The sequence below is a fragment of the Rutidosis leptorrhynchoides genome, chromosome 6, assembly GCF_046630445.1.
Source record: "Rutidosis leptorrhynchoides isolate AG116_Rl617_1_P2 chromosome 6, CSIRO_AGI_Rlap_v1, whole genome shotgun sequence".
Classification (NCBI taxonomy): domain Eukaryota; kingdom Viridiplantae; phylum Streptophyta; class Magnoliopsida; order Asterales; family Asteraceae; genus Rutidosis; species Rutidosis leptorrhynchoides.
Genome location: NC_092338.1, coordinates 8,086,300 through 8,230,478, shown reverse-complemented (window position 1 = coordinate 8,230,478; position 144,179 = coordinate 8,086,300). Strand labels below are relative to the sequence as shown.

The 144,179-nt window shown below is 34.4% G+C and overlaps 3 protein-coding genes across 3 annotated transcripts in view; all 3 read left to right on the top strand.

The window, feature by feature from the left end:
* LOC139853410 (uncharacterized) overlaps positions 1-362 on the top strand; it is a 977-nt gene extending 615 nt beyond the window's left edge. Inside the window, exon 3 of the mRNA XM_071842804.1 lies at positions 1-362. This exon is cut by the window's left edge and continues 87 nt beyond it. Within this exon, the coding sequence (XP_071698905.1) occupies positions 1-362 (362 nt within the window).
* Positions 363-58,868: 58,506 nt separating this feature from the next.
* LOC139853409 (uncharacterized) lies at positions 58,869-60,367 on the top strand. The gene is made up of 4 exons (XM_071842802.1): positions 58,869-59,075; positions 59,169-59,261; positions 59,359-59,550; positions 59,735-60,367. Exons 1-4 carry the CDS (start codon positions 58,869-58,871, stop codon positions 60,365-60,367), a joined length of 1,125 nt encoding a protein of 374 aa, XP_071698903.1.
* Positions 60,368-70,763: 10,396 nt separating this feature from the next.
* Positions 70,764-75,124, top strand: LOC139851295 (cyprosin-like). Its single transcript, XM_071840319.1, has 13 exons — positions 70,764-71,099; positions 71,184-71,244; positions 71,362-71,456; positions 71,544-71,656; positions 71,740-71,908; positions 73,144-73,183; positions 73,269-73,333; positions 73,558-73,671; positions 73,775-73,839; positions 73,937-74,090; positions 74,415-74,534; positions 74,665-74,753; positions 75,040-75,124. Exons 1-13 carry the CDS (start codon positions 70,764-70,766, stop codon positions 75,122-75,124), a joined length of 1,506 nt encoding a protein of 501 aa, XP_071696420.1.
* Positions 75,125-144,179: the final 69,055 nt, after the last annotated feature.

Genomic DNA, 144,179 nt, shown 5'->3' with positions numbered 1-144,179 from the left:
ATCTAAATGTGAAAGAAGATTATATAACAAAGTTGGTTGCAAAGAAAATTGACGAAAAATTTCTATCCGAGAATCCTAGTGATGTTGAAACCATTAGAAACAAACTTATACCGCAAGAAATAGCTATTTTTGTGTGGAGAGTTTTGAGATCTCGTGTCCCAGTTAGATTTGAACTCGAGAAACGTGGCATTGAAATCGATTCTAATCTTTGTCCCATGTGTGATAAGGATGTAGAATCGGTGGAACATGTTATTATTTCATGTAAATATGCAAAGGAGGTTTGGGATGGTGTATACAAATGGTGGGGTAAGAGTGCATCAAGTAATATCTCTATTTCGAATTCATTCCTAGGTGTTCCGTAATGATAGTTGTGTTAGACGGATTATCATTATTAGCTGTAGTGGATTATTTATGTATTGGCCTGTACTTATAAGGGCCCATTTAGCCTAGCCTTAGTCCATTAGGTTTTGATGTATTTCCCTATTTATGTACTGTAAATGAGCTGACCATTAATCAAGGAATATACCATCGATTAACATGGTATCAGAAAAGCCATAAACCCTAACCTGCCTCTTTCTTTTTCGTTTTTTTTTCACTGCTTCTGCTCATCAAAATCCATGGCCCCCACTGGGCAATATGATAAAATATACACTGTGACCTCTGTTGTAACACCCCGTTTTTCCGTACGCGTTTAAAGGTACAACCTTATTTATTAGCACGCTTATAACTTGTTCGTTTGTGTGATTAAGTGAGCCAAGTGTTAGTTTTTGTGTAAGTGAAATGTCCCGTTCATATTGATTATAAACGTTCCATATTAATTGATTTCGTCGCGAGGTTTTGACCTCTATATGAGACGTTTTTCAAAGACTGCATTCATTTTTAAAACAACCATAACCTTTATTTTATCGATAAAGGTTTAAAAAGAATTACGTAGATTATCAAATAATGATAATCTAAAATATACCGTTTACACACGAGCATTACATAATGGTTTACAATACAAATATATTACATCAAAAATAAGTTTCTTGAATGCAGTTTTTACATAATATCATACAAGCATGGACTCCAAATCTTGTCCTTATTTTAGTATGCAACAGCGGAAGCTCTTAATAATCACCTGAGAATAAACATGCTTAAAACGTCAACAAAAATGTTGGTGAGTTATAGGTTTAACCTATATATTATCAAATCATAATAATAGACCACAAGATTTCATATTTCAATATACATCCCATACATAGAGATAAAATTCATTCATATGGTGAACACCTGGTAACCGACATTAACAAGATGCATATATAAGAATATCCCCATCATTCCGGGACACCCTTCGGATATGATATAAATTTCGAAGTACTAAAGCATCCGGTACTTTGGATGGGGTTTGTTAAGCCCAATAGATCTATCTTTAGGATTCACGTCAATTAGGGTGTCTGTTCCCTAATTCTTAGATTACCAGACTAAATAAAAATGAGCATATTCGATTTCGATAATTCAACCATAGAATGTAGTTTCACATACTTGTGTCTATTTTGTAAATCATTTATAAAACCTGCATGTATTCTCATCCCAAAAATATTAGATTTTAAAAGTGGGACTATAACTCACTTTCACAGATTTTTACTTCGTCGGGAAGTAAGACTTGGCCACTGGTCGATTCACGAACCTATAACAAATATGTACATATATATCAAAGTATATTCAAAATATATTTACAACACTTTTAATACATTTTGATGTTTTAAGTTTATTAAGTCAGCTGTCCTCATTAGTAACCTACAACTAGTTGTCTAACGTTAGATGTACAGAAAAAAAATTGATATATATTATCTTGAATCAATCCACGACCCAGTGTATACACGTCTCAGGCTAGATCACAACTCAAAGTATATATATTTTTTGGAATCAACCTCAACCCTGTATAGCTACCTCCCACATTACTGCATATAGAGTGTCTATGGTTGTTCCAAATAATATATACACATGGGTCGATATGATATGTCAAAATATTTGCATACGTGTCTATGGTATCCCAAGATTACATAATATATTAGAATACATGTATAATACAATATAAGTTAGCTAGGATATGATTAATATAGATTTGTTACCAATTTTCACGTTGCTACAACAAGAAAAATTATCCAATCTTGTTTTACCCATAACTTCTTCATTTTAAATCCGTTTTGAGTGAATCAAATTGTTATGGTTTCATATTGAACTATATTTTATGAATCTAAACAGAAAAAGTATAGGTTTATAGTCAGAAATATAAGTTACAAGTCATTTTTGTAAAGGTAGTCATTTCAGTCGAAAGAACGACGTCTAGATGACCATTTTAGAAAACATACTTCCACTTTGAGTTTAATCATGATTTTTGGATATAGTTTCATGTTCATAAGAAAAATCATTTTCCCAGAAGAATAACTTTTAAATCAAAGTTTATCATAGTTTTTAATTAACTAACCCAAAACAGCCCGCGGTGTTACTACGACGGCGTATGTCCGGTTTTACCGTGTACTTCGTGTTTCCAGGTTTTAAATCATTAAGTTAGCATAGCATATAGATATAGAACATGTGTTTAGTTGATTTTAAAAGTCAAGTTAGCAGGATTAACTTTTGTTTGCGAACAAGTTTAGAATTAACTAAACTATGTTCTAGTGATTACAAGTTTAAACCTTCGAATAAGATAGCTTTATATCTATGAATCGAATGATGTTATGAACATCATTACTACCTCAAGTTTTCTAGATAAAGCTACTGGAAATGAGAAAAATGGATCTAGCTTCAAAGGATCTTTGGATGGCTTGAAAGTTCTTGAAGCAGAATCATGACACGAAAACAAGTTCAAGTAAGATTTCCACTCGAAATAAGATTATTATAGTTATAGAAATTGAATCAAAGTTTGAATATGAGTATTACCTTGTATTAGAAAGATATATTACTGTAAATAAGAAAGATTTCTTGAGGTTGGATGATCACTCTACAAGATTGGAAGTAAGCTAGCAAACTTGGAAGTATTCTTGATTTTATGAAACTAGTACTTGTAGAATTTATGAAGAACACTTAGAACTTGAAGATAGAACTTGAGAGAGATCAATTATATGAATAAAATTGAAGAATGAAAGTGTTTGTAGGTGTTTTTGGTCGTTGGTGTATGGATTAGATATAAAGGATATGTAATTTTGTTTTCATGTAAATAAGTCATGAATGATTACTCATATTTTTGTAATTTTATGAGATATTTCATGCTAGTTGCCAAATGATGGTTCCCACATGTGTTAGGCGACTCACATGGGCTGCTAAGATCTGATCATTGGAGTGTATATACCAATAGTACATACATCTAAAAGCTGTGTATTGTACGAGTACGAATACGGGTGCATACGAGTAGAATTGTTGATGAAACTGAACGAGGATGTAATTGTAAGCATTTTTATTAAGTGGAAGTATTTTAATAAGTGTCTTGAAGTCTTTCAAAAGTGTATGAATACATATTAAAACACTACATGTATATACATTTTAACTGAGTCGTTAAGTCATCGTTAGTCGTTACATGTAAGTGTTGTTTTGAAACCTTTAGGTTAACGATCTTGTTAAATGTTGTTAACCCAATGTTTATAATATCAAATGAGATTTTAAATTATTATATTATCATGATATTATGATGTATGAATATCTCTTAATATGATATATATACATTAAATGTCGTTACAACGATAATCGTTACATATATGTCTCGTTTCAAAATCATTAAGTCAGTAGTCTTGTTTTTACATATGTAGTTCATTGTTAATATACTTAATGATATGTTTACTTATCATAATATCATGTTAACTATATATATATATATATATATATATATATATATATATATATATATATATATATATATATATATATATATATATATATATATATATATATATATATATATATCCATATATATATATCCATATATATGTCATCATATAGTTTTTACAAGTTTTAACGTTCGTGAATCACCGGTCAACTTGGGTGGTCAATTGTCTATATGAAACCTATTTCAATTAATCAAGTCTTAACAAGTTTGATTGCTTAACATGTTGGAAACACTTAATCATGTAAATAATAATTTCATTTAATATATATATAAACATGGAAAAGTTCGGGTCACTACAGTACCTACCCGTTAAATAAATTTCGTCCCGAAATTTTAAGCAGTTGGAGGTGTTGACGTATCTTCTGGAAATAAATGCGGGTATTTCTTCTTCATCTGATCTTCTCGTTCCCAGGTAAACTCGGGTCCTCTACGAGCATTCCATCGAACCTTAATAATTGGTATCTTGTTTTGCTTAAGTCTTTTAACCTCACGATTCATTATTTCAACAGGTTCTTCGATGAATTGAAGTTTTTCGTTGATTTGGATTTCATCTAACGGAATAGTGAGATCTTCTTTAGTAAAACATTTCTTTAAATTCGAGACGTGGAAAGTGTTATGTACAGCCGCGAGTTGTTGAGGTAACTCAAGTCGGTAAGCTACTGGTCCGACACGATCAATAATCTTGAATGGTCCAATATACCTTGGATTTAATTTCCCTCGTTTACCAAATCGAACAACACCTTTCCAAGGTGCAACCTTAAGCATGACCATCTCTCCAATTTCAAATTCTATATCTTTTCTTTTAATGTCGGCGTAGCTCTTTTGTCGACTTTGGGCGGTTTTCAACCGTTGTTGAATTTGGATAATCTTCTCGGTAGTTTTTTGTATTATCTCCGGACCCGTAATCTGTCTATCCCCCACTTCACTCCAACAAATCAGAGACCTGCACTTTCTACCATAAAGTGCTTCAAACGGCGCCATCTCAATGCTTGAATGATAGCTGTTGTTGTAGGAAAATTCTGCTAACGGTAGATGTCGATTCCAACTGTTTCCGAAATCAATAACACATGCTTGTAACATGTCTTCAAGCATTTGTATCGTCCTTTCGCTCTGTCCATCAGTTTGTGGATGATAGGCAGTACTCATGTCTAGACGAGTTCCTAATGCTTGCTGTAATGTCTGCCAGAATCTTGAAATAAATCAGCCATCCCTATCAGAGATAATAGAGATTGGTATTCCATGTCTGGAGACGACTTCCTTCAAATACAGTCGTGATAACTTCTCCATCTTGTCATCTTCTCTTATTGGCAGGAAGTGTGCTGATTTGGTGAGACGATCAACTATTACCCAAATAGTATCAAAATCACTTGCAGTCCTTGGCAATTTAGTGATGAAATCCATGGTAATGTTTTCCCATTTCCATTCCGAGATTTCGGGTTGTTGAAGTAGACCTGATGGTTTCTGATGCTCAGCTTTGACCTTAGAACACGTCAAACATTCTCCTACGTATTTAGCAATATCGGCTTTCATACCTGGCCACCAAAAATGTTTCTTGAGATCCTTGTACATCTTTCCCGTTACAGGATGTATTGAGTATCTGGTTTTATGAGCTTCTCTAAGTACCATTTCTCTCATATCTCCAAATTTTGGTACCCAAATTCTTTCAGCCCTATACCGGGTTTCGTCTTCTCAAATATTAAGATGCTTCTCCGATCCTTTGGGTATTTCATCCTTTAAATTTCCCTCTTTTAAAACTCCTTGTTGCGCCTCCTTTATTTGAGTAATAAGGTTAGTGTGAATCATTATATTCATAGATTTTACTCGAATGGGTTCTCTGTCCTTTCTGCTCAAGGCGTCGGCTACCACATTTGCCTTCCCCGGGTGGTAACGAATCTCAAAGTCATAATCATTCAACAATTCAATCCACCTACGCTGCCTCATATTCAGTTGTTTCTGATTAAATATGTGTTGAAGACTTTTGTGGTCGGTATATATAATACTTTTGACCCCATATAAGTAGTGCCTCCAAGTCTTTAATGCAAAAACAACCGCGCCTAATTCCAAATCATGCGTCGTATAATTTTGTTCGTGAATCTTCAATTGTCTAGACGCATAAGCAATCACCTTCGTTCGTTGCATTAATACACAACCGAGACCTTGCTTTGATGCGTCACAATAAATCACAAAATCATCATTCCCTTCAGGAAATGACAATATAGGTGCCGTAGTTAGCTTTTTCTTCAATAATTGAAACGCCTTCTCTTGTTCATCCTTCCATTCAAATTTCTTCCCTTTATGCATTAATGCAGTCAAGGGTTTTGCTATTTTGGAGAAATCTTGGATGAATCTTCTGTAGTAACCAGCCAATCCTAAAAATTGACGTATATGCTTCAGAGTTTTTGGGGTTTTCCACTTTTCAACGGTTTCGATCTTTGCCGGGTCCACCTGGATACCTTCTTTGTGTGACAACCCGAAAATTTTCGACCAAATTTAAACTTTAAACTTTATATATTCCCGACACGATAAGCAAAGTTTGTAAGTTGAATCTCAAGAATTTTAAACTGTGTTCATACACTTATTTAACCTCGACTAAATTCCAATGATTCACGAACCATTATTTGTGTATAAATGTGTGTACATATAAAAATAAATATAAATATATGTATAGAGTATATTAAATATAATTATTTAATAGTTGTAATACTCGTTGGACGTTTTGATTATTATTTAGAGAAGTTTAATTCGAACTTATGTAATTTTAAAATAAACGGTGATTCGAAAATGAGTTCTATAAATTTTAGGCTTACTAAAAATGTATTTAAGATCTAGTTATTAAATTTTAACACTTTTTATATTTTACCCAGAAATGAGAGGGACAGTTGATGTAATTTTCATTTAACAAATTAAGGATCGAATTTTATACCATAATGACCAAAATAAATAAATATTATTACTGTGAAAGTTTAGGATTTTTCGGAATACTTTTATCCGCCATTAAATATTAACGTAGCGCAATATAGCACCTGTAAAAACCATCGGTACAAAGTGCCAATTCGATGGCTGCTAATTTATTTTTGCACGATTAGAAATTATTATTATATTAATGATTGTATTAGTATATTATATATATTCTATTCTAAATTTTGTCTATCACATATCCGTGAACTAGATAAAGACACCTACTATGCCTAATTGAAATTTAATTGAGATTCATTATTGCTTTTTCACATATTATATATGGATATAATATATACATGCATCGAATCTATCTGTTTTTTTTTTATTTCAATAAACATCACCATTTGACTCTTATGAAACCCATATTATTATTCAAACCCACTTGACACTGCATACACATATATACATGCATTTGCACAATTTTTATTTCTTTTAATAATATATATAAAACCCACCATCAACCATATTTAAATTCATATTCCTCCAACAACCATTCACCATTTTAAATTTTTGCTTCTCGTGGTACCAGTAGAGACGAAGCAGTGTTAATTCTTACGGTGTAATTTTTTTTAACCTCTAATAGCCTGTATCTCTTAACTGCTGGTTTTACAAGTCCAACTATTGATACTCTTTGTATGCTTCGGTAATGATCATCTGTTTGATGATCTTCCCTTTTTACGATATTCTCTTTTCGCCAAAAATATATATATATATAAATTAACCATCTTAAATTTTCACTTTACAACCATCTACCTTTAATCATCACTTAGAATCACAACAACCAATTTCACTTCATCACCTCTAACCCACTCAAACTCTAATGATTATTTTTTTTTTATTTGATGGACAATACATGCATAGCATCACACGTACACAAACACTAACACCTATTAACTTATATATATATATATATATATATATATATATATATATATATATATATATATATATATATATATATATATATATATATATATATATATATATTATGAGACAACTTTATCACCATCATCTCAATTTACACTCATCTTTCCACTAACCCCACAAACAAAATCCCCAATCACTTCTACTGTACTTGTTTCCTTTTTAATATTCCATATCCTAAATTTATTATATCAATTATATATGTATATCGATCAACATTACCATGGAACTTGCCTTGTTATATTTTTTTGGTCAAGGACCACTCTTATCATCTTCAATCACCAACCATCTATCCTTTTTATTTTCTGTTTCTATTTCCATTGAACACCAAGAACACTCCTTTACCTCGAGCCACCACTAGAAACCACCACTAAACAACCACTATCACCACGTTCACCACCTCCATCACAACCCAACACCACCGTGAGCTTATACCACAAAATGACCACCACAAAGCGGCTAAACTGCAGCTTGTAGACTGCTGCTACCGCTACTGTTTTGCGGGTTCAGTGCAGCAAAGAACCTCCATCATCCACCACCACAACCATCGTGACTTGAAGACCACCCGACAACTATCACCATCCCTGACTGCTGCAAACAGCCGGTCATCATCCTCACCACCTCTCTATCATAAACCACCACCACCATCGATTATCATCATCTGGTTGATACTATTACCAGCTTCCTGTTTCAACTTCCGTTCATATGATCAAATCCCACAACAACCTACACCATCAATTATCTCTGTTACTGTTTATATTTCTGTTTTACGAGCAGCTGAAAACAAACATCACCATTCGAATATCACATTCAAGAACCGCCACCATGATTGAACCGTCACTGTTGAGCACCATTTCTGTTTCGTTCTTGTTGTTAACAAACGGAACCACCAACATGACCCACCACCGAAAACCACTTGAATCTAAGATTCTATTTACTTTTGTTGCTTCATTTCGGGTTACTACTCAACGAAGGAGACGATGAATAGTGGGGATGAGTGATGGTGATACGTGATGACTCCGTGTAGGTGATGATGATCGTGATGCTAGATGATTATTGTAGTGACCCGAACTTTTCCATGTTTATATATATATTAAATGAAATTGTTATTTACATGATTAAGTGTTTCCAACATGTTAAGTAATCAAACTTGTTAAGACTTGATTAATTGAAATAGGTTTCATATAGACAATTGACCACCCAAGTTGACCGGTGATTCACGAACGTTAAAACTTGTAAAAACTATACGATGACATATATATGGTTATATATATAGTTAACATGATTTTATTATAAGTATGTATCTCATTAGTTATTTTAACAATGAGTTATATACATAAAAATGAGACTATTAATTTAAGAAACTCGAAAACGATATATATAACGCTTATCGTTATAACAACGTCTTACTAGGTACATATGAATCATATTAAGATATTGATACACTTGGTTAATTATATTAAATGATAAGTAAATATATTATTAAGTGTATTAACAATGAAATACATATGTAAAAATAAGACTACTAACTTAATGATTTCGAAACGAGACATATATGTAACGATTATCGTTGTAACGACATTTAACTGTATATACATCATACTAAGATATATTATATATCATAATATCATGATAATATAACAATTTAACATCTCATTTGTTATAATAAACAATGGGTTAACAACATTCAACAAGATCGTTAACCTAAAGGTTTCAAAACAACATTTACATGTAACGACTAACGATGACTTAACGACTCAGTTAAAATGTATATACATGTAGTGTTTTAATATGTATTCATACACTTTTGAAAGACTTCAAGACACTTATCAAAATACTTCTACTTAACAAAAATGCTTACAATTACATCCTCGTTCAGTTTCATCAACAATTCTACTCGTATGCACCCGTATTCGTACTCGTACAATACACAGCTTTTAGATGTATGTACTATTGGTATATACACTCCAATTATTAGCTCTTAGCAGCCCATGTGAGTCACCTAACACATGTGGGAACCATCATTTGGCAACTAGCATGAAATATCTCATAAAATTACAAAAATATGAGTAATCATTCATGACTTATTTACATGAAAACAAAATTACATATCCTTTATATCTAATCCATACACCAACGACCAAAAACACCTACAAACACTTTCATTCTTCAATTTTCTTCATCTAATTGATCTCTCTCAAGTTCTATCTTCAAGTTCTAAGTGTTCTTCATAAATTCCAAAAGTTCTAGTTTCATAAAATTAAGAATACTTCCAAGATTTCAAGTTTACTTCCAAGTTTTCTAAATCCATTCCAAGTAATCATCCAAGATCAAGAAACCTTTGTTACTTATAGTAGGTTATCTTTCTAATACAAGGTAATAATCATATTTAAACTTTAATTCAATTTCTATAACTATAACAATCTTATTTCGAGTGGAAATCTTACTTGAAATTGTTTTCGTGTCATGATTCTGCTTCAAGAACTTTCAAGCCATCCAAGGATCCTTTGAAGCTAGATCTATTTTTCTCATTTCTAGTAGTTTTATCCAAGGAACTTGAGGTAGTAATGATTTTCATAACATCATTCGATTCATACATATAAAGCTATCTTATTCGAAGGTTTAAACTTGTAATCACTAGAACATAGTTTAGTTAATTCTAAACTTGTTCGCAAATAAAAGTTAATCCTTCTAACTTGACTTTTAAAATCAACTAAACACATGTTCTATATCTATATGATATGCTAACTTAATGATTTAAAACCCGGAAACACGAAAAACACCGTAAAACCGGATTTACGCCGTCGTAGTAACACCGCGGGCTGTTTTGGGTTAGTTAATTAAAAACTATGATAAACTTTGATTTAAAAGTTGTTATTCTGAGAAAATGATTTTTATTATGAACATGAAACTATATCCAAAAATTATGGATAAACTCAAAGTGGAAGTATGTTTTCTAAAATGGTCATCTAGACGTCGTTCTTTCGACTGAAATGACTACCTTTACAAAAACAACTTGTAACTTATTTTTCCGACTATAAACCTATACTTTTTATGTTTAGATTCATAAAATAGAGTTCAATATGAAACCATAGCAATTTGATTCACTCAAAAGGGATTTAAAATGAAGAAGTTATGGGTAAAACAAGATTGGATAATTTTTCTCATTTTAGCTACGTGAAAATTGGTAACAAATCTATTCCAACCATAACTTAATCAACTTGTATTGTATATTATGTAATCTTGAGATACCATAGACACGTATACAATGTTTCGACCTATCATGTCGACACATCTATATATATTTCGGAACAACCATAGACACTCTATATGTGAATGTTGGAGTTAGCTATACAGGGTTGAGGTTGATTCCAAAATATATATAGTTTGAGTTGTGATCAATATTGAGATACTTATACACTGGGTCGTGGATTGATTCAAGATAATATTTATCGATTTATTTCTGTACATTTAACTGTGGACAACTAGTTGTAGGTTACTAATGTGGACATCTGACTTAATAAACTTAAAACATCAAAATATATTAAAAGTGTTGTAAATATATTTTGAACATACTTTGATATATATGTATATATTGTTATAGGTTCGTGAATCAACCAGTGGCCAAGTCTTACTTCCTGACGAAGTAAAAAATCTGTGAAAGTGAGTTATAGTCCCACTTTTAAAATCTAATATTTTTGGGATGAGAATACATGCAGGTTTTATAAATGATTTACAAAATAGACACAAGTACGTGAAACTACATTCTATGGTTGAATTATCGAAATCGAATATGCCCCTTTTTAATTAAGTCTGGTAATCTAAGAATTAGGGAACATACACCCTAATTGACGCGAATCCTAAAGATAGATCTATTGGGCCTAACAAACCCCATCCAAAGTACCGGATGCTTTAGTACTTCGAAATTTATATCATATTCGAAGGGTGTCCCGGAATGATGGGGATATTCTTATATATGCATCTTGTTAATGTCGGTTATCAGGTGTTCACCATATGAATGATTTTTATCTCTATGTATGGGATGTGTATTGAAATATGAAATCTTGTGGTCTATTGTTACGATTTGATATATATAGGTTAAACCTATAACTCACCAACATTTTTGTTGACGTTTAAAGCATGTTTATTCTCAAGTGAATACTAAGAGCTTCCGCTGTTGCATACTAAAATAAGGACAAGATTTGGAGTCCATGTTTGTATGATATTGTTTAAAAACTACATTAAAGAAACTGATTTCGATGTAACATATTTGTATTGTAAACCATTATGTAATGGTCGTGTGTAAACAGGATATTTTAGATTATCATTATTTGATAATCTACATAAAGCTTTTTAAACCTTTATTTATGAAATAAAGGTTATGGTTTGTTTTAAAAATGAATGCAGTCTGTGAAAAACGTCTCATATAGAGGTCAAAACCTCGCAACGAAATCAATTAATATGGAACGTTTTTAATCAATAAGAACGGGACATTTCAGTTGGTATCCGAGCGTTGGTCTTAGAGAACCAGAATTTTGCATTAGTGTGTCTTATCGAGTTTGTTAGGATGCATTAGTGAGTCTGGACTTCGACCGTGTTTACTTGAAAAATGATTGCTTAACAAATTTTGTTGGAAACTATATATTTTTAACATGTGAATATTATGTGATATATTAATCTCTTAACGTGTTTGTTATTATGTGATAGATGTCTACCTCTAGAACAAGTCCCATTGACTCACCTAATAATAATGAAGAGTCAAATGTAAATTGGAATGATTCGTGGACTGATTCACAAGTTCCCGAAGAGGAACCGGAAGAAGAGTCGGAACCGGAAGAAGAATCGGAACCGGAAGAAGAAATAGAACCAGTGGGGGAAATAATAAAATGGTTAAGTAGAAGAAAATCCTCAACCAACCGACCAAAGTTAATTATGGTCAATGGTGTTTCCGCCAAGGAAGCAAAGTATTGGGAGGATTACCAATTCTCCGATGAATCGGATCCCGACAAGGATTCCGATGATGTTATAGAAATTACCCCTACACAATTTAATAAGGCAAAAGAGAACAATAAAGGAAAGGGCATAAAAATAGAGAAATCTAATTCCAACCCCGATGAACTTTATATGTATCATTAACCCCCGAAGTCCTTAAGTTGTAACAATGACCCGGGAACCTCTAAACCACCAGGTTTTTCTAAACCGTTGTGGAAAACGACAGCTAGTATTAGGGGAACATCATATATCCCTAGAAACTTGGCAAAACGAACCAAAACCGAAGAAGAAGAAACGAGCGAGTCGGAATAAAATAGTTGTATTCGTGTGGTGTAATATATGTAATATAGTGTGCTTATGCTTTATGATATATGTAAAAATTGCTTGTATTAATAAGTATTTTTTTATGAATCTAACTCTTGTCTATTTTACAGTTTAAAAACACAAAATGGATAGACAACCCAATATTTTAAGAGACCTACCCGGAGACATGATTGATGAAATCTTGTCTAGAGTCGGTCAGAATTCCACGGCACAACTATTTAAGGCGAGATCAGTTTGTAAGACATTCGAAGAACGTTCCAAGAATGTCTTGGTTTATAAGAGACTTTCGTTTGAAAGATGGGGGATATCACATTGGGAAACCCATAAGTTACGATGTGTTTACTTTGACGCATATATTGCGGGGAACCCAAATGCTATTTTACGCAACGGGTTAAGAAATTATTTTGACTCAATGTATCCGAATATAGGACTTCATGATTTAGAAAAAGCGGCTAACATGCAATATAAAGAAGCATGCTATGCTTACGGGTTAGTAATGTTCGAGACTCACCAAAGTGAGAAAAAGAACATCGGGCTACAGCTATTAAACAAAACGTTCCCACAAGTGACGGAGTAGGTAATTGGGGTAAGAAATGAGGTTTTTAGGTTATTACGAGACTGTTGGTCATTACGTAACCCTTGTCCCTTTGACGACGTTACAACACGCTGTCTTATCAATGGCCTTAACGGTTATGTTCCACAAGACCAAGGATGGGAAGTAGTCCTAGTAAAACCAGAATGCATGACTTGTTTCTGGACGTATGAATTACGTGTCTTTATTGCCTTTGCTGAACGACTTGTGTACTAGCTAGAATTATCTTCACAACTATCTTGTATCAAAGTTATTGTGTGCTATATTTCATACATTATGTAAAATAAGCGGTATTGTAAGTTTGTAAAATATTGTATAAAAGTTTGAACGCGAAATATTATTATAATCAGTTTTTCATATAGAATTGTAGTAGTTGAATTGTATATTAGCTACTAAGTATGAACTTAACGGGTAGGTACTACACGAATTTAAACTTATAAAACGCTAATATGAAGAAAAAGCTTTTATAAATGAGTTCATATTATGCTACGAAATACTATTAACTACTCTTAATATTCTGTATGATTAACTTGTTTCATTTGACTATTTTGAAGGAAATGGCATCGACTACTCGACACACCGTGAATATGAATGATGAGGAATTCCGTACTTTTCTAGCTTCAAACATAGCCGCAGTACAGGCTGCGCTACATACCAACAATAACCTTGGATCTAGCAGTACAGGAAATCGTGTAGGATACACCTACAAAGAATTCACTGCCTGCAAACCTTTGGAATTTGATGGAACCGAAGGACCGATCGGATTGAAACGGTGGACCGAGAAGGTCGAATCGGTGTTTGCCATAAGTAAGTGTACTGAAGAGGACAAAGTGAAGTACGCTACGCATACCTTCACAGGTTCTGCGTTAACATGGTGGAATACCTATCTAGAGCAAGTGGGACAAGATGATGCTTACGCACTACCGTGGTCAGCATTTAAGCACTTGATGAACGAGATGTACTGTCCCAGAACCGGGGTCAATAAGCTCAAGACAGAACTTAGTGGGTTACGAACCCAAGGATTTGATATTACCACGTACGAAAGACGATTCACAGAATTGTGCCTTTTGTGTCCGGGAGCGTTCGAAGATGAGGAAGAGAAGATCGACGCGTTTGTGAAAGGATTACCGAAAAGAATCCAAGAAGATATAAGTTCACACGAGCCCGCCTCCATACAACAGGCATGTAGAATGGCTCACAAACTAGTAAACCAGATTGAGGAAAGAATTAAAGAACAGACGGCTGAAGAGGCCAATGTGAAGCAAGTCAAAAGAAAGTGGGAGGAAAACGGTGATAAGAATCACCAATACAACAACAACAACAGCAATTACAATAATAATCGCAACAATTATCCCAACAATCGCAACATCAATCGCAACTACAACAAACGGCCCAACAACAACAACAACAACAACAACAGCAACTACAACAATCGTCCCAACAACAATAACAATCGCAACAACAACAACAATCAGAAGCAGCTATGCCAAAGGTGTGAAAAGTATCACTCGGGGTTCTGCACCAAATTTTGTAACAAGTGTAAAAGAAATGGTCATAGCACGGCGAAGTGTGAGGTCTACGGACCAGGGATTAACAGAACGAAAGGAACAAATGGTGTCGGAACGAGTAATGTCGGAGCAAGTAGTGTCGGAGCAAGTTATGCCAATGTAGTTTGTTATAAATGTGGAAAACCGGGCCACATTATTAGAAATTTCCCGAACCAGGAGAACATGAATGGACAAGGCCGTGGAAGAGTTTTCAATATTAATGCGGCAGAGGCACAGGAAGACCCGGAGCTTGTTACGGGTACGTTTCTTATTGACAATAAATCTGCTTACGTTTTATTTGATTCGGGTGCGGATAGAAGCTATATGAGCAGAGATTTTTGTGCTAAATTAAGTTGTCCATTGACGCCGTTGGATAGTAAATTTTTACTCGAATTAGCAAATGGTAAATTAATTTCAGCAGATAATATATGTCGGAATCGAGAAATTAAACTGGTTAGCGAAACATTTAAGATTGACTTGATACCAGTAGAGTTAGGGAGTTTTGATGTGATAATCGGTATGGACTGGTTGAAAGAAGTGAAAGCAGAGATCGTTTGTTACAAAAATGCAATTCGCATTATACGAGAAAAAGGAAAACCCTTAATGGTGTACGGAGAAAAGGGCAACATGAAGCTACATCTTATTAGTAATTTGAAGGCACAAAAACTAATAAGAAAAGGTTGCTATGCTGTTCTAGCACACGTCGAGAAAGTACAAACTGAAGAAAACAGCATCAATGATGTTCCCGTCGCAAAAGAATTTCCCGATGTATTTCCGAAAGAATTACCGGGATTACCCCCACATCGATCCGTTGAATTTCAAATAGATCTTGTACCAGGAGCTGCACCAATAGCTCGTGCTCCTTACAGACTCGCACCCAGCGAGATGAAAGAACTGCAAAGCGAATTACAAGAACTTTTAGAGCATGGTTTCATTCGACCAAGCACATCACCGTGGGGAGCTCCTGTTTTGTTTGTCAAGAAGAAAGATGGTACATTCAGGTTGTGTATCGACTACCGAGAGTTGAACAAACTTACCATCAAGAACCGCTACCCACTACCGAGAATCGACGACTTATTTGATCAACTACAAGGCTCGTCTGTTTATTCAAAGATTGACTTACGTTCCGGGTATCATCAAATGCGGGTGAAAGAAGATGATATTCCAAAGACTGCTTTCAGAACACGTTACAGTCATTACGAGTTTATGGTCATGCCGTTTGGTTTAACTAATGCACCAGCTGTGTTCATGGACCTTATGAACCGAGTGTGTGAACCATACCTTGACAAGTTTGTCATTGTTTTCATTGATGACATACTTATTTACTCAAAGAATGACCAAGAACACGGTGAACATTTGAGAAAGGTGTTAGAAGTATTGAGGAAGGAAGAATTGTACGCTAAATTTTCAAAGTGTGCATTTTGGTTGGAAGAAGTTCAATTCCTCGGTCACATAGTGAACAAAAAAGGTATTAAGGTGGATCCGGCAAAGATAGAAACTGTTGAAAAGTGGGAAACCCCGAAAACTCCGAAACACATACGCCAGTTTTTAGGACTAGCTGGTTACTACAGAAGGTTTATCCAAGACTTTTCCAGAATAGCAAAACCCTTGACTGCATTAACGCATAAAGGGAAAAAATTTGAATGGAAGGATGAACAAGAGAAAGCGTTTCAGATATTGAAGAAAAAGCTAACTACGGCACCTATATTGTCATTGCCTAAAGGGAATGATGATTTTGTGATTTATTGTGACGCATCAAAGCAAGGTCTCGGTTGTGTATTAATGCAACGAATGAAGGTGATTGCTTATGCGTCTAGACTATTGAAGATTCACGAGCAAAATTATACGACGCATGATTTGGAATTAGGCGCGGTTGTTTTTGCATTAAAGACTTGGAGGCACTACTTATATGGGGTCAAAAGTATTATATATACCGACCACAAAAGTCTTCAACACATATTTAATCAGAAACAACTGAATATGAGGCAGCGTAGGTAGATTTAATTGTTGAATGATTACGACTTTGAGATTCGTTACCACCCGGGGAAGGCAAATGTGGTAGCCGACGCCTTGAGCAGGAAGGACAGAGAACCCATTCGAGTAAAATCTATGAATATAATGATTCACAATAACCTTACTACTCAAATAAAGGAGGCGCAACAAGGAGTTTTAAAAGAGGGAAATTTAAAGGATGAAATACCCAAAGGATCGGAGAAGCATCTTAATATTCGGGAAGACGGAACCCGGTATAGGGCTGAAAGGATTTGGGTACCAAAATTTGGAGATATGAGAGAAATGGTACTTAGAGAAACTCATAAAACCAGATACTCAATACATCCTGGAACGGGGAAGATGTACAAGGATCTCAAGAAACATTTTTGTTGGCCGGGTATGAAAGCCGATGTTGCTAAATACGTAGGAGAATGTTTGACGTGTTCTAAGGTCAAAGCTGAGCATCAGAAACCATCAGGTCTACTTCAACAACCAGAAATCTCGGAATGGAAATGGGAAAACATTACCATGGATTTCATCACTAAATTGCCAAGGACTGCAAGTGGTTTTGATACTATTTGAGTAATAGTTGATCGTCTATCAAATCAGTACACTTCCTGCCAATAAGAGAAGATGACAAGATGGAGAAGTTAGCACGACTGTATTTGAAGGAAGTCGTCTCCAGACATGGAATACCAATCTCTGTTATCTCTGATAGGGATGGCAGATTTATTTCAAGATTCTGGCAGACATTACAGCAAGCATTAGGAACTTGTCTAGACATGAGTACTGCCTATCATCCACCAACTGATGGGCAGAGCGAAAGGATGATACAAACGCTTGAAGACATGCTACGAGCATGTGTTATTGATTTCGGATACAGTTGGGATTGACATCTACCGTTAGCAGAATTTTCCTACAACAACAGCTACCATTCAAGCATTGAGATGGCACCGTTTGAAGCACTTTATGGTATAAAGTGCAGGTCTTCGATTTGTTGGAGTGAAGTGGGGGATAGACAGATTACGGGTCCGGAGATAATACAAGAAACTACCTAGAAGATCATCCAAATTCAACAACGGTTGAAAACCGCCCAAAGTCGACAAAAGAGCTACGCTGACATTAAAAGAAAAGATATAGAATTTGAAATTGGAGAGATGGTCATGCTTAAAGTTGCACCTTGGAAAGGCGTTGTTCGATTTGGTAAACGAGGGAAATTAAATCCAAGGTATATTGGACCATTCAAGATTATTGATCGTGTCGGACCAGTAGCTTACCGACTTGAGTTACCTCAACAACTCGCGGCTGTACATAACACTTTCCACGTCTCGAATTTGAAGAAATGTTTTGCTAAAGAAGATCTCACTATTCCGTTAGATGAAATCTAAATCAACGAAAAACTTCAATTTATTGAAGAACCCGTCGAAATAATGGATCGTGAGGTTAAAAGACTTAAGCAAAACAAGATACCAATTGTTAAGGTTCGATGGAATGCTCATAGAGGACCCGAGTTCACCTGGGAATGAGAAGATCAGATGAAGAAGAAATACCCGCATTTATTTCCAGAAGATACGTCAACACCTCCAACTGCTTAAAATTTCGGGACGAAATTTATTTAACGGGTAGGTACTGTAGTGACCCGAACTTTTCCATGTTTATATATATATTAAATGAAATTTTTATTTACATGATTAAGTGTTTCCAACATGTTAAGTAATCAAACTTGTTAAGACTTGATTAATTGAAATAGGTTTCATATAGACAATTGACCACCCAAGTTGACCGGTGATTCACGAACGTTAAAACTTGTAAAAACTATACGATGACATATATATGGTTATATATATAGTTAACATGATTTTATTATAAGTATGTATCTCATTAGGTATTTTAACAATGAGTTATATACATAAAAATGAGACTATTAATTTAAGAAACTCGAAAACGATATATATAACGATTATCGTTATAACAACGTCTTACTAGGTACATATGAATCATATTAAGATATTGATACACTTGGTTAATTATGTTAAATGATAAGTAAATATATTATTAAGTGTATTAACAATGAAATACATATGTAAAAATAAGACTACTAACTTAATGATTTCGAAACGAGACATATATGTAACGATTATCGTTATAACGACATTTAACTGTATATACATCATACTAAGATATATTATATATCATAATATCATGATAATATAAAAATTTAACATCTTATTTGTTATAATAAACAATGGGTTAACAACATTCAACAAGATCGTTAACCTAAAGGTTTCAAAACAACATTTACATGTAACGACTAACGATGACTTAACGACTCAGCTAAAATGTATATACATGTAGTGTTTTAATATGTATTCATACACTTTTGAAAGACTTCAATACACTTATCAAAATACTTCTACTTAACAAAAATGCTTACAATTACATCCTCGTTCAGTTTCATCAACAATTCTACTCGTATGCACCCGTATTCGTACTCGTACAATACACAGCTTTTAGATGTATGTACTATTGGTATATACACTCCAATTATTAGCTCTTAGCAGCCCATGTGAGTCACCTAACACTTGTGGGAACCATCATTTGGAAACTAGCATGAAATATCTTATAAAATTACAAAAATATGAGTAATCATTCATGACTTATTTACATGAAAACAAAATTACATATCCGTTATATCTAATCCATACACCAACGACCAAAAACACCTACAAACACTTTCATTCTTCAATTTTCTTCATCTAATTGATCTCTCTCAAGTTCTATCTTCAAGTTCTAAGTGTTCTTCATAAATTCCAAAAGTTCTAGTTTTATAAAATCAAGAATACTTTCAAGATTTCAAGTTTACTTCCAAGTTTTCTAAATCCATTCCAAGTAATCATCCAAGATCAAGAAACCTTTGTAACTTACAGTGGGTTATCTTTCTAATACAAGGTAATAATCATATTCAAACTTTAATTCAATTTCTATAACTATAACACTCTTATTTAGAGTGGAAATCTTACTTGAAATTGTTTTCGTGTCATGATTCTGCTTCAAGAACTTTCAAGCCATCCAAGGATCCTTTGAAGCTAGATCCATTTTTCTCATTTCCAGTAGGTTTATCCAAGGAACTTGAGGTAGTAATGATGTTCGTAATCATTAGAACATAGTTTAGTTAATTCTAAACTTGTTCGCAAATAAAGTTAATCCTTCTAACTAGACATTTAAAATCAACTAAACACATGTTCTATATCTATATGATATGCTAACTTAATGATTTAAAACCTGGAAACACGAAAAACACCGTAAAACCGGATTTACGCCGTCGTAGTAACACCGCGGGCTGTTTTGGGTTAGTTAATTAAAAACTATGATAAACTTTGATTTAAAAGTTGTTATTCTGAGAAAATGATTTTTATTATGAACATGAAACTATATCCAAAAATTATGGTTAAACTCAAAGTGGAAGTATGTTTTCTAAAATGGTCATCTAGACGTCGTTCTTTCGACTGAAATGACTACCTTTACAAAAATGACTTGTAACTTATTTTTCTGACTATAAACCTATACTTTTTCTGTTTAGATTCATAAAATAGAGTTCAATATGAAACCAAAGAAATTTGATTCACTCAAAAGGGATTTAAAATGAAGAAGTTATGGGTAAAACAAGATTGGATAATTTTTCTCATTTTAGCTACGTGAAAATTGGTAACAAATCTATTCCAACCATAACTTAATCAACTTGTATTGTATATTATGTAATATTGAGATACCATAGACACGTATACAATGTTTCGACCTATCATGTCGACATATCTATATATATTTCGGAACAACCATAGACACTCTATATGTGAATGTTGGAGTTAGTTATACAGGATTGAGGTTGATTCCAAAATATATATAGTTTGAGTTGTGATCAATACTGAGATACGTATACACTGGGTCGTGGATTGATTCAAGATAATATTTATCGATTTATTTCTGTACATCTAACTGTGGACAACTAGTTGTAGGTTACTAACGAGGACAGCTGACTTAATAAACTTAAAACATCAAAATATATTAAAAGTGTTGTAAATATATTTTGAACATATTTTGATATATATGTATATATTGTTATAGGTTCGTGAATCAACCAGTGGCCAAGTCTTACTTCCCGACGAAGTAAAAAATCTGTGAAAGTGAGTTATAGTCCCACTTTTAAAATCTAATATTTTTGGGATGAGAATACATGCAGGTTTTATAAATGATTTACAAAATAGACACAAGTACGTGAAACTACATTCTATGATTGAATTATCAAAATCGAATATGCCCCTTTTTAATTAAGTCTGGTAATCTAAGAATTAGGGAACAGACACCCTAATTGACGCGAATCCTAAAGATAGATCTATTGGACCTAACAAACCCCGTCCAAAGTACCGGATGCTTTAGTACTTCGAAATTTATATCATATCCGAAGGGTGTCCCGGAATGATGGGGATATTCTTATATAAGCATCTTGTTAATGTCGGTTACCAGGTGTTCACCATATGAATGATTTTTATCTCTATGTATGGGATGTGTATTGAAATATGAAATCTTGTGGTCTATTATTATGATTTGATATATATAGGTTAAACCTATAACTCACCAACATTTTTGTTGACATTTAAAGCATGTTTATTCTCAGGTGAATACTAAGAGCTTCCGCTGTTGCATACTAAAATAAGGACAAGATTTGGAGTCCATGTTTGTATGATATTGTGTAAAAACTGCATTCAAGAAACTGATTTCGATGTAACATATTTGTATTGTAAACCATTATGTAATGGTCGTGTGTAAACAGGATATTTTAGATTATCATTATTTGATAATCTACGTAAAGTTTTTTAAACCTTTATTTATGAAATAAAGGTTATGGTTTGTTTTAAAAATGAATGCAGTCTTTAAAAAACGTCTCATATAGAGGTCAAAACCTTGCAACGAAATCAATTAATATGGAACGTTTTTAATCAATAAGAACGGGACATTTCAATTATGATGATGATCGTGTTGATGGATCGATGATGTTGATGATTATGATATAACTATGATGGTGAATCAAAGTGAGGAAGGTAAAACATGAAATAACCGAAGATGGATTTAAAGGATTTAAATCCTAAATAAATAAGAAAAGAACGGATAGCGGAATGGTTAAGGTTGCGGACAGTTAAATGAGAAGTCTCGGGTTCGAGCCTGGGCAGCGACGTTTTAAAAGCTTTTCTTCAAAGGTTGTACTTTATTATATTTATTATTATTATTTTTATTATTATTATTATTATTATTAATTATTGTTATTATTATGATAATTGTTGTTATTTCTTAACATTTAGAAGTATGATTATTATTATCATTAATCTAATTAATAGTATTATCATTGTTATTACTAGTGTTATCATTAAGTATGATTATTATTAATATAGTTATTATTATTATTAACATTAGTAATAATATTATAATTAAGAATAATATTAGTAGTACATAAAATTATAGAATAAACATATTAAACATTAATTATACAAATATTACATATAATAAGTATTGATTTTTGATATAATACTAATTATATATATATATATATATATATATATATATATATATATATATATATATATATATATATATATATATATATATATAATATTAATTATTTCACAACATAAATATATGTAACATATAATTGAAAATATAATATATAAATAAAGTATATATACTTTAATTGGAATTTAGTTATATAACTACAACATTAAATATATATATATATATAAATAAAATATATATATATATATATATATATATATATATATATATATATATATATATATATATATATATAACTAATAGATGAAATTATTTGATTACGATTATACGTGTTTAATATATATATAAATGATATAGGTTCGTGAATCCGGGGCCAACCTTGCACTTGTTCAAGTGCCGTCATATGTATTTTTACTACGAAATACAATAGGTGAGTTTCATTTGCCCTTTTACCCTTTATATTTTTGGGCTGAGAATACATGCGCAACTTTTATAAATGTTTTACGAAATAGACACAAGTAATCGAAACTACATTCTATGGTTGGATTATCTAATCGAATATGCCCTTTTTATTAAGTCTGGTAATCTAAGAATTAGGGAACAGACACCCTAATTGACGCGAACTCTAAAGATAGATCTATCGGGCCCAACAAGCCCCATCCAAAGCACCGGATGCTTTAGTACTTCGAAATTTATATCATGTCTGAAGGAGGATCCCGGAATGATGGAGATATTCTTATATGCATATTGTGAATGTCGGTTACCAGGTGTTCAATCCATATGAATGATATTTTTGTCTCTGTGCATGGGACGTATATTTATGAGAACTGGAAATGAAATTCTTGTGGTCTATTAAAATGATGGAAATGATTATTTATGTTAAACTAATGAACTCACCAACCTTTTGGTTGACACTTTAAAGCATGTTTATTCTCAGGTATGAAAGAAATCTTCCGCTGTGCATTTGCTCACTTTAAAGATATTACATGGAGCCATTTCTGGCATATTTCAAAAGACGTTGAATTCGAGTCGTTGAATTCATCAAGATTATTATTAAGTCAATTATAGTTAGATATATTATGAAGTGGTATGCATGTCATCAACTTTCGATGTAATGAAAGATTGTCTTTTCAAAAACGAATGCAATGTTTGTAAAATGTATCATATAGAGGTCAAGTACCTCGCGATGTAACCAACTATTGTGAATCGTTTATAATTGATATGGACTTCGTCCAGATGGATTAGGACGGGTCTCTACACTTTGTTCACTATGTGACCGAGGAATTGAACTTCTTCCAACCAAAATGCACACTTTGAAAACTTAGCGTACAGTTTTTCTTTCCTCAATACTTCTAGCACTTTTCTCAAATGTTCTTCGTGCTCTTGATCATTCTTTGAGTGAATAAGTATGTCATCGATGAAAACAATGACAAACTTGTCAAGATATGGCCCACACACTCGGTTCATAAGGTCCATGAACACAGCTGGTGCGTTAGTCAATCCAAACGGCATAACCATAAACTCGTAATGACCATAACGCGTCCTAAAAGCAGTTTTTGGAATATCATCCTCCTTTACTCGCATTTGATGATATCCATAACGTAAATCGATCTTCGAATAAACTGACGAGCCTTGTAGTTGATCAAATAAGTCATCAATTCTCGGCAGTGGATAACGGTTTTTGATGGTAAGTTTGTTCAACTCTCTGTAGTCAATACACAACCTAAATGTACCATCCTTCTTCTTGACAAACAAAACAGGAGCTCCCCATGGTGATGTGCTTGGTCGAATGAAACCACGTTCTAATAGTTCTTGCAGTTGGCTTTGCAGTTCTTTCATCTCGCTGGGTGCGAGTCTATATGGAGCACGAGCTATTGGTGCAGCTCCTGGTACAAGATCTATTTGAAATTCAATAGATCGATGTGGAGGTAGTCCCGGTAATTCTTTCGGAAATACATCGGGAAATTCTTTTGCGACGGAAACATCATTGATGCTCTTTTCTTCAGTTTGTACTTTCTCGACGTGTGCTAGAACAGCATAGCAACCTTTTCTTATCAGTTTTTGTGCCTTCAAATTACTAATAAGATGTAGCTTCGTGTTGCCTTTTTCTCCGTACACCATTAAGGGTTCTCCTTCTTCTCGTACAATGCGAATTGCATTTTTATAACATACGATCTCTGCTTTCACCTTCTTCAGCCAGTCCATGCCAACTATTACATCAAAACTCCCTAACTCTACTGGTATCAAATCAATCTTAAATATTTCGCTACCCAGTTTAATTTCTCGATTCTGGCATATATAATCTGCTGAAATTAATTTACCGTTTGCTAATTCGAGTAAAAATTTACTATCCAACGACGTCAATGGACAACTTAATTTAGCACAAAAAGCTCTACTCATATAGCTTCTATCCGCACCCGAATCAAATAAAACGTAAGCAGATTTATTGTCAATAAGAAACGTACCCGTAACAAGCTCCGGGTCTTCCTGTGCCTCTGCCGCATTAATATTGAAAACTCTTCCGTGGCCTTGTCCAATCGTGTTCTCCTGGTTCGGGCAATTTCTAATAATGTGGCCCGGTTTTCCACATTTATAACAAACTACATTGGCATAACTTGCTCCGACACTACTTGCTCCGCCATTACTCGTTCCGACACCATTTGTTCCTTTCGTTCTGTTAACCCCTGGTCCGTAGACCTCACACTTCGCCGCGCTATGACCATTTCTTTTACACTTGTTGCAAAATTTGGTGCAGAACCCCGAGTGATACTTTTCACACCTTTGGCATAGCTGCTTCTGATTGTTGTTGTTGTTGCGGTTGTTATTGTTGTTGGGATGATTGTTGTAGTTGTTGTTGTTGTTGTTGTTAGGCCGTTTGTTGTAGTTGCGATTGATGTTGCGATTGTTGGGATAGTTGTTGCGATTATTGTTGTAATTGCTGTTGTTGTTGTATTGGTGATTCTTATCACCGTTTTCCTCCCACTTTCTTTTCACTTGCTTCACATTGGCCTCTTCAGCCGCCTGTTCTTTAATTCTTTCCTCAATCTGGTTCACTAGTTTGTGAGCCATTCTACATGCCTGTTGTATGGAGGCGGGCTCGTGTGAACTTATATCTTCTTGGATTCTTTCCGGTAATCCTTTCACAAACGCGTCGATCTTCTCTTCCTCATCTTCGAACGCTCTCGGACACAATAGGCACAATTCTGTGAATCGTCTTTCGTACGTGGTAATATCAAATCCTTGGGTTCGTAACCCTCTAAGTTCTGTCTTGAGCTTATTGACCTCGGTTCTGGGACGGTACTTCTCATTCATCAAGTGCTTGAATGCTGACCACGGTAGTGCGTAAGCATCATCTTGTCCTACTTGCTCTAGATAGGTATTCCACCATGTTAACGCAGTACCTGTGAAGGTATGCGTAGCATACTTATAACAACCCTCACTTTTCGACTTCCGATTTTACTAAAATACCTAGAGTTGTTATATACGAATAAATTTAACGTTGACCGAATAAACGTACGCTTAAAATAAATAATATAATTATAAATATTATAAATAAGATTATGATATATAATATAACATAATTACATCAATGAATATATATATAATACTTATATTACTTTTGTTATTTAGTTAATAGAATATATAATTAACTAAATAATACATAATATTATAACATTTATAAAACTCATAAAAACTATAAATTAATAATCATAAATTTTAATTTTTATAAAAACTAAATATAATAATAATTTTTATATAAAATTCGTATTTAATAATTAAACAAATATAGAAATAAAATGTTAAATGTTCTTAGAAATATATTAAACAAATTTTTTTTTAGAATTTTATAAAAAAAAAATCAAAACTATATCTACTTTTAATAAATAAATATAAAAATACAAACTACTTTTTCTTTTAAGATTTACTTTTAATAAAAATACAAACTACTTTTATTTTAAGATTTACTTTTAATAAAAATACAAACTACTTTTTCTTATTTTAACTTTTAAGATTTACTTTTAATAAAAATACAAACTACTTTTTATTATTTTAACTTTTAAGATTTACTTTTAATAAAAATACAAAATACTTTTTCTTATTTTAACTTTTAAGATTTTACTTTTAATAAAAATACAAACTACTTTTTCTTATTTTAACTTTTATGATTTTACTTTTAATAAAAATACAAACTACTTTTTTTTATTTTAACTTTTAAGATTTACTTTTAATAAAAATACAAACTACTTTTTCTTATTTTAACTTTTAAAATTTACTTTTAATAAAAATACAAAATACTTTTTCTTATTTTAACTTTTAAGATTTTACTTTTAATAAAAATACAAACTACTTTTTCTTATTTTAACTTTTAAGATTTTACTTTTAATAAAAATACAAACTACTTTTTCTTATTTTAACTTTTAAGATTTACTTTTAATAAAAATACAAAATAATTTTTCTTATTTTAACTTTTAAGATTTACTTATTTTATTTTAATTTTTTTTTACCTAACATTTTCAACTATAAATACCACATACATTTCTCATTTCAAACTTACACATTAATCTCTCATTTCTCTCTTAAAGAACTACTTCTAGTTGATATCTCGGTCACTTACTTGCTTTACTTTCCTTTCTTGCGTGGAATACTTCAACTGCTATTTAAGGTGAGTTTCATTTGCTCCCTTTTTATATATATTTTTGGGCTGAGAATACATGCGCTGATTTATAAATGTTTTACGAAATAGGCACAAGTACTAAAACTAATTCTATGTGTGTTTAAACCAGAAATATACCCTTAGCTTGGTAACATTAAACTACTTGTCTATGTACGGTAGGCGCGAATCCTAAAGATAGATCTATTGGGTCTGACAACCCTATCCTGACTATGGGATGCTTTAGTACTTCGAGGTTTATATAACACACCTGATTCGGTGTACTTTCAGAGGGTAAAACATGAACGTTAAGGCTTGTTACCGGGTGCCTACAACTTATAGAATGCTTTTATACACTTGCTAGTGTACGGATATTTATGAAACTAAAATCTTGTGGCCTATTATTATAACGGAAATGATTGATTTTGATAAACTAATGAACTCACCAACCTTTTTGGTTGACACTTTAAGCATGTTTTGTCTCAGGTGACGAATAAGATGATTGCCATGATTGCTACCTGATGAATTGAATGCTGCTACATGGAGTCTTCATTTCATTACATTTACTTTGCATTAAGACTATTATTATTATTTCAGTTTAAATTTGATGTAAAACTTTTAATGCTTCCGCTGTTTTATTAATAAATGTTTTATTCAAAACGTCTCATATAGAGTCGTTCTCGTATATACAACTGTGATTTGATATAATTAGTCACAAATACCCTAGGCCCTATTTTGGGGGTGTGACAGATTGGTATCAGAGCCAGGTTGTTGTAGAGAACCAGGATTGCATTTTATGTGTGCCTTATACAATTAGGTACCTTAGCAATGTAGGACTACAACTTTCTTTGACCATAGTGCCTTTAATTGATAAATGCTACACTATACCTTAGAAACTATACTTAAATCTTAAGATTATAACATACACGATAATGTGAAATTACTCGAACGTCAACGCTACTTAAGGCCTAGGGTGATCCTTGGTACCACTATGGGGTGCTTGTGGATTTCGAATGCCAAACTTAGATTTTGGTTGAGAATTCCTGGGCCAACCGGTAACAATTGATCATTCAAGTGACTCGGCGGTGGCATAGATGTTTGGGTATGGTGCACAATATCAAACCTGACTATAGTGATCATACAACACTTAGTCACTTACGCACTTAATAAGTGGTGAACTTATTAAGAACAACTCACTTAGTCATCTATCCTGGTTTTGTGTATTACATATGTATTACATGAAATATTATCCAAGATTTTTGAAACTCCTATAATTCATACTCAAACGTATATAACTCCCTGTTATATCACGTACCTATATGCCTTATGCCTATATGCATCGGTTTGCGAACCGGGAAATGTCATTGGGTTATCACAGTATACGAATTGAAAGTCTTTAATCGAAAGATTATTAGATTACATACTTATCATTTTATAATCTCGACACGTCATACTGCCATTATTGGAGTATAGACAAATCATATCTTAGCATATCTATTCCCAATAGACCTTGTCTAACACTTTTCCTAAATTTCCTCCGTAAATTACGGAAATCTTTCTGCTATATATACGTATTCAAGGAGACGAATATATCATTCAATATTCAACACCCATTTCATATCAAACCCTATTTCAAACGCATAATATGGATTTCTCACCTGATTCCTCAAGTTCTTCTAGCTCCAAAGATAGCGTGACAGGAGCACACCCACCGATCAATTACCGTGATTTTTTTTGAAAATGGGGATGGGTTCGCGAAATACTCACCCTATGGAGAAATGAAGAAGGTACTCCTTATCACGAGCCAAACTTACCACCAAACGTCGGAGTACTCGATCCACTTACCGGCGAACCTGTTCGCAATACCGTTTTCACTCTTTTCGCAAGGATTTTCCCCCTCGAAGGTCGACTCGATGTAACCAACGACAATATTCGTCCTCTACTCCCGAATTCTAACCAGAAAGGGTTATTAGAAGAAGTTAGAAGACTTCGAACTAAATATCAAGAATTGACAAACCTTACAGAGGAATGGGTAGAACAAATCCATAGACTCGAGCGTAAAGTAGAAACCCTGGAGGAAATAGTGCGCGATTTGGTAGCTAGGCTCACACTTACTAACCAAGTACCACAAGCAGCACCAACAGCAGCACCAGCACCAGCACCAGCACCACCAGTACTATCAGCATCACCACCAACAGCATCAGCTTCACCAACAACAACATCAGCATCCCACGTCTCAACATCATAATCGGTACCTCAAACATCGACATCATACGCCCATAGATACTAAGGAATATTAGTAATAATGAGTTAAGATGTATTGACTCATTCTTCCTGAAGAATTATATATGTATACTTTATATATATATGGTTTGGAACAATAATAAATCTTTTCGTACTAAACTATTACGTGTGAATCTTAACTAGTATGTACTACTTGGTTAATTCATATCACTAATACGCTATGATGTACATCCTTCGTTAATGACTTAACAATCATTAATCACTGCTTCAGTACAATAAACTCCATTTCATAATAAACTAAGTGTATTATTCAAATGCATGTGTGATTTTACACTCCTATTTTTCGATGTACTCGAAAATTTCTCGAAAACATCATTTGTGCCTTATGAATTTCACAAGAAATCCACGAGCATCAACATCATTTACTGAGGTATATTAATAACAATGAACGATGAAGTATTGATTCATAACTTCATTAAAGAAATATTCCGCGACGATTATGTAATCTCTAAAGTTTCGGAGATTATTTATTCTCGTTTCAACCGTAAATCAAATGAGTTTAATATTGTATTAACTTATTAAATCCATAATTACATCTGAAGAAAATATATATGTATGTATATTTTCATAAAGATTGTATTTAAAAATTCTTTTGTACAAACTGTTAATTGTGAAAATATTTTAACGGGTAGGTAATACCCAAGAAATATCTAACATTCACATTAATATATTACATTGTACATTCTTCAAAATCCTTGAAAACATATCAGATTGATAATCAATGATTCAGATCAGTTAACCTTGAGAATGCTGATGAAGCAGCAAAAGCTGTAGATGGCCTTAATGACCAGAAGCTTGATAATAAAGAATTGTGTGTTGGAAAAGCTCAAAAGAATATCTGGTATTGAAAGACAGATAGAGCAAAACATGAAGGAGACCAAGGACAAATCCCAAGGACTAAACCTATAACCAAAGAATCTAGATGATTCGATTTCTGAAGGAAATCACAGAAGATCTTTTTACGCATTCTAAATCCTTACAGAAGAATTTCTTCATTATCCATTGATTTTAGAAATTCTAAAATATCATCATATCTTTCGTTATAAATATCCTCGATATTTCTAAAGATATCTTCATAACGATTCTTGTCCGCAATTAATTATCTCTTTGCAATATCTTTATTACATCATAAAGGAAAACTGTTTAAGTTTCTATATTCCTTAAAATTTAAATTCAAATTTTGAATGATTTGAAGTAGTGTTGAGAATTGAAGCATGAGTTAGTATAATATAATGACGTCAGGACAACATGATTATATTACAGTAAGTCATGCTAAATTTTTAATGGAAGATGATGATTCATAGACTTTATAATCATCATTTGCCATGTTACACGACTCTTACATTCTACTTAATCTCTGAACATATCAAGCAAATATATTCTTGATAGTTCTATCCTCAGTAATTCTGGTAATTTACCAAATCAAATCGTGATATTACGCTTAGAACAGTAGGTCCATTCGAAACTTCATACCTACAAATTCTGGACCATTACTCGCTTTACTTAGAGTCGAGAGGAGAATAAAAAGGCAAAGAGCTCCGACATATAAGGGAAAATATGTAGCCCGATAACGATACCGAAATTACAAACCGTGTATATCAATACGTATTGCAACGTAAAGACATGGGAGAATTAAAAACACTATAACCCCAAGGTAATAGTAGAAGAAAATAAATTCCTCTAGTGGTAAATGAAAAAGAAGAATGACTGAAATGATAGTCAGAAAAATATCCAGGATAAGAACTGGATGGAGCATTCTCACAATCTTTGGAAGTATGAATTGAGGAAGAAAGTATAGAAGTGGTGAAGATAATGAAACGGAAGAAGCTAATTTATAGCAAAATTCCAAACACAGCAATTGAAGCAATTCACCTCATTTAATCAAAGAAAATTTCAAATTCCTTAATTACCGGAGAATCAAATCTTATGGATTACGAAGATTTCCTTTAATCCCTTGAATTCCAAAAATCAATCGTGACTACGTCAAAAGTTAAGACGAACATTTAATTTCTCATTCACTCTTTTACAATAGCTTCGTTTATACGCTTCCTATAATCAAATCGTTTTATCCATATTATTCAGTAGTGATAAAACTTTATTTTTTTTCACCTTATATTCATCATTACAATATTCTTGTTGTAAACAATGATGATCTCTATCAAACTTCATGACTATAATTTTCATGAACTACTCTCTGTTTTGTCTACCCTAATATTGTGACATAAACACTCAAAGTTTTAAATAAGCTCAATACTATTCATAACACATTTCATGTGTTCAGTTTACTAAAATGCTCGTATAACACCATCATCCCTTTTGAGGATAACCTAGTCAAATGACACTCTTATTAATCCTTTAGATAACCTCCGCATTAATGATAAAATGCACTTTATAGAAGAACCTGTAAGAAATTAGGGTTCGTATTATTTAAATGCATGAAACAGAACAATATTCTATCCGTTGGAATTCACGAAAGGCCCCGAACCTACCTGGGAACGTGAAGACCAGATAAAATGTAAATATCCTCGTTTAGGTACGAACAACGCTGATTGATGGCAAAAACTAAATTTCGGGACGAAATTTCTTTTAACGGGTAGGTACTATAACAACCCTCACTTTTCGACTTCCGATTTTACTAAAATACCTAGAGTTGTTATATACGAATAAATTTAACGTTGACCGAATAAACGTACGCTTAAAATAAATAATATAATTATAAATATTAAAAATAAGATTATGATATATAATATAACATAATTACATCAATGAATATATATATAATACTTATATTACTTTTGTTATTTAGTTAATAGAATATATAATTAACTAAATAATACATAATATTATAACATTTATAAAACTCATAAAAACTATAAATTAATAATCATAAATTTTAATTTTTATAAAAACTAAATATAATAATAATTTTTATATAAAATTCGTATTTAATAATTAAACAAATATAGAAATAAAATGTTAAATGTTCTTAGAAATATATTAAACAAATTTTTTTTTTAGAATTTTATAAAAAAAAAATCAAAACTATATCTACTTTTAATAAATAAATACAAAAATACAAACTACTTTTTCTTTTAAGATTTACTTTTAATAAAAATACAAACTACTTTTATTTTAAGATTTACTTTTAATAAAAATACAAACTACTTTTTCTTGTTTTAACTTTTAAGATTTACTTTTAATAAAAATACAAACTACTTTTTATTATTTTAACTTTTAAGATTTACTTTTAATAAAAATACAAAATACTTTTTCTTATTTTAACTTTTAAGATTTTACTTTTAATAAAAATACAAACTACTTTTTCTTATTTTAACTTTTATGATTTTACTTTTAATAAAAATACAAACTACTTTTTCTTATTTTAACTTTTAAGATTTACTTTTAATAAAAATACAAACTACTTTTTCTTATTTTAACTTTTAAAATTTACTTTTAATAAAAATACAAAATACTTTTTCTTATTTTAACTTTTAAGATTTTACTTTTAATAAAAATACAAACTACTTTTTCTTATTTTAACTTTTAAGATTTTACTTTTAATAAAAATACAAACTACTTTTTCTTATTTTAACTTTTAAGATTTACTTTTAATAAAAATACAAAATAAATTTTTTTATTTTAACTTTTAAGATTTACTTATTTTATTTTAATTTTTTTTTACCTAACATTTTCAACTATAAATACCACATACATTTCTCATTTCAAACTTACACCTTAATCTCTCATTTCTCTCTTAAAGAACTACTTCTAGTTGATATCTCGGTCACTTACTTGCTTTACTTTCCTTTCTTGCGTGGAATACTTCAACTGCTATTTAAGGTGAGTTTCATTTGCTCCCTTTTTATATATATTTTTGGGCTGAGAATACATGCGCTGATTTATAAATGTTTTACGAAATAGGCACAAGTACTAAAACTAATTCTATGTGGGTTTAAACCAGAAATATACCCTTAGCTTGGTAACATTAAACTACTTGTCTATGTACGGTAGGCGCGAATCCTAAAGATAGATCTATTGGGTCTGACAACCCTATCCTGACTATGGGATGCTTTAGTACTTCGAGGTTTATATAACACACCTGATTCGGTGTACTTTCAGAGGGTAAAACATGAACGTTAAGGCTTGTTACCGGGTGCCTACAACTTATAGAATGCTTTTATACACTTGCTGGTGTACGGATATTTATGAAACTAAAATCTTGTGGCCTATTATTATAATGGAAATGATTGATTTTGATAAACTAATGAACTCACCAACCTTTTTGGTTGACACTTTAAGCATGTTTTGTCTCAGGTGACGAATAAGATGATTGCCATGATTGCTACCTGATGAATTGAATGCTGCTACATGGAGTCTTCATTTCATTACATTTACTTTGCATTAAGACTATTATTATTATTTCAGTTTAAATTTGATGTAAAACTTTTAATGCTTTCGCTGTTTTATTAATAAATGTTTTATTCAAAACGTCTCATATAGAGTCGTTCTCGTATATACAACTGTGATTTGATATAATTAGTCACAAATACCCTAGGCCCTATTTTGGGGGTGTGACAATACTTGACTTTGTCCTCTTCAGTACACTTACTTATGGCAAACACCGATTCGACCTTCTCGGTCCACCGTTTCAATCCGATCGGTCCTTCGGTTCCATCAAATTCCAAAGGTTTGCAGGCAGTGAATTCTTTGTAGGTGCATCCTACACAATTTCTTGCGCCGTTAGCTGCATTGCTAGATTCGGAGTTATTGTTGGTATGTAGCGCAGCCTGTACTGCGGCTATGTTTGCAGCAAGAAAGGTACGAAATTCCTCTTCGCTCATATTCATGGTTTGTAGAGTAGTCGGTGCCATTTCCTTCAAATAGTCAAATGAAACAAGTTAATCATACAGAATATTAAGAGTAGTCAATAGTATCTCGTAGCATAATATGAACTCATTTATAAAAGCTTTTTCTTCATATTAGCGTTTTATAAGTTTGAATTCGGGTAGTACCTACCCGTTAAGTTCATACTTAGTAGCTAATATACAATTCAACTACTACAATCCTATATGCAAAACTGATTATAATAATATTTCGCGTTCAAACTTTTACACAATATTTTACAAACTTACAATACCGCTTATTTTACATATAGCATGAAATATAACACACAATAACTTTGATACAAGATAGTTGTGAAGATAATTCTAGCTAGTACACAAGTCATTCAGTAAAGACAATAAAGACACGTAATTCATACGTCCAGAAACAAGTCATGCATTCTGGTTTTACTAGGACTACTTCCCATCCTTGGTCTTGTGGAACATAACCGTTATGGCCGTTGATAAGACAGCGTGTTGTAACGTCGTCAAAGGGACGAGGGTTATGTAATGTCCAACAGTCCCGTAACAATCTAAAAACCTCATTTCTTACTCCAATTACCGAATCCGTCACTTGTGGGAACGTTTTGTTTAATAGTTGTAGCCCGATGTTCTTGTTCTCACTTTGGTGAGAAGCGAACATTACTAACCCGTAAGCATAACATGCCTCTTTATGTTGCATGTTAGCCGCTTTTTCTAAATCATGAAGTCCTATATTCGGATATATTGAGTCAAAATAATTTCTTAACCCGTTGTGTAAAATAGCATTTGGGTTCCCCGCAATATATGCGTCAAAGTAAACACATCGTAACTTATGGATTTCCCAATGTGATATCCCCCATCTTTCAAACGAAAGCCTTTTATAAACCGAGTCATTCTTGGAACGTTCTTCGAATGTCTTACAAACTGATCTCGCCTTAAATAGTTGTGCCGAGGAATTCTGACCGACTCTAGACAAGATTTCATCAATCATGTCTCCTGGTAGGTCTCTTAAAATATTGGGTTGTCTATCCATTTTGTGTTTTCAAACTGTAAAATAGACAAGAGTTAGATTCAAAAAAAAAATACTTATTAATACAAGCAATTTTTACATATATCATAAAGCATAAGCACACTATATTACATATATTACACCACACGAATACAACTATCTTATTCCGACTCGCTCGTTTCTTCTTCTTTGGTTTTGGTTCGTTTTGCCAAGTTTCTAGGGATATATGATGTTCTCCTAATACGAGCCGTCGTTTTCCACATTGGTTTAGAAAAACCTGGTGGTTTAGAGGTTCCCGGGTTATTGTCACAACTTAAGAAATACTGGTGTTGACGATACATATAAAGTTCATCGAGTTTGGAATCAAATTTCTCTATTTTTATGCCCTTTCCCTTATTGTTCTCTTTTGCCTTATTAAATTGTGTTGGGGTAATTTCTATAACATCATCAGAATCCTTGTCGGGATCCGATTCATCGGAGAATTGGTAATCCTCCCAATACTTTGCTTCCTTGGCGGAAACACCATTGACCAAAATAAACTTTGGTCGGTTGGTTGAGGATTTTCTTCTACTTAACCGTTTTATTATTTCCCCCACTGGTTCTATTTCTTCTTCCGGTTCCGATTCTTCTTCCGGTTCCGACTCTTCTTCCTGTTCCTCTTCGGAAACTTGTGAATCAGTCCACGAATCATTCCAATTTACATTTGACTCTTCATTATTATTAGGTGAGTCAATGGGACTTGTTCTAGAGGTAGACATCTATCACATAATATCAAACAAATTAAGAGATTAATATATCACATAATATTCACATGTTAACAATATATAGTTTCCAACAAAATTTGTTAAGCAATCATTTTTCAAGTAAACACGGTCGAAGTCCAGACTCACTAATGCATCCTAACAAACTCGATAAGACACACTAATGCAAAATTCTGGTTCTCTAAGACCAACGCTCGGATACCAACTGAAATGTCCCGTTCATATTGATTATAAACGTTCCATATTAATTGATTTCGTCGCGAGGTTTTGACATCTATATGAGACGTTTTTCAAAGACTGCATTCATTTTTAAAACAACCATAACCTTTATTTTATCGATAAAGGTTTAAAAAGCATTACGTAGATTATCAAATAATGATAATCTAAAATGTACCGTTTACACACGACCATTACATAATGGTTTACAATAAGAATATATTACATCAAAAATAAGTTTCTTGAATGCAGTTTTTACATAATATCATACAAGCATGGACTCCAAATCTTGTCCTTATTTTAGTATGCAACAGCGGAAGCTCTTAATAATCACCTGAGAATAAACATGCTTAAAATGTCAACAAAAATGTTGGTGAGTTATAGGTTTAACCTATATATTATCAAATCATAATAATAGACCACAAGATTTCATATTTCAATATACATCCCATACATAGAGATAAAATTCATTCATATGGTGAACACCTGGTAACCGACATTAACAAGATGCATATATAAGAATATCCCCATCATTCTGGGACATCCTTCGGATATGATATAAATTTCGAAGTACTAAAGCATCCGGTACTTTTGATGGGGTTTGTTAGGCCCAATAGATCTATCTTTAGGATTCGCGTCAATTAGGGTGTCTGTTCCCTAATTCTTAGATTACCAGACTAAATAAAAAGGGGTATATTCGATTTCGATAATTCAACCATAGAATGTAGTTTCATGTACTTGTGTCTATTTTGTAAATCATTTATAAAACCTGCATGTATTCTCATCCCAAAAATATTATATTTTAAAAGTAGGACTATAACTCACTTTCACAGATTTTTACTTCGTCGGGAAGTAAGACTTGGCCACTGGTCGATTCACGAACCTATAACAAATATGTACATATATATCAAAGTATATTCAAAATATATTTACAACACTTTTAATACATTTTGATGTTTTAAGTTTATTAAGTCAGCTGTCCTCGTTAGTAACCTACAACTAGTTGTCCAACGTTAGATGTACAGAAAAAAAAATTGATATATATTATCTTGAATCAATCCATGACCCAGTGTATACACGTCTCAGGCTAGATCACAAATCAAAGTATATATATTTTTTGGAATCAACCTCAACCTTGTATAGCTAACTCCCACATTACTGCATATAGAGTGTCTATGGTTGTTCCAAATAATATATACACATGGGTCGATATGATATGTCAAAACATTTGTATACGTGTCTATGGTATCCCAAGATTACATAATATATTAGAATACATGTATAATACAATATAAGTTAGCTAGGATATGATTAATATAGATTTGTTACCAATTTTCACGTTGCTACAACAAGAAAAATTATCCAATCTTGTTTTACCCATAACTTCTTCATTTTAAATCCGTTTTGAGTGAATCAAATTGCTATGGTTTCATATTGAACTCTATTTTATGAATCTAAACAGAAAAAGTATAGGTTTATAGTCAGAAATATAAGTTACAAGTCATTTTTGTAAAGGTAGTCATTTCAGTCGAAAGAACGACGTCTAGATGACCATTTTAGAAAACATACTTCCACTTTGAGTTTAATCATGATTTTTGGATATAGTTTCATGTTCATAAGAAAAATCATTTTCCCAGAAGAATAACTTTTAAATCAAAGTTTATCATAGTTTTTAATTAACTAACCCAAAACAGCCCGCGGTGTTACTACGACGGCGTATGTCCGGTTTTACCGTGTACTTCGTGTTTCCAGGTTTTAAATCATTAAGTTAGCATAGCATATAGATATAGAACATGTGTTTAGTTGATTTTAAAAGTCAAGTTATCAGGATTAACTTTTGTTTGCGAACAAGTTTAGAATTAACTAAACTATGTTCTAGTGATTACAAGTTTAAACCTTCGAATAAGATAGCTTTATATCTATGAATCGAATGATGTTATGAACATCATTACTACCTCAAGTTTTCTAGATAAAGCTACTGGAAATGAGAAAAATGGATCTAGCTTCAAAGGATCCTTGGATGGCTTGAAAGTTCTTGAAGCAGAATCATGACACGAAAACAAGTTCAAGTAAGATTTCCACTCGAAATAAGATTATTATAGTTATAGAAATCGAATCAAAGTTTGAATATGAGTATTACCTTGTATTAGAAAGATATATTACTGTAAATAAGAAAGATTTCTTGAGGTTGGATGATCACTCTACAAGATTGGAAGTAAGCTAGCAAACTTGGAAGTATTCTTGATTTTATGAAACTAGAACTTGTAGAATTTATGAACACTTAGAACTTGAAGATAGAACTTGAGAGAGATCAATTAGATGAAGAAAATTGAAGAATGAAAGTGTTTGTAGGTGTTTTTGGTCGTTGTTTTATGGATTAGATATAAAGGATATGTAATTTTGTTTTCATGTAAATATGTCATGAATGATTACTCATATTTTTGTAATGTTATGAGATATTTCATGCTAGTTGCCAAATGATGGTTCCCACATGTGTTAGGTGACTCACATGGGATGCTAAGAGCTGATCATTGGAGTGTATATACCAATAGTACATACATCTAAAAGCTGTGTATTGTACGAGTACGAATACGGGTGCATACGAGTAGAATTGTTGATGAAACTGAACGAGGATGTAATTGTAAGCATTTTTATTAAGTAGAAGTATTTTAATAAGTGTATTGAAGTCTTTCAAAAGTGTATGAATACATATTAAAACACTACATGTATATACATTTTAACTGAGTCGTTAAGTCATCGTTAGTCGTTACATGTAAGTGTTGTTTTGAAACCTTTAGGTTAACGATCTTGTTAAATGTTGTTAACCCAATGTTTATAATATCAAATGAGATTTTAAATTATTATATTATCATGATATTATGATGTATGAATATCTCTTAATATGATATATATACATTAAATGTCGTTACAACGATAATCGTTACATATATGTCTCGTTTCAAAATCATTAAGTTAGTAGTCTTGTTTTTACATATGTAGTTCATTGTTAATATACTTAATGATATGTTTACTTATCATAATATCATGTTAACTATATATATATATATATATATATATATATATATATATATGTCATCATATAGTTTTTACAAGTTTTAACGTTCGTGAATCACCGGTCAACTTGGGTGGTCAATTGTCTATATGAAACCTATTTCAATTAATTAAGTCTTAACAAGTTTGATTGCTTAACATGTTGGAAACACTTAATCATGTAAATAACAATTTCATTTAATATATATATATATATATAAACATGGAAAAGTTCGGGTCACTACAGTAAGTACATGTATGTATATATATATATATATATATATATATATATATATATATATATATATATATATATATATATATATATATATATATATATGCGAATGCGTGCGTGTACGTGTTTATGTATGTGTCGCGATGGTGTTGAGTCATGTGAGACTTAAGGGCGAAGCTTAGACGTGCATTGGAATTGTGAACGAGGTGTGCTAGTTGTATGAACCTTCGTTTTATGATTTGTTGTCAAAGTGACCAGGAACAAGCCAGTGCCGCGCCGCGAGGAATGGGGCCGCGACGCGACAAACAAAGCAAATCCAGATCAGAACTTGAGTTAAGAAGGGTCGTTTTTCCTTCTTTATGTCGCGCCGCGACAAAGGTGCCGCGCCGCGGCAATTCTGCAGTTCTGACTCCGAATTTCACTCAAATTAAATAGGGTTTAGGGGCAATTTGGTCTTTTTGCATGTAGATCTGGTTGGAGCTTTTAATATCAACCACTTGTTCTCCATTTCTTATTTCTTTTCCATTTTCTTTCACATTTTCCTCTCAAATCCTAAAACCCACTTAGATTAAACTCAAGATTTGAAGGTGAAGTTTTGTGAATCAATCCTAGAAGCAAGAATTAAAGTTGTTCTCCTTGTTATTAGCTACAAGAGGATAGTTTTGGTAAGTCTCAACTCTAAGTTTTGAGTTTCATTTAGTTTAAGCTAGGGTTTGGTTCATATGGAACTTGTGCGACCCATTTGAGGGTTAAATGGGTGGATTTTGGGTGGGATTGTTGAAAGGAAACCCTAAGTAGCTATTATCTAGGGTTTGGTCTTGTGATTTGTGATTGTAAGTGCTAAATGATGTTGTTAGTCATTAATGCACTTTTAAAAGGATGAAAGAGTTGTTATTGTGTAAGTTTGACTTGATTTGTGAGTCAAAGAGTCAAAAGAGCACTAGTTGGCCTAATCGGGTGAAATGGTTATGAAATACACCAAGTTTATGTTAGTTGATGTTATTAAACCCTAATCACTAGCTTTTAGTGATTTATGACGAGGCATGGCCATTAATGGGCGGTTTTGGTGTAGTTGAGTCATTTAATGCTCAAGGGTTAGTGGTTGGCATTTAATTCAACTAGATTGTATGTTAATAAATGCATAATGTAATAGGTACGTTACATTGAAGGGTTGCAAGCTCGGTTAGCTTTCACAAGGGACTTGAGGTGAGTGGAATATCTATATATGTATGTATATGATTTATGTGCCGTATTGATGGTGTCACATAGCCGTTTTGTGACCATAGTTGCGAGACGTAGCCGTTTTTGTCTACGTATGTTATTTATGCACATAGCCGTGTTTGTGCATATAGTGGCGAGTAATAGCCGTGTTTTACTCCCACGTTGTTATCCGTGTTATTTGTGCACATAGCCGTGTTTGTGTACAAGATTGTGAGTAATAGCCGTGTTTTACTCACATGTTGATCAAGTGATGCCATAGCCATTTTTGGGAACACTTGGGGGTGATGCCATAGCCGTTTTTGGAACACCTCGGGGGTTAGTATACCATAGCCGGGTTTGGGAGCTAACGGTTGTTATGAACATCGATGACTTGTTTCGCAAAGTCATTCCCCTTGCGAAGGATTTTGGTTAACCATGGTTTATAGTTGGTGATGCTAGCATTTGATTTATGATTATGATATTTATGTTATTAATGTGGCTAGTTGTACGGTTTGACGATACTAGCTTATTTATCGAGATGTTATGCGATTGTGTGCGTTATATGATATCGTGGATGCGTGTGGGTAAGTCTTATATGCATGTATATATTTATTCTACTCACTAAGCTTTGCTTACCCCTCTCATTGTTTATCTTTTTAGATGCAGGCGCGAACAAGGGCAAAGGGGTCGTTGGGCACTAGGTGTCCCTTGTTGTTGTTATGTTGGAGCTTTTGGAAGTTGGCCTAGCCTTGGGTAGTTTAGTCCCAAACCATGCTCGGAACGTCGTTTGGTTTATAAACTATCATTTGTAATGGGTCAAACTTGTACTAAACTTTATTCGTGGCCCTCGTGCCTATTGTAAACAATTAATTGTTGTGCGTTTTAAATAGAACTCGTGAAATGGGTTACATATTTAATTGGCGTGTAATTGTGTTGTAAAAAAAAAAATTTATTGTAAGGATTACGGGTTGGGTTGTTACATCTGTCACGCATCTTATCCCTATCAAATTCGATGTATCTAAACTCAATTACACGCATTGGAGCACGCTTTTCAGTAACCATTGTGCCGCCTTCAATGTTCATTCATTCTTGGAGGCTGCGACATCTTCAAAACCTCCAACCGATGAATGGAAAAAGGCCGACGCTGTTGTGCTCGGTTGGATCTACTTAACAATCTCAGAACCGCTCCTAGAACGCCTCCTAAACTCGCAACTAGGTACGTCTCATGCTGCCTGGGAATTCTTGAAAAAATTGTTTCAAGATAACAAACGCTCTAAAACAGTCGAACTTATGGCCGAACTTCGTTCAATCACCATGGGTGATGATTCTGCTGAACCGTACTTTCGTCGAATTGATGCAATCTCAGCCATGCTTACAAACCTTGGTTCCACCATTGAAGAAGACGAACTCGTTACATATGCAATTAATGGTCTCCAAAATCGGTACCCTCATGCTCATCACATCATCATTCATCGCACTCCTTTTCCCGATCTAGCAACAGTTCGATCCATGATTACCTTGGAAGAAATGCAAGCTCAATGGATCACACGCACCACCAATGACTCTTCTGGCTCGCCATCAAACCCCGTTGTTCTTGTTGCTCAGGCTGTCGGACCACCACGCACGACATCATCAAACACTCAAATATGCAGGAACTTCAATCGTGGTAATTGTCGTTTTGGGGAAAAGTGTAGGTACATTCATCAATTATCAAATAATGCTTTGCGTAATGCTTCTGTTTCTGCACCTGGAAATCAAAATTCACGACCCCAAGGTAATACCCAGGCTCAATTATTGGGTATTATAGCAGCTCAACAACAGTTATTGGCCCAACAACATGCTACTCGGACCGCTGTCACTCAGTTTGGGACTCGCACTCCGTTGTCCAGTTTTATTGGGTCGCCCGGATTCGCAGCAAATGTACCACAAGCCACCTACATTGGGCAGCCTGCTTACCATCTTCAAACGGGTCAGCAAATTGGGCCTGCCACAATCACTCAATAGTCTGTTGGGCCTATTGCAAACCATCAGCCCAATTTATTTACAGGTAACTCAGGTTCTGCTCTATTTGGGCCTGCTCCTGGAACTCAGCCCACTTACTTTGGCCAGTCTACTATCCCTTCACCCGCTGCTCACAGCCCACAGCAACAATTAACAGGGCCTGCAGCTTTTTACAGTTGGCTTACCACCCCTAGCAGTCCATTTGTTGGTCTATTGCATACTCAGGAGACCTTTATTCCTCAAGCTTTTAATTCCAATACTCTTCCGGACTATGGCAACTCCGGTTGGACCATGGACACTGGTGCGTCTTCCCATCTCACATCCAGCATTAATAATTTAAGTACTGTCTTTAATCATTGCATTTATCCTTCAGTTGCTGTTGGTGACGGGAACCACATTCCCGTTGTCAACACAGGTCATAGCGTTTTGCCAAATATAAACCGACCCTTACATTTATCCAATGTCCTCGTTACCCCCAACATAATTAAAAATCTTATATCTGTTCGACGTTTTACTCGTGATAATAAAGTGTCTGTTTCATTTGACGAGTTTGATTTTTCTGTGAAGGATTATTTGACTCGCCGCCTGCTCCTCCGATGTGATAGCACCGAATATCTCTACCCGCTTACTGGTTCCACCGTATCTCCAGCTCAACATGCACTTGTCACCACACCCAGTATATGGCATCAGCGACTCGGACACCCAAGCACTGACGTTTTTCGTAGACTCATTTCTAATAATTCTATTTCATGTAATAATACGAAGTCTCCACCTTTGTGCCATGCCTGTCAACTTGGCAAGCATGTGAGACTTCCGTTTAGTAGTTCTGTTTCGCATGTTTCTTCTTTATTTGATATTGTTCACTCGGACCTTTGGACTTCACCGGTTTCGAGTCTCAGTGGTTATAAATATTATGTTATTTTTCTTGATCATTACTCTCATTATTTATGGATTTTTCCATTACGAAATAAGTCCGATGTCTTTACTAAATTTACTCAATTTCGCACATATATTAAAACACAATTTAATTCTGAGATAAAAGCCTTCCAATGCGATCTTGGAGGTGAATTCGATAACAACCAACTCAAACAACTTTTCCAAAATCACGGCATCCAAATACGTTTTTCATTCCCTCAAACCTCCCAACCAAATGATAAATCCGAACGCATGATCCGCACAATTAACAACTTTATTCGGACTCTACTCTTCCAAGCACACCTTCCCCCTACATTTTGGGTCGAGGCACTCCACATGGCCACCTACTTACTAAATCTGCTACCCTCCTCCGCCATTCAACATGACATTCCACACACTTGCCTATACAAATACCCACCCAACTACTTTACCCTCCGTGTATTCGGATGCCTCTGCTACCCTCACCTCAACAACACCCACAAAATCGCCCCTCGTTCCACTCCATGCATCTTCCTCGACTACCCATCCAATCATCACAGATACCGATGCCTCGATCTAGCTACACATAAAATTATCCTTTCCTGACATGTTACTTTTGATGAGACCTCCTTTCCCTACAGCTCTACCAACCCCTTCCCGCCTCCATCATATGAGTTTCTTGATCCACCACCAAATCTATTCTCCCGCACTCTCTCAGATACATCGCCTCCTCCACCAAACAATCTCAGCCCTCCTCCCACTCCACCAACACCACCCACACCCGACAACACCACTACTCAAATACCCGATCCTCCACCACAAACGCAACCTCAACAAACCACATCCACTCACCCTATGGTTACTCGTCACCGTCTTGGTACCACCAAACCTGTCCAACGTCTTAATCTCCATGTCACTACAACCTCCCCTACTCCTAAATCTTACTCCCACGCCTTTAACGACCCTAACTGGCATAAAGCTATGACTGAAAAATATAATGCTTTGATTAAAAATGGTACTTGGACTCTTGTGCCACGCCCATCGGACACGAACATAGTTCGCTCCATGTAGTTGTTCAAGCACAAGTTTAATGCTGACGGTACTTTGAGCAGATATAAGATTCGACTTGTTTCCAACGGTCGTAGCCAGCAGGTTGGTATTGACTGTGATGAGACTTTCAGCCCGGTTGTCAAACCGGCTACCATCAGGACTGTTCTTAGCCTTGCTGCATCTCGACACTGGTCCATTCATCAGCTAGATGTCAATAATGCCTTCCTCCACGGGTCTCTTTCTGAGACCGTCTACATGCATCAACCACCGGGTTTTCGTGACCCTACTCGCTCAGATCATGTCTGTCTTCTGCAAAAATCTCTATATAATCTGAAGCAAGCTCCGAGAGCCTGGTTTCAGCGATTTTCCGGATACGCTCAGCGTGTTGGATTTCAGCATAGCCATTGTGACACTTCCCAGTTCATCTACAAAAGGGTACGGACACAGCCTACCTACTATTATATGTGGATGACATCATTTTGATTGCTTCTTCCACTGCGTTTCTTCAGCGGGTCGTCACCTCCTTGCATCAGGAATTCTCTATGACAGACCTCGGCCCGTTGAACTACTTTCTTGGGATCTCTGTTACTCGCACCGTTTCTGGGATGTTTATATCCCAGAAGAAGTATGCCTCCGAGATTATTGAGCGCGCTGATATGGTTGGAAGAAATTCTAGTCGCACTTCGATAGACACCAGCACCAAATTAACCACTTCGGGTCCTCCGGTTAAGGATCCCACTTTATATCGTAGTCTCGCCGGTGCTCTTCAGTGTTTGACCTTCACCAGCCCTGACATCTCCTATGCAGTTCAGCAGATATGTCTTTTCATGCACGATCCTCGGGAACCTCACATGGCTGCTCTCAGACGGATTATCCGCTATCTATGTCCAGGGTACCCTGGATCTCGAGCTTGAGCTATTTTCATCTACCACTTCTACATTGGTTGCTTACTCTGATGCTGACTGGGTCGGCTGCCCCTCTACTCGTCGCTCCACATCTGGGTATTGTGTTTTTCTTGGTAATTATCTGCTTTCATGGTCGTCTAAGCGTCAGCACACTCCGTCACGTTCCAGTGCTGAGGCCGAGTATCGTGCCGTCGCTAATGCCGTCGCAGAGACATGTTGGATCCGCAACCTTCTACTCGAGCTTCACTGCCCCCTCACATCAGCCACCCTAGTATATTGCGACAACGTGAGTGCTGTCTACATGTCTGGCAACCCGGTGCAACATCAACGCACCAAACACATAGAGATAGACATTCACTTTGTTCGTGAACTGGTTCTGAAAGGTCATGTACGGGTTCTTCACGTTCCGTCTCGATTTCAGTTTGCGGATATCTTCACCAAGGGTCTCCCCAGTGCCCTCTTTGATGAGTTTCGATCCAGTCTCAGCGTTCGCTCAGCTCCCGCTACGACTGCGGGGGGATGTTAGACGGATTATCATTATTAGCTGTAGTGGATTATTTATGTATTGGCCTGTACTTATAAGGCCCATTTAGCCTAGCCTTAGTCCATTAGGTTTTGATGTATTTCCCTATTTATATACTGTAAATGAGCCGATCAATAATCAAGGAATACACCATCGATTAACAAGTTGGGCAGCATCCAAAATTGTTAGTGAGATTCAAGTTAAATCATTTGAATGGATCAAGAATCGTTCGGGCTTACAATCAATCGAGTGGCTTCAATGGATCCTTAATCCGAGTTCGCTATGTTTCCCTCATCAAAATAGTCGCGATCTGGGTTGAGTCCCTTCAGCTATCTATTTTGTCGTGTATATTTGAGTTTCGATTATGTATATGTTGTGTTGAATGTGTATACCTGTATGTAGTCGTGTATATATGTATGTGGGTGGCAAAAGCTTAGTTGCTCCCACTCAATCTCAGTGTAGTTGTGTTTTCTTTTGTTAATATAGTTGCTTTTCAACAAAAAAGAAAAACCACATTACAGGGAATGAAGAATAATTATTACGGTTATGAAATATATAAAAGATGAAGAGAAGATGAATTTCTAAAAATTATTCTCGGATATATAGTAAAACGTTTAATGTATAACGTGAATTAAAAAGAAATCATAGAAAGTAAAAATAATTATTACTATTATTATTATTACTATTATAATATATGATATACTAGATTTAAGAGCCCGTGCGTTGCACGGGGAACTTATAATCAAACTAAATTGAAACGTAAAATGTTGTATCATTTGTAGTTATGATTGACGCTTTCTAATTTCGGATTTAGACATTGCATAAGTAGCATTTATAGAACCTATGCGTAGAATCAAAATACCAATAATACCATTATATATCACAAGTTTTGATACAACACTTTTTCGATTTCATTGTTCCAAATGCCGAATGAGAAGGTAAATGTGACTGGTAAAGATGGCAAAACGGGTGGGATAGAGTGACGTAAAGAGTACAATTTTCTGATGTAGCCAAACAGTATAAAGCCTACTTGTTGATGATAAAGATAGTCAGATTATGGTATCTTCAAAGGTATCAACATTTCCTCTAGACATGTATTATAAATAACACTTACTCTAGTTTTATCGCATATACCAAACTTTAAAGTTGCTCGACGTGAACTAAATAAAACTTGACTAATACATAGAAATACATACTTACTTATAATATCATAACCTTGGAATACATATGCTAATTTTGTCCTATAATTTTACCTTCTCTAACTCTATATTAGTAGTATGTCTTGGGATTTTTGTCTTCATTTCCAGAAATGAGCACTCTTTTTTCAATTGTGTTTCTTCCCTGTTCATCATGTTTGTTTGCATGTTCTTCCTGATTATCTGGCGTTGGTGTTACGGCTATTGGGGTTGTTGTAACATATTTATCGTCTGCATTTTTGTGGTCGTTTTAAATTACATTTTTTTTTATGTAGCTATAGGAATAGGATATGACAGCAGTTAACAAAGTAAATATGTCGAGGCTGACCTGTTGAGGTTTGTTTCATCTGCTGTTGCTTTGGCTGAACTGAAAGTGGAGTATGTGTCTGGTTCCCTTCGAGGTTTTTGATTGCTGGAGGTAGTTCATTTGGGTTGTCCATTGGTGTTACCATTGTTTTCACAGCTAATGTCAAGTAATTTGTCTGCTGGTTTTGAGAAGGTTAACATTCATGTGCCCGACACGTCTGTGAACGTGCTATTCAGATATTTGCATATAAAGAAGCCCTTTTAAGACTTTTGACGCTTTATTAATAAATATGAGTTCAACATTTATGACTGATATAATCAAAGTGGGTAGACATAACTAAAATCAAGGTGAGTAAATTAAACTAAACACTTGTATAGAAATCATTACATGCACACCACACATCAGTCAACAACATATTAAATGAATAAGAGCACATGTACTCACCTTCATGTTCCAGGCAACTTGAAAACACATTAAGGACCGATCCTGTCCACCTATACTGGAAGCCAACTGATGAGTACGGGAAAACTATCTGCAAGTGAAAACATTAGCATTAGTTCAGGTTACAAAAGAAAAACCAACATATCAAATTACACAAACAGAACCGAGCGCTCTACATGTAGCGGTTGAAGCAGCAGGAGTACCACCACAGGTGGTGCTGCAATTTCAACGACATCGGCTGCAGCAGAAACAAAAGCATTAGAGTTTCAGCTATTTTAGTAGAGGTGACCCGATTCATATAACTTCCATAACACAATACACCTATTTTAACCGCTTGCCTCGGTGACGTGGACATAGATGCCATGTCATTGCCAGTCAAGAACTCACTGGACACACATACCCGATTGCCACATTTAGTTTGCATTTTGACAAAATTACTCCCGTCGTCCTTGAACATATATTCAAATCACTGACATCGTCCTTAAACTTTTTTTTTTGCTTAGGTCGTCACTGTACTTTCAAAAAATAACGCCTGTCGTCCTTCCGTCTCATTACCGTCTAAACTTACTGTTAACTTGAAACATGTGCCAAACATGTGAGGGTAGTTTAGTCTTTTTATAACTTTCTAATTAAATAGTTTAATTTTTCTTTTCTTATTCTTCTCTCTTTTTTCTTTCATCTTTTCTCCTTTCTGTTCTCTCTTGTCTCTTTTCACTTTTTTCTTCCGTCTTTTTTCTCTGTATCAATATCATACCCCTATTTTCATCTCAAATCACAATTGCAAGAAATTTTTTTTTTTGAAAGGCAGAATTATTATTAAGAAAACACAAGTACAAGCCTCTACCTTTTTGGGTAGAGAACCACCACACCAAGATTATGTCTGTAATAGCAACAGAACACCTAACAAACAGACTCAAAACAACATACCCTCACAGTGGCTAATTGCAAGAAATTTAAACATCAAATTATTTATCAATCATGATCTGAAAACAAATATATCCAAACATGTTTTATATTAACAGATGAACGGATCAATGATTCACTTCATCACTTAGATTTGAGGGAAAACCATCACCGCGGAAGTTTCAAACCCACCGCCGGAGCTGACAACCAGGATTAAAGCAGATCGAACCCACCACCGAAAGGACTATCGGAACTCATCGGCGGTTTTTCTTCAAACCCAGATCGGGAGATGTGAAACTTAGATCTTGTGGTCTAGAACAAATCGATGTTGAGGTACCCATTTACTCACGTTTTATATACCCATTTTAAGTGTATATACAGTATTCGTAAACATCGGAAACAAAATTTGGGTTTGAATCTTTTATATTGTATATACAGTATTCGTAAACATTGGTATGAACTTTGTAAATATCGAAAACCGGTTTGTTTTTATTTTTATTTTTATTTATATAATATATATATATATATATATATATATATATATATATATATATATATATATATATATATATATACACATATATATATATACACACACACACATATATATATATATATATATATATATATATATATATATATATATATATAATATATAATATACTGTCTATGAAGATGAATTAATTTGGGTTTAAAATTGGGTTTAAATTCATCTCTTTATTTGAATATGAGTTTCTGGTGATTATGACTATTTTTTATGTTTGATTTTGGAATTAAGAAGCTTTGTAAATTTCTAATACGAAAGATGATGAAGATGAAAGATATAATATTAAATATTAATATATAATATAATATTTTAAAGAAAGATAAAAAGACTAAACTACCCTCACATGACATGCACATGTTTCAAGTTAACAGAGAAAAGAGACGGCAACTAGACGGAAGGACGACGAGTGTTATTTTATGAAAGTTTAGTGATGACCCAAGCAAAAAAAAAAGTTCAAGGACGACGTCAGTGATTTAGATATATGTTCAAGGACGACGGGAGTAATTTTGTCTTGCATTTTTCTACCTTCCATTATGTTACTCATTATTAATTGTGAAGCCCCTAAAAAGGTTTCAAATTCTTAAAAAACATAGCTTTCTAAAATTAATAACAACTTAACATTCGAAAGGTTAAAAAAATTTACGTTATTAAGAAAACAATCCAAAAAACTAAATTCAGCACCATTTTGGATAAGATATACAGTCTATCAAATTTTTGTTTGAAGTTAGTTTTTTTTACTGACGCATTTCATTAAAAAGTACTCGTTTTAAGGTGAAGATTTTGAGCCTTTTGAAGTGGTTAAGATATTCACCAAATCAGAGTACTGTACAGAATCAAAGTTGTGGCATAAATGAACATTCAAATTTACATATTAACTTATAAACACACTAAGTACTTTAAAACGGGACAATACCTCAAAAATTGTTACTGACTTTTCCAGAACTGGATGGCCAATTTGCAAATTCCTTAACCTCAGCGTTATGCAGATTAACATTAAAATACCTAGCATAAAAATAGATTAAACATTAGTATTAAAGTGCAAGCTAATGTTGTGAACAAATAAGTATGCATCAGTTCAAGTGAAGGCAACTGTTGTTTTTAAAAATTGAAAGAACTATTAGGACAGAGATAAAGACGAACCGAAAATGCAGACCAGCTGAAAGTTGAGTCGTGAAAAAGTGATGTCAACGATTTGAGTTAAATCACCTAAACCCAAATCTTCACTCGATCTGAAAAACGGGAAAAGAGGACATAAACACGAATGCCGATTGAAAACGATTAAACAATCCCTTAGTGATACAGTGATGGCAAGATAATTCTTACTTTTCAGCAACTCAATAATAGCTCCAGGTGGCTTTGCTCCCTAGGTAAATCGACACGATCACCCTCACAACAACGGTTAAAAGACATACTAATGGAAGAATATCGTAACCTTTTTTTCGTACCAAAACACATCACCATAATAGCCACGCACATTCATGGTCACCAATATCGTCATAATGACGTGTTACTCCTGTAAAACCAACAATGCATACAAAAAGATATTATTATAAACTATTATGAACCAAATTATTACAACCACATGAATATAATCATAAACCACTAAATAGTCGAGCTGAGATACTTGCAATAGAGCTTGTGGCATAACTGCAGTAGGGAGCGAATATCGTAAACTGAAAACAGGGGAAAGACATCTACATATTAACTTTACAAACTTTGATAAATAGAAAAAACAAACTAACATAATCATACAACATATGATAAGAACAATCACATAGACATGCCTGTAACATTAGATGGTCCAACCAATGAAAAATCATTGTCAACATAAAGCACAGACGTAACATTGAAGATCCCATATATTCTATACGATTACATTGTTCGGAAAAGTTACCGACATTACTATCATATCTAACAGATGATTTCCTAACAAGATTCTTTTTAACAATCGGAATACTTGAGCAAACAGCTACACTTAGGTGGTATTATAACACAGTATAACGACGACTTACTACAACATAAGGAGCTCCATAGTAATGAAAACGGAAGTAAATACAAACATCAGATTAAAAATCACAATAACACAGATATGAGCAATTAAATAAACGTAACTCGAATTGAAAAAGCAACACCAAACATAGAAATCAAAATCCAGTAGCCATAGAGAATGTAATACGTACAAAGCAAACCAAAATAAAGTTCGATTATGAAAAAAGCAAAGTACGTGACAGCGAGGTGAAAAACACAAAACGTCAACTACGGCCACCATATTAGTTTCAGTCTGTTGATGTTTCTACTATGACCAACAAAAACGTCAACAACGTAATTTTAATTTATAGTATTCCATTTGATCAAGCTAATAATTATATCTGCATTTTACATCTGCATTTTATCAAGCTAATAAATATAAATCTTCTTCTGCGAATTTTTAAACTATACAATTTTAATAGTAACCTAATACTCCGTACTTATCAATCGTGCTTAAATAACAGAGATCTTAAATAACATAGATCTTATACAATTAATACAATACATAAGAATAAAAGCTTATAAAGGAAATGTTTATAGAATAATGTATAAAATTTACTTACCTCATTGATTGAGAGAAACAATTGAATACAAAATACGGCAGGTACTAAACACAATAAAAGATCCGGAACCGACGATGAACACCAACAATTAGAAACCCTAGCGTATTTGAGAGCAACTTATGGTTGTGTTTGTTTTTTGTCAATCGATGTAATCAATTGACATTTAGGGTTTGTATTGATGGGTGAAAGAGACGACGAAGGATGGGATTTAGGGTTGCTATTGGATTGGTTCAACAGACGAAGAAGGAGAAGAAGATGTACGATCGGTTTTTTTTTTTTTTTTTTTGACAGCGTGGCATGATTAATCTTCTCTGCATCTTACAAACCGTGTGGTTATTTGCTGACGTGTCGTTTGCAGAGTGGATTTCGGGAATTGTGCTGAGGTGTAATTAATAGGTTTAATTTATTATTAGTGCTAATTAATATGAGGAAAATACAAGTGTACAACCTTAATTGTGCGTTATTTCACCCTAAACTCGATTGAATAACCGTCACCCTATTTTCTCTGCTCCACCACCGGTGTCATCTCAGCAATATTCTCCCAAAATTCCATTCCACTATTCTCCGAAAATTGAAACGGCTATTATTTTCTTTCTTCAGTATTCTAGGATTCATAATTTTCCGGCTTCTTCATTTAATTTATTTTATTTAATATTATATACAGACACAAATCGTCATCCTATTCTGTGTTTCGTGGTCACGATGATGATGATAGTACTGACGACGGTTGATGTGTTGATACATATCACATCGACATCAGAAATAAACCAACCGCTAAATGATCGAGTGTCTCTTTAAAATTATTTGTTGTTGTTTATTTAGATTCGTAAGGATGGAAACGACTTGCCGAAAAAGGTGATTGATTGTTCATATTTGATTACGTGTTTTCTAATCAAATATTAGTTCCTATTTGATTGTTCATATTTGAGTTTAAATAATGATGATTACTAAATTTTGATTGCACACCAAGTGTTTGATTAAATGCTTGGGTATGAAATGAATTGGGGATGGTATCGATTACCTATCTTCTACAAGTTTGAAGATTGTAACACGTTCGAAGATTGTAGTTAAAAAATATTTTAAATCATGATATTATCACGTTTATAGTATACCTGCTATTTGGTTTGAAGACCATTTGCAGCCATTTGTTAGCATGCTGATGAATCAGTGTTCCCGTTATTTGAGGTTCCTGTAGTTGTTGAACCCGAAGGTAGATGTTAATTACATAATCTTCTTTCTCTGTTTCACACATTGCACAACACATTGATGGTATAGCTGTAATATTTTTATTTAGGTATAGTTATGCGAAAAGAAAAGACATGGTATGTGCCACAACAGGTAGAAGCATAACAAAAAGAAAAATGATTTATACCTTATTTTCCTTTCTTTGCTGCAATTATATGGATATCCTTCTGTTATTTTGAATCTTCAAACGTGTTTTGTTCCTGTAGAACTCATAGCTTCGGTTGTATTTGACGCTATTGCGAAGAGAAAGAAACAAAACAAAATAAACGATGGTGAGTTTCATTGTTTTTTTCCTGATATTGGGGTAATCAAATCGGTGGGTTAGAGCGGCAGTTCAGAACAATCAGTTAATTATAATTATTTTATATGTCTAAAAAGGGGCATCTGTTGTTAGATTGATGTACTCCATATTGTTTGATCTTCATTACATGATTTTTCCATTTTTTTTTTTCCAGTGTTGTTTACTTCATCCAGGTCATTACTAAAGTAAACTCATTCTGAAAATACCGAGGCAATATCGAACCGGCAGTGAACTTAAACTCAATGTGTTTAACCAAAGTTCCTTTACGTTTGATTTTTGGCTTCCCGGTATTAGACGTTTTATACATCTTTGTCCACCATTGACCCTTTCTCCAACATTTGACCCGTTACATGTTAAGCTTATTTTTTTGACATGTCCTGTTTGACCCATTGACCCATTGTCCAACGTTTGACCCGTTCCATGTTAAGCTTTGACATGTCCTATTTGACCCATTGACTTTGTCCAACATTTGACCCGTTACATGTTAAGCTTATGGTTTTGATATGTCCTATTTGACCCATGGAGATCAGGATGGGAAAAGATTACCATGTTTAAATGGGGTTGATCAATTACAACTCACAAACTTGACTCACTTTGACCCGTTATCTTGCTGCTTGCAGAGGACCTAGCATTTAATGAATTACTATTCTGGAACTTAGCTGTTCTTTTATTGATTAATTTACTTCTATATGTTGTTTTTCAGTCATTTGATGTATCTCCTGGAAGTGTCAATCTGGACAAGAAACAATCTATGAAATCTTGTGAATCGGGCAAAACAATTTGTGGTATTCAACAATGTATATTATAGGAATTTTATTATTGTATACATCTATATATGATAGTTTGTCTTTAACAAGAGTTTGATTCGGGCCACGACGATTTTTATTTGTCTATAGATGATTTGTGGGTTTTATGTGTTGTGATTATGCAGCTGTACTTCTAATAGTGGTTAATCTCAAAATTTAATTTATTTCCTGAACAAACATAATGAATGCAAGCCTTAGAATTCGTTAATCGTATCGAATCAAAGGTTTTGGGTACCACTCAAGAACAAGATAATGAAGAAACGATGGTCGAGTGTGCACCTGGGTAGGTTACAGTTATTGAAATTGGTGTAACACGTTTCCTTTATAAAAGAGTGGTTATTGAAGCTTCGGTGATTTTTGTTCACTGAACACAATCAAGATGGCTTATGCATATATTCAAATCTTCAATTATGTAAGTTCTTCATTGAAATTATGTTAGTGTTTGATGTGATTTACTTGTGTACATTTTAATCATCAATATGTTCTTTAGTCAATGTAGAATTTTAAGAAGTACATCTGTTCAAGTAAGAATTTTATTTTTACTATTAGTTCACCTGTTCGGAGTTTTAATATTCTATAGCAATTTTTAATACCTTCATTAATATATCAACCAATTTTATTCATTATAAGTATAGTTATATGGTGTAAATCTAATACTTTGATTCAATCGCACAATATATTATCTGTTTTACAAATTTATCTATGCGTTTGATTTTGTTTTTCATTTAGTTTCCATCAAACCACTCTAAATTAATATGGGTCTTGTATTTAACTGACATGCATTAGTACTGCTAATGCGTGTTAGTAATGTATATACAAAATCAACACAAAAAGTGGTCTTCAAGGAAGTGTTGCAGAACCTATAGTAGCATGTTGATATCTACTAAACTTTAATGCTATTACATCTGTTGTATTTGAGATGTCAACATGGATGGGTTGGGCAAGTTAGTAAAGATGCACTATTAGTTTGAATTGTAACAATGTTGATATACATAATAATCGATATAGGCTGGGTTAGGTTGGTCGCAACTCTACATCTTTGTCATAAGTGGGACAGTAACCCACAAACACATGGTTGGAGTTCGCTGATTAGTTTGAGCAGAACACCAGAAGCTCAAACTGTTAACCATTGTTGTATACTTTTTTGGTACTAATAAAGACATGTATGGTATCATGGTTATGTGGTTATTTTTAAACAAGTTTTTTTGGAATGCAAGATTACATATGAAGAATTAAATTAACTTGCAGACATATATATTTATTTATATAATTTGGTTTCATTTCAAATTAATATATCATGCAGTTAACGGGTCCTTACTTTATTAAATCTAATGTTTAATTATAGATTCCCCAACTTCTATGTTTCTTTTTTATCTGTCTTAGAGATGCACACTTCGACCTGAATTGTTGGTGCAGTTAAAGGATCATACTTGATCGAGTTTGATATGGTAATGTAAATTATGAAGGAGTGTACAAGTGTGGGAAACCTCTTTGAATGACTGCAACTCAAGTTCACATCATATAATCAGACTCGTAATGTTTACATTTAGACTCAATGCCATTGAGCGTTTACTTATTTTTATTTGCTGCTGTGAATCTCCTAATATTCTTTTTTATGTTTGACGCATTTAGGATATCTAACCAACACTGTCTGACTCCATCCGCGCTTCATGTTTGATGCATTCGACACAACTCTTGGTTCTTAAGCCCCGATCTTACTTTTACGTCTTCTTACAAAACAAGGTAGAATGAAATAAGGGATTGTCGTGTATCTGTATAAAATTAAAGTTAGTTTATACGCACCCTTTTTATGGTTGACCAGTTTGAACTATATACACTCCTTCGTGTTTTACTTTGTGCTTTGTAGCTGACCAGTTGACTTGACAGGCAAATACTCGAATTGTCTCATCCTTGACTATATGTTATTATGTTCTCACAAGGTAAATCATCTTTGGGTTGCCCAACTTTGAGGTTGCAATGCACCTAAAATATTTACAATATGTTTTGTATAATTACACAACTGTTCTTTATAATTTTATGTTATATGCCTTGGTTTAAATGTTGTAGTAGTCATCAAACTAAAATCAAAGAATTATTAACATTATTTTGTAGTAGTAAGTGTATTAAATATTGTGTTGTTGAGGATTTATTTGTAATATCTGAATATAATTTATGACAATGATGTATAAAAGGTTGAATTTTATAATGTATTTTTTAACTCTTTATTTTGATCATATCAATTGTTAGTGTTATGTTTTTTACAAATTTAACTTTACAACTAATATCAATATGTCATTCTTGCATTATAATGCTAATTATTCAGAGAATTAGCGAACGTCACTTTTAACATTTCCTTACTTTCAATATATATAGTACTTAAGTGTTTCATCATAAACATGCTATCAACATCGACCAATGCATTACACTTTTAACAAACACACAAACTATTTTTTTGAGCTACCGTGCAACGCACGGGCTCTCAAAATCTAGTTTTAATGATAATTAGTGGAGTGATTAACATGATTAAGATTTACTAATGGAGTGACAAGTTGGATTTTACTTCATGATTTATAAGATGTAATGTAATAGATATAGCAAAAATTTCCATAAAATATAATATTTATCACCAATTTTCACTAATTACCTATAAAAGAGAATAATAACAATTGAATAAACATAATGGTAAATATTTTGGTACTTCAACTCTAAAAATGGTAAAATACTGTTCGAAAACAATAATGTTTTTTGAGAAAATAAAATTTCCAGAAAATAATATTTATTTTAAAAAAGTTTACAAATAAAAAAATTTTAAATAACGAAAATGCCCCTCAACCCAAAATATGATCAAATATAAACTTGTGGCTCGTATTGTTGAGTTGTAGCTCAACTGGAGTGGCATGCCTCTTTTAGCGAGAGGTCAAGAGTTCGACTCCGCTAGACTGCAACATTGCACTCAATGTTATCTCTGGTCTGAAACATCCACCAAGATCGCCTTTCGTTTAGTGTGGGGGCAACGGGGAGGGGGGTTTTACCGGCCATGCCCTCGGATTTGTCCGGGTTTCCTTCAGGGCAGTAGTTATAAGCGGGTTATGCAACTACGGAAGATGAATGCGTGGGTGATTAAGTCCCCCGAGTGATCCTAAACTGATGTCCAAAAAAATAAGTAAATGACCCATTCGCATGATTCTCTAATTATAAACATGATGGTTTGTCTTATAAATAATTGGCAACATGTATATATTTGTGGGAAAAAATTTCATAATATATCTTTCTAAAAAATGATATATATTTCTTAAAGAAAAGAGTATGAATACGAAGAACGCCTTTTCTATATAAAACATCCCCATTTTGTTTCTTAAAACGTGAAAAGAAGCAAACTATGGTTAGTATTACAAGATTAATTAATAAATAATTACCTTATACATCAAATTTGAAAAGGCGAGTACTATTCACTTCCTCTCAATTGGTATGACTGATGTGCGGATGATCATGATAATAATCATCTAATTGCTGAGTGCACTGGCCCTTCTCAAAGACTTGATCCAATCATCATTTTACTGTTTCCATTTTCTTACGCTCAACTCATTTCAGACAACCATAACAATCATTATTTTACTGTTTCCATTTTCGAGAGTAAAATTTGATATTTGCACGAAATTTGATATTTTTGAGACAAATATTTCGCGATTCACGAGTGTCTATAACACGTGGGTGTTTCTAATTGGTCCTAGCACTTTTTCGCGATGCGCGATGGTTGATCGAGAAGTCAACGTCAATTTGACGAAAAAACGTATGACATTGTTTATGTTGGAGAGGGAGAGCGATATGCCTCTATTTGGGTAAATTTCTCTAACATTTAACCTAATAAACCATCAAAATTTAACACTGCTAAGTGTCGATCAAAGATCGAAAATCCAAAATTTATTTCCACATAACAATCACTTTATGGGCTTTAGAAATGAGTCAATGAGCGAGTCCACGGGCCCTTTCAAAGACTAACATAAATTGGCAGTGGACTCTCATTGGATCCGCATCCAATCATCATTTTACTGTTATCATTTTCTTACACTCAACTTATATTTTTACAACCGTCACCACCTAGCCACCGTAGTTATGGAAACCACCACCACCAACAACAACAACTCTCTTAGTCTCTCCAATAATGATCATCATAATCATAATCATAATTATAATCATCAAATCAACGAGATAGATTTCTTCCCCACTAAAGAACAAGAAGACGAAATTCATTGCTCTACCTTACCTTGTTCTACCTTCGATCCAACCGCTCCTGTTACCGATTCAAACCTGAATATCAACGTACGTAATTCAGTTCATTTCAATTACTTCATGTTATCGAAAAAAATATTATTTATTTTCAACAACTTAATTACATTTTGTTCGTACATATAGACTGGTTTACATCTTGTAACCGGAAACACAAGTAGTAATCAATCCGTAGCCGGTGACGGAATCTCTCCCAATTCCGAACGACCTAACAATGAGGTGAAACTTGATCTAATTTTCGTCTTTCGATAACTAATTTTATTTTTATTTTATTTTTTTATAAATGGCATATAAAGAGTACTTTAATTGTTTGCAGTTAACAGTGATTCAAGCCGAACAAGAGAGAATGAACAAGGAGATTATAAAATTAAGAGAAGACTTGAATCAAGTAACTGCAAATTACAGCAAGTTACAAACAAATCTTGCACCGATTATGAAACAAAAACAACGAGAACAAGAAGAAAAAGATCGTAAAGCCGTTAATGATTCTGGAGGTGGACTTGAAATCGTACCGAGAACGTTACTGAATCCAAGTTTAGCCTCCGATCAACGCAATGCAAACAAAAATGATAAAAATAAAAATTCATTGTATATATATCAACCCTTTTGGCCTTTTTATATATAGATACATCTAGTTCTTTATAGGTTGGTGAAATTTGTTGACTAAATTAAAAAGTGTTATTATGGTGTAGGTGCAAAGATATGTAGGAAATAGTGCAATGTGGATCACAACATATGAAGGAAACCACAACCACCCCTTACCGCCAACCGCCGCGGCTTTGATGTCAACTACCGCTTCGGCTGCAAGAACGCTTCCTTCGGGGTCAATGCCGAGTTCGTATGGTATTACGAACTCCAATTATATAGCTAGAACTAGAACATCTCCTTCTCCTTCTTCAAGTATGGCAACAATTTCCGCTTCCGGCAGCCCATTGCGTTATCTGACCCAAACTCCAAACCCAGTACAACAGGCCCGGCTGGGTCGGTTTCAAGTACCTTATTCCCACCTCCAAAACCAAAACTTCACTGGCCAAAACGCTACGCTACTGCCTTATACTGACAGACAGGCATTGTACAACCAATCGATAATCTCGGGGCTGCAAATGTCAAATGATATCGAAGGTGGGTCGAGCTTGCAACCCGGCTGGTCATCGGTGTCATTGGCGGATATTGTGACAGCTCTCACTGCTGATCCATATTTCTTAGATCTTTTAAAGGCAGCTGTTTCTTCTGTTCTTAGTAACAACAGTTACAGTGCAACTACTAGCAACAATAACAGGCACCGGAATCATAATGTCAATAACTCAAGATTTCAAGGCAATTAGCTAACCAATTTAGAGGGTTTACTTTTTTTCGAAGTTTTCATTTTAAAAAAGGATATATTTTTGGTTATCATATACTGTACAGTGTGCACACTTTATTAGGATAAGATGAATGGAGTTGGTGTAGATTGTTTCATTCTTTTTGGTTTGAAATAAGGCAGGGAAACTTTTTTGATATTTTCATCCAATCTTATTATTCGTTACCTCATATTTTACGTTCTATTCTGTAAGTATGCAACTAATTCAGTTATATGAACTCGTTTTCTTTTGATATATTATATGATCGATCGATATTTAGTTGTTAACTTTTTACTTATATAGTCATTCTGTCTATTGTTTTCATAATTATAAATCGATTTAAAATTTTGTTATTTCTACTCACTTCAATTATATATCTTTCATTTTTTCGCATTGGATAAGTTTAGTGAAATAGTTTGCAGATTACATTGCGTTGTACAATGTACATTGTATATCATATGATATATAATCGTAAAAAAAGGGAAATTCGCCAAACTACACTTTTTTCAATATTTTCGTTCAAAATACACTTTTTAAAAAAAAATTGTCTTTTTACACCATTAGGTCGACCAAGTTTTTGGTCGACTACCTCATAACATGGTCGACCACCTCTTTTTCAAGGTGGTCGACCAACTATTTTCAAAGGCCTGGTCGACTACAATACAAGCTTGGTCGACTACATAGTCGACCGTCCTTACATTGTGGTCGACCATATTTTTGGTGCCTACCTCTAAATCCATTTTTAGAGTGTGATGTTTGCATGAAGTTGTGCTTTATTGAGCTACTATGGTCGACCAAAACCAAACTCATAAGTATTATGGTTGACCAAAACCAAACACATTTCGTTTCAAGGTTACTTATTTTTCAGATTCAACAACTAACTTTAACATCATCCAACCAAACTTATAACTTACTCACTTCGATTATAATAGCATTTTGTTTTTTACAATTTCACCTACTTAGATTAAAAACATCATAACAGAAACAATTCTTTTAAGATCCTAACATGTTATTCTTTAAGGGATTAGGATTAAAATCTCAAGCAGCCATAGCATCAACTTCTTCTCCATGATCTCTAGCTTTACCTTTTGCCGTTCCAATTTGGGGTCGTCTCAATAAGCTGGTGAGGAACAAGCTGTCTTTCACGCTTAGTGAGTTAAATTGTGAACTTTTAATTGAGCTATTTCCGCTTCTTCTTCGGGAGTTATTTTTCTTAAAACAACTGTAAAGTCTACACTCGGCAGTCGGCTCTCACTCTTACTCTGCTTCTTCCTTTTGCATGTTCAAAACAGCTTAAAAACATGTTCAAAATGGTATCTGATTCAATTGGAAAGTTAAAAAGAAATTGTTTTGGTTTTATTTATATTACCAACAAAAAGACGAAGACCATCAAACCCATAATTGTGTGTTGAATTTGCACGAGCTGAGTAAATAACTTAGGGGTGGTCGACCAAAAACTTGGTTGACCACAATATAAGGATGGTCGACTATGTAGTCGACCAAGCTTGTATTGTGGTCGACCGAGCCTTTGAAAATAGTTGGTCGACCACCTTGAAAAAATGGTGGTCGACCTAATGGTGTAAATAGACAATTTTTTTCTAAAAAGTATATTTTGAAATAAAACTTAAAAAAAAAAAGTGTATTTGAGGCAATTACCCGTTAAAAAACTAGATAATGGGCCCGTTTGAGCGATTGATCCTACTTGATAATGGGCCAATACTTGAAGAAGGATATCTGGATATTACTGAAATACGGAGTAATACTATATGAATATGGGCCAAAACTTGAACTGGGCCTAAACCATATGTTTACTTTATAAGGAATCATTAATTAATATGGATCATTAACCATCCCACAATACTTTAACCATACTTTTACGCTATCATAGGAGTATATCTTATCATATTAAATTAAATTATTATTAATCATAATAATGTTGCCATAGAAGGAATGACGTGTGGCTGTTCTTAATCGTTTACTCATTGCGTTCAGCAATTGTAAGAAATCCAAGACAAGAAGCTGATCACATATCGTGTACTACTGTTAGATGAAAAGACATGTTTTATAAGGAAATGATTTGTGCTTGTACGCAATTATCAATGAACAACATGATGTTTAATTTGATCTTATACTTATTTTAATTCTTTTAACTTATTTTTAACACTCATACCTAATCAATAACGACCCATCATGCCTTTTTAGGCCCAACTCCATCTATATATTGTCGAGGCAATTTTTTGCTCACTTCAACTTTACTCAGTAGTATCCATAGCACATGCAACCTTTCAAAATTTCAATTGATTAACATATCAATCATTCAAATATTCTAAACTTACTACAGTAATTTAAATTAAAAATGACTGTAGCATATATCAACATAATTGAAAAAGAACTTGCTAGTAATACTTCACTTAACTTCCTATTTCACTTAACTTCCTATTATTAAGTTTTTTTATAAAAGGCTTGTCACGACTACATTTTATTATTTTAAGATTTTTTATTAAAATAATATAAATATAATATAATATGAGTATTATATGAATATAACTATGAATACGAATATTTGAATATCAAAATGTAAATGGACTATTAACATTGAGTTGTAGCTCAACTGGAGTGGCATGCCTCTTTTAGCGAGGGGTCAAGAGTTTGATTCCGCTAGACTGCAACATTGCACTAAATGTTATCTCTGGTCTGAAACATCCACCAAGATCGCCTTTCGTTTAGTGTGGGGGCAACGGGGAGGGGGTTTTACCGGTCATGCCCTCGGATTTGTCCGGGTTTCCTTCAGGGCAGTAGTTATGAGTGGGTTATGCAACTACGGGAGATGAACGCGTGGGTGGTTAAGTCCCCGGAGTGATCCTAAACTGATGTCCAAAAAAATAAGTAAATGACCCATTCGCATGATTCTCTAATTATAAACATGATGGTTTAAGTCTTATAAATAATTGGCAACATGTATATATTTGTGGGAAAAAATTTCATAATATTGTTAAAATACAATGCAAATTTAGAATAATATGGAATTAGTAAATGTATATGGGTAAAATATCTAGATATTAATATGTATAAGAAAATATCTAGATATTAGAATATGAGAGAAAAATCTAGAAATTGAAATGTAAAAGAAAAATCTAGATATTTGTAGGTTGTAGAAATATCTAGATATTTATATATCCATGGAAATATCTAGGTTCTAGAATGTTCCATGGAGTAGTATAAATATGGGAGGAGATTTCATTTGTGGTGTGTGAGAGTTGTGAGTAAGAGTGAAATAAGAAGTGAGTTGTGAAGAAGAGAAGAAGAGTGTGCGTTAGCGAAAGTAGAGAAGAGAAAGCTTGTAAGTAATATTGTAATTGTAATTTAATATAAGTGTTTTTGTTAAGTTTCCCGATCAAGCCTTAATTTGTGTTTAAGTTCTTAGTGCACTTTTGTTGTTCTTATTATATGGTCGGCTCTGCCGCCTAAGTAATACATGGTCGGTTATACCGCCTAAAGATATATGGTCGACACTGTCGCCTAAGTACATTGTGCACTAAGAATTTATAAAATTAAAGGCTAAACAACGTCAAAGTGTTGGTGTAGTGAGTCTTGTATAGTCTAGATCCTCTATAGTGGGTGTGTTGGGCTCGTCGAAGCTTCCAACAATTGGTATCAGAGCGGGTCGTTCGGGACCATTTCTAGTGGAGGAAATCGGTAAACGTTGGACGTTTACATCGGTTTGTTTTCACCAAGGCTCTAAGGAAGATTCTGTCGGAGCATAGTTAGGAACTGTGAAAGCTCATCGGTCAGGGACCAAGCTTATTGGACGTTGGACGTCATGATGGCAGATCTTGCAAGTACGAGCAGTGGAATCAAGAGTCTCAATAACCACAACTATGGTTATTGGCGGACTTGTATAGAATCCTACCTACAAGGACATGATTTATGGGAAATAGTTGCTGGCAGTGACACAACGCCTCCACCGAAAGAAAATGCTGAAGCCTTGAGAAAATGGAACATCAAGGCCGGGAAGGCTTTATTTATATTGAAGACTACAATCGAGGAGGATCTATTGGAGCACATCCGTGACGAGAAAACACCAAAGGCAGCTTGGGAAACTTTTGAAAAATTATTTTCAAAGAAGAATGAAGCACGCCTCCAGTTCTTGGAAAATGAGCTCGCGGGTATCTCACAAGGAAGTCTGTCTATTTCTCAGTATTTCACCAAGGTGAAATCAATTTGCCGTGAGATATCTCAACTTGCTCCTGAAGAGAAAGTGAGTGATGCAAGGATGAAGAGAATTATCATCCATGGCTTAAGGTCCGAGTATAATGGATTTATAGCCGCTGTGAGAGGATGGCCTACTCAACCATCATTAATAGAGCTGGAGAATTTGTTGGCTAATCAAGAGGCATTAGCCAAGTAGATGAATGAAGTAACCATAAAAGACGGAGAAGATGCACTCTTCACCAATAAAAAGAAAGCAACATCTCGAAGACAAGAGGCGATGAAAGAAAGTAAGACATATGGGTGGAAGGGTCACCCAAAATCAAAAGGCAACGCTTCAGGGGGAGCTCAACAAGGAAGAAGAGATCATCGCCAACAATACGGGGAAAATGATAAGAGAAAGAATGGTGAATGCTTCAATTTTGGCAAGAAGGGTCATTTTGCTCGAGATTGTAGATTCCCCAGAAGGCGAACTTTTGAAGGAAATGTGGCTGCCGCAAGAGATGAGAAGAAAGAGGTCACATTCGAAGCAACCATTAATGAGGAAACATGGGATGCAGAAGCAGGACTCTCCGTTGAAGATGACATGGATGATCAAGCTCTTGCAGCAACCTTAAAGTCAAAAATAAACTACAAAGATGATTGGATCATCGATTCTGGGTGCTCAAATCATATGACCAATGATGAGATGAAGCTGCAAGAAATGGAGGATTACAAAGGAAAGAGAGTCGTGTTGACAGCCGACAATTCAAGGTTGTCTATTTCTCACATTGGAAAGACAATAATTCCAAATGAAGGCGACTCTCATAAGCTCCAACTCGAGAAGGTGTATCTTGTCCCTGGCCTAAAGAAGAATTTACTATCAGTACCACAATTGACAGCAGAAGGGAATTATGTGCTCTTTGGACCAGAAGATGTGTCCGTATTCAAGAGAGTGAAGGTGGTTGGCAATCCAATTATGCAAGGAAGAAGAATAGAGTCGGTCTATGTACTATCTGCTGAAACAGCATATGTGGATAAGACTCGAAAGAATGAGACGGCTGATCTTTGGCATGAACGTCTTGGACATGTGGGCTACAACAAGTTAAAGGAGATGATGGTGAAACACATAGTAAATGGGCTTCCTCAAATTGATATCCGAATAGATACAATATGTGATGGATGTCAATTTGGAAAAGCTCACCAATTGCCATTCAAGGAGTCACAACATCAGTCCAAGACACCACTAGAGCTCATACACTCAGACGTCTTTGGCCCAGTGAAACAAACATCACTTGGAGGTATGAAATATATGGTGACATTCATTGATCACTTCTCAAGATATGTGTGGGTTTACTTCATGAAGGAGAAGCCGGAGACTTTTCTGAAGTTTAAAGAGTTCAAGAACAAGGTAGAAAGTGAGCTCAATACTAAGATTCGATGCTTACGCACAGATAATAGAGGAGAATATTTATCAACCGAGTTCAATATCTATCTTAAGAAGCACAAGATCAGAAGGCAATTAACTTGCCCTAATACTCCACAACAGAATGGAGTGGCAGAATGTAAGAATCGTCATCTTGCTGAAACTTGTCGAAGTATGCTTCATGGTAAGAATGTACCAGGAAGATTTTGGGCCGAATGTATGAGGACGGCTTCATATGTGATTAACAGACTCCCACAAACAAAGTTGGGATATATTTCACCATATGAAAGATTATGGAAGATCAAGCCAACCATCAACCATCTCAAGGTTTTTGGATGTGTATGCTACGTCTTCGTACCAGATCATCTACGAAGCAAATTTGATAAGAAGGCAATTCGGTGCATTTTTGTCGGTTATGATGAATCAAGAAAAGGATGGAGATGTTGTGATCCAAATACTGGAAAGTGTCATACTTCAAGAAATGTGGTATTTGATGAAGCTTCTTCATGGTGGTCACCTCAAAAGATAGAGCTTCCAGAATCTCATGGATTAGAAGAAGGTCCAGAAGAAAAAGAAGAACATAAAGAGCACATATCGGATCCAATTAAAGAAGGAGATGGATCGTACTCTAAGGAAATGAGTCCATGGAAAACTGGGGTACATCAATCTATATCCAAAGAGGTTCGTCCAAGCCAAATGGATGCCGAGGAGCATGTGCAAGAATTACGGAGATCAACAAGGTCAAGGAAACCTAATCCGAGGTATGCCAATGCTGCTCATGTGGATGAATCAATACCTATTGAGCCTTCCACTTATGAAGAAGCAGCACAAAGTCAAGAATGGCAGAAAGCGATGGAAGAAGAAATTAATGCACTAAAAGAAAACCAGACATGGAGTTTAGTTCCAAAGCCAAAAGATGTAAAACCAATATCTTGTAAATGGGTTTACAAGGTGAAGACTCGATCAGATGGCTCCATTGAAAGGTATAAAGCTCGACTTGTTGCTAGAGGTTTTTCTCAACAATATGGGCTGGATTATGAAGAAACGTTTAGTCCAGTGGCGAAGATCACAACAATTCGAGCTCTACTAGCTTTAGCTGCTAGCAAATCTTGGAAGTTATGGCAGATGGATGTCAAGAACGCTTTCTTACATGAAGAACTTGACAAAGACATTTATATGGAGCAACCAAGAGGCTTTGAGAACAAGATCCATCCTGAGCATGTCTGCAAATTAAAGAAAGTATACGGCTTGAAGCAGGCTCCAAGAGCTTGGTACGGGAAGATTGGCGAGTTCTTAGTACAAAGTGGTTTCACAGTTGCTCCTTCAGATTCTAGTTTATTTGTGAAACAATATCAAGGAAAACTAGCCATAGTGCTAGTATATGTGGATGACTTAATCATCACGGGAGATCACTATGAGGAGATCCAAAGAACAAGAGAGAATCTGTCTATCAGATTTCATATGAAGGAGCTTGGAGAACTCAAACATTTTCTTGGACTCGAAATAGAGCAGAAAAGAGAAGGATTATTTCTGAGACAACAGAAATATGCGCGAGATCTTTTACAAAAGTACGGAATGCTTAATTGCAAACCTATCTCAACCCCAATGGATCCGAATACAAAACTACGAGCAGATGAAGGAAAAAGTCTTCACGATGTTACCATGTATCGAAAGATGGTCGGAAGTCTTATTTATCTCACACTAAGCCGGCCAGATATATCTTATGCAGTTGGAGTGGTTAGTCGATACATGAGCAATCCGAAGAAGCCTCACCTTGATGTTGTACGACGCATCTTAAGGTATGTTAAAGGCACTATTAACTTTGGTATTTTATATAAGAGAACAAAAGAATGTCGGGTGACTGGATATTGTGACGCTGATTACGCTGGAGACTATGATACACGACGGTCAACAACTGGATACATGTTTAGTCTTGGATCGGGAGTAATATCATGGTGCAGCAAGAGACAACCAACTGTATCCTTATCAAGCACTGAAGCAGAATATCGATCGGCATCATCAGCAACACAAGAAATTACATGGTTGAAACAACTAATGGAAGATCTTCATCAATCAACAGATTATCAAGTAAATCTTCTTTGCGATAACCTATCAGCTATACGACTAGCAGAAAATTCAGTCTTTCATGCAAGAACAAAACATATAGAAGTGCACTATCACTATGTTCGTGAGAAGGTCCTTGAAGGAAAAATCATGATGGTGCCAACAAAGACAGATGAACAGGTTGCAGATATATTCACCAAGAGCCTAAGTAAATCAAAGTTTGAAAAATTCAGAGAAGCACTTGGAATGGTCTGCAAGACATCGTTGGAAGAAAATTTGCATTGAGGGGGAGTGTTAAAATACAATGCAAATTTAGAATAATATGGAATTAGTAAATGTATATGGGTAAAATATCTAGATATTAATATGTATAAGAAAATATCTAGATATTAGAATATGAGAGAAAAATCTAGAAATTGAAATGTAAAAGAAAAATCTAGATATTTGTAGGTTGTAGAAATATCTAGATATTTATATATCCATGGAAATATCTAGGTTCTAGAATGTTCCATGGAGTAGTACAAATATGGGAGGAGATTTCATTTGTGGTGTGTGAGAGTTGTGAGTAAGAGTGAAATAAGAAGTGAGTTGTGAAGAAGAGAAGAAGAGTGTGAGTTAGCGAAAGTAGAGAAGAGAAAACTTGTAAGTAATATTGTAATTGTAATTTAATATAAGTGTTTTTGTTAAGTTTCCCGATCAAGCCTTAGTTTGTGTTTAAGTTCTTAGTGCACTTTTGTTGTTCTTATTATATGGTCGGCTCTGCCGCCTAAGTAATACATGGTCGGTTATACCGCCTAAAGATATATGGTCGACACTGTCGCCTAAGTACATTGTGCACTAAGGATTTATAAAATTAAAGGCTAAACAACGTCAAAGTGTTGGTGTAGTGAGTCTTGTATAGTCTAGATCCTCTATAGTGGGTGTGTTGGGCTCGTCGAAGCTTCCAACAAATATATCTTTCTAAAAAATGATATATATTTCTTAAAGAAAAGAGTATGAATACGAAGAACGCCTTTTCTATATAAAACATCCCCATTTTGTTTCTTAAAACGTGAAAAGAAGCAAACCATGGTTAGTATTACAAGATTAATTAATAAATAATTACCTTATACATCAAATTTGAAAAGGCGTGAGTACTATTCACTTTTGAATCTTTTTCTCCTTTTAAAAAATCTGTCAGTATTAAATGATAAGTATTTAATAAATCAGTATAAAAATATATGTAGCCTTAGATTACCTGGTAAGAATGGGGAGTAACTGACAGAGGCGTCTCATTGATTCCGAAGACCCTGTGTGAGACATAGAAATGAGCCCCTTAAACATTAATTACTCCTTTTTTGAGTTAACTTGAATATCTGATCCGCTTTACGAAGTGATTAATTCTAGATCGACAACTTGCTTCGCAAGTTTTCTTGAGTCATCAACAACAGATATTTTAGTACATAAAGAAATATAATAACAATAGAAAAAATTATCAGATATTATAACCTTCGTTCGCGGTTCGCAATTTTTTTTAGAAAAATATGAATAAATGTATATAACTGTATATAGTTACAAAATATTGGGCTCCTAAAATTTCGGACTCTGTTCGACTGAACATTTTACACATGTCCGAAGACACCGTGGTAACTGAAAAACACAAACATAAACCTATATTAAAATCACAGACAATGAATATGGACAATGAGGAGTAACTGGAAAACACGGAAACAACAAGGGTGCTAATTGACAAAATAGATAACCTGAAAGGGGTTTATATAGAAATGTGTAAAATTATAAATACATAGAGAAATTAGAAGAATGAGAGACATCTTAAGTGCATACTTAAGTGCACGAAGAAACTGCCCACCATAATTCGTTAGACGCATTTGATCTAATTCACACTTCATAAATACATTCTCTCTGTATCACGCAGGTAACGCTTCTTCATTCTACACCTATCAGTTGTATTTAGTCACTTCATTTCTGCTTTTCATGTTTATACATATATACTATTGCTTAATTATTGATTTTACTAATATATTTGCTGATCATTTGTGCTTTGGTATTGTTGTTGTTGAATACATACATGATCTTGAAATTTAGTTGCTATAGCTAGAGTTATCATTTGTGCTTTAATGGTCTTTTAACTGTGATTTAGTGTTTAGTCCTTGTATAAAAATGATTTATCAATTGCATTGTTATACTCATAATTACTTAATTATAGTTCATTGTAATCGAATTAAAAATTATAAATGGTTTATAATGACTAAGGGTGTGATAAAACTGAATGACATTAACTTTTTTTAATAATCATTTTGAATGAACAATGTGAATAATATAAATTACCTTATTAACCTTTTACATAAATAAATAAAAACAACAATATAGTTCTGTATAAGTGTTCTTGATATAATTTAAAGAGGATATGTCATAAAATTTAGGTGTTTAATGGTTAAGAGAGTATTTTTACTCTAAATGGTTCATCATTGAATTCTGAACCATTCAGCACGAGATGTCATTCAGAGGTCGGAAACAAACGTGCTGAATGGTTCAGCATTCATTCTCTTTGAAAAGTTGTTTTTTCTCATTCTTGCTGTCATAAAGCAGCCATGCATATTCATATTTGTATTAAAGTGAAATTATTGACTCAGTTTGCAATTCTTTATGTTTTCTAATGTTAAACAAGTATTCTAAAAGGAAAGCTTCATCTATGCTGTAGATATGGGTACACAAATCAAAGCGAGCTTACTTTCGATGTTCATGTTGTTTCTTCTGTCACCTACTTCATCTTCGGCTCCTAATAATGGTTTGGTTAGAGTTGGACTTAGAAAGATGAAATCCAACCAACTAAACCTATTTGGTCGACCTTCTACAACAAATTATGGTATCCTTAAATATTTTAATGATTCAGACATCGACAATATTCCGCTCGACAACTATATGGATGCTCAGTATTATGGTGAGATTGGTATCGGCACTCCACCTCAACCATTCACTGTGATTTTTGACACCGGAAGTTCTAATCTGTGGGTCCCTTCTTCAAAGTGCTACCTATCAGTGAGTGTCTATTAATGTTTTTTTAACTCACAATAGTTTTCTTATCTTTGTATATCATTGTCTTTGTGTTTCAATAAATATCAGGTAGCTTGCTTTGTTCATCAAAAGTATAAATCTGGTCAATCGAGTTCCTATAAGAAAAACGGTATGATATCCGCTCCAGGTTCCCACTTTTTTTGTTAAAAAACTTATAGTTATATGAGCACTTGTCCACTATGTTATTTGGAACTTATAATTGTTTCATTTTTTTTTTTTAATTCAGGGAAATCTGCTGCAATTCAGTACGGAAGTGGTTCAATCTCAGGTTTCTTTAGCCAAGATTCTATCATGCTTGGTGATCTTGTTGTTAAAGAGCAGGTTAAATTTATAAAATTGTGAAATGTAGACATAATAAGCGCAATATATTCATTAAGTCTCTTTGTTTTGACATTTTACTTTTGTTAGGATTTTATCGAGGCAACTAAAGAACCGGGGTTCACTTTCGTAGCAGCCAAATTTGACGGTATACTCGGCCTTGGATTTAAAGAGATCTCTGTGGGAGATGTTGATCCTGTTTGGTAATTTACTCACTGAATTTTGATTAGTTTTGTTTAAAGTTTCATGATTGATCGTTTATTATATATTTTGTATATCATGTTAGGTACAACATGGTGAAGCAAGGTCTAGTTAATGAACCTATATTTTCATTCTGGCTTAATCGCAATGCTGATGAGGTTGAAGGGGGTGAACTTGTTTTTGGTGGGGTTGATCCCAATCATTTTAATGGTGAACACACATTTGTCCCAGTCACTCATAAAGGCTATTGGCAGGCAAGTTTTCTTGCGCTTTTTGTGTGAGTGTGTGTGTGGTAAAGGGGTATATACCCCAACAAATATAATAAATTAAGGATTAGAGCGTTACATGAACAGAATGTGTTTTCCCACATAAACTTACTCTTACACAAAGTATGATAGTTTTAGAAAAATATGCAAATGAGTTGCTTTAGTGGTTAAACCATATATATATATATATATATATATATATATATATATATATATATATATATATATATATATATATATATATATATATATATATATATATATATATATATATATGGCAGGATCAATGGGGAAGTAACCAATCGGGGGGAAGCGGGGGAAGCAAAATTTTTTTTCTTCGTTTTTTTGGATTTTTTTTTCCGGCATCAAGATCACACAAAAATATGAACATTTAGAAGAGACACTTCGTGATGAATGTTATTATTTAGGCGGGAAAACGATCGACAAAAATAACATTCAAGATAATATTGTTCGTGAAAAATATGAACGTTTTTTTTCCATGTTTTGTGAAGTAAAATTTAGCCTGATTTAGGGTTTAGGATTTAGGGTTTGGTGTTTTGGGTTTATTCCATAAACCCAAAACACCAAACCCTAAACCCTAAACTCTAAACCGTTCATATTAAAAACTCAATCTAAATCCTAAATCTAAACCCTAAACCCTAAATTTCTAAACCCTAATATCTAAACCCTATAAACCCTAATATCTAAACCCCAATAGCTAAAACCTCAACATACGCTCGAAAAACACGATAATTGTTATATATTACTTCTTCGAGCGTTTTTCCGCCAAAATAAAAACATTTATCACAAAGTGTCTCTACTAAATGTTCATATTTTCATCTCATCTATAATGTTCGTGAACAAAGTTTTTCCAAAAAACGAAAAAAAAAAAGTTTTTGCTTCCCCCGCTTCCCCCGATTGGTTACTTCCCTCTTGATTCTACCACTATATATATATATATATATATATATATATATATATATATATATATATATATATATATATATATATATATATATATATATATATATATATATATATATAATGGGGTACAAGGCTAGTAACCAAGGACGCGGATAATTTCATGGAATTAAAGTAAACTAGAATACTAATATACTAGGAATAATAATGAACGATGAGTAATACGGATATTATCTTTAACAATTTCAAGGAGATTGTTCTTTATAAAGCTTAATCTTATTTAGTCTTTTTTCTTGTTATAGTTTGACATGTGTGACGTCCTTATCAATGATAACACAACTGGTAACTTTCTTAAATCATTGTGAATTTAAAGATTATTAGAATTTTGCATCCTATAAGATCTCTCAGACCATCGTGTATATTTCAGGATTTTGCTCCGAAGGGTGTGCAGCAATTGCTGATTCTGGAACCTCTTTGTTGGCTGGTCCAACGGTATGTATACTACTTTGTGAAGTAAATTGGACGAATAAATTTCAGTTATGTAGTACTGTTTGTATGTCTCAAGCCAATTTATGGTGTATGTTACCATTTTAGTTGAATGGACCTTTCACTAACCTTACCATTCTTCATTTTTCAATGTTTGTATGTTTGCTTATCCTCTTATTTTGTACAACAAGGGACTAACAACACCCTTTAACTATATACAACCTTTTTAGAAAGCTATCAATGAAATCAATCAAGCCATTGGCACTGCGGGTGTTATGAACCAACAATGTAAGACATTGGTCGATGACTATGGAAAGACTATACTTGACATGTTGTTGTCTGAGGTACTTATACTAAATTTATGTAAAATTGTTTGGTGCTACACATGTTCATTAATGGAATTTTACTTGGATAAGTAAGGTAATATTCCATTTGATATTTTTGTAGACCAAACCTGAAAAAATCTGCTCTGAATTGAATTTATGCTCCTTTGATGGCTCTCATCATACCAAGTGAGTTTCATGTTTTTTTACTTTGGGTACTTTGATTTGTCACATGTATTGTTGTTCGTCTATATATCACAGTTATCTAACATGTATGTTTTGACAGCATGCTAATTGAGACTGTGGTTAACAAGAATAATGGAAAATCATCAAGCGTACATGATCAGATGTGTAATCTCTGTGAAATGGCGGTTGTTTGGATGGAAAATCAGATAAAGCGAAATGAGAGTGAAGAAGAAATAATTCACCATGTTGATCAGGTGAGGAATTAGAAAACCAAATGTGAAATGTTTCGCATTTGGATTAATATTTATATCTAATGGGTCGAACATGTAAAGAATAGCTTGAAAAGAAATGGGTCAAATGGGTCGAAGGTTTTCCAAAGTGTAACTGAACGTATAAAACTTTCAAAACCATTTATGCATAAGTAAGTTCACCACAGAAATTACATAAATATTGTAATCATATCAAAAATTGGACAACAATAATTTTCACCTCTTATCAAAAGATACGAGATAAATTTATCATTGATGATCTTTCAGTGATTATTACTACGTACATTCTAAGCATTTACATTTTTTCAGCTGTGTGAACGCTTTCCTAGTCCAATGGGAGAATCTGGGGTTGACTGCAACAATCTTTCCTCCATGCCCAATATTTCGTTTACTATTGGCGGTAAAAATTTTGTTCTCTCCCCTGAAGAGGTAATAATATATAATTCAATTCACATGTCTATCATTGTATGTGTTACTAAGTTTTTTTTATTTGAATGTTTATATGTATCTGATTGTGTATATGTATAATTGTATTTGTTAAACTCCCATGATCAATCAGTACATCCTTAAAGTCGGTGAGGGAGAAGAAGCTCAATGCATAAGTGGATTTACTGCTCTTGATGTGCCACCTCCTCGCGGACCTCTATGGTAAGATCACTTGTTATTGATGCCATCATGTGTATCCTTGAGGTGGTAACTATAATCCATTATAAATTGGTTAACATGGGTCTATATCTCAACTCTGAAGGGAAAAAAACTTACTCAATATTGAAATATGTCAAATGGGTTTAATGTGTTGAAAGTGACCCAAGTTATATATAAATGCTTACAACCTCTTAAAATATTTGTTAAGCACTCGTAATTTAGACTTGCATTGTAATGGTTTTAGCTGGACATTTTTGATAGATGAAATAATATGAGATTTTTGATGCAGGATCCTGGGAGATGTTTTCATGGGTAAGTACCATACGGTGTTTGATTATGGTAATTCGCAAGTTGGGTTTGCAGAATCAGCTTAAGATATTTCTTTCTTTTGTAATAAACGTACATATTTATCTGTAAATGTTACAATAAATATATCACTCGAATGTACCCTTAAGTTTGTCGACATATATATAATAAAGTGACCTAGTTCTTGAAAAAGTATGATGTGTTAAACGGAATCATTCATTGTGTTGGAATAAGATCTGATGAGTCAAAATGTTTTGCAGGAAGTTAGAGTCTGGAAGTTAGAGTCTGGAGATGCAAGTTGCAGAATCTGTTTGTGTGAACGGTTTAATTACTTGGTAAAGAAGCTATGGGAATTCTGGAGATCTGGATAAATATTTAGAAGATCACGTTTTGATTTGATATTATCTCTAGAAGATAAACACTGATTTGTTTAGAATATTAATAAGTTTTAGTTTATCTTTTCCTATCTTTTAGTCAAGTAGTTTTGGAAACCAAATCTTGGAGATTTGGTTTAACCTTGTATAAATAGGGGTACGATGTTCATTGTATTTTGTATCTCTCAAGCACGATTACTTTGTCTTTCATATTATATATCATTCGTGTTCTCTCAATTTTGTTCATATAATTTGTATCTATTGTTTATTGAGAGTTTAGTGTTCATAATCAAGTTATTGTGAACTAATAACTGGTATCAGAGCGGGTTTGGTGTAAATCCAATTCGGTAATCTTAAAACGATCCATATATTGTTCAAAGATGTCCTCCAGTACCATCCCAACTCCAGTTATGGCTGGTAAAGGAGTGCCAATTTTCGATGGCACAGACTTTGCAACCTGGAAACTAAAAGTTCTATGGTTTCTTGGTTCGATTCATGAAGATGCCGAACAAGTCCTTACAGTAGGACCTATTATACCTGGTACAATGGTTGAAGCTGTTCCTGCTACAAGTACTGCTTCTGCTCAACCTGCTTATCTTCGTGAAAAACCAAGAGATAAGTGGACAGAAGCAGAAGCCATAAAGTTCAAGCTTGATAGCAAGATAAGAAGTATTATAGGTAATGGTGTTACTGTTCCAATTCTCAGGAAGATCAGTCATGCTAAAACTGCAAAAGCTATGTGGGATCTCTTGCTTAATGACTATGAAGGTGTCACAGTTGTTAAGACTCAGAAGAAAAAGAATCTGATAAGGTGTTATGAAAATTTTGCTGCTCAGCCTAAAGAATCATTGAGTGATCTTCATTCAAGATTCCAGGTTCTGATTAATGATCTTGAAAGTGTTGGTGTAGAGAAAACACAACAAGTGTTGTGTCAAAAGTTCATTGAACTGTTACCTTCAAACTTTGAATCTGTGATTACATCAATGGTAATCAGTGAAAAGATAGACACTTATGAACTAAGTGAGTTGTTTGGCATATTGTCAAACTTTGAAGAATCACAGTTGAAGAACAAGATCAATGCTAAGAGAGTTGTTAAAGATCCAGAAGCTGCATTGATAGCTACTACTAAGAAGAACAAGCAATTGTTCTCTAGTTACTCTAGTAGGGTTGATTCTGAAAGTGATGAGACCTCTGATGATAGTGATTCTGATGTAGATGAGGAGATTCAGGATCTGGAAAGTCAAGTGGCTCTTTTGACTCAAAGGATTGAGCAGAAGAAGTTTGGTTTTAAGAAGGGTAAAGGCAAGAGTTCTTTTGATCCAAAGAAAGCTAAATGTTTCAAGTGTGGCAAGGTAGGTCATATAGCTGCTGATTGCTGGTCCAAGAGTGAAGGAGGTTCAAGTTTCAACGAACCTGTTGACAAAGCAAGAAAGTATAAACTCAAGTACAAGAAGATGAAAGGTGAAGCAGAAAAGTTGAAGAATAAAGAACAGGAGAAAGCATTGTACACAGAAGCATGGGAAGATGAAGATTCATCATCTGATGATGAAGAGGATAAGTGTCTGATGGCTATAATTGAAAAGGATAGTGAGTCTAGCAAGTTTGAGGAAGATTTGAAAGCTATTGAGAAGATGGATAAAGACTCTACTTGTAACAAAGGTTCTGCCTATAAGGTACAAAACTTTGTAAACTATCTTAATAATGAAAAAGTGAGAATGTTTCAGTATTTGTTGCTTGATTTCAATTGGTGCTTAGAAGATAGTGACAGGTTAAGAACACAGATCATTGAGCTTAAGAACACCATCAAAGATAAAGATGCTGAAATTAAAGTATTAAAAGAATGTGAGGTAGAACTTGACACATACAAAATGGCATATTCAGAAGAAACTAAACGGTTAAATACTGAATTAGGAAGATCAATTAAAAAGGCAAACCATTATGAAAATATTTGCAAATCTTGGTGTGTTTCTTCCAAAAAGAATTCTGATGCTATTGCTAAGCAAGTACCAAATGATGTCAAAGCTATACTTGGTGAAAACTACACATTAGATAATAATGTGGAAGTTGATCCTATTATATTTAAGCCTGACATTTTACCAAATACTTTTATAAAATTTGATGGTGAGAGAAAAATTTTAACTAATGCTTTTGTAAGATCAACTGAGTTTGTAAAATCATTAGAACCTGTTAAACCTTCAGAGACTATAATTTTAGACTGTAGAAATCCATCAGAGTCTGAACTATTGAAACCTTCAGACTCTAACAGTTTAGTCTCTAAAAGTGAAAGTGTATGTTCTGACCTAGAATCTGACACCCAAGAATCAAGTAGCATAAGTGATACTGAATCATCTTCTGATAGTGTCACTTGTCCAGATCCTAAATGGTCAACTAAAAGAAAGTCAAAGTCAAAACAGGCTAAGACTATTAAAAAACTGAAAAGGAGAATTTCAAAGCTTAGTGAAAGATTAAAGGGTCAAGAAAAATTCTCAAAATCATCTTGTTTTCCTGAAAATTTTAAAAAGGTATGGAAACCTAAAGTTTGTGAAAATAAAGGTGTTTTGAAAACAGTGATGGATAAGTTGGTCTGGATTGGTAACAAAGCTTTTGTATGGAGAGTTAAATACACTCCATCTGAACCCACTGCAAAGTGGGTTCCCCCTAAGATTTAATCATTTTTCTTTTGCTTGTGTCTTGTGTAGCAGGGTAATAAGTGGTATTTAGACAGTGGTTGCTCAAGACACATGACTGGATGCAAAGAGCATCTTGTAGGGTTTGTAGAAGAAAAGGGTCCTTCTGTGAGATATGGTGATAATTCTGTTGCAAAAACTATTGGTTATGGTACTGTTATTGCTGGAAGTGTGTCATTCAAGAAAGTTGCTTTAGTTGAAGGGTTAAAGCATAATCTGCTAAGTGTGAGTCAAATTGCTGATGAAGATTGTGAGATCAGAATAAGAAAGAAAGCTGGAATTATTTATGATCCTAAAGGAAGACCAACTCTTGTTGCCTGGAGATTTCAAAATGTGTATATGCTGGATTTGGATTCTGTTGATTCTGAAATTGAAACATGCTTGTATTCTCAGTCTGTTCCAGAACTTAATTGGCTTTGGCATAAAAGGCTATCTCATCTGAATTTTAAAAATATTAATGAGCTTTCCAAAAAGAAGCTTGTTAGAGGTTTGCCTCAGCAACCTTTCAAGAAAGATAAACCTTGTTCTGCTTGCATTATGGGTAAACAAACCAAAACAAAGTTTCCCTCAAAATCCCTAGCTACTATTAGTGATCCACTTCATATGCTTCATATGGATCTTTTTGGTCCAATGAACACTAGTAGTCTAGGTGGGAAAAGATACACTTTGGTTGTTGTTGATGAGTATTCAAGGTTTACCTGGGTTATCTTTTTAGCTGCAAAGAGTGATGCTCCTGAAGAAATCATTAATTTAATCAAGAAAGAGCAGGTTCAAAAAGGTGTTCTTGTTAAACAATTGAGAAGTGACCATGGCACTGAGTTCAAGAATGTTACTTTAATTGAATTTTGTGAAGAATCTGGAATTGGTCAAAATTTCTCAGCTGTTAGAACTCCACAACAGAATGGAGTTGCTGAGAGAAGAAATAGAACACTTATTGAGGCAGCCAGAACCATGTTATGTCAATCAAATGTTGCACTCAGATTCTGGGCAGAAGCTGTCAATACAGCTTGTTATACTCAAAACAGGTCATTAATTGTGAAGAGACATGGCAAAACTCCCTATGAATTGTATCATAAAAAGGTGCCTACTATTCATTACTTTCATGTATTTGGATGTAAGTGCTATATTTTGAATCAAAGGGATCAGCTTGAAAAGATGAGGCCAAAATCTGATGAAGGTGTGTTTATTGGTTATTCTTCTGTGTCTAAAGCATATAGAGTGTATAATAAGAGGAGGATGAAGATTGAAGAATCCATTAATGTTTCCTTTGATGAAAGTCCCATTGAAATGGATCAATCCTCTAGTTCTGAGCATTCTGCACTTGGTGAATTGTCAAATTTAATTTCTGGTAACAGTACTCAGACTCTAGATTCAGAGTCTGAGACAGATGAATTTAATTTGTCTGGACTGAAACATTCTGCAGATAATGCTCTCACTGAAGAAGTTCAACAAGAAGATGAGCCAATTGTTATTCATAAAGATGATCAACCTTCCAATACTACTGTGAATCCTGTTGTTCCTATTAGAAAATCTTCTAGAAATATTGTTATTCCAAAGCATCTTGAAGATTATGTTGTAGATCCTACTGGTTTACCTAAAACTGGTTCTTCATCTCAGACACCTGTGTCTGATTTTGCAATTGCTAATTATTGTTTCTTCTCAAATTTTCTTTCACTCATTGAACCCAAAGAAGTAGATGAAGCATTGTCAGATAATGATTGGGTTGAAGCTATGACTGAAGAATTGACAGAGTTTGAAAGAAATGATGTGTGGGAATTGGTTCCAAAACCTGAAGGTAAAACTGCAATTGGCACTAAGTGGGTTTATAGAAACAAGGTTGATAAAGATGGTATTGTGGTTAGAAACAAAGCAAGGTTGGTGGCTCAAGGGTATAGACAAGAAGAAGGTATAGATTATGATGAGACATTTGCTCCTGTTGCTAGAATTGAAGCAATCAGATTGTTTCTAGCTTATGCCTCAGATAAAGACTTTGTGGTGTTTCAAATGGATGTGAAGAGTGCTTTTCTGAATGGTATTTTGCAAGAAGAGGTGTATGTGAAACAACCTCCTGGTTTCAAAAATAAGAAGTTTCCAAAGCATGTTTACAGGTTGAAGAAAGCTTTGTATGGTCTGAAACAAGCTCCCAGAGCCTGGTATGATACTCTGTCAACATTTCTTCTAGAAAAGAAATTTTCTAGAGGAGCTATTGACAAGACTCTATTCATCAAAAAGGAGAAAGGTGATGTGTTACTGGTTCAAATTTATGTTGATGACATTATTTTTGGGTCTACTAATCCAACTTTGAGAAAATGGTTTTCAGATATAATGTCAAAAGAATATAGGATGAGTAATTTGTGTACTCTAAACTATTTTCTTGGGCTTCAAATTAAGCAAAGTCAAGAGGGTATTTTTATTAACCAAAGTAATTATGTTTCTGATATGCTTACTAAGTTTGGTTTTAAAAATTGTTCCACTTTAAGAACCCCAATGAGTATTTCTGAAAAGCTTGATAAAGATGAATCTGGAAAACCAACTTGTCAATCAACCTATAGAGGTATGATTGGATCTTTGTTATACTTAACTGCTAGTAGACCTGATATAATGTTTGCTACATGTATGTGTGCACGTTATCAGTCAGATCCTAAAGAGTCTCATTATAAGGCTGTGAAAAGAATTTTTAGATACCTGAAAGGTACTCCTAACCTGGGTCTTTGGTATGCTAAAGACTCAGGGTTTGATCTAATTGGTTATACAGATGCAGACTATGCAGGTTGTAAGTTAGACAGAAAAAGCACATCTGGTGGTTGTCAATTGTTAGGTGGCAAATTGGTGAGCTGGTCAAGTAAAAAGCAGAATTCAGTTGCTACTTCAACAGCAGAAGCTGAATATGTAGCTGCAGGGAGTTGTTGTGCTCAATTGCTTTGGATGCAACATCAGTTATTGGATTTTGGATTATCATTAACCAAAACTCCAATCATGTGTGATAATGAAAGTGCTATTGCTATTACTGAAAATCCAGTGTTTCATTCCAGGACCAAGCACATAGAGATCAGACATCATTTTATAAGAGATTGTGTTGAGAAAGGCAAAGTGGTGTTAAAACATATTGGCACAAAAGATCAATTGGCAGATATTTTCACTAAAGCACTTCCTGAAGAAAGGCATTTTTATCTTCTTGGACAACTTGGAATGTTAAATCCATCAGCTGAAATGTTGTCCAGTAATGAAATTTCTTGAGTCTGAATTATTTTCTTAGAGTCTGGGTGACGTAATATTGTTCAGAGTCTGAGAAAGTTTACTCAAGTGTATTTTTTTGTATAAATTTGTTTCCTTCTTCAGTCAAATAAAGTTTTTTTTAAATTTCATTTTTAGGTTAAAGTTTTTTTTTTCTTTATTCTATTTCCTAAAATAAAAGGGTCAAATTTGGTATTAATGAAGGGAGTTAATGGTAATTTTTTTTGAAAATTTTGGTCAGGAGTATTAATTTGATAATGATTGTGTCAATCTTTTTGATAACTTTCTGTTATGATGCATTGGGTCAATCTTGACCGTACAGACCAACCTGCAGATTCTGAGCAATCGAAGTCTGAGTTGTTACCGCAGAATTGAATTGAATTGATTGTACAAATTGCCATTCTCGAGTATCTTTTCCGCCCTACACCGACACCGGGTTTAGTTGGCTCGGTAATTTTACTCGACGTGTGGTTGTTTCGAAACAGGGAACAACTTTGAATACACAAGCTTGTAACCCGCGGATGAACCGCACACTAGAGCCTTATTGGGGCTAAAACCAATAACGAGAGCCTTTTTGGTATCATTGGAATTAACGGTATACTCCATCCCATGATGTTACACAGACAGAGCAGACAGAAGGGATGGATGAGGAAATCCCACTCAATTCAAACCCACCTTCTCCCACTGCTCAAGAACAAAATTCTTCATTAAACAACCTTGTGAGCTCACCAGCTCATACTGAGAATATTCACATGTCTGCAAACCTAGTTGTTCCAGCACCCATAGATGCACATCAAACATCTATTAGGCAAGGTGCTGCAAGTGCAACTCCATCACCTCTGCTAGAGGTTGGTGAGGGGAGTACTTTAACCCAGCCTAAACCATCTAGGATAGTGAGCTTGGATAACCTCATTACAGTTACTGAGCCAACCCCCTCAGATAACTTAACTCAAGTCTCAATCCTGGACTTATCAAACCAAACTCAAGACCAATCTATGGCTAAACCTACCTCAGACATCAGTCTGCCACCTCTCTCTCAAAATGTCCAATCCTTACACATTCTTGCACAGGCTGCCAATGCTTCATTCAGATCACAGGATGAAGTACAGGCCTCAAAAGCTTCTATGTCTAAGGATCAGCTTTCTTTACAACAGGAAGGCTGTGAGGACATACCAACCCTACCCTTATCTTCTGGCACTACATCTCAGACTGAGGCACCAGTCACTATGGTTGGCCTTCATCAGGCTTTGACCAAGTTGGCTAAGGAGTTTGATGACAAGCTCTCTGGTGTGCAGTCTAAGATTAATAATCTTAACTTTAATAATAATTTTGTATCAAAAGATGAGTTGTTGGAGGTAAGGAGGTTGGTTGGGGATATGCAGGGGTTGTCTAGTGCAGGTGATTCAGGGTCTGTTGCAGAAATTAATCACAGGTTGGCTGAGCTGGAGAAAAGGATGGTTGGTGTTGATGAACTGAGACAATGCTTTACTGGGTTTGCTTCTGATATTTGTTCCCTCAAAAATCAACAAACTGAAATTTGAAAGGTCATATCTTCTCTGCCTTTAGATGATGTCAAAAAGGGGGAGAAAAGAAAGAGGTCAGATGATGCAGGTACAGGTACTGCAGATGCAGGTTTTGTAAATGTTGAGGGGGGAGCAATCAAAGAGAGCTCACGTTGAGGGGGAGTTACAGGTTGAGGGGGAGAGTAATGATGGTGAAAGAATGGAAACTGAAACTGAGGTGATTGTTAATCAAAATCAAGTTGAAACTGGAGTTGTTGAACCTGTTGTTGATGTTTTAATGGTTGATGCTGGAGTTATTGCTAGAGATGTTGGTGTTCAAGTTTCTCAAATTCATGATCAAGCAGTTGTTGCATGTGTGAATCAAACAGGTACAGATGTTGGTACAAGTGATGGTGTTGACACAGGTGAGGATGTACAAATGAATGTTGAAGAGGGTGGTGCTAGTGTTGATCAATCTGGTGTTCAAACCGATGTTGGTGAAAGTGGTACTCAAATTATAGTTGGTGGTCAAGAAAGTGTTCTTGATATTGCTGCTGCTCAAGAGAGGCTGAGGTCTTTGATGAATAAAAGGTTTAGGTTTAAAAGGTATGAAGGAGATGTTGTCAGTGTTGAGATTGTGAAGATTGAAACTGAGGTGAGTTTGTTATTAACCATGACCCATTTGTCTGATAGAAGAATAAAGGTGAAAGTGAGTCATATTTTGAGACTTGGTTTTTGTGAATGGAGAGGGTTGGCTGTTTGTATTCAAAGATGTGAGGGAGATAAGGAAATTGTTGATGAAGTGTTTAAGAAAGTTTGTAATTTAGTTCATCTTGTGTTTGAAGAAGGTTTTATTAGCTCGAAGGACTATGAAGTTTTCTGTAGTATGTTCAATTTGGAGATGAAAGAGAGAAGATTTAGAGGACATGTTGGTAGATACTCTGTTCCAGAACATTTGCAGTTCATTGATGAATGTTATGTTGAATATCTAGATGCTCTGATGATTAAAACGACTAGAAACCAAAGGATGCTGATTAGAGTAGAGCAGTTTGAAGGTGCTGACATTAACTTGTTGCTTGGACTGTTAACTAGGTGTACGAATAAACAGAATCATCCTTTTCGGGTTAAATTGTTGAAACATTTGGAAGGTAAGTTGTTTATGTTGAAGAGCATTAAGTCAATGAAGAGCAAATGTAGGTTGATCGAAAAAGAGCTTGCAAAACTGAAGAAGTAGAAAGGGTAGTTTTTGACATCATCAGATAGGGGGAGATTGTTGGAATAAGATCTGATGAGTCAAAATGTTTTGCAGGAAGTTAGAGTCTGGAAGTTAGAGTCTGGAGATGCAAGTTGCAGAATCTGTTTGTGTGAACGGTTTAATTACTTGGTAAAGAAGCTATGGGAATTCTGGAGATCTGGATAAATATTTAGAAGATCACGTTTTGATTTGATATTATCTCTAGAAGATAAACACTGATTTGTTTAGAATATTAATAAGTTTTAGTTTATCTTTTCCTATCTTTTAGTCAAGTAGTTTTGGAAACCAAATCTTGGAGATTTGGTTTAACCTTGTATAAATAGGGGTACGATGTTCATTGTATTTTGTATCTCTCAAGCACGATTACTTTGTCTTTCATATTATATATCATTCGTGTTCTCTCAATTTTGTTCATATAATTTGTATCTATTGTTTATTGAGAGTTTAGTGTTCATAATCAAGTTATTGTGAACTAATACATTGTGTTCAAAAAATTGATATGTTCTCATATCTGTTATAACCTGAAAGTGTAATGTAATGTAGTCTGGTTTTTCTTAGCATTTCTACAATTTGATCGCCCGAAGAGATATTTGGTACCAAATACTTTAATACAAAGATAAAAACTAGAAGTTGATGGGTATATAAATTTGCTTAATGGTACAAATATGTAAGTATTAAATTGAGATGTTGAAAATGGAAGAAAGCTCGTATAAATATTTACAAAAAAAGTTCAAACAAACCTCCTTAAAACTAAATGCACAAACACTAATAAAATACTAACAGAAGCCCTAAAATTTAATTCTATATTGTATGGGTTATACATTTATATTTACACATGTTTCAAATTTCTTGCAAAAAGACCAAGCCAAATCATAGAACAAATACAAAGAAAACAAAGTGACCAGTTGACTAGTAATCTCCATTGCACTTTCACCATATTCTATTCTACTTCATTTTAAATTATCTTTTTTTTTAACAGCAGTATGGGATCACCCAGGGGAGACTTAACCACCCACGCGTTCATCTCCCATTTTCCCTGCAGTTGCATAATCTGCCCCCAACTGCTACACAGAAGGAAACCAGGCCCAATCCGAGGGCATGAGCGGTAAAAACCCCCTCCCCCACTACCCCGCAACGCGATGTGCTAAAGACACCCTTTAGTGGAATTCAAGGGCAAAGGGGCAACATTGTGTACAATGTTGCACCCCACGGGAGTCGAACTCCTGACCTCTCGCTAAGAGAGACAAACCACTACCACATGAGCAACAACACAAATATTGAAATTCAAATATTGACATGGAACATTGACCAAGAACAATAATATCCTCTAAATAAATTAACAATTTGATAAACTCTTCTAATTTTGTAAGGGGTGTTTAAGATTCGTTTTTTAAGTGATACTCCGTATATGATTGTTGGATATTGCAAACACAAATTACTATATATACTAAATTGCGTAAATGGAAGATCAACGGGGACCCGCCACATACCACTTTTTCACTGTCATACCGTAGCTACAGTATTTTCTTCTTCTTTTTTTTTTTTTTTGGTTTTCTTATTACTCCCTTTATAATTGCGTAAATGGAAGCCCAATGGAGACCCGCCACATATCACTTTTTTACTGTTATACTATAGCTACAGTTTTTTTTTATTACTCCCTTTATCTCAAACTCATAAACTAGGAACAGTAAAAATTATTACTCTACAAGCAATTAGTACAACTCATTCATGCACACTACACCTCATAAAGCACTTGGTGCAAATTACAATTCCTAATGCTCTTGATACAACTTTATAATGCACATTTTTAGCACCCTTCTTTGATGTTGGTACTATTTTTAGCACACTTAATACAAGTTGCTAATGCACATGCTTCTACCAAAAATCAACTACCTCCTTCACAGTTAGCCGCCACGGGAGCGAATTCCGGCAACAATGACCGCCGGCATACGCCATCATAACCTTATCGGTTGACGTATGTAACCACCACAGATGACTACTTCGGGCAACAACCACCGTCAGTACCACTGTCACCAACAAAATCTGAAAAAGATGCGAAACCAAAAAAATGTGGATTTTCAAAGCAATAGGTACTAAATTAATAAAAACAAAGATCTTGAAACAAGAATAACAAAAATTAACAAAGATCTTTAAACAAAAATCACCAAAGATCTTGAATCAAGAACCAAAAACAAGATGTTAAAACAAATCTGATAAACAAATAAAAACTTAAAAACCTCAAACTGATAAACAAAAAATACTTAAATAAATAAAAGTTAACAAATCCTAAACTATAAAAAAATAGAAATTAACAATAAAGCCACCATCGACGACGACGAGTTCCAGCAACACAAGACGTCGGTCACAAACACAACCACTCAGCTCTGAAAAAAATAAACGCAGTTACGACAAGGAAATGCTATTAAAACACAAAAACAATATATAAACGAAAAACAGAACTAGATCTGAAAATAAACTCGGATCTAAACAAAAAAAAAGATAAATCTTAAGAAAAAGAATTCGGATTCATAAAGGAGATAAACTTATCTAAACATTGGCGACTTCGGTGATGAACGGCCAAGGTGGTTTGGTGGTCGATGGACAAGAAGACGAGGCGATAAGGGTTTAATTTCTCCGAAAAACAGGAACGATGAAGACCACCGTCAACAACCACGAAACGCTAAGAAGAATAATGGAGTATGAACCATCATAAAAAGCATCACAAGTAGTGGTTTAATCGAAAAGGTTATGTGTGGATGGCAATTTCAGGAGACTCAATCATGGAAGAGTATAATGAAATGTCCCGTTCTTATTGATTAAAAACGTTCCATATTAATTGATTTCGTTGCGAGGTTTTGACCTCTATATGAGACGTTTTTCAAAGACTGCATTCATTTTTAAAACAAACCATAACCTTTATTTCATAAATAAAGGTTTAAAAAGCTTTACGTAGATTATCAAATAATGATAATCTAAAATATCCTGTTTACACACGACCATTACATAATGGTTTACAATACAAATATGTTACATCGAAATCAGTTTCTTGAATGCAGTTTTTACACAATATCATACAAACATGGACTCCAAATCTTGTCCTTATTTTAGTATGCAACAGCGGAAGCTCTTAGTATTCACCTGAGAATAAACATGCTTTAAACGTCAACAAAAATGTTGGTGAGTTATAGGTTTAACCTATATATATCAAATAGTAACAATAGACCACAAGATTTCATATTTCAATACACATCCCATACATAGAGATAAAAAACATTCATATGGTGAACACCTGGTAACCGACATTAAAAATATGTATATAAGAATATCCCCATCATTCCGGGATCCTCCTTCGGACATGATATAAATTTCGAAGTACTAAAGCATCCGGTACTTTAGATGGGGTTTGTTAGGCCCAATAGATCTATCTTTAGGATTCGCGTCAATTAGGGTGTCTGTTCCCTAATTCTTAGATTACCAGACTTAATAAAAAGGGGCATATTCGATTTTGATAATTCAACCATAGAATGTAGTTTCACGTACTTGTGTCTATTTTGTAAATCATTTATAAAACCTGCATGTATTCTCATCCCAAAAATATTAGATTTTAAAAGTGGGACTATAACTCACTTTCACAGATTTTTACTTCGTCGGGAAGTAAGACTTGGCCACTGGTTGATTCACGAACCTATAACAATATATACATATATATCAAAGTATGTTCAAAATATATTTACAACACTTTTAATATATTTTGATGTTTTAAGTTTATTAAGTCAGCTGTCCTCGTTAGTAACCTATAACTAGTTGTCCACAGTTAGATGTACAGAAATAAATCGATAAATATTATCTTGAATCAATCCACGACCCAGTGTATACGTATCTCAGTATTGATCACAACTCAAACTATATATATTTTGGAATCAACCTCAACCCTGTATAGCTAACTCCAACATTCACATATAGAGTGTCTATGGTTGTTCCGAAATATATATAGATGTGTCGACATGATAGGTCGAAACATTGTATACGTGTCTATGGTATCTCAAGATTACATAATATACAATACAAGTTGATTAAGTTATGGTTGGAATAGATTTGTTACCAATTTTCACGTAGCTAAAATGAGAAAAATTATCCAATCTTGTTTTACCCATAACTTCTTCATTTTAAATCCGTTTTGAGTGAATCAAATTGCTATGGTTTCATATTGAACTCTATTTTATGAATCTAAACAGAAAAAGTATAGGTTTATAGTCGGAAAAATAAGTTACAAGTCGTTTTTGTAAAGGTAGTCATTTCAGTCGAAAGAACGACGTCTAGATGCCCATTTTAGAAAACATACTTTCACTTTGAGTTTAACCATAATTTTTGGATATAGTTTCATGTTCATAATAAAAATCATTTTCTCAGAATAACAACTTTTAAATCAAAGTTTATCATAGTTTTTAATTAACTAACCCAAAACAGCCGGTGTTACTACGACGGCGTAAATCCGGTTTTACGGTGTTTTTCGTGTTTCCAGGTTTTAAATCATTAAGTTAGCATATCATATAGATATAGAACATGTGTTTAGTTGATTTTAAAAGTTAATTTAGAAGGATTAACTTTTGTTTGCGAACAAGTTTAGAATTAACTAAACTATGTTCTAGTGATTAGAAGTTTAAACCTTCGAATAAGATAGCTTTATATGTATGAATCGAATGATGTTATGAACATCATTACTACCTTAAGTTCCTTGGATAAACCTACTGGAAAAGAGAAAAATGGATCTAGCTTCAACGGATCCTTGGATGGCTCGAAGTTCTTGAAGCAGAATCATGACACGAAAACAAGTTCAAGTAAGATCATCACTTGAAATATGATTGTTATAGTTATAGAAATTGAACCAAAGTTTGAATATGATTATTACCTTGTATTAGAATGATAACCTACTGTAAGAAACAAAGATTTCTTGAGGTTGGATGATCACCTTACAAGATTGGAAGTGAGCTAGCAAACTTGAAAGTATTCTTGATTTTATGTAACTAGAACTTGTAGAATTTATGAAGAACACTTAGAACTTGAAGATAGAACTTGAGAGAGATCAATTAGATGAAGAAAATTGAAGAATAAAAGTGTTTTTAGGTGTTTTTGGTCGTTGGTGTATGGATTAGATATAAAGGATATGTAATTTTGTTTTCATGTGAATAAGTCATGAATGATTACTCATATTTTTGTAATTTTATGAGATATTTCATGCTAGTTGCCAAATGGTGGTTCCTACATGTGTTAGGTGACTCACATGGGCTGCTAAGAGCTGATAATTGGAGTGTATATACCAATAGTACATACATCTAAAAGCTGTGTATTGTACGAGTACGAATACGGGTGCATACGAGTAGAATTGTTGATGAAACTGATCGAGGATGTAATTGTAAGCATTTTTGTTAAGTAGAAGTATTTTGATAAGTGTATTGAAGTCTTTCAAAAGTGTATAAATACATATTAAAACACTACATGTATATACATTTTAACTGAGTCGTTAAGTCATCGTTAGTCGTTACATGTAAGTGTTGTTTTGAAACCTTTAGGTTAACGATCTTGTAAAATGTTGTTAACCCAATGTTTATAATATCAAATGAGATTTTAAATTATTATATTATCATGATATTATCATGTATGAATATCTCTTAATATGATATATATATACATTAAATGTCTTTACAACGATAATCGTTACATATATGTCTCGTTTAAAAATCATTAAGTTAGTAGTCTTGTTTTTACATATGTAGTTCATTGTTAATATACTTAATGATATGTTTACTTATCATAGTATCATGTTAACTATATATATATCCATATATATGTCATCATATAGTTTTTACAAGTTTTAACGTTCGTGAATCACCGGTCAACTTGGGTGGTCAATTGTCTATATGAAACATATTTCAATTAATCAAGTCTTAACAAGTTTGATTGCTTAACATGTTGGAAACATTTAATCATGTAAATATCAATATCAATTAATATATATAAACATGGAAAAGTTCGGGTCACTACAGTACCTACCCGTTAAATAATTTTCGTCCCGAAATTTTAAGCTGTTGAAGGTGTTGACGAATCTTCTGGAAATAGATGCGGGTATTTCTTCTTCATCTGATCTTCACGCTCCCAGGTGAACTCGGGTCCTCTACGAGCATTCCATCGAACCTTAACAATTGGTATCTTGTTTTGCTTAAGTCTTTTAACCTCACGATCCATTATTTCGACGGGATCTTCGATGAATTGAAGTTTTTCGTTGATTTGGATTTCATCTAACGGAATAGTAAGATCTTCTTTAGCAAAACATTTCTTCAAATTCGAGATGTGGAAAGTGTTATGTACAGCTGCGAGTTGTTGAGGTAACTCAAGTCGGTAAGCTACTGGTCCGACACGATCAATAATCTTGAATGGTCCAATATACCTTGGATTTAATTTCCCTCGTTTACCAAATCGAACAACGCCTTTCCAAGGTGCAACTTTAAGCATGACCATCTCTCCAATTTCAAATTCTATATCTTTTCTTTTAATGTCAGCGTAGCTCTTTTGTCGACTTTGGGCGGTTTTCAACCGTTGTTGAATTTGGATGATCTTCTCGGTAGTTTCTTGTATAATCTCCGGACCCGTAATCTGTCTATCCCCCCACTTCACTCCAACAAATCGGAGACCTGCACTTTCTACCATAAAGTGCTTCAAACGGCGCCATCTCAATGCTTGAATGGTAGCTGTTGTTGTAGGAAAATTCTGCTAACGGTAGATGTCGATCCCAACTGTTTCCGAAATCAATAACACATGCTCGTAGCATGTCTTCAAGCGTTTGTATCTTCCTTTCGCTCTGCCCATCAGTTTTTGGATGATAGGCAGTACTCATGTCTAGACGAGTTCCTAATGCTTGCTGTAATGTCTGCCAGAATCTTGAAATAAATCTGCCATCCCTATCGGAGATAATAGAGATTGGTATTCCATGTCTGGAGATGACTTCCTTCAAATACAGTCGTGCTAACTTCTCCATCTTGTCATCTTCTCTTATTGGCAGGAAGTGTGCTGATTTGGTGAGACGATCAACTATTACCCAAATAGTATCAAAACCACTTGCAGTCCTTGGCAATTTAGTGATGAAATCCATGGCAATGTTTTCCCATTTCCATTCCGGGATTTCGGGTTATTGAAGTAGACCTGATGGTTTCTGATGCTCAGCTTTGACCTTAGAACACGTCAAACATTCTCCTACGTATTTAGCAACATCGGCTTTCATACCCGGCCACCAAAAATGTTTCTTGAGATCCTTGTACATCTTCCCCATTCCAGGATGTATTGAGTATCTGGTTTTATGAGCTTCTCTAAGTACCATTTCTCTCATATCTCCAAATTTTGGTACCCAAATCCTTTCAGCCCTATACCGGGTTCTGTCTTCCCGAATATTAAGATGCTTCTCCGATCCTTTGGGTATTTCATCCTTTAAATTTCCCTCTTTTAAAACTCCTTGTTGCGCCTCCTTTATTTGAGTAGTAAGGTTATTATGAATCATTATATTCATAGATTTTACTCGAATGGGTTCTCTGTCCTTCCTGCTCAAGGCGTCGGCTACCACATTTGCCTTCCCCGGGTGGTAACGAATCTCAAAGTCGTAATCATTCAACAATTCAATCCACCTACGCTGCCTCATATTCAGTTGTTTTTGATTAAATATGTGTTGAAGACTTTTGTGGTCGGTATATATAATACTTTTGACCCCATATAAGTAGTGCCTCCAAGTCTTTAATGCAAAAACAACCGCGCCTAATTCCAAATCATGCGTCGTATAATTTTGTTCGTGAATCTTCAATTGTCTAGACGCATAAGCAATTACTTTTGTTCGTTGCATTAATACACAACCGAGACCTTGCTTTGAGGCGTCACAATATATCACAAAATCATCATTCCCTTCATGTAATGACAATATAGGTGCAGTAGTTAACTTTTTATTCAATAACTGAAACGCTTTCTCTTGTTCATCCTTCCATTCAAATTTCTTCCCTTTATGCGTTAATGCAGTCAAGGGTTTTGCTATTCTGGAAAAGTCTTGGATGAACCTTCTGTAGTAACCAGCTAGTCCTAAAAACCGGCGTATGTGTTTCAGAGTTTTCGGGGTTTCCCACTTTTCAACAGTTTCTATCTTTGCCGGATCCACCTTAATACCTTCTTTGTTCACTATGTGACCGAGGAATTGAACTTCTTCCAACCAAAATGCACACTTTGAAAATTTAGCGTACAATTCTTCCTTCCTCAATACTTCTAACACCTTTCTCAAATGTTCACCGTGTTCTTGGTCATTCTTTGAGTAAATAAGTATGTCATCAATGAAAACAATGACAAACTTATCAAGGTATGGTCCACACACTCGGTTCATAAGGTCCATGAACACAGCTGGTGCATTAGTTAAACCAAACGGCATGACCATAAACTCGTAATGACCGTAACGTGTTCTGAAAGCAGTCTTTGGAATATCATCTTCTTTCACCCGCATTTGATGATACCCAGAACGTAAGTCAATCTTTGAATAAACAGACAAGCCTTGTAGTTGATCAAATAAGTCGTCGATTCTCGGTAGTGGGTAGCGGTTCTTGATGGTAAGTTTGTTCAACTCTCGGTAGTCGATACACAACCTGAATGTACCATCATTCTTCTTGACAAACAAAACAGGAGCTCCCCACGATGATGTGCTTGGTTGAATGAAACCACACTCTAAAAGTTCTTGTAATTGGCTTTGCAGTTCTTTCATCTCGCTGGATGCGAGTCTGTAAGGAGCACGAGCTATTGGTGCAGCTCCTGGTATAAGATCTATTTGAAATTCAACGAATCGATGTGGGGGTAATCCAGGTAATTCTTTCGGAAATACATCGGGAAATTCTTTTGCGACGGGAACATCATTGATGCTCTTTTCTTCAGTTTGTACTTTCTCGACGTGTGCTAGAACAGTATAGCAACCTTTTCTTATTAGTTTTTGTGCCTTCAAATTACTAATAAGATGTAGCTTCGTGTTGCCCTTTTCTCCGTACACCATTAAGGGTTTTCCTTTTTCTCGTATAATGCGAATTTCATTTTTGTAACAAACGATCTCTGCTTTCACTTCTTTCAACCAGTCCATACCGATTATCACATCAAAACTCCCTAACTCTACTGGTATCAAGTCAATCTTAAATATTTCGCTACCCAGTTTAATTTCTCGATTCCGGCATATATTATCTGCTGAAATTAATTTACCGTTTGCTAATTCGAGTAAAAATTTACTATCCAACGGCGTCAATGGACAACTTAATTTAGCACAAAAATCTCTACTCATATAGCTTCTATCCGCACCCGAATCAAATAAAACGTAAGCAGATTTATTGTCAATAAGAAACGTACCCGTAACAAGCTCCGAGTCTTCCTGTGCCTCTGCCGCATTAATATTGAAAACTCTTCTGCGGCCTTGTCCATTCGTGTTCTCCTGGTTCGGGAAATTTCTAATAACGTGGCCCGGTTTTCCACATTTATAACAAACTACATTGGCATAACTTGCTCCGACACTACTTGCTCCGCCATTACTCGTTCCGACACCATTTGTTCCTTTCGTTCTGTTAACCCCTGGTCCGTAGACTTCACACTTCGCCGCGCTATGACCATTTCTTTTACACTTGTTGCAAAATTTAGTGCAGAACCCCGAGTGATACTTTTCACACCTTTGGCATAGCTGCTTCTAATTGTTGTTGTTGTTGCGGTTGTTATTGTTGTTGGGATGATTGTTGTAGTTGCTGTTGTTGTTGTTATTGTTATTGTTGTTGTTGTTGTTGTTGTTGTTGTTGTTGTTGTTGTTGGGTCGTTTGTTGTAGTTGCGATTGATGTTGCGATTGTTGGGATAATTGTTGCGATTATTATTGTAATTGCTGTTGTTGTTGTATTGGTGATTTTTATCACCGTTTTCCTCCCACTTTCTTTTGACTTGCTTCACATTGGCCTCTTCAGCAGTCTGTTCTTTAATTCTTTCTTCAATCTGGTTCACTAGTTTGTGAGCCATTCTACATGCATGTTGTATGGAGGCAGGCTCGTGTGAACTTATATGTTCTTGGATTCTTTCCGGTAATCCTTTCACAAACGCGTCGATCTTCTCTTCCTCATCTTCGAACGCTCCCGGACACAATAGGCACAATTCTGTGAATCGTCTTTCGTACGTGGTAATATCAAATCCTTGGGTTCGTAACCCTCTAAGTTCTGTCTTGAGCTTATTGACCTCGGTTCTGGGACGGTACTTCTCGTTCATCAAGTGCTTGAATGCTGACCACGGTAGTGCGTACGCATCATCTTGTCCCACTTGCTCTAGATAGGTATTCCACCAAGTTAACGCAGAACATGTGAAGGTATGCGTAGCGTACTTCACTTTGTCCTCTTCAGTACACTTACTTATGGCAAACACCGATTCGACCTTCTCGGTCCATCGTTTTAATCCGATCGGTCCTTCGGTTCCATCAAATTCCAAAGGTTTGCAGGCAGTGAATTCTTTGTAGGTGCATCCTACACGATTTCCTGTACTGCTAGATCCAAGGTTATTGTTGGTATGTAGCGCAGCCTGTACTGCGGCTATGTTTGAAGCTAGAAAAGTACGGAATTCCTCTTCATTCATATTCACGGTGTGTCGAGTAGTCGGTGCCATTTCCTTCAAAATTGTCAAATAGAACAAGTTAATCATACAGAATATTAAGAGTAGTTAATAGTATTTCGTAGCATAATATGAACTCATTTATAAAAGCTTTTTCTTCATATTAGCGTTTTATAAGTTTAAATTCGGGTAGTACCTACCCGTTAAGTTCATACTTAGTAGCTAATATACAATTCAACTACTACAATTCTATATGAAAAACTGATTATAATAATATTTCGCGTTCAAACTTTTATACAATATTTTACAAACTTACAATACCGCTTATTTTACATAAAGCATGAAATATAGCACACAATAACTTTGATACAAGATAGTTGTGAAGATAATTCTAGCTAGTATACAAGTTGTTCAGCAAAGGCAATAAAGACACGTAATTCATACGTCCAGAAACAAGTCATGCATTCTGGTTTTACTAGGACTACTTCCCATCCTTGGTCTTGTGGAACATAACCGTTATGGCCGTTGATAAGACAGCGTGTTGTAACGTCGTCAAAGTGACGAGGGTTACGTAATGACCAACAGTCTCGTAATAACCTAAAAACCTTATTTCTTACCCCAATTACCGACTCCGTCACTTGTGGGAACATTTTGTTTAATAGTTGTAGCCCGATGTTCTTTTTCTCACTTTGGTGAGAAGCGAACATTACTAATCCGTAAGCATAGCATGCTTCTTTATGTTGCATGTTAGCCGCTTTTTCTAAATCATGAAGTCCTATATTCGTATACATTGAGTCAAAATAATTTCTTAACCCGTTGCGTAAAATAGCATTTGGGTGTCCCGCAATATATGCGTCAAAGTAAACACATCGTAACTTATGGGTTTCCCAATGTGATATCCCCCATCTTTCAAACGAAAGTCTCTTATAAACCAAGACATTCTTGGAATGTTCTTCGAATGTCTTACAAACTGATTTCGCCGTAAATAGTTGTGCCGAAGAATTCTGACCGACTCTAGACAAGATTTCATCAATCATGTCTCCGGGTAGATCTCTTAAAATATTAGGTTGTCTATCCATTTTGTGTTTTTATTCTGTAAAATAGACAAGAGTTAGATTCATAAAAAAAAATACTTATTAATACAAGCAATTTTTACATATATCATAAAGCATAAGCACACTATATTACATATATTACACCACACGAATACAACTATCTTATTCCGACTCGCTCGTTTCTTCTTCTTCGGTTTTGGTTCGTTTTGCCAAGTTTCTAGGGATATATGATGTTCCCCTAATACGAGCTGTCGTTTTCCACAACGGTTTAGAAAAACCTGGTGGTTTAGAGGTTCCCGGGTCATTGTTACAACTTAAGGGCTTCGGGGGTTGACGATACATATAAAGTTCATCGGAGTTGGAATTAGATTTCTCTATTTTTATGCCCTTTCCCTTATTATTTTCTTTTGCCTTTTTAAATTCAGGTGGGGTAATTTCTATAACATCATCGGAATTCTCGTCGGAATCTGATTCATCGGAGAATTGGTAATCCTCCCAATATTTTGCTTCCTTGGCGGAAACACCATTGACCAAAATTAACCTTGGTCGGTTGGTTGAGGATTTTCTTTTACTTAACCATTTTATTATTTCCCCCAACGGTTCTATTTCCTCCTCCGGTTCCTCCTCTTCCGGTTCTGATTCTTCTTCCGGTTCCGATTCTTCTTCCGGTTCTTCTTCGGGAACTTGTGAATCAGTCCAATATATATTCGACTCTTCGTTATTATTAGGTGAGTCAATGGGATTTGTGCTAGAGGTAGACATCTATCACACAATATCAAACATGTTAAGAGATTAATATATCACATAATATATACATGTTAATAATATATAGTTTCCAACAAAAATGTTAAGCAATCATTTTTAAAGAAAACACGGTCGAAGTCCAGACTCACTAATGCATCCTAACAAACTCGATAAGACACACTAATGCAAATTTTCTAGTTCTCTAAGACCAACGCTTGGATACCAACTGAAATGTCCCGTTCTTATTGATTAAAAACGTTCCATATTAATTGATTTCGTTGCGAGGTTTTGACCTCTATATGAGACGTTTTTCAAAGACTGCATTCATTTTTAAAACAAACCATAACCTTTATTTCATAAATAAAGGTTTAAAAAGCTTTACGTAGATTATCAAATAATGATAATCTAAAATATCCTGTTTACACACGACCATTACATAATGATTTACAATACAAATATGTTACATCGAAATCAGTTTCTTGAATGCAGTTTTTACACAATATCATACAAACATGGACTCCAAATCTTGTCCTTATTTTAGTATGCAACAGCGGAAGCTCTTAGTATTCACCTGAGAATAAACATGCTTTAAACGTCAACAAAAATGTTGGTGAGTTATAGGTTTAACCTATATATATCAAATAGTAACAATAGACCATAAGATTTCATATTTCAATACACATCCCATACATAGAGATAAAAATTATTCATATGGTGAACACCTGGTAACCGACATTAAAAATATGTATATAAGAATATCCCCATCATTCCGGGATCCTCCTTCGGACATGATATAAATTTCGAAGTACTAAAGCATCCGGTACTTTGGAAGGGGTTTGTTAGGCCCAATAGATCTATCTTTAGGATTCGCGTCAATTAAGGTGTCTGTTCCCTAATTCTTAGATTACCAGACTTAATAAAAAGGGGCATATTCGATTTCGATAATTCAACCATAGAATGTAGTTTCACGTACTTGTGTCTATTTTGTAAATCATTTATAAAACCTGCATGTATTCTCATCCCAAAAATATTAGATTTTAAAAGTGGGACTATAACTCACTTTCACAGATTTTTACTTCGTCGGGAAGTAAGACTTGGCCACTGGTTGATTCACGAACCTATAACAATATATACATATATATCAAAGTATGTTCAAAATATATTTACAACACTTTTAATATATTTTGATGTTTTAAGTTTATTAAGTCAGCTGTCCTCGTTAGTAACCTATAACTAGTTGTCCACAGTTAGATGTACAGAAATAAATCGATAAATATTATCTTGAATCAATCCACGACCCAGTGTATACGTATCTCAGTATTGATCACAACTAAAACTATATATATTTTGGAATCAACCTCAACCCTGTATAGCTAACTCCAACATTCACATATAGAGTGTCTATGGTTGTTCCGAAATATATATAGATGTGTCGACATGATAGGTCGAAACATTGTATACGTGTCTATGGTATCTCAAGATTACATAATATACAATACAAGTTGATTAAGTTATGGTTGGAATAGATTTGTTACCAATTTTCACGTAGCTAAAATGAGAAAAATTATCCAATCTTGTTTTACCCATAACTTCTTCATTTTAAATCCGTTTTGAGTGAATCAAATTGCTATGGTTTCATATTGAACTCTATTTTATGAATCTAAACAGAAAAAGTATAGGTTTATAGTCGGAAAAATAAGTTACAAGTCGTTTTTGTAAAGGTAGTCATTTCAGTCGAAAGAACGACGTCTAGATGACCATTTTAGAAAACATACTTTCACTTTGAGTTTAACCATAATTTTTGGATATAGTTTCATGTTCATAATAAAAATCATTTTCTCAGAATAACAACTTTTAAATCAAAGTTTATCATAGTTTTTAATTAACTAACCCAAAACAGCCCGCGGTGTTACTACGACGGCGTAAATCCGGTTTTACGGTGTTTTTCGTGTTTCCAGGTTTTAAATCATTAAGTTAGCATATCATATAGATATAGAACATGTGTTTAGTTGATTTTAAAAGTTAATTTAGAAGGATTAACTTTTGTTTGCGAACAAGTTTAGAATTAACTAAACTATGTTCTAGTGATTACAAGTTTAAACCTTCGAATAAGATAGCTTTATATGTATGAATCGAATGATGTTATGAACATCATTACTACCTTAAGTTCCTTGGATAAACCTACTGGAAAAGAGAAAAATGGATCTAGCTTCAACGGATCCTTGGATGGCTCGAAGTTCTTGAAGCAGAATCATGACACGAAAACAAGTTCAAGTAAGATCATCACTTGAAATAAGATTGTTATAGTTATAGAAATTGAACCAAAGTTTGAATATGATTATTACCTTGTATTAGAATGATAACCTACTGTAAGAAACAAAGATTTCTTGAGGTTGGATGATCACCTTACAAGATTGGAAGTGAGCTAGCAAACTTGAAAGTATTCTTGATTTTATGTAACTAGAACTTGTAGAATTTATGAAGAACACTTAGAACTTGAAGATAGAACTTGAGAGAGATCAATTAGATGAAGAAAATTGAAGAATGAAAGTGTTTGTAGGTGTTTTTGGTCGTTGGTGTATGGATTAGATATAAAGGATATGTAATTTTGTTTTCATGTGAATAAGTCATGAATGATTACTCATATTTTTGTAATTTTATGAGATATTTCATGCTAGTTGCCAAATGGTGGTTCTTACATGTGTTAGGTGACTCACATGGACTGCTAAGAGCTGATCATTGGAGTGTATATACCAATAGTACATACATCTAAAAGCTGTGTATTGTACGAGTACGAATACGGGTGCATACGAGTAGAATTGTTGATGAAACTGAACGAGGATGTAATTGTAAGCATTTTTGTTAAGTAGAAGTATTTTGATAAGTGTATTGAAGTCTTTCAAAAGTGTATAAATACATATTAAAACACTACATGTATATACATTTTAACTGAGTCGTTAAGTCATCGTTAGTCGTTACATGTAAGTGTTGTTTTGAAACCTTTAGGTTAACGATCTTGTTAAATGTTGTTAACCCAATGTTTATATTATCAAATGAGATTTTAAATTATTATATTATCATGATATTATCATGTATGAATATCTCTTAATATGATATATATATACATTAAATGTCTTTACAACGATAATCGTTACATATATGTCTCGTTTAAAAATCATTAAGTTAGTAGTCTTGTTTTTACATATGTAGTTCATTGTTAATATACTTAATGATATGTTTACTTATCATAGTATCATGTTAACTATATATATATATATATATATATATATATATATATATATATATATATATATATATATATATCCATATATATGTCATCATATAGTTTTTACAAGTTTTAACGTTCGTGAATCACCGGTCAACTTGGGTGGTCAATCGTCTATATGAAACATATTTCAATTAATCAAGTCTTAACAAGTTTGATTGCTTAACATGTTGGAAACATTTAATCATGTAAATATCAATATCAATTAATATATATAAACATGGAAAAGTTCGGGTCACTACATATAAGAGGTGGATATATTTTTAGATCTAGGTTTGTTTAGTTTTTAGGAAAATGAGTACAGTAGTACTCCGTAGGTTAATAGAGATAAATAGGTAAAATTCAATTTTAGTTTTAATGGATGGATGGATGTAGGCCTGTAGCCCATTTATTTCTTTTTATGAGTAGTTTTTATTTTCATTGGGCTTTGGCCCAGCGAAACGGGGTTGGCCTATCACTAGTTATTTGTTAGGAATTTATGGACCCAACAACGATCACCAATCAATAGATTGTGATCCCACAAACGACAAACGGACATAATAAATGCAAGAAAAGTAAAAGACACAAGAATTTATGTGGTTATATGCAATCGGTATGATTGCTTTAGTCCACGGGCAACTAGAGAGCTTTTTTATTGATTTTTCGTACATGGGTTTACAGAATACAATGGGTATATTTATAGTGCTAATCAAAATTAGGAAACAAATCAAATAACTTGCTGGCCACGAACACTGTCGCATTTCGCGACAACCCATTGCGTTCCGCGACAAACTGCATCCACACACGACAAACTTGATCAAAACGCGATAGCCATCGAGTCCAGATTACTGCCTCATTTGTCGCGTTCCAGCTTCATGTGTCGCGTTCCAAACTGTCGCGTATCGCGACAAACCACACCCGAACGTGACCTGGTACCTGTTTCTTCGTTTTGATCTTCTTTGCACATCCAACAATCTCCCACTCAAAGGAGAGCAAAACCCAGAAATCTCGCCAACCCCAAAACCAACCATTTCAACCAAGAACGTCGAACCACCTTTCATACTGCCAATCAAACATGGGACACGCAAACTCAACATCGCTGGAAGAGCAGACTTTTGATACAAGGTCTTCAACACTACTTGTCGAAATCAAAAAACCAATAACCCTTAGAGCTCTCTAGTTGCTGTCTTCTTTCATCAAGTAACAAGAAGACCAGTTGAAGCTATGCAAAGCTTCAACTTTCCGATCGTAACCACCTTAGTACACATATCAGCAGGATTCTCCGTACCAGGAATTTTCTTGACAACTAAAGTACCATCTTCAATAAGTTCGTGAATTTTATGATACCTTAGCTTTATGTGTTTCGTACGACCATGAAACACCGGGTTCTTCACTAAATGAATGGCACTTTGATTATCACAGTGCAAGACATAATCTTGTTGAACTCGTCCCAACTCAAACATAAAATTCTTCAGCCATACAAGTTCTTTGCTTGCTTCTGCTGCTGCCATATACTCAGCCTCCGTTGTTGACATCGTAACACAACTTTGAAGTTTAGACATCCAACTAACAGCCGTCTTACCAACCGTGAAAACATACCCCGTAGTGCTTCTACCCGAATCGTCACAACCACCCAAATCAGCATCAACGTACCCTCTCAAAATGGAATCACCTTTCATGAATTGCAACCCCATTTTAGAAGTACCTTTCAAGTAGCGCAAAAGCCACTTTATACCTTCCCAATGCTCTTTACCCGAATTCGACATAAACCGACTCACAACTCCCACTGCATAAGCTATATCGGGTCTTGAACAAATCATTGCATACATAATACTACCCACTGCCGACGCGTACGGAATTTGAGCCATCTCCTCTTTGTCTACTTCCGTTGTAGGTGCTTGACTTTTCGTTAACTTTAAAGTACCGCCTAAAGGCACGGATCTTGCCTTTGAATCACCCATGTTGAACCGCTCTAACACTTTCTCGATATACTTGGTTTGAGACAAAGTTAAAGTACCTTCAACCCGATTCCTTTCAATACTCATTCCGAGTATCCGTTTAGCAGCCTCTAAGTCTTTCATCTCGAACGCGTGAGACAACTTTCTCTTCAACCTGTTGATCTCTAACATGTCCGAACCTGCAATCAAGATGTCATCAACATAAAGTAACAATATAACATAGGAGGACTTGAATTTCTTCAAGTAGTAACAATGATCCGACTCTTGTAAAGCCACTCCTTGTCATAAATTCATCAAACTTCAAGTACCATTGCCGTGGTGCTTGTTTTAACCCATACAGACTTTTCTTCAATTTGCAAACTCATCTCTCTTTACCAACTACCTCAAATCCCTTTGGTTGCACCATATAAATCTCTTCTTTAAGATCCCCATGTAAAAATGCGGTCTTTACATCTAATTGTTCTAGATGTAAGTCATCAGCAGCAACAATACTCAAAACTAAGCGAATAGTAGTCATCTTCACAACTGGAGAAAAGATCTCATTATAATCAACTCCTTCCCTTTGTTGAAACCCCTTGACTACCAACCGAGCTTTGTACCGCTTTTTCCCGTTCAACTCATCTTTGACCCGAAAGACCCATTGACTGTGCAATGCCTTTTTCATTGGAGGTAATTTCACTAAAGACCATGTCTTATTCTTGATAAGTGACCCCATCTCTTCTTTCATAGCAAGCTCCCACTGTATGGATTCTTTAGATTGTCTTGCTTCAAAATAACTCTCGGGTTCACCATTTTCGGTATAGAATAAATAGTTTGCTGATGGAGAAAACCTAACAGTAGGTTTGGGCGTTCTACTAGAGCGTCTCAATGGTGGATTAACGGGTGATGGTAATCGAGTTAAGTCACCGTCATCCCCACCAATAGAGCTCTCATCATTTTTGGAGCTTGCACCACTCTCCGAATCATCTCCATCACTTTGATCCTCACCGTCAATTGACAATTCAATAGTTCTCGAACTCCCACTAGAACCTGTATTCACATTAACAAACTTATCAAGCATAACCGGACTATGATTAGAATTAACCGTTACCTTGGTGCCATACAACGAGCTTTCATCAAAAGTAACATCTCTACTACTAATCACTTTCCTCACCTCATTGTCCCAACACCTATAACCCATGTCATCTAACCCATACCCCCGATAAAAGTACATTTTCTTGATTTAGCTTCAAGCTTGTCTTTGTCAATGTCTTTGGTTTTCACATACACATTACAACCGAAAACCCTTAAGTGAGCCAAACTCACCTTTTTACCGGTCCACTCTTCCTCTAAAATTCGAAACTCTAATAGTGTTGAGGGTCCCCTGTTAATTAAATAAGCTGCCGTGTTCACGGCATCTGCCCAAAACATCTTTGGTAGACCCGCATGTAACTGCATACTCCTAGCCCGCTCATTGAGCGTCCGGTTCATGCGTTCGGCAAGCCATTGTGCTGTGGTGTTTCTGGAACAGTTTTCAACATACGAATACCATGTTCCGCACAATAGTCTTTAAATTCTTTACTGCTGTATTCTCATCCATTGTCAGATTTCGAGCACTTAACTTTTAAGTTAGTCTCTGTTGGTCCCTTGATAACAACAGGAGTATTGTAGAGGGGGGGTGAATACAATTTCTTTTCAAATAACTTAACAGTTAAACCGATTAGTATTCAAGCATGTAAATAAATAGAGTCACGGGTAATTTTCAACAGTTATTCTTTATTGATGGAATCACAAAGAATCACAACTATCCTTGGCGAAATGATAGTTGGTTGATACAGATTACCTAGATTATAGCTAAGAGGTAAACTAACAGCTATTACACGTTTTGACTCTATAAAAAATAAACCCACACCACTAGTTGTTACAATAGTGGATACAACAATTTATAGTAGTCCTATTAACCGTGTAATGGTTCTATTGTCCACTGGTACATAGGATGTCTGTACTTATGGAGACAACTATATCAGAGAGCATGCTATCTTCTTTCCTCTTTGGTAGCTATTTGCAGGAACACCTCAATTCGGTTAGGCACCACTATTTGATTAAACAAATAGAATGTTGTGTTCCCTAGGTGATGACAAAGTATAACCCATGTCTGCACATGCGTTAAACTTCTGCATTCCCACGTGGTCTTGTAAGGTCACTTGTCAGTCGCCGACGCGTGTCCTTTTCTGTTCAACTTTGTCTTTGACTTCTGTTGAATAGTACCATTGATGTAGACCACTCGAGAAACGACTATGCTTATAATGGAGCATAGCTGTCTTGTGTAGTGAGCTGCATTCCTGAAATGTCCCGTTCATATTGATTATAAACGTTCCATATTAATTGATTTTGTTGCGAGGTTTTGACCTCTATATGAGACGTTTTTCAAAGACTGCATTCATTTTTAAAACAACCATAACCTTTATTTTATCAATAAAGGTTTTAAAAACATTATGTAGATTATCAAATAATGATAATCTAAAATATACTGTTTACACACGACCATTACATAATGGTTTACAATAGAAATATATTACATCGACATATGTTTCTTGAATGCAGTTTTTACATAATATCATACAAACATGGACTCCAAATCTTGTCCTTATTTTAGTATGCAACAGCGGAAGCTCTTAATATTCACCTGAGAATAAACATGCTTTAAACATCAACAAAAATGTTGGTGAGTTATAGGTTTAACCTATATATATCAAATCGTAACAATAGACCACAAGATTTCATATTTCAATATACATCCCATACATAGAGATAAAAATCATTCATATGGTGAACACCTGGTAACCGACATTAACAAGATGCATATATAAGAATATCCCCATCATTCTGGGACACCCTTCGGATATGATATAAATTTCGAAGTACTAAAGCATCCGGTACTTTGGATGGGGCTTGTTAGGCCCAATAGATCTATCTTTAGGATTCGCGTCAATTAGGGTGTCTGTTCCCTAATTCTTAGATTACCAGACTTAATAAAAAGGGGCATATTCGATTTCGATAATTCAACCATAGAATGTAGTTTCACTTACTTGTGTCTATTTTGTAAATCATTTATAAAACCTGCATGTATTCTCATCCCAAAAATATTAGATTTTAAAAGTGGGACTATAACTCACTTTCACAGATTTTTACTTCTTCGGGAAGTAAGACTTGGCCACTGGTCGATTCACGAACCTATACAAATATGTACATATATATTAAAGTATGTTCAAAATATATTTACAACATTTTTAATACGTTTTAATGTTTTAAGTTTATTAAGTCAGCTGTCCTCGTTAGTAACCTATAACTAGTTGTCCACAATTAGATGTACAGAAATAAATCGATATATATATTATCTTGAATCAATCCACGACCCAGTGTATACACGTCTCAGGCTAGATCACAACTCAAACTATATATATTTTTGGAATCAACCTCAACCCTGTATAGCTAACTCCGATATTACTGCATATAGAGTGTCTATGGTTGTTCCAAATAATATATATAGATGGGTCGATATGATATGTCAAAATATTTGCATAAGTGTCTATGGTATCCCAAGATTACATAATATATTAGAATACATGTATAATACAATATAAGTTAGCTAGGATATGATTTGTATAGATTTGTTAAACATTTTCCGTAGCTAAAAAGATCAAAAATATCCAATCTTGTTTTACCCATAACTTCTTCATTTTAAATCCGTTTTGAGTGAATCAAATTGCTATGGTTTCATATTGAACTCTATTTTATGAATCTAAACAGAAAAAGTATAGGTGTATAGTCGGAAATATAAGTTACAAGTCATTTTTGTAGAGGTAGTTATTTCAGTCGAAAGAACGACGTCTAGATGACCATTTTAGAAAACATACTTTCACTTTGAGTTTAACCTTGATTTTTGGATATAGTTTCATGTTTATATGAAAAATCATTTTCCCAGAAGAACAACTTTTAAATCAAAGTTTATCATAGTTTTTAATTATCCAAACCAAAACAGCCTCCGGTTTCACTACGACGGCGTATATCCGATTTTATGGTGTTCATCGTGTTTCCAGATTTTAAATCATTAAGTTAACATATCATATAGATATAGAACATGTGTTTAGTTGATTTTAAAAGTCAAGTTAGAAGGATTAACTTTTGTTTGCGAACAAGTTTAGAATTAACTAAACTATGTTCTAGTGATTTCAAGTTTAAACCTTCGAATAAGATAGCTTTATATGTATGAATCGAATGATGTTATGAACATCATTACTACCTCAAGTTTTCTGGATAAAACTACTGGAAATGAGAAAAATGGATCTAGCTTCAAAGGCTCCTTGGATGGCTTGAAAGTTCTTGAAGTAGAATCATGACACGAAAACAATTTCAAGTAAGATTTCCACTCGAAATAAGATTGTTATAGTTATAGAAATTGAATCAAAGTTTGAATATGAGTATTACCTTGTATTAGAAAGATATCTTACTGTAAATAAGAAAGATTTCTTGAAGTTGGATGATCACTTTACAAGATTGGAAGTAAGCTAGCAAACTTGGAAGTATTCTTGATTTTATGAAACTAGAACTTATAGAATTTATGAAGAACACTTAGAACTTGAAGATAGAACTTGAGAGAGATCACTTAGATGAAGAAAATTGAAGAATGAAAGTGTTTGTAGGTGTTTTTGGTCGTTGGTATATCGATTAGATATAAAGGATGTGTAATTTTGTTTTCATGTAAATAAGTCATGAATGATTACTCATATTTTTGTAATTTTATGAGATATTTCATGCTAGTTGCCAAATGATGGTTCCCACATGTGTTAGGTGACTCACATAGGCTACTAAAAGATGATCATTGGAGTGTATATACCAATAGTACATACATCTAAAAGCTGTGTATTGTACGAGTACGAATACGGGTGCATACGAGTAGAATTGTTGATGAAACTGAATGAGGATGTAATTGTAAGCATTTTTGTTAAATAGAAGTATTTTTATAAGTGTCTTGAATTCTTTCAAAAGTGTATGAATACATATTAAAACACTACATGTATATACATTTTAACTGAGTGGTTAAGTCATCGTTAGTCGTTACATGTAAATGTTGATTTGAAACCTTTAAGTTAACGATCTTGTTAAATGTTGTTCACCCAATGTTTATTATATCTAATGAGATGTTAAATTATTATATTATCATGATATTATGATATATTACTATATCTTAATATGATATATATACATTTAAATGTCGTTACAACGATAATCGTTACATATATGTCTCGTTTCGAAAACCTTAAGTTAGCAGTCTTGTTTTTACATATGAAGTTCATTGTTAATATACATAATGACATGTTTACTTATCATTTATCATGATTAAACATAGTGTATCAATATCTTAATATGATTCATATGTATTTAGTAAGACGTTGTTATAACGATAATCGTTATATATATCGTTTCGAGTTTCTTAATTCAATAAACTCAATTTTATGTATATAACTCATTGTTAAAATACCTAATGAGATCAGATTCTATAGGAGCAGTAGCAGGTGCTTTCTCAACAGCTTCCATCTTATCAAAAGCCTTATCCTGTCCTTTGACAATGGCTTTGGCTAATTCTAGGGACTCAGCCTCTTGCTTTCTATCAGCTGCCAATTTGTCTTCTATATCCTGGAGCCTTACCCTTTCAGCGAGTTCAGCATCAGCAGCCTCCCTTCTTTGAATTTCAGCTTGTAGACCCAACAAATAATCATCGGCAGTGATTTTTAGGGATTTTGCTGTTTCAATCATCTTTCTACCCTCTTCAGTTCTCAGGGCAGCACGATACTCCCTTAGATCTATACCCAGCTGGTGAGCCTCTTGAAATTGAGCTTTCTCCTCATCAGTAGAGAGCCTTTGACCACTGTTGTTTAAGTATAAACCAATTTCAATGCCATAAGTCAAGGCAGTGATGTAGAGTGGCTGATCAAGGGGATGATGCAGTAATCTAACTTGGCGTATCCTTTCATTGATAGCAGCTTGTCTTTGCTCAAGCAATTCCTGTACAGTGATCTCCAGCCAGTAAGCATCTCTTTCATCTAGATTCATTTTAAATAAGTCTGGCTCACTACGGGTAAATGAATCATCTTCCCAAGTTCTGTGTTTACCATGACGTTTTGGGGAAGATGGAGGATACATGATTAATTCACCTATGCCAGATGAACTCACTACAAACTAATTAACACGATTATCCTTTATTCTATTAAAATAAGTGAGGGTCTGGGGAGAGATAGGTGATTGAACAAATAAATGATCTCCACTACCCCAGACTGTAAAGTCAGCAGGATTAACCGTATCATCATATTGATTAGCACCCAGCTCAACCACCTTGGCTGGGTCTTCAACACATGTAACACCCAGCATCACACTTCTGGCTGTGTCTTCATTCACAGCACTCCTTGCTGTGTCTTCAGTACCAGCAGACTGATTAGTATCAGCTGGTACAACCACCTCAGTATCTTCATCAGCTGCCTCAAATAAGGGTCCTTTCCTTAGGGGCTGATTGTCTCTAGGAGCAGATTTTACCCTTTGTTTATTTATGGGCATGGGTTCAACTGATGGTTCTTGTGTTGATACTGGCTCAATTGGAGGCAGGTAGGGAACGATAGTAAGATGCTCCCCTTAAATATCATCATCATCATCAAGATTGATTGTTTCTGCTGGCTTATGTTGTGTAGCTGGCTGTGCAGAAGATGTTGGGCGAGAAGATGAGCTGGTTTCTAACATAGCATCTAACCACTTCATAAAAATGTCAGCTCTAACTCCTCCCCTGTAGTGACCCGTCCTAATCCATCTGGACGAAGTCTTCAACAGTTGGTCCCATTGCGAGGTTCTAACCTCTATATGCCATGAACGACTCAATGAAATATGAGCAAATGCACAGCGGAAGATTTCTTTCATACCTGAGAATAAACATGCTTTAAAGTGTCAACCAAAAGGTTGGTGAGTTCATTAGTTTAACATAAATAATCATTTCCATCATTTTAATAGACCACAAGATTTAAATCCTGCATGGTACAAATGGACCCGAATCCTATACCCACCTGTAATGTACATGCGATATCTTTTAAATACTGTACACCTTTCTCGTGTACGAAATCATCTTTCATAAATCTTAGTAACCGTACACATATCTTGTGCACAAAAATAACATACACATAACCTGTGTATAAAATCATTCTCTCGATACATAACATTCACTTCAATTGGTGGCAATTATCATGTCCACATAATTCAATGGTGGCAATTATCATGTCCACATAATTCAATGGTGGCAATTATCATGTCCACATAATTCAATGGTGGCAATTATCATGTCCACATAATTCAATAATGATCCGCAGAACTTCTGTCTGCATAATAATTCATTCGAGGAATGTTTTGTTTGTGTTTATCTTGTCAAACATTTATAAAAGCATTTCATGTATTCGCAGTTCAAAATATACTTCAAAAGCATTTAATAAAGCAGTTGTAAAAACAGCGCATGTATTCTCAGTCCCAAAAATATAAAGAGTAAAAGGGAGCAAATGAACTCACCATACTGTATTTTGTAGTAAAAATACATATGACGACATTAAACAAGTGTAGGGTTGGCCTCGGATTCACGAACCTATATCATGTATATATATATATTAACACATAAAATTAACATGTAATAATAATCAAACCCGTTTTTATATATTAATTATATATTACTTATTTAAAATAGTAATGTAATAGTTATATAGTTATTATATATATATTTGATATATTTTATATAAATAACTTTTGGTTTGTTTAAATAATGACTTTAATAATACTAAAATAGTGTTGGTAATAATAATAATTAGATTTAATAACAACAATATTAATTTTTTTTTTGATAATAATACTAGTCATTTTATTTGTAGTAATAATAATTAATAATAATGATAATAATAGTATATTAGAAATGATGATACTTATAATAATGATAATACTAGTAATGAAAATAATGATAATGATAATAATAATAAAATAAAATCATGTTTAATGATAGTAATAATAATAATGATAAAAATAATAATAATAATGATACTCTTAATAATATGACACTTTTAATGGTAATTTTAATTAAAATGATAATTTTAATTATAATGATAACTTTAATAATAATGTTACTTTTAATAATAATAATAATAACAATAAATGGTAATGGTAATAATAATAATAATAATAATAATAATAATAATAATAATAATAATAATAATAATAATAATAATAATAATAATAATAATAATAAATCTTAGTAATGGGTTTTTGATTTGTTTTTGTTTTAAGTGTTTGAAACAGAAGAATAGAATTATACAGCAGGTTAGAAGGAGATCGATGGTGGTTGGTTTAATAATTATATGTTGAGGTGGTTTTGCTATGTCTTTAACATGAATTGGGATTCATACTGAGCTGTAGTTGCAGGTGTAAGGGAAGTGGTTTCTTTTGGATTGGTAATCAAGTAACTGGGTTTTATAATTAGAATAGGCAATACTAATTAATCTTATGGGTTTTGCAGGTTTAGATGCAAAACAGTCAACAGAAAAGATTAAACGAGAAACGAAGTGGCGTGTTGTGGTGTTTACCTTCGTTCAGGAATAGAAGAATGGTATAACTTTGAAAGTGTAGTTGAATCTTGAACAGAAATAATAGGACCAGGAGCAGATAGTGGTTCTTGTTTAGTTGTTTTTGGTCGATTGAAATAGATGTATAGTATATAGCAGGTGTAGGTGTTGGAAGTTCATAGCAACAAGGATATGATAGGGGTGACTTGATTCTTGAACCCGAACAGAACAAGATGTGCAACTGGTTTACAAGAGAAGAAAGTAGGAGAGGGTGTTTTGTATGTTATGCATATGTATAAGTATAGTATAAATGTGATAGTGTGCAAGAGAGAGGAATCTTCAATCAAGGAGAAGAAACAAAATATGTAAAAGTTGATTGTGATTACCTACTAATTTGTACGATGGATTGTGTTTTTAAAGTATCCAAAGACATAAAACAAAGTTTGTTATGGATAGATAAAGACATGTAATTGATTCTATGTATCTGATCATTTACAACTCTTATTAATAAATAAACAAGTATATTTTAATACAATAAAATTATATAAATAAAATTAATAATAATGGTAATAGTATTAATAATTCTAATAATAACAATAAAAATGTATTTATAATAAAATTATTATTATAATTCATAAAAAATGAAATTCTTATTAAGTTTAATAATAATCATAATAAAAATGACAATAATACTATTAATAATACTTCTTATAATGATATTATTTTTAATGATAAAATAATAGATGATAAAATAATACTGATAGAAATGATATAATTTATAATAATAATAACAATAATCCTTAATGATAACGGTATTTAATAATAATACTAATATTATTCATAATAACTAAAATTATAACATTACTACTAATTATATTAATAATGATGCTAACAATGATAACAATAATAACTATAATAGATTGTTTGTATAAAATTTCATATTACAATCTAATTAGTAATACAGATATTAATATTACATTCATATAAGATTATATTATATGATAACGTTTATTAATATATTTTATATGTATTGCAAATAATTGATAATGTAAACCATATAGATATATATGTATATATTTATATGCTCATAATTAATTATTTTATATCATATTTTACATATTTAATTTTAATGTTTAAATTATATGTTAAGATTTTAAATTATTTTATATACTTACATTTATATATGTATATATATATATACATACATATTTATTTACAAACAATTGTTCGTGAATCGTCGAACACAGTCAAGGGCATTTGATTATATGAACATAGTTCCAAAATTTTCGAGACTTAACATTACAGACTTTGCTTATCGTGTCGAAATCAAATAAGATTAAGCTTAAATTTGGTCGGAAATTCCCGGGTCGTCACAGTACCTACCCGTTAAAGAAATTTCATCCCGAAATTTGAGTGAGATCATCATTGCTGACAATAAATATGTTTTGATGACGAATGTGAGTTGATAAATAGAGTTTTATCATCATTGAGTAATGTGGATAAAATAATTCGATTATTCAAAGAGTACGAATGAAGCTATCACAAAAGATTGAGATAGAGATTTAACTTTTGACGTAGTCAGGGTTGAATTCTGGAATTTAAGGAATTTAAAAAAAATCTTCGAAATCCAAAAGATTTGATTCTTCGGCGAATTAAGATCTCTATAATTAAATACGGTGATCTACCTTGATTACTCTGTCTGGTATTTCCACTATAAATTCTACTTTTTTCGTTCCATTAGTTTTCACCATTCCTATACTTTCTTTCTTAGTTCATATATCCAAAAGATTATAATAATGCTTAATCCGGTTCTAATTCTTGTTCTTATTCTGACTATCGTAATGATCGTTCTTCTTTTCCAACTCCCACCGTAAGAATCTGTTTATTTCTACTATGCTTTAGGGATTATTGTATGTATAACCCTTCAGTGTCTTTTTATTGCTATACACACTGATATCTACGGTTTGTAATTTCAGTGTTATCATTGGGCTTTATATTTTCCCTTATATACCGGAGCTCTTTGCCTTTTTTATTCTCATCTCGACTCCTAGTAAAGCGAGTAATGGTCCAGAATTCGTAAGTATGGAGTTTCGAATGATTATAATGTTCTAAGCAGGAAGGACGTGATAGCACAATTTGATTTTCAAATTTATCAAAATCACTGAGAATAGAACTATCAAGAATATATTTTCTTGATATGTTCAGAAGTTAAGCAGAATGACAGAGTTATGTAACATGGCACATGATGACGTTATGATCTGTAAATCATCACGTTCCATTAGAAACTCAGCATGACTTACTGTAATATAATCACGTTGATCAAGTGTCATTATATTATACTAATTTATGCATCAATTTCTTTACATTTCTCCAGAATTCATTCATAAATTAAACTTAGATTTTACAGAAGTTTCCAATATAATGAAACACAGGAAGCACGAAGAGGTATATAATTTCGGACGAGAATATTTACGAAAATATCCTCAGAAATATCGAAGATATTTATGATGATATTTTGGAATTTCTAAGTTTGAAGGTTGATGAAGAAAAATTTTCCGCAAGATTTTAACATGACTTCGGAGCAAGATATTCTCTAAAGATTTCAACGAATCCAGAATTACCTGGATTCTTTGAATATAGGGTATGGTCCTTGTATTTGTCCTTGGTCTCCTTCGTGGTTAGCTCAATCCATTTTTCAGTTCCAACTTTTCTGAGCTTTTCCAATATACTATTCTTTATCATTAAACTTCCGATGATTAAGGTCGTTTACGGTTGTCTATGATTTCTGCTGCTTCATTCAGCCTTTTCAACATTCAGAGTATTGATTTATAGACTGAGTGCTTTTCAGAATTTCAGAATGAAAGATCATAATTCTAAGAGATAAATGTTATACATATAACTGTTGATGTAGATATGCTGTGAGTTTTCAAAGTACTGATTGCTGATTCCCGGTAATTGGTATGGCAGTTCTCATTACAAGATACGGATGAGTATATGATAGGGTTTCAATGAATAAATATAATGATTTATCAGAGGGATTTAAGCAACGAGGTTGCTGGTACGTCTGCTGGTAATATGATGGAATATAAAAAGTTCCCCGTTAACAATAAAAGAGCACACATATATATCAAGATTATAATAAGGTTGTTTCGAACGAAAAATCGAAGTTGACTTATTGGAGCTGTGACAAAATTGGCTAATTTGGAAAGAGATTGCAAAGTTATTTTCGGTAATAATAACGCTAAAGGGATTAGCACAGCTACGCGTTAAACGTTTACTCAGTTTTCGAGAGTTTTCAGGTGCAATACTATATGCATAAATCTTTCCTTCCGTAGATGAAGTGCAGTTGGTTCATCCTCTCGATTGAGGTGTTTTCAAGAATCATGAAAGGTTTGAACGCAGATTGTAATCGTCAAGATGCAATGAGGTTTAAGATGAAATCAAGTGGCAAACTTGAAGAATTATTTAGTTTCATATATTATAATCAATATTTTAATTCATTTTAATTGTCCAATATCATTAGTCCACAGTCGATAATCCACAGTTAACAGTATAATAATTCATATATAATTTAATATATAATATTCGAATTAATTAATACGTATCGTGACCCGTGTACATGTCTCAGACTCAATCACAACTCAAAGTATATATATATTATTATAGAATCAACCTCAACCCTGTATAGAGAACTCGATCATTATTGCATATAGTGTGTCTATGGTTATTCCAAATAATTAATATATATATATATATATATATATATATATATATATATATATATATATATATATATATATATATATATATATATATATATATATATATATGATATGTCAAAACCTTGTATACGTGTCCCGTTATTTAAAGTGCGTAAAATAAATACAGAATTTAAATGACGATAAATAAAATGCGTAAAGTAAATAACAGAAATTAAATGACGATAAATAAAATTGAGAGAATATAAATTGCGATAATTAAATTGCGATAAATAAAATGTAATCAGTTAGCTAGGAACAGTTAGCGTGGATTCTTAATAGAATTTTTTTTATAGTTAATTTGTTTGTTTCTAACAAATTTTATTTTGTCCAATGTTTTCTTTATTATGCCACTTGTTGGATTCTGGTAAATCAAAATCCAAATATGAAATTGAATAAAAATGGTTATTCTGTGGTGAATGGATTCGTATAGCTGTGGGTGTAAGTAGGATAGTAAATGACTGTTGAATCAGATTCGAAGAATGTATAGTTTAACTTATTAATGTGAAATCTAAATATTCCTCGAGTATTACCTACCCGTTAAAATATATACACCATTAACAGTTTGTACGAAAGATTTTTATTTTTTTTTTACAATCTTTATGAAAACATATATACATATATATTTTCTTCAGATGCAATCATGGATTTAATGAGTTAATATGATATTAATCTCATTTAATTTATCGTTAGAACTAGAATACATAATCTCTAAAACATTAGAGATTACTTAATCGCCATGAAGAACGAAGATAATTGATGTAGAACGATTCGTAGAACGATGATTATACTCGAAGTACAGAATGAGATGTTGAGACATGTGATGTTGAAACTTGGGTTGTTGATGGTACTATTGGTGCCGGTGATGTTGCTAAAGCTGGTAAATTTTGCACCATATTCTCCAAATTGATTATTCGAGCGCGAAGTTTGCTAACTTCTTCTATTATTCCGGGGTGATTGTCGGTCGGAACGAGCGGATGAATAAGGTTTAGAATTGTGGATAGAATATAATCGTGTCGAACTACTCAGGGAATGAGGCTGAAAATGGTGTTTCAGATATATTCGCCGGTAAGTGCTTCAGGTTCTTTGCCAAGAGGGCAATTTGGTTGGTGGAAAGGATCGCCTTCTTCGCGTCTCCATTGATTAAGTCGACTACGAATCCATCAGATGAATTGGGGATGGCTGATTGATTGATTCATTCCGGTGACACTGCTTTCGGAGCTTGAGTGAAACTCAATGTCGGAATAACTATCAGAATAGTTATCGGAATCTAAGGGACTCGAACTGGTTGAGGGATTCATCTCGTACGATCAGATGAAGGATTTTCGATAAGAAATAGATTATAGGATGTAGATTAGTACCCTGCAATATATAGTTTACATATGCATATATAATACTAAAATCCCATAAGTTACGGAGGAATCTACGGAATATGCTAGGCAAAGTTTACAGTAACAGATATGCTAAGATATGAATTAGCAGATACGCTAAGATATGAATTTTTGTCTATACACTATTCATGCAATCAATGCATTAAGATGTGTCTAGACTAAGAATGATAAGCAGGTAATTTCCTAAGGATGATAAGCAGATGATTTCCGACTAGAAATGATAAGCAAAACTTTTGACATGCAGACACGGTCGAAGTCCAGACTCACTAATGCATCCTAATGACTATCTGTTAGACACACTAATGCAAGACCTGGTTCGCTAAGACCATCGCTCTGATACCACCTGTAGTGACCCGTCCTAATCCATCTGGACGAAGTCTTCAACAGTTGGTCCCATTGCGAGGTTCTGACCTCTATATGCCATGAACGACTCCTTGAAATATGAGCAAATGCACAGCGGAAGATTTCTTTCATACCTAAGAATAAACATGCTTTAAAGTCTTAACCAAAAGGTTGGTGAGTTCATTAGTTTAACATAAATAATCATTTCAATCATTTTAATAGACCACAAGATTTAAATCCTGCATGGTACAAATGGGCCCGAATCCTATACCCACCTGTAATGTACATGCGATATCTTTTAAATACTGTACACCTTTCTCGTGTACGAAATCATCTTTCATAAATCTTAGTAACCGTACACATATCTTGTGCACAAAAATAACATACACATAACCTGTGTATAAAATCATTCTCTCGATACATAACATTCACTTCAATTGGTGGCAATTATCATGTCCACATAATTCAATGGTGGCAATTATCATGTCCACATAATCCAATGGTGGCAATTATCATGTCCACATAATTCAATGGTGGCAATTATCATGTCCACATAATTCAATAATGATCCGCAGAACTTCTGTCTGCATAATAATTCATTCGAGAAATGTTTTGTTTGTGTCTATCTCGTCAAACATTTATAAAAGCATTTCATGTATTCGCAGTTCAAAATATACTTCAAAAGCATTTAATAAAGCAGTTGTAAAAACAGCGCATGTATTCTCAGTCCCAAAAATATAAAGAGTAAAAGGGAGCAAATGAACTCACCATACTGTATTTTGTAGTAAAAATACATATGACGACATTAAACAAGTGTAGGGTTGGCCTCGGATTCACGAACCTATATCATGTATATATATATATATATTAACACATAAAATTAACATGTAATAATAATCAAACCCGTTTGTATATATTAATTATATATTACTTATTTAAAATAGTAATGTAATAGTTATATAGTTATTATATATGTATTTGATATATTTTATATAAATAACTTTTGGTTTGTTTAAATAATGACTTTAATAATACTAAAATAGTGTTGGTAATAATAATAATTAGATTTAATAATAACAATATTAATTTTTTTTTGATAATAATACTAGGAATTTTATTTGTAGTAATAATAATTAATAATAATGATAATAATAGTATATTAGAAATGATGATACTTATAATAATGATAATACTAGTAATGAAAATAATGATAATGATAATAATAATAAAATAAAATCATGTTTAATGATAGTAATAATAATAATGATAATAATAATAATAATAATGATACTCTTAATAATATGATACTTTTAATGGTAATTTTAATTAAAATGATAATTTTAATTATAATAATAACTTTAATAATAATGTTACTTTTAATAATAATAATAAAAATAAATGGTAATAATAATAATAATAATAATAATAATAATAATAATAATAATAATAATAATAATAATAATAATAATAATAATAATAATAATAATAATAATAATAATAATAATAATAATAATAATAATAATAATAATAATAGTGATAAGTATAACTACCTCTCAAGAAAAGTTCCAAAAATAATTGCTTATGCCCGAACTCGAAACCATGACCTCTCACTTAACAAATTCCCTTCCAAACCACTCAACTGTCCTTGATTTTCTGATTTAAACGCAATCTAATTATTTATAACCCTTTCTGTTTCAAATCCAAATAGTCTAATCATACTTGGCCCAACAGCGTTATACACGGCCCAATGACAAAGGCAGTTTTCAGCTAACCCACTATTTAAAAGCCTTCGGCCCAATCAACAATTTAAATAGAAATCCAAATACTAAATCGGGTACCTAGTTCGTTGTACGCTGTATATATTTCAATTGTCGGTTCAAAAAGGGAATCGAGCATAACAGTATCAAAACGCAGGGGAAATATCACAGATCGAGGTTTTCTTCAATTTGTTAATCAATCGATTGATCAGGCAACCTTTATCAAGATACAGAAAGTAGTCGGTTCATCTTTATTATTGTTATCGAATCAATAAAAGATTGAAGTAGCATTTGGGGTTTGTTCAATTATGAGGAAATCGACAATCGATTACTGCAGGTATTGCATCATTCATCGACCTAATTATCATCGGTGATTATCACCACCAGGTCACTTCAAAGAACTGAACCCATAAATGGGTGTTCCTTTTTATTTATTTACTCCATCGTTTATATAATTATATACTTTTATTATTCATCATCGTCCATCGTAGGTTGTAAAATCAATTCATTCGACTTTACTGTGAATTAATCTATCTGTTGGTTCATATATGAAGTATTGAAGTATTATGTTTTCTTTTGTTGAATTGTAAATAGGTTTGACTTGATTTGGTGTAACAAATTCTATGGTATGTTGTGGGAGAGGTTGAAAGTTTGTTTGTTGATATTGAATAAGAAATCAGCAGAATTATTGGTGAGTTTGTTATGTTTCATTTCTCGAACAGAATTGTGCTTGCTATCAATGGTAATGGGTTTTTGATTTGTTTTTGTTTTAAGTGTTTGAAACAGAAGAATAGAATTATACATCAGGTTAGAAGGAGATCGATGGTGGTTGGTTTAATAATTATATGTTGAGGTGGTTTTGCTATGTCTTTAACATGAATTGGGATTCATACTGAGCTGTAGTTGCAGGTGTAAGGGAAGTGGTTTCTTTTGGATTGGTAATCAAGTAACTGGGTTTTATAATTAGAATAGGCAATACTAATTAATCTTATGGGTTTTGCAGGTTCAGAAGCATAACAATCAACAGAAAAGATTAAACGAGAAACAAAGTGGCGTGTTGTGGTGTTTACCTTCGTTCAGGAATAGAAGAATGGTATAACTTTGAAAGTGTAGTTGAATCTTGAACAGAAATAATAGGACCAGGAGTAGATAGTGGTTCTTGTTTAGTTGTTTTTGGTCGATTCAAATAGATGTACTGGTAATAGAAGTATATGGCAGGTGTAGGTGTTGGAAGTTCATAGCAACAAGGATATGATAGGGGTGACTTGATTCTTGAACCCGAACAGAACAAGATGTGCAACTGGGTTTACAAGAGAAGAAAGTAGGAGAGGGTGTTTTGTATGTTATGCATATGTATAACTATAGTATAAATGTGATAGTGTGCAAGAGAGAGGAAACTTTAATCAAGGAGAAGAAACAAAATATGTAAAAGTTGATTGTGATTACCTACTAATTTGTATGATGGATTGTGTTTTCAAAGTATCCAAAGACATAAAACAAAGTTTGTTATGGATATATAAAGACATGTAATTAATTCTATGTATCTGATCATTTACAACTCTTATTAATAAATAAACAAGTATATTTTAATACAATAAAATTATATAAATAAAATTAATAATAATGGTAATAGTATTAATAATTCTACTAATAACAATAAAAATGTATTTATAATAATAATAATATTATAATTCATAAAAAATGAAATTCTTATTAAGTTTAATAATAATCATAATAAAAAATGACAATAATACTATTAATAATACTTCTTATAATGATATTATTTTTAATGATAAAATAATAGATGATAAAATAATACTGATAGAAATGATATAATTTATAATAATAATAACAATAATCCTTAATGATAACGGTATTTAATAATAATACTAATATTATTCATAATAACTAAAATTATAACGTTACTACTAATTATATTAATAATGATGCTAACAATGATAACAATAATAACTATAATAGATTGTTTGTATCAAATTTCATATTACAATCTAATTAGTAATACAGATATTAATATTACATTCATATAAGATTATATTATATGATAACATTTATTAATATATTTTATATGTATTGCAAATAATTGTTAATGTAAACCATATAGATATATATGTATATATTTATATATTTATATGCTCATAATTAATTATTTTGTATCATATTTTACATATTTAATTTTAATGTTTAAATTATATGTTAAGATTTTAAATTATTTTATATACTTACATTTATATATGTATATATATATATACATACATACATATTTATTTACAAACAATTGTTCGTGAATCATCGAACACAGTCAAGGGCATTTGATTATATGAACATAGTTCCAAAATTTTCGAAACTTAACATTACAGACTTTGCTTATCGTGTCGAAATCAAATAAGATTAAGTTTAAATTTGGTCGGAAATTCCCGGGTCGTCACATCCCCCTGACTCAGTAGATGCAAGATAATCTTTCATTTCTTTTGGAGTCATCCATTTGATCCTATCTGCTCGCTTAGCATACAGCTTTGCCCTCTTTTTGTCGTATTTGATCATGAATTTGGCATTTCTTTTTCGTGCATTCTTTTTGAATTTATCAATGCCAATCAGGTCATCATCAATGTCCCTCTTTTTCGGGGTCAGCCATCTCCTATGCTCAATTCTGTGGTGTTTAAGAGGAACATAGGCATCCGATTTGACATTGAAGGCATCATTTAATTCTTGCTGTCTCTTCTGATGTCTCTCCAGTTTTCTTTTCATTCTTCTTTCAATAGTTTGAGAGACAACAAAAGCTTCAGCAATAGCCAGTGCAGAAACATCACTGGGCTTACTGCCAGAATCAATATCATCTACTGATGTGGCAGACACACTGGGTTGAGATTCACCAGCTGCCCGTACACCAGCTTCAGTATGAGCGTTACTGGGCTTAGTACCAGAGTCTTGACCAGTAGAACCATCACCATCTCTCCTTGGTTGTTTTGGAGCCTTTTCATGCTCATGCTCCCCCTCTGATTGTTTTCTCTTTTTGAGTTTCTTTTTAGATTTCTTCTCCCCCTTTTTGTCATCAGCAGGGGCAGAAAGGTGAATAGGGGAGACCTGTGCATCAAGGTCACTATCTGAATCTGGAACAGAGAATGCAAAATTGTTCCAGTCAACAACTTCAGGAGTGAGATGGGCACCAGGATCCATGCCAAATTGTCGAAGAAGGAGGTTGGAAGACCTAACTTCATTCCTTGCAACACCCATAGCCATCTGTTCAACAATGGCCCTAACATCACCCTGTAGGGTAGCCAGTCGATGCATATTTTCAACCATTTGAACATAGGCAGAAGCAGGAATCATGTTAGCCATTTGCTATTCCTGTGAATCCAATCTCTCATGTAGCACTGTATTTTCTTCAGTAAGAAAAAGAATTCTACGATTAGCAGCATTTAAATCAGCTTGAAGACGGGCAATGTCCTCAGTATACTCATTGTGTGAGATGATTCGTTTCTTTAAGTCCTCCTCCTCTTCATGTTGTTTGACAATGGCAGCTACCGCAAGATCTGCAAAGGCATATACTTGTTTAAGCTGGGCTTCAATATTGGAAGTGGTAGCTTGCCCAGCGTTACGTATGGCTTCAGTCACACTATCAACAATAGCAGTGCGAATGGTGGATTGTAGATCAGGTGTAACCTCGGCTAGTGTCTTATAGACAGCCAGGGTGGAGATGTCAGCCACCTCATCAGCATTAAATTTAACATAGCTGGTTGAGGAGTGGTCAGAAGCAGCTAACACAGGATTACCTCCATGGGGTGGTGGAGGTGGAAGGTCAGAATCTGACTCGTCACCATGATCACCATCATTTTTACCTTTACCCGAAGGTTTAGAACCACCGGTATCCTTGTTAGCATCAAGATCAGCATCATCAGTGAGATCCACTGGTTTATCTTTGGTACCAGTCACATTATCATGAGTGACTGGTTCATCCTTACCAGTACCTTTATCAGCATCACCATCAGAAGAAGAAGATGATGAGGAAGAAGCTGATGAATCAGAAGGTACTGGTGAATCAGGAATATTCTGCATAACATATTTACCAGTAGAGGGATCTCTGATGAACTTGAGAGGCCTTCATGTACCAGGCCATGGAAAAGCAGCTGGAGCCATGCCAAAAAAAATGATAATATGGCTGCTCGTTGATCTGTTCTAAAGTAGCTAGCCTCTCATAAACTTCTTCTCGAGCTGGTCGATCAAGCTGAGACAATAGTTCAGTCAGCTCCTTGCGAGGCAATTTGCTGGATGAGACTATGGCAGTTTGAGGATCAATAGTTAGCTGATTCACCAGCAGAGCGACTCTGGGAGTAATAGACGCTCCCTGATAGATGAAGTTAGGTACAACTTCATTAGGATATGGTACCTGGCACACATAAGGTTTCTTCTCAGCAGAAACAGAAGCCTGAGAAGAATCAGTAGTGCCAATAGCAGAGGTACCAGCATCCACAATGGGTTCCGTAGAACCAGTAGCAGTGGTAGATAAATGTGCAGTAGGTGAAGAAGCAGCATCTGCAGCATCTTTAAAGAAAGTATCCGGTGTGGAATCAGACACCTGTAGATTACCAGTGGAATCCACAGTAATAAAGTGTCTCGATTGAAGATCAGAAACATCCGAAATAACACTAGTAGCATCAGTATCCACCGTTGGCTCTGTGGGGACATAGCCAACATAGCCATCATTAACAAAATCAAGACCCTCCAGGACAGTATTACCCTGTGAACCAGAATCTGATGGAAAAGTAGCACTTTTACCAGCATCCATGATAACATCAGATGGAAAAGTAGCACTTGTACCAGCTTCCATGATAACATCAGATGGAAAAGTAACACAAGTACTAGCATCCACAATAACATTTTGTGCATCGGTAGCAGCAGCAGACGCAATGTCACCCTTTGGTTCAGTGACAGGTTCATCAAGTAGAACATCCTTAACAATATTGTCAATTACCTTTTTAAGAATAGGAGGATCCACTATGATTTCATCTTCCACTTCAGGTGTAGTAGTGGAAGCAGCAATACTGGGAGCAGTATCACCAGCAGCTGTAGAAGCAACAGTACTAGCATCAGCACCACCAGTAGGAGAAACAGTAGCACCAATACCAGTAGCAGAGGCAGCAATCTGCTCAGTAGGAATAATATCATCTTTAACTTGCTCCCCCTCTGCCTGTTCATCTACCCTGCTAAGAACTGAAACAATAGAACATTTTTTGTTAACAACTGTAGAACCAAATAAATTTGACTCAACAATTGCATCAGATGTTGGTCTCTGGGGACAGACTAGTGATTTGGTCAGCCCTTCGAATGAGACAGAATAAGGTGTCTGTAAGTACAGCTGTGACTCTGCTGACTCATTGGCGACACATGTTGACCCAGATAGTGTAAGAGTTCTGGCTGGTAATGATGTAGGAGTGAGACTCTTATCATGATCCGAGTAACATAATGGCTGTGCAGTATCCTGAGCTGGTTCAACACGATGAGAACCCAGCTCAAGTTTGCTTTGGGGGTCAGGTATGTGCTCTGCTGGTTGTACTGTCAGCAGAGGATATAGCATTAAGTTCAAGTTTGAAAAATGTGGAAGTGTCTGGCTAGAAGAGTATGGGTTTCTACTCTTCTTAACACTAGTTTTAAAACCAGTCAGCTTGGGAGCCAGGGTTATACCTTTAACTCCTCTTTCATTTTTCAAGTCAGCAGATAAAAGATTTTTAATTATGTTAGAATTTTCTGCTGTTTGTTCTAGAAACGCACCAGGTTCCATAGCCACATCCTTTGCAGGGGCAGCAGTTGAGACTGGTTTAATCTCCCCTGTGGTGAGCCTGGAGCCAGCTTTTGCTCGTTTGGATTTGCCTGTTACCAAGAAATAGTTAAGCAACAGATTCCAATACTAGAAGTGGATAGTCAGTATATAAGACTAGGGCTATTCTTTATGATCAGAGAGCACTAGATTCGAATACAACTACTGCTTTACCAGTATGCGAGACGGTGGCTGTACTAGTTGAGGTAGCTGGCTTCTTCCTTTTTACAGCTGGCTTTCACTGAGGTCCCTCCCCCTCAGCTGGTGCAGCACCAGAGGCAGCCGGTTGGTTCACTCCACCTCGAACAGCAAGATACTCAAGCATGCCTGGTGTCAGGACATTATATGGAGTAGCAGGAGCATCTTTTGGAATTCCCCCTTATTTTGGAGGCAGGTCGAATGATTCATCAGCAATCTGCTGGTAAGCTTCACCCAGCTCATTTTCAAAAATAAGGCTCAAAAACCTTAAAAAGGGGATTAAGTGTGTTCGTTTAGGTGCAAGCACCGTTTCCCTTAGCCTTAAGTAAATTTCACCGGCATAATCAATATTTCGATTGAACAGCATCCCATGACCAATCTTCTGCTCAAAGTCTGAGCACTGATCAAAGCTCCCAGACTTCTGACTGATGCAATGAGTCAGCAAGCCAAAGAAATAGTTCTACAGAGGTGGTATCTGCTTCCTTAAGGGTGTATGAGCCACTGGTCCATCAAACCCTATAATCTCCAGTGCCACTCTTCTAAACTCATCACTGGTTGGTGAATTAATGAACAGACCAATGGGTAATTGGAGAGCACGTCTGATGGCATCAACAGTGATGGAGCAGGCTAGGGTTTCAGTCACCATGCCACGAATACATGGAATGTTCTGTTGAGTGGTGGTCGTGGTGGCAGTATACCAGAATCTGGCCAAACAAGCCGGATAAAGACGAGAAGGTACGCCGGTAATAGCTCGAGCCAGTGATGATTGTCTTATGTAATCGATAAGCATATCATAGCCCAAGTTGGCTTTGGATTTGGGAATTGAAAGGGCATGAGCAGCATTGCCTCTTGATAGGCGAATGGAAGAGTGTTCTGGTGCATTTGTAGCCCTAACAAGGCTTGGGTGCAGGTTGAACAGAGGGCCCTGCACCACTTGTTCTTCGATGACAGGTGGTGGTTGCTGTTCCAGTTGTTGTGGTGCTACCGGTTGTTGTTGCTGTGGTTGTTGTTCCTCTGGCTAGTTTGCAGCAGGTGGTGATTGATGTTGTTGTTGTTATTCTGTGATTGATGATTTCGTAGAAGATGGATGTATGAATTGATTTGAAGATTTGAGGATTTTTAGAGAGAAGAGTGTGAATTTGAAAACTGAATAACCGAAGGTTATTATGGAAGATAAAACACTCTTTTAACCGTTTTGATTGGGTGAAAAAGGCAGGAGAGAGAAAATGACAACTGCCATTAGCAGGCGCGTGGGCAGATGTGACAGACTGGCACACTCGAGGGGACACAGACTGATGATTTGACGTATATACGGCTTGAACACTCATACCTCCCATTCAACATTAAATGCAGCAGGTTTTAATTCAAAAAAATTTAAAAACCACAAAATAAGTTTTGTATTAAATACAAAATACTTTGTTACATTTAATATATCATGAATTTAATTTAAATCATTGGGAGTAAATGAGTTTCATATTTAAGGAATCATTTAATTTTATGAGCTATTTATTATTTCAATTAAAAACATTTTGAGTAACCAAAATATAAAAGACCTTGTTGTGCTGAGTGTTTTACATGTAGATAGTAAGTTAACAAAAATGACTTACTGGTTTTCCCTACATGTTGTAGAGCCAGCACACCAACAAAAATTGTCTTTTATTTAAAGTTCAAGCATACCCAGCTCAGAGATGAGATAGTTAAAACGTTTCTCATCTAAGGGCTTTGTGAATAGATCTGCTAACTGCTGGTCTGTTGAAATAAAGTGTAGCTCCACATCTCCTTTTTGAACATGATCCCTTATGAAGTGATATCGAACGTCAATGTGCTTTGTTCTTGAATGCATCACAGGATTGTTGGTGGTAGCTATTGCATTTGTGTTGTCACAGTAGATTGGAGTCTTTGTAACATGAACACCATAGTCTTTCAGCTGGCTTTGCATCCACAGTACTTGAGCAGTACAACTACCAGCAGAAACGTATTCTGCCTCAGCAGTAGATGTGGACACAGTATTTTGCTTTTTGCTCGTCCAGCTGACTAGCCTACCACCCAGTAACTGGCAACCACCAGTAGTACTTTTCCTGTCTATTTTACACCCTGCAAAATCAGCATCTGAATACCCAATTAGCTCAAAATCCTGGTCTTTGGGATACCAAAGACCACGTTTAGCAGTAGCTTTCAGATACCTAAATATCCTTTTGACTGCTAGCAAGTGTGACTCTTTAGGATCAGCTTGATATCTGGCACATAGACATGTGGCAAACATAATATCTGGTCTGCTGGCTGTGAGATAAAGTAGGGATCCAATCATACCTCTATATTCAGTGATATTGACTGGTTCACCATTGGGATCAGCATCTATTTTAATAGTTGCTGCCATTGGAGTCCCTATATCTTTTAAACAGGTCAGACCAAATTTCTTTAGCATATCTTTGATATATTTATCCTGACTTATAAAAATTCCATCATCAAGTTGTTTAATTTGCAATACCAAAAAGTATTGCAAGTCTCTTTGTAAGCTCATTTCATATGTCTTTGACATAAGTTTTGAAAAATCTTGACAATGTTTCTCATTTTTAGATCCATAAATAATATCATTCACATATATCTGTACCAGCAAGAGATCACCATCTGTCTCTTTTGAGAATAGAGTGGTGTCAATTGTTCCAACTTTAAAACCTATACCAGTGAGATACACATGAAGTGTCTCATACCATGCTCTTGGAGCCTATTTGAGGCCATAAAGAGCTTTGTCTAGCTTGTAGATATGGTCTGAATATTTACTGCTTACAAAACTAGGAGGCTGTTTGACATAAACTTCTTCTTGCAGCTTCCCATTTAGAAATGCAGATTTAACATCCATCTGAAATACCCTAAAGTTCATCTTAGGAGCATACGCCAAGAACAGTCTGATAGCTTCCATCCTAGCCACTGGAGCATAAGTCTCTCCATAATCCAATCCTTCTTCCTGTTTGAACCCTTGAGTTACCAATCTAGCTTTGTTTCTGATCACAATCCCATCTTCATCCATCTTGTTCTTGAAAACCCACTTGGTACCAATGATTTTCTTAGTTTCATCATCAGGTTTAGGTACCAATGTCCAAACCTTATTCCTATCAAACTGGGAGATCTCTTCTTGCATAGCTCCTGTCCAGCTTGGATCTTTGATTGCTTCATCAGGACATTTAGGTTTAATGGTAGACACAAAATTTACATGCATACAGAAATTACTGGTTGCATGCCTTATTGTTTTAACACCACTAGCCAGATTACCAAGGACTTGCTCAATTGGATGCTCTTTTTGTCCATCTAGTGTTATGAACAGGTGAGCTTGTCGTGGAACACACATCATCTAAATCATCAGCTGGTTCAAAGGTATGAGCAGCAATTGGAGATAGCTGTTCAGCATTAATGTAACCAGTACCAGCTTGTGATCCTTCAGAACCAGTAGACCTATGCTCAAGTTGTAGGACTTCAGTAGAGCCAGTAGGTCCACATGGTTTACACACAGATGGAACAGAATGTTCCATCTCATCATCAGAGAACCCAGCAACATGGATTGGCCAGGGATTTGCAGCTGGTTCCTCTTCATCGTCAAGAGCTTGCTGAGTAGGCTCTTCAAACAATAACTCTTCATCTTCTTGACTGGAAGATGAGGCTGGGGCAGTGTAACACCGGCCATTTTTTTTTTAAACATACAGCGGAAGACTTTATTAACAAACACAATATAAGTCACGTCATTACATTAATCCGTGTAATTACGTTTAAGTTTACACAACGGTGTTACGTTATTATAAGACATTATTTATACGAAAGTCCACATCAGAGTTGGGTTGTCAAACATGTCTTCTGCAACAGCACCCATCCCGACTAGCAGTACCTAAACCTGTAAGGGGAGAATATGTGGGGGATTAGCGCACCGCTAAGTGAATGGAATCTATCTAACAGATATAGCTTAAGCTACACACAAGCTATATACTAACAACAACACTTGCTAACAACCAACTTGCATACAATAAGACAATACGAGGATCGGCGGCTTGTACGAGCACACGACTCCTAGCTGATCGGACTTGAGTCTATCGATAGTCTCTGCTACTCAATTCGCAGTATAGTTATCCAGATGCAGGTGATGCATCGTTCACACTATACTCCACAATTAGTAGCCTATGGACCCAACCTCCCCTAGGCACAGTTGACCTCATACAGACTCTAACCTCTCCTAGGCACGGTCTCGAGTCCCCAGTCTCCCTAGGCCCGACTGGTGCCATTCACACAGTGTACACATAATTCACATACAACATCAGGCATACTATATTATTCTAACATGGAAATTTCTATACTATGCATGATAAAAGAGTCAACCATAGTAGCATGATATGCTACTTAAACTCTATCCGGAGATAGACCCACTCACCAATTACCAGCAACTGCTCAGTTATTATTTCTGAGCTTCCTCCTTGTCCTTATAACCTGAGAACAACACAAACAGAGTTAATATACATATCCAATAAATAATATAATCATTTCATACGATTAACTAGGTCATAACACCATATATTCATAATTTTATGAGTCTACATCATGACTCCACTCAATAATGGCATACAGGTGCGTGCAAAACACGACATACACACTAAAACTCCTTTTTCGGCCCAAAAACAGTTTGATCTAGTTTCTTAAAAGTTCACCATTGAAAAGTATTCTTTATTACAATTCTAACGATAGTTTATTCATCAAAAACGGAGTTACATTTTGAAAGTTACGTCCGTTTCAATTTCATAAAAGGTACTGTAGCAAATAGTGGCAATGTTGCAACTCAGTACCGTAGCAAATAGTGGAACTGTAGCAACTCGGGTACTGTAGCAAATAGTGACACTGTAGCAACTCGGTATTGTAGCAAATAGTGACACTGTAGCAAATAGTGACACTGTAGTAATTCTGATGGTACTGTAGCAAATACGCTGATTTTTTGATTTTTTTTCCCAAAAACTCGATTTCTAAGTGTTTTTGACCCAATTTTAAGCACAAGAAAGTTACTAAACATATATACAACCTATTTCTAACATCAATTAAGCATATCTAACATATTTCATGAAGATTCAAGCTCAAAAACCACACTTTTATTCAAGAACACAAAAACCCAATTAATCAAGAATCAAAGCAAGGATTCAAGTAAACAAACCTGATTAGATGATCACAAGGATACAAGTAATTAGTCACTTAAGCTACTTGATCCAATTTCTTACTTGGATTTGATTAGGGTTTTGAGATGGTGTATGTTGTAAGACTCAAATATTTATTGCGCATAATGTATTTATGGTGTACGATGTGTGTATGAAGTGTACGAAGCATGTACGTGTTGCTTGCTCGAACGTCGAAGAAAACTGGACGTTGTTTGGAGTTACAAGGTGTGTACGTACCTTTTCGACCCCAAATAAATTTGAGTTGATGTTTCAAAACCTCACCATTAGAAAGGAAATCTTATTACATTTCCAACGATATTTGATTCATCGAAAACGGAGCTACGGTCAAAAAGTTATGGCCAAAACAAGTTTTTGAAATCTGACCTGTAGGGTGGAGCGGCGCCCCACCATATGGCGCGGTGCGCCGAAAGTGCCTGATGCGTTTTTTCAGCATTTTAAAGGGTCAAATGAGGGGTACTTTGGTCCTTTCACCTATGGACGGATTTGTGGCTTTAATATCAGTTTTAGATCCACTTTTGGATCATTTTGACATCCATTCAAACACTCCCAATCTTAGAGAGAGAGATGAGTTTCTAGAGAGAGGAAGCTTGAGTTAATGATGAAGATGATGATTTTTGCCCAAATTGGAAGCGGGTTTTAGTTCTCCTTGGTGTTTCTAGCTACTAGAGCTCGTTTTGGTGCTTGAGGTAAACCCTAATCCGAATTGTAGTGTTTGATTTCTTGTTTGAGTTAGGGTTTGTGTTAGTTAGAGTTATAAACCCATTTTATTGTGAAATTTGGGGGTTTTGGGTAAGATTCATGTAAGTAAGCCTAAATGGGTGACTTAGGGTTTCGATTGATTAAATTGTAAGTTTGGATCTTGCGTGTGTTGGTTAAACCTTAGAACACTTGTGTTGACTTGGTTTTTTGGGTGTAAACCCTAATTTAGGTCAAAACGGGCCGAATGGGTATTTAGGGACAAGTAAGCTTGATTCGGTGTTAAATTAAGTTTCAAGTCAAGTTTTGGTAAGTCAAGTAGGTAAATACTTGATTTAAGTGTTAGTGGTTGTCTTGGAAATATAATCACTAGTCGTTAGTGATTTTGGGGCGTTTTATGACTTTGGTCAAAATGGGTAATTTGAATTGGGTCAAAATTAAGGATGACACTAATTTGGATTAAATGGATGTTAAACGATTTTGTTAAGTGTTAAATGATGTTTTTGGAATGAATTACACGCAAGAAGTAATTTTGAGTTAAAATGATATTTTAAGATTTAGTCAAACGTGGTCAACCTTGTTATGGGTCAATATTGCACGTGTTGGGGTTTTTGTGTAATTGGCGTTTGAAATGACTACTACCTAAGTAGTAATTTAGTTTAAAGACCAAGGTTTGGTCTAATGGGTGTAAAGTATGATTTAGGGTTAAATCGTACTTTGTTGTGTTGGTTTGAATTACCACCCGAAGTGGTGATGTGTTAGTGTCCATTAGGTTTTAAATGGGCGGGTTTTGGCGAGCAAAGTGTAATCCCTCGGTTAAGGGATGTTTGTGTCGGGTTCTCTTTTAGAGAATGTGTAATTTATGTGTATATTATGCCTATGTGTATTATAGGTGATTACTTGCTCGGATTTGAGGACGAAGATCATGTTGTACATGACTTATGCGGGCATTCCAAGGTGAGTGGAATAATTATATGCGTATGTATATAATGTATCTATTTGTTGTAGCGTGAAAGGTGTAGTGTCGAGGTGTTAAGACACCACATTTCACGTGAAGAGTGTAGCATCGAGGTGTTAAGATGCCACTCGGGTGTAGCATCGAGGTGTTAAGATGCCACCTAGGAGTGTAGTGTCGAGGTGTTAAGACACCACTCCGTAAAATAATGAGTGTTGCATCGAGGTGTTAAGATGCCACTCGGGGTGATGTGCCGAGGTGTTAAGGTTCCACCCTAGGGGTTAGTGGTGCGAGGTGTTAAGTGTCCTAACGGATGTTATGAACACCGATGGCGTTTTCACGAGCGCCATTCCCTTGTACTATTGGTCGACCATGGTTATTTATGTTGTAAGCATATTATATTATTCGAGTTATTTATATGCGGTTGTTATGCTAGCTTGTGGTATTGGAGATTTATAACTTGTTATTGTGACGATAAGCTAATTATGTTTGCTAGCGTGTTTGCGGTTTGTGTAAGTGTTTGCAAGTAGGTATAATTATATATGTATTCGTATAATTATTGCATTCACTAAGCTTTATGCTTACCCCTCTCGTTGTTTACCTTTTTCAGGTATTTTGTTATGAGGCTAGCTAGTTGTTAGACTAGTTGCGTAGGAGCGCTTGGGCTCGATGGGGTAGCTTTTGGATATGTGGACGCGGATTGGGGATTTGGTAGTCCCCGGGATTATGCTCTTGGTATCGGGTTGGGTTATAGAGTCCTAACTCGTCTAAGTGTAAATTGGTATTGAAACTTGTATTTTGTACGAAAGTCGTAAAACGGCCGACGTGGGCCCGGTGTCGTAAAACTCATTTTATTATTGGAACGCGTTAGTCTTGTTTATTATAATGTGTTGTGAAAAGCATTTCGTCTAAAAGTGTCGGGAAGTGGGAGATCTTTAATCAAAATTTGGAAAATCCGGACAGAGGCTGTCAGGCCTTGTGCGCGCCGTGCACCTAAAGGGTTGCGCGCCGCGCACCCTTCTGAAATAAAAAAAAAAAATCTTTTGCTACGTATTCGATTGGATAACGGGTTGAGTCGTTACATATGTTTAGGTACGAGCTAGTTTTTAGAAGATTCAAGAAATGGGTAGAAAAGAGCAGATATTACACACTTATGGGTTATTAAAACCCATACCCCACAACACACGGGTATTTACCAGTTATCTAATATCTTTCGTACTTCGTTAGGAGGCCCTAACGGAGTCCAAATTAAACAAACCAACCTGTTCTGGGACCCTTGTCATAAAGTGGTCACAACACAATTATAATAAAACACTAATAAAATAATTAAAATAAAAGCACTTAAGACTAAGCACAAATCTAAGGGCAAAATAGGGAACTTACAACTAGCCCGGGTTTCAGTCTGTTACAAATCTACCCCCTTAAGAAGATTCCCTCCTCGGAATCTGGTCTTGGTCAAACAAATGAGGGTAGCGATTTCTCATCAACTCGTCCGTTTCCTACGTAAGATTAGACCCCAAACTGTGTTTCCACTCAATCAACACCATCGGTATCTCTTTATTTCTCAACTTAGTCACCTTTCGGTCAACTACACGGACCGGCTCTTCCACCAATTTCTTATTCAAATCGACCCTTAAATCTTCTAAAGAAAGGAGTTGCGTTTCATCATCGACTTTTCACTTACGAAGATAACACACGTTAAATGTATTATGAATACCGGCTAACTCTGGCGGAAGATCTAACACCACAGTCTGATCATTCAACACTTCACTGATCGGAAATGGGCCAATAAATCTCGGTGCTAACTTACCACGTTTCCCGAATCTGATAACCCCTTTCCACGGCGAAACTTTTAAATACACTCGTTCACCCACACTAAAGGTTACCAGACGTCTACGCGGATCAGCATACATTTTCTGTCTATCTCTAGCGGCTTTCAACTTTTCTCGCGCAATTGCAACTTTTTCGGCTGTTATTTGAACAATTTCGGGACCTGCAAACTGTTTCTCCCCGGCTTCTAACCAACAAGTCGGAGTTCTGCAACGACGACCGTACAACATTTCATAGGGAGGCATTCCTATACTCGAATGATATGAATTATTATACGCGAATTCAACCAATGACAAATGGGTATCCCACGAACCACCGTATTCTAACACACAAGCCCTTAACATATCCTCCAAAGTCTGTATCGTTCTTTCACTCTGACCGTCTGTCTGAGGATGGTAAGCTGTACTTAAATTCACACGTGTACCCAGATTCTATTGTAGACTATTCCAAAAATTCAACACAAATCTGGAATCTCTGTCTGAAACGATCGATAACGGCACACCATGTCGACTAACTATTTCTTTCACATACAATTCGGCTAACTCACTTAACGAAGCTGTTTCACGAGTAGCAAGAAAATGAGCACTTTTAATTAGACGATCCACTATTACCCAAATCATATCATGTCTTTTCTGAGTTCGAGGTAATTTGGTCACAAAATCCATCGTTATATGTTCCCATTTCCACTTTGGAATCTGCAACTGACGTAACGAACCATAAGGTTTCTAATGTTCTGCCTTCACCTGAGCACAAATATGACACTTTTCGACATATCGAGCGATATCTGTTTTCATTGTCGGCCACCAATACACTATTTTCAAATCATGATACATCTTATTACTACCCGGATGTACTGTCAACCTGGATTTGTGAGCTTCTATCAAGATTAAATCCCTCAAATCTCCAAGCTTAGGCACCCAAACACGGTTGTTTAAGGTCTTTAGTCCACGTGAGTCATCACTTAAGTCCACTTTTCGTTTGGTCATTTGTTCAGATTTAATATGTTCGTCCTCTAAAGCACAGGCCTGAATGGTTTTTAAGCTGTTAATCAAATCTGAAGTTATATTCAAACGAAGAAATTTCACATTTTCACTTGACTTTTTACGACTTAGCGCATCTGCAACCAAATTTGCCTTACCTGGATGGTATTTAATTTCACAATCGTAATTGTGATGACCCGAAAATTTCTGACCAAATTTAAACTTAATCTTTGTATGATTAACATTTCCGACATGATAAGCAAAGTCTGTAAAACTGAATCTCAAAATTTTTGAACTACTTTTATATATTTAAATACCCTTCGGTTGTTTTCGAAGATTCGCGAACAATTATATGTAAATAGATACATATATACTATAACTTGAAAAGGAAACAATGTATTAATTGTTTGATACCGTACATTAAACTTATTGGTATAAATATCTATTTGAATATATATGATAAGTTGAAATATTTATTATTAAAATTTATTTATAGATAACTTTCATGGTGTATTTAAAAACTGATTTATATATTAAAAAGATATATACATATATATAATTTCAAGTTATTTAGTAAACGATAGTAACATTCGTTTATTGATTCGATTGATATTTAGATAAGTTAACTAAAGCATTTAAGATGAACCAGTAAAACACTAATTTGCTACAGTATTTTCAAAGTGCTACAGTACCCAAAAATGCTACAGTGTTTTCGAAAATCACTATTTGCTACAGTGAAATTGACTTTGCTACAGTGAATTGCTACAGTAACTTTGCTACAGCAAACACTATTTCAAAATAAATAAATAAAATATGTATATGTATATACTGCGAGATGATGATTTATAGAAGCAAATAACCAAAACACTTAATTGATTAAAGCTACACTTAGAGTGACATAGTTATCAATGATTAAATTTAATTTTTGATAAAGGTACACGTCACGTAACGAAAATTGCTAGTTTTTTAAGCGTACGTAAGGACGTTCGAAAAACCGGAACCGGGACATAAGTCGAGTGACGATGTACGACTTATCGGAACAAAAATTACAAGTTAACTATGCACGTAAATTTAATATAATATATAATTAATTATATAAATTAAATATATTATATTTATATTTATATTAAATAATTATGTCGACAAACAAAAAGTTAAAAGTTTGTGAGCTGTCATACCTTCCCATGCGATCGCATATGAAATGGCTTGGGAAACCATGCGATCGCATGGCACCCTTTTGCTGGCCACATCTATAAATTCGCGATTTCTGCTTTTTGATTCAATTCATTATTTTTACTCCGTATTTATTATATTATTTATTATTATTATTATTATTATTATTATTATTATTATTATTATTATTATTATTATTATTATTATTATTATTATTATTATTAATATTATTATTATTATTATTATTTTTATTATTAGTGTTATTATTTTTGCGATACAAAAATAATAATGTACATAAAAAATACGACGGTGTGCTGTCCAAGTAATTTTCAAAACAAGTTTCCAAGCGAGCTAGAGCCAAGGAAAATATGGGTTATTGCCATGGAAATTATGGGTAATGTTCGGGGGTATTTTTGTGAACCAAACCTCGTGTTTATCATCTCCGATGTGTCTACGTGCTTTCCTGCAATATTGTATATCAATATTAAACAGTGAGTTTCATATGATCCCTTTTACTCTCTACATTTTTGGGCTGAGAATACATGCAAATGCTTTATTAACTGATATACAATATTTATATGGGTGAGTTTCATTGCTCCATTTTTAATTGCTTTTGCAATATATATTTTTGGGCTGAGAATACATGCAATTTATTTTAAACGCAATGGATACAAGTACATACTTAATTCTACACTGAAAATCCCTTAGCTTTGGTAACTAGTAGCTGCCAGTACATAGGATATAGACTGGTGGGTGCGAATAACAGTATATGGATCCATAGGGCTTGACATCCCCGTCCGAGCTAGAGCGCTAGCCTTTTAACGGACGTGTGTTATTTGAGTTTAGGACACGTTGGTTTGCGTGTATTAAAACGAATGGGGTATTTATCATTATAATGTTAAAGCTTAGTTACCAGGGTGCTCTGTTATGTAGAATCTATTGATAAATGTTTCTGGATGAAACAACTGAAATCTTGTGATCCACTTTTATATACAGATTATGCGAATCACTAAAATTATGAACTCACCAACCTTTGTGTTGACACTTGAAGCATGTTTATTCTCAGGTTTCTAGAAGTCTTCCACTGTTTGCTTATACGTGATACAAGATATGTGCTTGAAGTCATACATGCTATATACAAGAAACTTGCATTCACCATGTACCTTATTTTGACTGTATTGTCAACAGATGTATTATTGTAAACCATTTAAATGGTGATTATCTATACGTAGGAATCATCAGATGTTAAAAACCTGAAATTTATATATTCATTTATGAAATACCTTTTCAAACGAATGCAATGTTACAAAACGTATCACATAGAGGTCAAAACCTCGCGATGAAACCGGTGAATAACGTGCTGCGTAAAAAGGGATTTTGACCGGCCGTCACAGTTGGTATCAGAGCGTTGGTCCTAGCGAACCAGGTCTTGCATGAATGTATCTAACTGATAGTTGTTAAGATGCATTCGTAAGTCTGGACTTCGACCATGTCTGCATGTCTAAAGTTTTGCTTATCATTTCTTGTCAGAAATTACCTGCTTATCATTCCTAGTCTAGACACGTTTTACTGCATTGATTGCATGAATAGTGTATAGACAAAATTCATATCTTAGCGTATCTGTTACTGTAAACTTTTCCTAACATCTTCCAAAAATTTCTCCGTGATTTATGGAATTTTGGTATTATATATACATATGTAAATTATGTATTGAAGAGTACCAATCTAAATTCTATAATATATTTCATATCAAAAATCACCTATCTAATTATACAAGATGGATCCCGTATTCAATTCAAATTCCTTAAATTCCGACAGCTATTCCGATATGGATATTCACCTGAACTCTGAAGAAAGTGTAACCGGAATGGATCAACCGATCAGCCATCACCTATTCTGGATGAATTGGGGATGGGTTCGTAGCCTGCTTAATCATTGGAGACAAGAAGAAGGTGATCCCTTCCATCCACCACATTGTCCTCTTGGCGAAGAACCTGAAGCACTTACCGGCGAACCTATTCGAGACACCATTTTCTCTCTCATTTCCAGAGTATCTCGCCACGATAATATACTATCTCAAATTCTGGATCTTATTCATCCGCTCGTCCGAACCACCAATCATCCCGGTGTAGTAGAAGAAGTCAACGAGCTTCGCGCTCGGGTAGTGGCTTTAGAGAATATGGTGTAAAGGTTACAAGCACCAGCAGCATCACCGGCATCAACAGTACCACCGGCAACAACACCAACAGTACCATTACCACCCCCAACAACATCAGCATCGCAAACCTCAACTTCACAATCTGTTCCACGAGCATCAACGTCATACGCACCGTAGTTACCAAGAAATACCAGCAACAATAACCGATGAAGTATTAACTCATTTCTCCTGAAGAAATTTTATGTATATTTAATATATATGAATTTTGAAATCAAAATAAATCTTTTCGTACTAAGCTATTACATGTGAATCTTAACTGGTAGGTACTACTCGGTTAGTTCATATTACTAATATGCAATGATGTACATCCTTCCTTAACAACTTAACCATTGTTAACTACAATCTCTGTTTTAACCTAATGAATTCCATTTCATAATAAACCAAGTGTATTAATCAATTACATAATTGATTTTACATTTTCAATTTCTATATACTCAAAACTTTCCAGAAAACATCATCTATGCCTTGTAAGGTTCACAAAGATTCCACAAACATCAACATCCTTCACCGTGAAATAAGAATAAATAATGAAGTATCGATTACATTAGCGAAATACTCCGCAAAGATTATGTAATCTTTAATGTTTTAGAGATTAATCATTTCTAAGTCAGGCCGAAAATCAAATGAGTTTAATATGATATTAACTCACTAAATCTGTATTACATCTGAAGAAAATATACATACATATATTTTCATAAAGACGGTGATAAAAATTCTTTTGTACAAAATATTACTTGTGAAATCTTTAACGGGTAGGTAATACCCTGGGAAATATATAAGTTCACAATTAATATGTTATACTGTACATTCTTCAACTTTGATTCAAAAATTATTAACTATGCTCACAGCGATATACAATCGTTTCCATATAAATTCAATTACATATTCTGATATTGACGGATCAGAATCCAAGTCAAGATTTAACAAGTGATATCATTCTTAGATATCTACATCTTTCAAAGTTATACTTTGACTTTAAATCTGTGCAAGATCCATTAGCATTGTTTTTACCAAAAATAAACCTTGCAATTCCTTTTCAAAAGTATCCAGTATTATCAACCGTTCAACCAGTCAACGATGACCTTTCAGACTAGTAACTTTGGCATATACATTTTTGTTACTGGAGAACCTTTTATGTTCCACCACATTAGCAGTAAATTTACCAACAACTTCATTGATCCTTGATCTTCCGAAAAATCCTTATACTCATTGAAACCGTATCATGTACTCATCCACATCTTGTAACGGCAATTGCCGTACCAACTATCGGGAATTAGCAATCAGTATTTTGAAATCTTGCAGCACGTCTACGCCAACAGTTATATGTATACATATAATGTCTACCTCCTGGACTTACATACTTCGAATGTGAAATTTCTGAAAAACACCCCAAACTACGAAACTAGTTCTCCAAATTTTGGAAAAATATTGATGAAGCAGCAAAAACTGTAAACGACCTTAACAGTCAAAAGTTTGATGATAAAGAATAGTATGGTGGTAAAGCTGAGAAAAATAGAAGGTTTGGAACTGAAAAACGGATTGAGCAAAGTATGAAGGAGGCTGTGGACAAATCACAAAGACTAAATCTACCTTCAAAGAATCCAAATGATTCAGTGTCTGCTGAAATCATTAGCGAATACCTTGCTCCTTACTCTAAAACCTTTGCAGACAATATTCTTCATCATCATCTTATCTTGAATATTCTATGATATCATCGTATCTTCCATTATAAATATCCTCCATATTTCTGAAAATATTTTTTTATAACCATTCTTATCTAAAATCATTCATCTCTTCGCGCTATCTGTGTTACATCATAAAAGAAACTATTTTTGTTTCTAAAATCTGAAAAATTCAAAAAATAGATGTTTTGAAGTAATGTTGGGAATTGAAGCATGAGTTAGTATAATATAATGACACTTGATCAACGTGATTATATTACAGTAAGTCATGCTGAGTTTCTAATAGAATGTGATAAAGGTTCACATATCACACCCTCATCATGAACCATGTTACATAACTCTTTCATTCTATATAATCTCCAAATATATCAAGAAAATACTTTTCTTGATGATTCGGTCTTTTTCGGATATTCTGGTAATTTGACAAATCAAGATCGTGCCATTACGATTACCTTCTCAGAACATTAACTATGTTCATCCAAAACTCCATACCTACGAATTCTGGACCATTACAAGAGATGCCTAATCGCAAGAAGAAGAAACGAAGGGACAAAGCTCCGAAATAAAAATTGGAGTATAAATCGCAGCAAATAGGAGGGAGTATTAACTGTGAATAACAATGATTATAGAAGACAGAAGTAGGGACATTGAAATATAAGGGGAGATATAAAGCCCGATAACAAACCTGAAATTACAAACCGTGTATATCAATCCGTATAGCAATATAAAGACACGGGAGAATGATAAATACAACAATCCCTAAAGCATAATAGAAATAAATAGATTCTTCTGGTGGGAGCTGGAAAAGAAGGATGAGTGTGGCAAACGTCAATATTAGGTCAAGAACCAGAACTGGATTGAGCATTTTCACAATCTTTTGAATGTATTAATTGGGAAAGAAAGTAGGAGTGGTGAAAATAAATGAAATGGAAGAGGTCAATTTATAGCGAAATATCAGACATAGCAATCGAGGCAGATTACACATTTAATCAAAGAAAATCCTAATTTCCGCAAATTCCGAAGAATCAAATCTTATTTAGATTATGAAGATTTTCTATTCCTTAAATTCCGGAAATCAATCGTTACTACGTCAAGAGATAAGACGAATCTCTATTCTCCATTTCACTCTATTACGATAACTTCTCTCATACGCTTCGAGTAATTGGATTATTTTATCCATATTATTCAAACATAAATAAAACTCTATTATCAACTCATATTCGTCATTAAAACATTTTTATTATTAGCCATGACGACCTCACTCAAATTTCGGGACGAAATTTCTTTAACGGGTAGGTACTGTGATGACCCGAAAATTTCTGACCAAATTTAAACTTAATCTTTGTATGATTAACATTTCCGACATGATAAGCAAAGTCTGTAAAACTGAATCTCAAAATTTTTGAACTACTTTTATATATTTAAATACCCTTCGGTTGTTTTCGACGATTCGTGAACAATTATATGTAAATAGATACATATATACTATAACTTGAAAAGGAAACAATGTATTAATTGTTTGATACCGTACATTAAACTTATTGGTTTAAATATCTATTTGAATATATATGATAAGTTGAAATATTTATTATTAAAATTTATTTATAGATAACTTTCAAGGTGTATTTAAAAACTGATTTATATATTAAAAAGATTTATACATATATATAATTTCAAGTTATTTAGTAAATAATAGTAACATTCGTTTATTGATTCGATTGATATTTAGATGAATTAACTAAAGCATTTAAGATGAACCAGTAAAACACTAATTTGCTACAGTATTTTCAAATTGCTACAGTACCCAAAAATGCTACAGTGTTTTCAAAAATCACTATTTGCTACACTTAATATTAGCCCTAAGCGAGCTCAGCCAATCCATTCCTAATACTACATCAAAGCTAGGAATAGGTAACACTAAACAAGTCACCGGGAAAGACTTCCCTTCGATCTCTATACAAACCCCAGTCACATAGGTTGTGACGGGTGTGGTCTTACCATCGGCTACTTCTACACTAACCGGCTTGGGTAACACAGTAGATGGTAAATTCAACTTAGCACAGAAATCTAGGGACATAAAACACCTATTGGCACCACAATCAAACAATACGCGAGCAGGTATTGAGTTGATTAGAAACATACTGGTGATCACTTCATCGGTTGCCACAGCATTCTCAACTGACATCTGAAAAGCTCTAGCCTCTGTTGTTGAAGGGTTCTTCCTCTTCTGCCCACTCGAGGCAGTTGACCCTCTAGCTGATGCTGAACGCGCCCCTGACTCTGCCCCGGAACTACCACTCTTCGACGGACAACTAACTGCACGATGCCCTAGTTTATGACAACTCCAACACACACTATTCAGATACAGACATGCTGAAGACTCATGCCCAACCACACCACACTTTAAGCATCTTCTTGTAGCCTTCGAACACTGACCACTGTGAGAAGATCGACACGTGTGACACCAATTCCCTTTACCTGATCCAGATCCAGAACTACTCTGACCACTTTTACCCTTCGATTTAAACCCACTAGAGTTCTTGGATTTAGATCCTGATTGTACAGATACTTGCCCACCTTGTTGTAGCACATTACCAAACATTCTATTCCTGGCGGCCCGAACATCACTTTCTACCATCTTAGCCATCACAACAGCTTGAGACAATAATGTAGCTATTCTAACGAAAGTTTGGTACTCTGACAGAATTATATTAACAAAATGCTGAATACGAGATGCTTCGTCTGGCACCCATTGTTGCACAAACCTCAGTTTATCCATATACTTCTCTACTACCTCATCGATCGTCATTTGAGGTGTCATCTTTATTTCAAGAAACTCAGTCTTAATTCGGTTCATATCAAACGGATTACAATACTGTTCACACACCTTCCCATAAAACTGCTCCCATGTGATCATACTCACTTGCTCTTTTGGTATACTGGAAATCAAAGAATCCCACCAAATCATAGCCCTACCTTTCAACATTCGACTAGCATACGTTACTTTCAGCTCAGGTTCACACTGACACGCTTCAAATACCCTTTCAATTTCTCGCAACCAATTAAGAGTTACAGTTGGATCAGTACTTCCAGAGAACTCAGAGGGTTTGCAATCACGGAAGTTCTTATAAGTACACCTTTTGGGTGGTTGCATGTAAGGTTGATGAAACATTTGCATTTGGTATGGGTTCATCATCATTGGATTTTGGTAAGTAAAAGTGTTTTGCGGTGGTATATAGTATTGGTTAGGTATTTGATTCTGAAACTGGTTCTGGTGCACGTTAGGTATCGTTTGAGATTGCGCGGTTGGGAATCCAGGTGGTGTATCATCATTTCCAGAATGCCTTGCCAATTCAAGCTCATTAATTATGTCTTCAGCCTCTTTTAGCTTGCTTTCTAATTGAAGGATGTAACTGTTCTGATCATCATCAGACTCAACACCCTCTTCTGGTGCTCTGAATGTTCTGGGGTTGGATGGGCCAGTTGCATTTCTATCAGCCATACCTGTGCTACAAAACATATATATGTATAAATAAATAAAGCTACACTATTTCAAAATAAATAAATAAAATATATATATGTATATGTATATACTGCGAGACGATGATTTATAGAAGCAAATAACCAAAACACTTAATTGATTAAAGCTACACTTAGAGTGACATATTATCAATGATTAAATTTAATTTTTGATAAAGGTACACGTCACGTAACGAAAATTGCTAGTTTTCTAAGCGTACGTAAGGACGTTCGAAAAACCGGAACCGGGACATAAGTCGAGTGACGATGTACGACTTATCGGAACAAAAATTACAAGTTAACTATGCACGTAAATTTAATATAATATATAATTAATTATATAAATTAAATATATTATATTTATATTTATATTAAATAATTATGTCGACAAACAAAAAGTTAAAAGTTTGTGAGCTGTCATACCTTCCCATGCGATCGCATGGGAAATGGCTTGGGAAGCCATGCGATCGCATGGCACCCTTTTGCTGGCCACATCTATAAATTCGCGATTTCTGCTTCTGATTCAATTCATTATTTTTACTCCGTATTTATTATATTATTTATTATTATTATTAAGATTATTATTAATCTTATTATTTTTATTATTAGTGTTATTATTTTTGCGATACAAAAATAATAATGTACATAAAAAATTACGACGGTGTGCTGTCCAAGTAATTTTCAAAACAAGTTTCCAAGCGAGCTAGAGCCAAGGAAAATATGGGTTATTGCCAAGGAAATTATGGGTAATGTTCGGGGGTATTTTTGTGAATCAAACCTCGTGTTTATCATCTCCGATGCGTCTACGTGCTTTCCTGCAATATTGTATATCAATATTAAACAGTGAGTTTCATATGATCCCTTTTACTTTCTACATTTTTGGGCTGAGAATACATGCAAATGTTTTATTAACCGATATACAATATTTTTATGGGTGAGTTTCATTGCTCCATTTTTAATTGCTTTTGCAATATATATTTTTGGGCTGAGAATACATGCAATTTATTTTAAACGCAATGGATACAAGTACATACTTAATTCTACACTGAGTTTGAACTGAAAATCCCTTAGCTTTGGTAACTAGTAGCTGCCAGTACATAGGATATGGACTGGTGGGCGCGAATAACAGTATATGGATCCATAGGGCTTGACATCCCCGTCCGAGCTAGAGCGCTAGCCTTTTAACGGACGTGTGTTATTTGAGTTTAGGACACGTTGGTTTGCGTGTATTAAAACGAATGGGGTATTTATCATTATAACGTTAAAGCTTAGTTACCAGGGTGCTCTGTTATGTAGAATCTATTGATAAACGTTTCTGGATGAAACAACTGAAATCTTGTGATCCACTTTTATATACAGATTATGCGAATCACTAAAACTATGAACTCACCAACCTTTGTGTTGACACTTGAAGCATGTTTATTCTCAGGTTTCTAGAAGTCTTCCGCTGTTTGCTTATACGTGATACAAGATATGTGCTTGAAGTCATACATGCTATATACAAGAAACTTGCATTCACCATGTACCTTATTTTGACTTTATTGTCAACAGATGTATTATTGTAAACCATTTAAATGGTGATTATCTATACGTAGGAATCATCAGATGTTAAAAACCTGAAATTTATATATTCATTTATGAAATACCTTTTCAAACGAATGCAATGTTACAAAACGTATCACATAGAGGTCAAAACCTCGCGATGAAATCGGTGAATAACGTGCTGCGTAAAAAGGGATTTTGACCGGCCGTCACAGTAATCTTTGATCAACTCTTGCCATCGTCTCTGACGCATATTCAATTCTTTCTGTGAGAAGATATACTGCAAACTCTTGTGATCTGTACATATAACACAATGGGTTCCATACAAATAGTGTCTCCACAGTTTCAAAGCAAACACTACTGTAGCCATTTCAAGATCATGCACTGGATAATTCTTCTCATGAACTTTCAACTGTCTATTTGCATTAATACACAACCCAACCCAGCATATGATGCATCACAGTATACCACGAAGTCGTCTGAACCTTCTGGTAAAGCTAACACTGGTGCCTGACACAGTAGCTGTTTCAAAATCTGAAAAGCCTTTTCCTGTTCATCAGTCCATCGAAAGGCTACATCTTTACGAGTCAACTTAGTCAACGGGAACGCTATTTTCGAGAAATCCTTGATAAATCTGCAATAATAACCGGCTAATCCCAGAAAACTCTTAATCTCAGTCGGAGTCTTCAGAGAATTCCAATTCATTAACACTTCTAT

Excerpts from the sequence above, each read along its gene's own strand:
- LOC139853409 (XM_071842802.1), top strand. The coding sequence starts at position 58,869 with ATGGAAACCACCACCACCAACAACAACAACTCTCTTAGTCTCTCCAAT. Across the intron at positions 59,076-59,168 it reads ATTCAAACCTGAATATCAAC|ACTGGTTTACATCTTGTAAC; the intron begins GTACGTAATTCA and ends TCGTACATATAG. Across the intron at positions 59,551-59,734 it reads CTGGAGGTGGACTTGAAATC|GTGCAAAGATATGTAGGAAA; the intron begins GTACCGAGAACG and ends ATTATGGTGTAG.
- LOC139851295 (XM_071840319.1), top strand. The coding sequence starts at position 70,764 with ATGGGTACACAAATCAAAGCGAGCTTACTTTCGATGTTCATGTTGTTT. Across the intron at positions 71,245-71,361 it reads GAGTTCCTATAAGAAAAACG|GGAAATCTGCTGCAATTCAG; the intron begins GTATGATATCCG and ends TTTTTAATTCAG. Across the intron at positions 73,334-73,557 it reads CTTTGTTGGCTGGTCCAACG|AAAGCTATCAATGAAATCAA; the intron begins GTATGTATACTA and ends CAACCTTTTTAG.